The 143,192-nt window shown below is 53.0% G+C and overlaps 1 protein-coding gene across 1 annotated transcript; it reads left to right on the top strand.

Moving 5' to 3' along the window:
- Window positions 1-97,308: 97,308 nt before the first annotated feature.
- On the top strand, window positions 97,309-120,849 carry LRRN1 (leucine rich repeat neuronal 1). Its single transcript, XM_071549668.1, has 2 exons — window positions 97,309-97,520; window positions 117,208-120,849. The coding sequence occupies exon 2, from the start codon at window positions 117,431-117,433 to the stop codon at window positions 119,579-119,581; it is 2,151 nt and encodes a 716-aa protein (XP_071405769.1). The 5' UTR covers window positions 97,309-97,520; window positions 117,208-117,430; the 3' UTR covers window positions 119,582-120,849.
- The last annotated feature ends 22,343 nt before the right edge of the window (window positions 120,850-143,192 follow it).

Raw genomic sequence — 143,192 nt, 5'->3', positions numbered from 1 at the left:
GTCACCCCCTGCCCAGATCAGAGAGAAATCCCTCCTCTTTGACACCTGCTGCCAATTAATCCTCTGCATGCTGGAGTTTACAATTAGTGGCCCTCCTGGAGTGGGATTGGAGCCTGCAGTCCAGTCCAGTCCCTCCTGGGTGCTGGAAGGGGCCACATCCTGCTCTTTGCCTCTGGAGCATCCCAGGAGGAACTTCTTGGGCACTCACCAGGTTAAATCCTCTGGGTTTGGACACCTTTGGTCTGACATGAAGAAGCTGCTTTTCCTACAAGCCCCTTTGGCTCTGGGGCTCTGTCAGTCCCTCTGTGCACCTGCACCAGCTCCACCTCAGGCACCTTAAAATAACACCCCCCCCAGAACAATGACATCTCTTACCCACTGTTTTATTTTGAGTTTGCCCTGGAATCTGCAAGGCCCAGGAACCTTCTGTACCCTCAGATTAACTGGCATTTAAACTGTGCCCTGCCAAGCCCTCGGTGCAGTTTTTCAGCCCGGCTTTTGTTGGAATGTAACAATGCCTTGATTTTGCCCATCTGAAAACACTCCTGTGTTCCAGCAGTGAGTCAGCCTTGCACAGGGTACAAACCTGAACAGAAATACTGCAAAGAATACCAGGCTTTGAAGTACTGGGGGCATTAGGAAGCCATTTAGGGCTTGAAAGAACAGCATTTTATTAAGTATTTCAAAGGAACTTTGGTGCTATTATTTCTTATTTTGCTATTAAAACCTGTAAGTTTGAAAATTAATCATTACAGGAGCTTTGATGCAAAAATCTGTGACTAAAATAAATTCTGAAGGCCACTTTCACACTAAGTTACATTCAAACATGCCTTCAGCTCCCTTATTAATTTAATGCACAGCTCAGAAAGCATCTTAAATATTGGGAATAACATTCTCCCAAATAACCCAACCCCCCTGTGGGTTCTGGGCTTTGCTTCCTTTCCCATATCAGGGTATTCCTCATGGCTTTCCTGTGACCTTTAAATAAACTTTGGGGTCCCTGATTAGCATGAGAAACACCAGATTGCCATCCCAGGGGCGATTCCATGGGCAGGGAGCCCCCCAGGTCCTGCTGGCTGAGCCTCATTCTGTCACCAGCAGGGCAGGAGGGGCTCACATGGAGGGGCAGAGACACCCCTGAAAGACCCCCAGGACCAGCAGTGCCAGTGGGGACACTGAGGGGCAGCACAGGTGGCACCACCATCCCAGGGGACTCCTCATCGTCCTGTCCTCGGGGCAAGAGCCTCTTGTCTCTCCTCAATTGCACTTGATTTGCTCTTGTCACAGAATTCAATCTGAGGCAGTTGCTTTGCTGATGGGTTAAAGCACTTGATTTGACACTTTGACAAGAGAGGATACAATGATCCTTGGGGTTGTATTTAGATCCTGTTATGGAGATCACAAAGGGGGCTCAGGCACTGGGAGGGGAGTCACCACCCCTGGGAGTGCCCAAGGCCAGGTTGGACAGGGCTTGGAGCACCCCAGAACAGTGGGAGGTGTCCCTGCCCATGGCTGGGGTGGGATGGGAGGAGTTTTAAGGTCCTTTCCAACCCAAACCCCTCTGGGATTGGAAGGAGAGGTGGCAGGGATGGGAGAGGGACTGGGCCAGCAGGGTGAGGGCAGTGGGGTGGCTCAGGGGAACAAACACTGTGCCCACTGCCTGCTGGGGACAGGTTTGAGCCTCATTTTTGCACTGCCCTCAGAAAGGGTTTTGCTCAGGGACCAGAGAAACTACTTCAACAGCAGCCCTAAAGGAAGGGTCTGTCTGGGCACAGGTGAGGTCTGGGGGAGCAGGACGGGCCGTCAGGGCACGGGTGAGCTCTGGGGGAGCAGGACGGGCCGTCTGGGCACGGGTGAGCTCTGGGGGAGCAGGACGGGCCGTCTGGGCACGGGTGAGGTCTGGGGGAGCAGGACGGGCCGTCTGGGCACGGGTGAGGTCTGGGGGAGCAGGACGGGCCGTCTGGGCACGGGTGAGCTCTGGGGGAGCAGGACGGGCCGTCTGGGCACGGGTGAGCTCTGGGGGAGCAGGACGGGCCGTCTGGGCACGGGTGAGCTCTGGGGGAGCAGGACGGGCCGGCTGGGCACGGGTGAGGTCTGGGGGAGCAGGACGGGCCGGCTGGGCACGGGTGAGGTCTGGGGGAGCAGGACGGGCCGGCTGGGCACGGGTGAGGTCTGGGGGAGCAGGACGGGCCGTCAGGGCACGGGTGAGCTCTGGGGGAGCAGGACGGGCCGTCAGGGCACGGGTGAGCTCTGGGGGAGCAGGACGGGCCGTCAGGGCACGGGTGAGGTCTGGGGGAGCAGGACGGGCCGTCTGGGCACGGGTGAGGTCTGGGGGAGCAGGACGGGCCGTCTGGGCACGGGTGAGGTCTGGGGGAGCAGGACGGGCCGTCAGGGCACGGGTGAGGTCTGGGGGAGCAGGACAGGCTGTCAGGGCACAGGTGAGGTCTGGGGGAGCAGGACAGGCTCCCCCAGCCCTGGCCTCACCAACCAGTTGCCACGGAAACCCATCCCTGCCCAGCTCTGGGGCCCCCAAGGCTGCAGCACCCACTGGTGCCAAGGAAAGCCACCCCTGGGTGCTGGGCAAGGGCCACCCTGCCCACTGCAGCCCAGGCAGGGATATCTGCAGACTGCAGCTCATGGATGCTGTTTATAGTCCTGATTTTAAGTGATTTACAGCCCATTTTTCATTTGATATCCATCTGCCCATATAAGAAATACCATTATGTGCATCATTTCTGGGAATGTACTCACAGCACAGCTCACTACAGAAAGGAAATGGGGTCCTGATGGGAGAGAAATAACAGAATATTAAAGCCAAATCAATAAATGCTTTCAAAATCTCATCTTTCAGCCTACCTTAACCTTGTTTAGGCAGGCAAAGAAGCTCCCAGGAGCTCCAAAATTGGGCATGTTGTGGTGTGGAGCTGAGCAGTGTCAGGGCTGGAAGGGGCACAGGGAGGAGGGAGGAGCAGGAACCTCCTTGGAGAGACATGAGCACCTTCCTGGGGCAAAGCACTGAATCCCAGCTGGGTTTTTTATAACAGCAACTGTTAATTACCAATTAGCAATCAGCTGGCACCTCCAGCCCAGCCCATTGCCTGCTGTGCCACTGCTCAGGCCACAGGGCAGCCAAAGCCTCCCAGCACTGCCCTCACTGATCTGATTAAAACCCCCAACTTCACCTTTTCCCCCTGGAATATTCAGTGCCCATCTTGGTTTTCCAGGCAGGGAAACGCTGGGAATTCACTGGTTCCTGGCACAGCCCCTCTGCCAAGAGTCCTCTGAGCTGCAGGAGAAGTGCTGGGATTAAATCATTTTATATAGGCCAGTTCTCTTCCAAAAGTGGGTCCAGAATTAGGTTAGTGAGTCGATATTTACACACCAATGATGTGCCCTGATTTTCCAAAGGGCTGAATTCCCAACCCAGAAGTTCCCTCGTGGGGCTGGGAACTTTTATTTTTGGCACCTGGTTTTGCACAAAGCCCATCTGTGCCACCAGCTCTGAGCTGGCACGTCACTGGTGCCAACTTACATAAGCCAGGCATGAACAAGCATTATTTTCCATATATTAAGCTTGCAGAGACAGGTTTCAGCACCCAACTGGAGGTGGGCCTCCAGAATTGTCAATTAATGCTCCCTGGCATTTTGGGAGCGTGTTAATTGATCTGAAAGCCACTGCAGCCAACCCTGCCCGAGATAACTGGGAGCCTCAGCCATAAAGCACCAAGAAAGATGCACTGGAGGAGCATTATGGCTGCTCTTCATCATCTGCCTGACACCAGGCCCGTTGTGCATGCAATGCAGGGAGATAAACACAGATATAAAGCAGGCAATTACCTCAGGCCCACACCCCATCAGATTTATGACCATTTGCAGGGCTGGATGTAATTCATTGACTGCAGGGCTGGAGTGAATTCATCACCATAACCCCCCGAGCTGGGCTGGGCAGGGCAGGCACCAACATCTGCTGCCACCCAGCAAAACCTCCAGCCTCCTTCCAAAGGGGGTCCTGGTGCTCAGGGGAAGGGTGGGAAGAGCTGGGGGGGGGTCAGAGCCAGCCCCTGCCCAGCAGTGCCAGGGAATGCAGCCAGGGCACAGCCAGGGAGGGTTAAATCTGACAAATCAAAGGTTTGTCCACTTGAAAGGCACTTTCCTCTGGAGAGGACCATGGCAGGGTGATGGTCTGGTCATCTCTGGATCATACCACAGTTAACTGCTGGTTAGTGGTTGCACTCAATGATCTTAGAGGTCTTTTCCAACCCAAACAATTCCATGGTCTCTGGTTTTGCAAGGAGATGGCCTGGCCTGAGCACTTCACTTCCCTCAGGGTCTGGTACCCACCACAGTCCCAGAGCTGAGCTCAGTGTGGGCACAGAGCACAAGAACAAGGTAATTCACCTGGAGAAGAACAAGGTTGTTCACCTGGAGAAGGGAAGACTCCAGGGACACCTGAGAGCCCCTGGCAGGGCCTGAAGGGGCTCCAGGAGAGCTGGAGATGGACTGGGGACAAGGGATGGAGGGACAGGACACAGGGAATGGCTTCCCACTGCCAGAGGGCAGGGATAGGGGGGATATGGAGAAGGAATTCCTGGCTGGGAGGGTGGGCAGGCCCTGGCACAGGTGCCCAGAGAAGCTGTGGCTGCCCCAGCCCTGGGAGTGTCCAAGGCCAGGTTGGACAGGGCTTGGAGCAGCCTGGGCTGGTGGGAGGTGTCCCTGCCCATGGCAGGGGTGGAACAAGGAACAACCCAAACCCTCTGGGATTCTGTGCCCACACTCCTCAGCCCTCCCTGATTCCAGCCTGAGATCCCCTTTGGAAGGAGGATGGAGGTTTTTCTGGATGGCAGCAGATGTTGATGCCTGCCTTGCCCAGCCCAGGGCAGGGTTTGTAGGTCCATTTCTGCAGCCCCTGCTGAGCTGCTTCCCCTCGGGAAGGAACTGGGCAGTTTGGGGGCCTGGGAGTCCCTCCCAGCCCCACCACCAGCTCTGCTGCCATCAGGGGCTGAACTGCTCAGCCCCTTTGCCACTGGAACTGCCACTGATATTGTACACCACATATGACTAATTGGGGGCAATTAAAGCCCAATTAGTGTGCTGTGCAATCCCTGCCAGCACCTCCAGCAAGCTGAGGGTGAGCAGACAAATGTGCCTTTGGATTCCCTGTCATTTCACAGCCGATTGGATCCGATGTGAGATGGGGAAGGCAGTAAAGAAGCAAATCAGAAAAGCCATTTAACCTCCCAGATTATGAGAGGATCCATCACTCACTTCCCAGAGCCTCACTCAAACTGGAATCAGCCTGTCTGACTTGAACCCCAAAGCCAGTCAGGCTGCCCAGGCTCAGAGCTGGGACCTGACAGCACAGGGGGCTGCAGAGGAAAGGTTAGAAAATGTGCTGTTCAACAGACATTCCCAGAAATTGGAAACATTTTGCAGTTACAGCTTCAACAATCACTGTCTATTCTATTCCATAACCAATATGGGTGATTACTGTAGGAGATGTAACACATGCAAAAGGGTTTATAAAAAGATTGTGGGGAGTGATAAGAAATGGATTTCAGAAGCTCAGTGAGAACAGCAGGGAGGGAAGGGCTGCCCAAGATGGGAAGGGCTGCCCAGGGAGGGAAGGGCTGCCCAGGGAGGGAAGGGCTGCCCAAGGGAGGGAAGGGCTGCCCAAGGGAGGGAAGGGCTGCCCAAGGGAGGGAAGGGCTGCCCAAGGGAGGGAAGGGCTGCCCAAGGGAGGGAAGGGCTGCCCAAGATGGGAAGGGCTGCCCAAGGGAGGGAAGGGCTGCCCAAGGGAGGGAAGGGCTGCCCAAGGGAGGGAAGGGCTGCCCAAGGGAGGGAAGGGCTGCCCAGGGAGGGAAGGGCTGCCCAAGATGGGAAGGGCTGCCCAAGGGAGGGAAGGGCTGCCCAAGGGAGGGAAGGGCTGCCCAAGGGAGGGAAGGGCTGCCCAAGGGAGGGAAGGGCTGCCCAAGATGGGAAGGGCTGCCCAAGATGGGAAGGGCTGCCCAGGGAGGGAAGGGCTGCCCAAGGGAGGGAAGGGCTGCCCAAGGGAGGGAAGGGCTGCCCAAGATGGGAAGGGCTGCCCAAGATGGGAAGGGCTGCCCAAGATGGGAAGGGCTGCCCAGGGAGGGAAGGGCTGCCCAGGGAGGGAAGGGCTGCCCAAGATGGGAAGGGCTGCCCAGGGAGGGAAGGGCTGCCCAAGATAGGAAGGGCTGCCCAAGATGGGAAGGGCTGCCCAGGGAGGGAAGGGCTGCCCAGGGAGGGACGGGCTGCCCAAGATGGGAAGGGCTGCCCAAGGTAGGGAAGGGCTGCCCAAGGTAGGAAAGGGCTGCCCAGGGAGGGAAGGGCTGCCCAGGGAGGGAAGGGCTGCCCAGGGAGGGAAGGGCTGCCCAGGGAGAGAAGGGCTGCCCAGGAGGGAAGGGCTCCCCAGGGAGGGAAGGGCTGCCCAGGGAGGGAAGGGCTTCATTTATCCCCCTCTTTCCTTTCCCAGAGTGACCCACCATGAAGGCAACACGTGTGCTCCTTGTACACCTTGAATGCTTGGGGTGCTCCTTGTAATCTGCTCCCAGGGCTCCCCCTGGCACCATTCAGGGCAGCAAAGGGACATCAGTGAGGGAGGCCCACTGTGTTGAGTGCTCCTGCATGGACAGATGGGCAGAGGGACAAGCCCCACGCTGGGGTGGGTGGGGAGCAGCAGATCCCACCAGGCAGCCCTGGAGCTGCAGAGATGACCAGGGTGTGTTTCACCGGGTTGGATGTGGTGAGATCATCTGTAAATTGCCTGCCCAGACACTTGCCCAGCTGCCATTGCTGTGCCAGGCCCTTGGCTGCAGTGCCAGCCCTCCCAAACCCAAGGCTGTAAACCTTGAGGGCAGCTGTCTCCAAAGCCAGTCCTGGAAGAATAGGGAAACAAATTACATAAAAGCAGATTAACTTCTCTTTAACTTCCTTTAAAATATTTCTTCCCCACGGCCTCTGTAATCCCATTTTTTAAGGGAATTTGGTCTCTTTATTTGTTATTCTTATCAGCGTGACTTGAATTTAGAGCTTTGTGCTCCACGTCTCTGCCCAGGGACCTGTTGTGATGATAATCCCAGGCTTTGCCACGCTGGGAATGGCCCTTGGAGCACTTCTCAGCTCCTTGCTCTGATGTTTCCCAGCAGACAGAGACAGCCAGGGAACACTTGGGGTGCTCAGGGAACACTTGGGGGGGCTCAGGGAACACTTGGGGGGGCTCACAGAATGCTTGGGGTGCTCAGGGAATGCCCTGGCCATGCCCGCCCTGGCCCGTGGGCAGCTCTGGCCATGCCCTCCCTGGCCCATGGACAGACCTGGCCGTGCCCTCCCTGGCCCATGGGCAGCTCTGGCCATGCCCTCCCTGGCCCATGGACAGACCTGGCCGTGCCCTCCCTGGCCCATGGGCAGCTCTGGCCGTGCCCTCCCTGGCCCGTGGGCAGACCTGGCCATGCCCTCCCTGGCCCGTGGGCAGCTCTGGCCGTGCCCTCCCTGGCCCGTGGGCAGCTCTGGCCGTGCCCTCCCTGGCCCAGGGGCAGCTCTGGCCGTGCCCTCCCTGGCCCAGGGGCAGCTCTGGCCGTGCCCTCCCTGGCCCGTGGGCAGACCTGGCCATGCCCTCCCTGGCCCATGGGCAGCTCTGGCTGTACCCTCCCTGGCCCGTGGGCAGCTCTGGCTGTGCCCTCCCTGGCCCGTGGACAGACCTGGCCGTGCCCTCCCTGGCCCATGGACAGACCTGGCCGTGCCCTCCCTGGCCCATGGGCAGACCTGGCCGTGCCCTCCCTGGCCCAGGGGCAGCTCTGGCTGCTGCTCCACTGCCCCAATCCCCCTGGGAAGGCCCTGCAGCCCGAGGAACCCTGGGCAGAGCCAGGAATCCTCCCCATGCCACTGTGCCAGGCTCAGCACCCCGGGAGCATCCGTGGGAGGAGAGGAACCTCCTCCCTCAGGGCCAGCAGATCAGAGGATTCCAACTCAATGAGCTCCCTGTGCCCTTTGCAATTAAAGGGAACTTGAAAGAGTTTCAGTTGGGTGATATCATTAATTCCCCTCGTCCTCCTCGCTCCTGCTGCCGTTCAGAAAAGACCTTCCTCCTCCACTGCTTACTGATGAAAGACTGAGCTGGAGAGACCCAAGGAAAGGGAAGTTTGGAAAGTTTGCAGTCCTTTCATCAGTTCTTTAAACAATGATCAGAAACACACGAGGGCTGGCTGGGTTGGAGGGCAGTGGTGGGATGAAAGCTGCCTGCTGGGGGCTCTGCTGGCCTCAGGGGACTCGAATACTCACAGCCCGAGGTCGTGGGGAGATTCAGTGGCAATTTATTCCCACTTACCAGCCATTTCCTTTATGTGCTAAGGGAGGAAATGGCATTGGGGCACCAGCCAGGCAGGAAATGTGGCATATCAGGTTAAAAATACGTGTATTTAATGCAGAGGACACACAAATGTCAAGCAGCCCCAGAACAAACCTGAGTGCAGAGCACCCCTCATGTTTCCACTCCCAAATATTCCTGCCCTGGGCTTCTTTTCCTGTAATTCTCTGTGATCCTGTCCTTGATCACTCCCAGGATGGTCCTGCAGGGGATGGCAGCAGGAGAGGGATGGGGTTCCACACCAGTGACCTGCTCTGGCTCTGCCCAGGCACCACAAACACACCAACAGGAATCGCTGCCAAATCTTGGTTTTCATAGAATTCCAGAGGGGTTGGGTTGGAAGGGACCTTAGAGATTACAGAATCCCAGAATAGTGGAGCTTCATCTGGTTCCAACCCCCTGCCCAGGGCAGGGACACCTCCCAAGGCTGCTCCAAGCCCTGTCCAGCCTGGCCTTGGACACGGAGCAGAATTCCCGTTCTGCTGTTGGATTTGCAGGACAGAAATCATCCTGTGGAACACCCACAGCTCAGTGACCATCCTGCACCTCAACATGTTTCTGAGCCTCCATAGTTTCCTTCTCTCTTTCTGTTCCCAAATAATCCTTACCCTCCAATTCTGATTGAAAAACACCTAAAAATAGTTGCTGAGAAGAACTGCAATGAATTATGCAATGGACATCTGCTCTCACACCACATCTTGGTGTCTCCTTCAGCTGGTGCCATGCAGGAGATGGAAGCCTGGGCTGTGCTGGGAAGGATCCCAGCTCAGCAGAAGGATCCAGGGCACATCTCCATCTCCCAGCACCTGGAGAGCAGATGGCTGGACCACGAAGCCATCACTGGGGGCTTTCATTTCCTGCATTAAGAAGCAAGGACCATGCAAGTGGTTTGATTTGCTAAAGGTGCAGCAGCAACCCTGGCACAGGAAAGCCTTTCAGAGCTCTGAGGATGCACCACCTTCTCCCAGAGCTGCTGCACATCTCCAGGCAGCTCCTTCACCAGCCACGGCCCAGCTCTTGCCGTTTTTATCACTTATCTCTAAGAAATATTCTGCCAAAAAAAAAGGCAATTTAAAATCTACCTTCCAGCCACACAAGGTGGGAAGTGACTGTAAAAAAAAAAAGGCAGAACAACCCCCTTTAATTGGTTTTGTAATTCCTTCTGCCTGTGTCTGCCTGCCATGGTGAAGCTGCAGATCTGAGACCTGCTGGCTCCAAACCAAGATTCTCACAGAGCACCTTCATCCAGCATTGCCTTCTCCAGAGAGGACACTGAGCCACAGCCCTGCAGCTTCCCCCTGCTGTGCCCACCCAGGTGACGTGGCTGCCACCACCACCTCAGCTCCTGCTCCCACCCTGGGCAGAGGGGCAGCTGCAGCTCCTCAGGAAGGCCCAGCTGGCAGCACCAGCCCTGGCAGCTGCAGATGGGAACCACCATCTCCCACCAGGAGCTCTCCAGGCTCAGCTGGGACAAACCTTGTCCTGAAGAGTAAATAAAAAGTGAAGCATCATCCTGGAAAAAGAATTGCAACCTTTAACAGCTTCAGTCTGAAAGGAACTCATTAGGCAAGAGCAAAGCCCTCACTGTTTCACAGATGGAGACAGGGGGGGTAAATTTATCCCAGGTACAACCCTTGCCCTGCACTGAAATCCTTCAGGAGAGGGTTTGGTCCAGGGTGGGTGCACAACAGATCACTCCAATTTCATCCCTAAGCCACACAGATGGGAAATTACCATGAGGGGGCCTGGGATTTACAATTCATAAATGAATTTCTTGTTTCTCTCTAGAAGGGCATAGCAGGATTATGGGGAGAAAATTACACATTCTTGTCCTGAGTTCTGGTTGGGAGCAGCTTCAGGATAAAATTAACCAGAGCAGCGAATGGATTATAATAAAACAACACTGATACTAAAATAAAAAGGGAATTACTCTGTTACTTTCACACCTATCAAATTTAGAGGAAGCAAAAGCCTCCAGTCCCACTGTGTGTGTCATCAGGACAGTCAATGAGACATGAAACAAGGACGAACTCCATTTGCCTGGGCACAGAGCCCAGGTTGGCAGTAATTGCTGTGGTGCTGCAGCAGCTGCAGACACAACCACATCAAATCCAAAGATCAAACTCTTATTTCATTTTGATAAAAGTCATTAGACCACAAATCAACTTACTCTGGAGTACAGGCAGGAAATAACTCTGTATAGACCATCTGCACATCGCTCTCCCCTAATAAATTAAAGCAGTGACAGCAGATTTCTGCTGTGAAATCCCCCAAACTTATATTTCATTAAGTATCAACATTTCTCATTTAGATTCTCTTTAGCAGATAAGCCCCTGCACCGTGTCCAGGAGCAGAGCAGAGGCTGGGCTGCCTGGGCTGGGACGGTGTGCCCGGGCAGCCCATGCCAGGCTGGGGCAGGGCAGCCCCTCTGCCCGGGGGTCTCATGGCAGGAGCAGCACCAGCGCCCAGACTCAGGGAGCAGGAGGGTGTGGAGGTGGCACTGCCCCAGGGAGGGGCCAAACAAAGCAGGAGCACCAGGAAAAGGGGGGAATGGAGCAGGTGCTCCTGAGCAATCCCGTTATTGAATGAACTTTCTTCAACACATTCCCTTGGAGAGCCTTGGGGCACGTCCTGGGATGCCCCAGCAGGCACAGCCAATGGAGCTGGTGCCACCCCAGCCACTCTGGGATGATCCAGCAGGCACAGCCAATGGAGCTGGTGCCACCCCAGCCATACGGGGATGCCCCAGCAGGCACAGCCCCTGCAGCTGGTGCCATTCCAGCCATACTGGGATGCCCCAGCAGGCACAGCCTGTGGAACTGGTGCCACCCCAGCCATACTGGGATGCCCCAGCAGGCACAGCCCCTGCAGCTGGTGCCATTCCAGCCATACTGGGATGCCCCAGCAGGCACAGCCAATGGAGCTGGTGCCACCCCAGCCACACTGGGATGATCCAGCAGGCACAGCCCCTGCAGCTGGTGCCACCCCAGCCAACCCCCAGGACATCCCTTGAGTTGGCAGCACTTGGGAACAGGCACTGCTGCAATTTGGAGATTACAGACTCTTCATTAATTGGATCATTGCAATACAGGCCCTGATGGACATTGTGTTTGAGACCCAACACAAACAACTTATTCAGGGTTGCCCAAACTCCCCTGGGCTTGTGAAGGATTTAGGACTATTTTATTAGAGCCAAATTGAAACTCTCCCCCTTTTGGAATAGTTTTTATTCTCCTTTTTTGCTCCTGAGGATTGAAGAGCCCAGTTTTTGGCCCAGTTATCCCACCTACAGCCCAACTTCAGCCCATGAACCTCCAAGTCCTGCTGCCCATGGACACAACAGCTGGTTCTGGAGGCCTGACCTGCAAATCTCACACCACTGATGCTCATCAAAGCCCTGAGACATCAAGGAGCTTCTTCACCTCAATAAATTCATTTAGACCAGGAATCAATTTGTTGATTTACTCCTAAAACACTTCCCCCAAAAGGTACTTTTACCTGTGCCCTTCAGAAACCCCCTGACTGGTGGGTTTAGAGGGAAAAAGTTCATTATTTTAGTCATGATTAACAAAAGGTTATCAAGGTAACATCTCACTCATGGCCAGATCATGATATTTTCATATAACTCTTTTTTAAGGAAAAAGGACTCACCTGTTGGAAGTTCTGGGTTCCCACCACCCTGGAACTGGTCCTGTCCACAGGGGATCCCCTTGGGCTGAGGGCAGGAACTCTCATTTTTGGCAACCCTTGAGCATCTCCTTCCACCTGCAGGAATGATTTGACTGGGAGAAATTTGCCATATAAATGGGGATTATTCCTAATCCTCCCATTATTAGAATTCTTCACAGCCAAGAATGATTTTCCTAGATAAAAAAAAAAGAGAAGTTTTAAATGAGTTTTGAAATATTCTCCTGAAAACTAATATAATAACATAACTCTTGGACTTTTTAATAAAACCCCATCAGTCTGAATTAGTGGATATTAATGGATTTGCTGAGCCTTGAGGTGTTCTCACTTCAAGCCCAACTTTTCCAATATCAAGGAGGAAGGAAGGGAGTTACTCCCCAATGAACAGTCACCAGGAGAGCTACCAAAGGTGATGATACAAATAATGACATTTCTGCTGCAGGAATTTAATTGGACTGAAAAGGAATTTGTAGTAAAGATGTCACAATAGCTCAAGACAAAATGAAACTCAGTCCAAAGATATCCAGGCCCTGATTAGTTTGGGAGGAGCAGCTTAAACTGGGAGGACTTGCTGGAGTGAGGGGCTGTGAGGGCAGGAGGACGTGGGATGTCACCTTGGACTCTTCACTTTTTAAACCTTTTAGAGAAGACCAAGTGGAGGGGAAAAAAATAAAAATACAGGAGCTGATTTCTTTCCTTTCTTCAAACGATCAAACATTTCTGCTTTCAATAAACCCAACGACAATCACAAGCCTTGGTTGTTGACTCTGATTTTTCTCCTGAACGTGCTGAAATAATGAGCTGGGTGACACTTTGGTTATATATGGAAAACACCATCCCATTTCTGTGGAGTGCCTTTTGAAAAACGAGGGGAAAAGGTCTTGCTGATCCCCCACAATAAGTTATTTTCTCGGTGTTGGCTTGTTCGGTGCCAGACAAATGAAAGGAATAACAAAGCAGGATGTTCACAAAGGAGCCAGGAAGGTTTTTAAGCGCTGGGTGATTGATCTGGATGTGATCCCATTCAGGGGAGAAGAAAAGGAATTTATGCAAACACCTCGCCAGTAAATGCTCTGCAAAGTGGGGGGTTCTGGGAGAGCTTTGCCAGCCCTGCCAGCTCTGGGATGTCCTCAGGGCTGGGGCTGCTCCCACCCCACCAGAGCAACAACCACCTCCTGCTGGCCTTGCACAATCCCAGAATTCCGGAATATTTGGGTTGGAAGGACCTCAAAGCTCATCCCATCCCATCCCATCCCAACCAATCCCATCCCACTCCATCCCATCCTATCCCATCCCATCCCACCCCACCCCATCCCATCCCATCCCATCCCACCCCACCCCAACCCATCCCATCCCATCCCACTCCATCCAATCCCACCCCACCCCATCCCACTCCATCCCATCCCACCCCACCCCATCCCACTCCATCCCACCCCACTCCATCCCACCCCACTCCACTCCATCCCACCCCACCCCACTCCATCCCACCCCACCCCACCCCACCCCACCCCACTCCATCCCACCCCACCCCACTCCATCCCATCCAACCCCACTCCATCCCATCCAACCCCACTCCATCCCATCCCATCCCACCCCACCCCACTCCATCCAATCCCATCCCATCCCATCCCACCCCACCCTATCCCATCCCACCCCACCCCATCCCATCCCATCCCATCCCATCCCATCCCACCCCACCCCATCCCATCCCATCCCACCCCACCCCACTCCATCCAATCCCAGCCCATCCCACCCCATCCCATGTACAGGGACACCTCCCACCAGCCCAGGCTGCTCCAAGCCCTGTCCAGCCTGGCCTTGGACACTTCCAATACACTGACCCAGCAAAAATAAAAGTCACCCCCTTTTGGGTCACTCAAAAAACCTCATTTTATGTTCTTTTTAAAGTAGGAAATCATTTCCCCAGCCCCAGATCCTGGGCAGCTGCCAGCTCTGACCAGGTTATCTGTCCAACACCTCTGTGACCCTCTGATTTTCATTAACTCCCACGAATTCTCTGCCTGACTCAGGTGGGAAAGCAGGTCAGGGAAGGGGCCCATCCTTCACTGCCCAGTAGGATTCATTTTAAACAAAAAATAGAGGGAAAAAACCCAGAAAAGACAATTCTGTCCTGTCTGTGTGACGTGGAGAAGGGACCTCAGCCCTGCACCCCACGGGATGGATTGAACACTTGGGTTTGTTAAATCCATTACACAACAAATCCATTACACATTTTCCTCTATTCTATCCCAAGAGGGACAGACTCAGCTAATTAGCAGAATTCAAAATTAGGAAGAAAACACATTTAGTAGAAAAAGAGCAGTAGCAGAGGCTGTTTTGAGTTGTCATTAAGCTGCATTCCAACTTTATCCAATTTCTGCATTCCAACTTTATCCAACTTCTGCATTCCAACTTTATCCAATTTCTGCATCCAACTTTATCTAATTTCTGCATTCCAACTTTAGGCACTTTCTGCATCAGACCCTTCCCAAAATATGAGCACAGAGAACAAGGAAACCTGCCCAGATTTTGCATCCAAAGGGGATCATTTGCTGGGTTGGTTTCTGTCGGTGCCACCACATCAATCCTCATTTGGCCCCTAAAGAGACACCCCCAGCTGTGCCAGAGCCCTGCCCGGCACCCCCTCACTCAGTGCCCTGTCAGCACCCACAGGGGGGCAATGAGGAGAGCAGCCCCCTGGGGGCTGGACTGGGCATCCTGCACAGCTCCTCTGTCTGTGACCTTCCCCAAGGACAGAGATGTCCCCTCCCTGGGCGGGGCAGGGCAGGGCCAGTGCTGTTCTCAGCCTCTCCACAGGCTCGGTTCTAAGCTGAGCTTTTTAGAGGCTTTTCAGGGGCTTCAACCCCAGGCATGAAATAAATCACTTGACTGCATCTCATTTTAGGAGGTTTTAGTCTTTCTGGGAGTGTTTTCTTTCTCAGTCCTCCTCCTCCTCAGGGGTTACAGGAGTTGTGGGGAGAAGGGAAGAGGAGCAGAGAAGGAGAAGAACAAAGATGCAAAATGTTTACTTTAACAATGTTTAAACTATTCTTGCCCAAGAATATTCAAGTTTCAGGAGGGACCACATTTCACACAGTTACACACAATCCCCAAACCTGTACACACCATGCAAACTACCCAGCATCACACAGCTATAGCTAATTATTAAGTAATACATATTGCCTAAGAATTGCTGGGTCTAAACAGTCTTAATGCAACTTATTTTCACTGTATAAAAGAGCCCTGTTAGTGTCACTCTGTGGGGTTTCTGCAGCTTCATTTCTTGCTTCTGCACCAGCTCAAGGGCTCTGGACAAATTCCATTCTTATCTTTGCAGCACCTGCAAATTTGCCTTTGGTTTGCCAGCCTGGAATGTGTGAATCCTGACACTGTGCCACCCCAGTGCCACCCCAGTGCCACCCCAGTGGTGGTGCAGGAGCAGGTTGATGCTGCCCAGCCCTGCCCAGCCCTCCCACACTCCCCTCGAGCTGTTGCTGCTGTGCTGGTTGTTCCCTCTGGCTGTGCAAAGAATCCCTCCCAGTTCCATCACCCAAGCTCTGCCTTTCCCCTCTGTAGGCTCAGGGATGGTCTGGGGGCAGTGCCAGCCTCTGATGGGCACATCAGCTCGTGCTGGACCATCCCTGGCTGCTCAAAGGACACCCAGAGCTGTGCCCCCTGCCCTGCCATCCCCTCCACATCCCTCAGCCAACACTGAGAGACTCAGTGCACTCAGAGCTTCTCTTTTAAGGTTCAAGTCAGAGCAGAGATCTGGGAGTTTATTCCCTTCAAACCAGCACATCCCTGGGCTGAACTCTTGAGGGAAAACTCTGCAACACAGGGAGAAGTTTAAAACCACTCAGTTTTTATGTACAAATCTTTTTCTTCCCATGTAGCCTGGTGGTACCAGGTCACTTTTCTGACTTTTCAAACAGGCAACTAAATCTTGTGAGAAATTTCAAAACAAATTGGAGTTTTTTTGCAGTTTGAAATGTTTAAATTTTTTCCCCCACTTACCATTTTCGTGAAACAAAAAATACAGGAATTTTTCTTATTATTCTGACACATTTTAACCTTTCAATCTTCTTTATCCTGTGGCAAAAAGGAAAAGGACATAAAATAAATGGGAAGAAGATTTTATTTTTTTTTTTGCACCAGAATTACCCAAAGCCATGATCAATGTTCTTCAGACAGGAAAACCTCAAGGAACCAAAGGCTTTCATGAAACATTCATTGGAACAATGTGCTGACAGAATGGTTTTCAGGCAGAACTTCTCCCTGGGCCCCCTTCCATGGGAGGTGTGTGCTGGAGACCTTGTTCCTGCAGCTCCAGGAGGCCACGGGGGTTGTCTCATTTAGAGCAAACTCTCCATGTCCCTCAGGGTCTCTGCAGCCACTTGTGGGGCTGCACAAGCTCTGCCTCTCCTGGCTGTGCTGCCCCAGCCCCAGGTCCTGGTGGAGCCCAGAGGGTCCCAGCTGGAGGTCCCTGGGCACAGCAGTGCTCCCACAGCTCCAACCCTGCCTTGGGAGGTTCCTCCATGAGCAGAAATCCCACTGGAACCCACCCAAGGACAGCCAGCCCAGGGTCCTGCCCTGCCCACACACTGGGGCTGTCACACCTTGGTGGTGTTTGGCTTTGGTGTGGTGAACTGGGACACTCCTGTGTGCAGATCCTCAGGGAAGCCTGAGCTAACCAGGTAAAGTCGTGGTGACAGAGCTCAAGTGGCATCCCAGGAGCCATCACTAATTATTTGGTATCTAATGAATGGCTCAATTTGCTTGTTGACCTCCTCATCAAACCATGCAGAGATCTAATTAATAAAAAGCTGAAATTACCAAGAGCCTGAGATTTTTTTGGTCAACTTTGACCCAGGGGGGGTCCCTACACTGACTCTGACACGTTGTGAGCTCAGTGACAGCACCAGAGCACGAAATGCTGCTCAGGTGGACCTGGCAGCAGGATGGGAGTAAAACAGCCTGGCCTGATGCTGTGTGTGATAGTTTGACCCAGGCTTGTTCCTGTGCCACCTTACTGGGATAACATCCAGAATCCCTCATGTCAGGATAACATCCAGAATCCCTCATGTCAGGATAACATCCAGAATCTCTCATGTCAGGGATAACATCCAGAATCCCTCATGTCAGGATAACATCCAGAATCCCTCATGTCAGGATAACATCCAGAATCTCTCATGTCAGGGATAACATCCAGAATCTCTCATGTCAGGATAACATCCAGAATCTCTCATGTCAGGGATAACATCCAGAATCCCTCATGTCAGGATAACATCCAGAATCCCTCATGTCAGGATAACATCCAGAATCTCTCATGTCAGGGATAACATCCAGAATCCCTCATGTCAGGATAACATCCAGAATCCCTCATGTCAGGATAACATCCAGAATCTCTCATGTCAGGGATAACATCCAGAATCCCTCATGTCAGGATAACATCCAGAATCTCTCATGTCAGGAATAACATCCCACCCCTCATGTCAGGATAACATCCCACCCCTCATGTCAGGATAACATCCCACCCCTCATGTCAGGGATAACATCCAGAATCTCTCATGTCAGGAATAACATCCCACCCCTCATGTCAGGATAACATCCAGAATCCCTCATGTCAGGATAACATCCAGAATCTCTCATGTCAGGAATAACATCCCACCCCTCATGTCAGGGATAACATCCAGAATCTCTCATGTCAGGATAACATCCAGAATCTCTCATGTCAGGATAACATCCCACCCCTCATGTCAGGATAACATCCCACCCCTCATGTCAGGGATAACATCCCACCCCTCATGTCAGGGATAACATCCAGAATCCCTCATGTCAGGATAACAGCCAGAATCCCTCATGTCAGGAATAACATCCAGAATTCCTCCTGTCAGGATAACATCCAGAATCTCTCATGTCAGGATAACATCCAGAATCTCTCATGTCAGGATAACATCCAGAATCCCTCATGTCAGGATAACATCCAGAATCCCTCATGTCAGGATAACATTCAGAATCCCTCATGTCAGGATAACATCCAGAATCCCTCATGTCAGGATAACATCCAGAATCCCTCATGTCAGGATAACATCCAGAATCCCTCATGTCAGGATAACATCCAGAATCCCTCATGTCAGGATAACATCCCACCCCTCCTGTCAGGACACACAGTCCAGGGCCATGAGTGAGAAGCAGATGGACCCTCCTGGGAAGGGACACACTGACCCCACTAGGGAGGGACAGCCTGCCCTGGCACGGGGGGCACAGCCCATGGACAGCCTGCCCTGGCACAGGGGGCACAGCCCATGGACAGGCTGCCCTGGCACAGGGGCCACAGCCCAGGGACAGCCTGCCCTGGCACGGGGGGCACAGCCCAGGGACAGCCTGCCCTGGCACGGGGGGCACAGCCCAGGGACAGCCTGCCCTGGCATGGGGGGCACAGCCCAGGGACAGCTCAAACCCCCCCTGCTGCTGCTGGGGAAGGTTTTCAGACATGACTTTTCATGGTGGGACCATCACTCAGGGACTGGAGAGCCCTCTGGGCTCTTCAGGGGCAAATGAAGCCTCGTGCAGGCTCTGAAGGGCTCCAAGTGACCAAAGTCTGCGTGTTCTCTGCAGCCACAATGGAGAGAGACAAGGGGTGGCCAAGGGAAGTCATCACCCTCCACTGAGAACATACTCCCTTCTTGCCTGGAGCTTCCTCTTTCTCAATTTCACCTCTTATTGACAGATGCAAAGCAAGACTAATGAACTATTGATAACCCTGGCACAAAGGATTATTAGACAAAGCAATTTCATTTGGGGGGCATTGATTTGTGTGTCACAAGCAGAGCAGAGATGAAAATGGGAGTTAGGATGGGGGAAGTTGAATGCTAAACAGGTGCTGTTTCCTCCCAATTCCTGCCCCAAAGGCACTTACAGACACATTTACCTGTATATTCTCATACCTCACTATATTCTCTATAGTTACAGATATGTTTGCAGGTTTTCTTGATAATTAATGGTATTTGAAGAGAAATCTAAAACAATTCAAACAATAAAACAGGGCTGATGGTTTGAAGGGCATGGACACCAAGACATCACAGGGGATGGTTTCCTTTGAAGCAGTGGCTCCCAAACACTCTCACACACACAGAGCTGTCCAGGCACAGAGGGAACCCACCAGTGACAATAAGTGAGACAAGGGGTTTGTCCTGACCCAGCCCCAGCAGAGCATGCTGAGTACCAAATGTGCTGCCCTGAGAGGGGCTGGCACAGAGGGCTGGCTCTGACACACCAGTCACAGCCTCCTGGAGAGCTGGAGCCCCTCCAGGGCCAGCAGAGCTGCTGGTTGGCATCCCTGAGGGACCCAGCCCTGGTGCTGAGCACCTGGCACACCCAGCACAGCACCCACATCCCTGGCACTGAGCCAGCAGGGATCAGGCAACACCAGGGGGGTTTGTCCTCCTGCTCTGGTGAATCCACAGGGAAATCTCAAGGTCTAAGACATGGAGATGATGTTGTGGCCTTTCCACAGCCCCCATTTCTGTGTGAAGAGCTCTCTGTATCTCTCCTGGGGAGGGATCAATCACCCCCCAAGGGCACTGCCATCCCTCTCCACCAGGCAATTAATGCTCCAGAGAACAGCTCAGATAAAACCACACAAAGGGCACTTACCAAGTGATCTGACTGGCAAAAACAATCCCTAGGATTTCCAGGAGAAGCCTCTTCCACTTGAGGTTTAAGTCTGGAAAACAGTAAAATAAAACTGTACTTTAATAAACATTCAGAAGAAGATTTGGTTTGTTTTTTTTAACACAAGCCCCAACAACAGGACACTTGCCCTTCCTGAGACTTGCCCTGTTACACCTGACACTGAAAACCCACCTGCAATACTCCAGGGATGGAATTATTTCCTGAAAGCCACCTCATTCCCATCATCACTCCTGGTATAAAGCTGGGAGGGTTCTTGCTGTCCCCTCTTTTTTGCCTTTCCCAGTGCTGGAAATAGATTAAACTGACACTTCAGGATGCTGAGCTGCAGTTTCAGCTGAGCCCTGTGGTTCACAGAGATTTATCAGAAATGACAAGACTCAGCATCGAGGAGATGCCTCACAGTGCCCAGGAGCTCAAAGGACATGCAGCAGTTACCAGAGTAGCCAGAGAGAAATGAGAAGTGTTAGAAAAAGAAACGTGGCCTTGACAAGCAAAGCTCTGACAGGAGTGGGGAGATGCTGTGTCAGGCAGAATGGGCAGCAGTGGGCAAAGAATCACCTTCTGCCTCCTCCAAGTGAACCAGGAGGGAAAGCAGCCCTTCCTTTCACTCCAGGGGCTGCTACAAACTCCCTGGCAGGATAACATCCAGAATCCCTCCTGTCAGGATAACATCCAGAATCCCTCATGTCAGGATAACATCCAGAATCCCTCATGTCAGGATAACATCCCACCCCTCATGTCAGGATAACATCCAGAATCCCTCATGTCAGGATAAAATCCAGAATTCCTCATGTCAGGGATAACATCCAGAATCCCTCATGTCAGGGATAACATCCAGAATCCCTCATGTCAGGATAACATCCAGAATCCCTCATGTCAGGATAACATCCCACCCCTCATGTCAGGATAACATCCAGAATCCCTCATGTCAGGATAAAATCCAGAATTCCTCATGTCAGGGATAACATCCAGAATCCCTCATGTCAGGATAACATCCAGAATCCCTCATGTCAGGATAACATCCAGAATCCCTCATGTCAGGGATAACATCCAGAATCCCTCATGTCAGTCCAGAATCCCTCATGTCAGGGATAACATCCAGAATCCCTCATGTCAGGATAACATCCAGAATCCCTCATGTCAGGATAACATCCCACCCCTCCTGTCAGGACACACAGTCCAGGGCCATGAGTGAGAAGCAGATGGACCCTCCTGGGCAGGGACACACTGACCCCACTAGGGAGGGACAGCCTGCCCTGGCACAGGGGGCACAGCCCAGGGACAGCCTGACCTGGCACGGGGGGCACAGCCCAGGGACAGCCTGCCCTGGCACGGGGGGCACAGCCCAGGGACAGCCTGCCCTGGCACGGGGGGCACAGCCCAGGGACAGCCTGCCCTGGCACGGGGGGCACAGCCCAGGGACAGCCTGCCCTGGCACGGGGGGGCACAGCCCAGGGACAGCCTGCCCTGGCACGGGGGGGCACAGCCCAGGGACAGCCTGCCCTGGCACGGGGGGGCACAGCCCAGGGACAGCCTGCCCTGGCACGGGGGGGCACAGCCCAGGGACAGCCTGCCCTGGCACAGGGGGCACAGCCCAGGGACAGCCTGCCCTGGCACGGGGGGGCACAGCCCAGGGACAGCCTGCCCTGGCATGGGGGGGCACAGCCCAGGGACTGCCCTTTCACTCCAGGGGCTGCTACAAACTCCCTGTAGGCACCTGCCAGAGCCTCTGAGCTGCAGAGGGTTCCTCCTGTTCCATCTGGAATTAGCTGGGAGTGATGAGTGTCTGGTTGGGATCAATTCTTCGGAGTTAAACCACCCCTGGAACAGCAAAACAACATTCCATAAGTGCCTTCTCCTTTTCACCCACGTGCATGTACAGCAATTTAGGATAGACTTGAAAAAGGTTAGGAAGAAATTGGAATATCAGGACAGTAAATGCTTATGAAGCACAAAATCATCTCCTGGGCATGATCAGCCTTTGCTGGGACAGCCCATCCTGCCTGAGGAAATGCTGCTGGCTGAGAACACCTCACCCCCAGCCCTGGGGCAGCCCAGGGGATGGAGGCACTGCTGGAGATGGGATCCCACCAGGGCAGGAGCAGCAGCACCCCCTGAGGGTCTGCAGCAGGACCAAGCCCTTCCCCAGGATAAATCACCGAGATAAAATCCCCGGGGCTGCTCCCAAGTCGGGCTGGGCTCTGCAGGGAGGGACCAGAGCTGGAGAAGGAGCAGTGAGAGGACCCACAGCAGGGCAGGAGCACAGCCAGGTCCTTCTCCTCAAGAATGTTCTCACAAACACCCCAAGAGGCACCGTTGCCAAACTACAAGTTGCATAACAAGAAGAGATCTGAAAAACAAACCTCCTTGTAGGTTTCCTAATTCCTTTAGAGAGGTCTAAGGCAAATTCCTCCATGAAGAAACAATGCTCCAACCATCTTCCTCTCCCTCCCATGAGCCAGGACCTTCTCCTGCAGAAATTTGGAAACAGCCTGAAGGAATTAGGCTAATTCAGACAAGAGTGAAATGGAAATAACTCCTACAAGACCTTTGGGAAAACTTAATCCAATCTTCTCTGGTGAAGCAGATATTATTCCCCTCTTCCCTGCCTTCAGTGGTGATGAAGTGCAGACAAAGGAGATAAGGGACTCACACACCTCACATTTCAGCACTCACAGTAAATACACTCCTTGCCTGTGCTTATCTCTCAGCCTGGTATGGATTTCCTTTTAGTAACCTCCTGAATTGCAATCAAATTACACTTTCAGGGCCAGTGAATTGCATGGCTTGCAATACCTCAATGGGTTCTGTTCTGGCTGCTCAGGAAGGACCTGTAACCCCTGCCCTGTCCCAGGGAGTCCAGCAGGGCCCCAGGGCAAACAGGGCACGGGCCACTGGGCTGCTCTGGGAGGAAAATGCCACCAGTGGGTGTTGCCGCTTCTGCCTGGCAGTGCCAGTGCAGCTGGGGATGGCCCAGCAATCCCCCAGACTCTTTCAGGGTGATCTGATGGCTCATGGTGCCTCCAGCAGGCACCGAGTGCTCCACAGCCCACCGGGCACTAACTGGGAGCACCACTGGCCAGAACTGGGCAGGATGTCCCACTGCCCCACCCTGGAAACACTTCCACACCCATTCCACTCCCCCAGCCCAGACTATGAGCACTGTGCAGCTCCTCTCCTCCACTTGGATGCAGCCAGAATGTCCCATCACCTCGTGGGGATCCTCTGGCCAGGATTTCCAGTCATCAGCTGCACCTTCAGCCTGGCAGACTCTGGGCAGAGGCACCTGCTGGGCTTGGGGAATCAAACATTTGAGGGGGCTTTATGCTGACTTCAAACAACCCTGACAAGTCACTGTTCTTTCTCCCTCCTCCAATGTGCATCTACCACCATGGAATTACACTGAGGAATAAAAGAACTACTTCTAAAAGCTGTTTTCTAATAAAATCACTTCTTCAACAAGGCATTTCCCAGTACAGTTCAATGAATAGATGAAGAGGCAAGTGAGAAGTAGATTAAGGGATTACTGGTGTAATTGAGTAAGAAATAAAACAAGGTGTTGTTGTTTTGAGATTATATTTTGAAAGACTGGATGAATTATCTGCAGCTGGAATAGGTTCTCTTTGGAGGGTGGACATGAGAGGTACAGAAAAAGATCAGAGTAGGCACCTCTGAGCACCTTCCCCATCCAGGGCTGGAGAAATAATTCAGAGAAGTAATTCAGAGAAGTAATTCAGAGAAGTAATTCAGACAACCTTAGAAGACAAAGCATGTCAAAAAACTGCTTGTGTTCCAATAGTGCTGATTTTGTTCAAACAAGGGCCACACCACCACCCCCAAACACAGAAGAACCAGAATAAACAGGAACTGCAGAGACAGGACAAGGGGAATGGCCTCACACTGCCAGAGGGCAGGGCTGGATGGGATGTGGGGGAGGAATTCCTGGCTGGAAGGGTGGGCAGGCCCTGGCACAGGTGCCCAGAGAAGCTGTGGCTGCCCCATCCCTGGGAGTGTCCCAGGCCAGGCTGGACAGGGCTTGGAGCAGCCTGGGCTGGTGGGAGGTGTCCCTGCCCATGGCAGGGTCGGGTAACAAGATGCTCTTTAAGGTCCCTTCTCACCCAAACCATTCTGTGGTTCTATAACTTCAAAGTTTCTGTTGGTTTGAGTAAACCCCTCTTGCTGTGTCCCCCCTGGGTGTGGGCTCTGTGCCCTGGGCACCCCCTGCCAGGGACTCTGCTCAGCATCTTGGGGACCAGGAGCACCCACAAGGAATCCGGGATTTGACAGAGATTCTTGTCAGTATTTTCAAACCAATGGAATGCCAGGGGAGCTCAGCTCTGGGGAGGATCTGGGGGGCTCCCAGGGGTGCAGAATGCCCTCCTGTACCTGCCAAAGCAGCTCCTCCAAACCATCCTGAGGGGCACCACGCGGGGCCACCCCATCCCAAAGTGTGTGGGGACAGTGGGGACACCTCGGGGGGAGCAACATCTGTGCCTTCGAGGAGAAAAAACCTCCTTCTGCAGGAACCAAGCACGTGGCATGGAAAAATAACACACCCAAACACCCCAGCAGAGGGCACAGCCCATGCCAGGCACGAGGGGACGGGGCACCTGCCTTGGCAAGCCCAGGACACTCAGGGCCTTCCAGCTCCACCTCTGATCAGCAGGTCCACTGAGAAAAACTGCAGGTGATGAGAGCAGGAGCTCTGCCTGCGGCTCTGGGGGAGATAAAGCACCTCCCTCCTCCCTTTATCCCACCCTGCTGTTTGCAAAGTGTTATCAGGTTCTCTCCACTCATATTCCCAATCAGCCACCAGGTAACAAACAGTGTTTGCCAGCCCCGGAGAGAAATAATCCTTGCTGGCAACAGCATTTCTCAGGGTAGGGAAAAAGCTGTTCAAAGAACACGTAGGAGGAGATTTCCCCATCAGACAAGCTGAGGACAGGCAGGGGATGGATGGAGAGGAGCTCTGGCTGCTGGGCAGGGAATGGTTCCAGCAGCACTGGTGGCAAATGGAAAACTCATTTCTTTCTGACGGGACCCAAAGTGCTTTTCATGCTGTGAGACACTCAGTGATTCAGTTCTGCTGAGAGCAGAGAGGGATGAGAAGTGACTCACCAAGGAGGGACCTCTGCAAAGACATCCCAGGCAGCTCCTGGGGCAGTGTTGGGGTCACGGTGACCCTTCCAACATTCCACACTGGGTGAGTTTGACCATCACACTCATTATTTGTGCCCTTCAGTCAGAGGGGGAATCAACCTCCATGAATTTAGTTAAGGGGGACAGCAGGATTTCTGCAGGGAGATTGGGGTTGGAACAAGATGACCTTTAAGGTCTCTTCCATCCCAACCCATTCTATGATTCTGTGATAGATCTTGCACTGTTTTTTCCCAATATTAATGTTTCTGATACAAAAAATCTCTGCTACAGATGTTTTCCACCTTAAACCAGCCACACTGCATTAACAAGGGTAGAAAAATGGGTGAATATTAAAATAGGCATCATGAATATTCAGATACACTTGCAAATTAAGAGACTTCAACTCTGTCCTTGTCCTTTGTGCCTTTTCCACAAATATTGAAAGGGGAACTCTCCTGGGAGAGACGTTCATCAGCACAGCAAGTTTGCAAGAAGGAGCCCACTCAAGCTACAGCAAATATTCACCACATGAATATTTTGTGTATTCACAGGAGAAAGATGGATCTGGGAACCTCCAATTAGGCAGCAGAAGCTTTTCCTCTGGTCTCCTCAGAGAAGAACTAAAGAAACAGCCTTGTTGGGATAAATTTTTCAGCACAGATTTTTTGAATAGATGTGAGAAAAAAGACAAACTTAATCCATGAATTATTCCCTCAGAATTGTGAGGGGGAAATGCCACCTGCAGCCAAGCTGGGAGCAACAAGGACATGTGAGAGGAGGGTGTGCCCTGTGTGTCTCCAGCAGCTGGGCAGTGTGTGCAGAGCTGCCTGGAGGCCCCAAACTGGTGCCCTCAGCCAGGAATCACAGAATGGATTGGGTTGGAAAAGACCTCTGAGATCAGCAAGTCCAACCCTTGATCCAACCCCACTGTGATCACCAGATCAGAGAATCAGTTGGGTTGGAAAAGACCTCTGAGATCAGCAAGTCCAACCCTTGATCCAACCCCACTGTGATCACCAGCCCAGGGCACAGAGTGCCCTGGGCTGGTGATCACAGTAGGGTTGGATCAAGATGTGGTTGATTCTCACTCAGTGCCACATCCACAGAATCACAGAATCATAGAATGGACTGGGTTGGAAAGCCCTCCAAGATCATCAAGTCCAACCCTTGGTCCAACTCCAGTCCCTTTACCAGATCATGGCACTCAGTGCCACGGCCAAGCTCAGTTGAAAAACCTCCAGGGATGGGGAATCCACCCCCTCTCTGGGCAGCCCATTCCAATCCCTGAGCACTCTCTCTGCAAAGAATTTCTTTCTGCTCTCCAACTTCAATTTCCCCTGGCAGAGCTTGAGCCCATCGTGCCCCCTTGTCCTATTGCTGAGTGCCTGGGAGAAGAGACCAACCCCCACCTGGCTGGAGCTTCCCTTCCTGATTCCTCTCTACCCACCTGATTTTGGGGGTGCACAGAGAGCCCCCCCCATGCCAGGGTGGCCACACTGACCCAGCTGCCACTGAGGGAGCTGCATTTGTCATTCCAGAACCAGACTCTTGTCCCCTTTCCTGCCACAACCTCCCTGTGGCTCTGCAGGGGACATTGCCATGAGTGACCCACACACCACCAGAGCCTCAAACAATCCCAGATTTACCTTCTGAGTTTAATTCCACAACAAAAGGGCAAGGAAAGCTCTGCAGGTGACCCCACCTGGATGTTTTCTCCAGTGTTGTTGCTGCACTTCCTGATAACCTTCCAACAAACCCAGCCCATGACACCACCAGATGTGCTCACTTGGCTTTCCATGGGCACATGAGAAGCCAGGAAAGGTCTTTGGGTGGGAGGCAACAACCCAAGCAGGAGCAATTCCTGATTTGCAGGTCTGAAAGGGGAGCTTTAAATACCCTGCCCTGGCTCTGAATTTTATTTACCTTCCAGGATATTTCAGTTTCCAGCATGGCCCACCAAGGACAATCAGGCCAGGAACGTGCCTCCCAATTCCAAATGCTCTGTCAGGCACATGGCCCAACACCTGCTCTGGTAATTCCCTGGTTTTCAAGGGGGATACAGTTGTGATACAGTTGTGTAGGTGGCTCATTTTTCCCTCCTCACATTCCCTTTGACAGGAGTTTGAAATAACATTCATCAAACAGTACAAAAAAAGTCAAAAGAAATTAATTTTAAGCAAGCTAAGAGGAAAAATAAGATGTCTTTCCAACAGTACTTGGATTATTCAGGTTTGTAGTGCTGCATGTTGTAATTTTCTGGGAAGACAAGACAAATAATGGTATAACCCTGCCTGGGCAGGGAAAGGCACATTTGGAGCATCACTGCTGGAAAAGGGAGCTCTGGAACAGAAGAAGGTGAGACTTTCCTATCAAAGGTTTGCTCTGAATATCATTATATATATTTATATATGCTCAGAATGCCCTGGCTGGCATCCCTCCTGCCCTCAGCCCTTGCCCCATGTGGCATCACAGCTCAGCAAACATCCACTGGAGTTCCTTGCCCAGGAGGTTTTCAGCTCCCCCGGTCCCCTCCCTGCCCTTTGGCACTGAGGGTTTGGAGCAGAGATGGCACTGCCACGTTTCAGCTTCATCCAGAGCGAACCAAATCCTGGGTTTCCAAACTGACTGTTGGTAAAGGCTGTTAAGAGCAGCCCTGCCCAAGAGCCACAGCTGCATTCCTGCTCTCCAGCCCTGGGGAGGATCATCCACAGGCTGGACACCTCATGGCACACACTCCCATTTCCACTCCTGGTGCTCCCACAGCTCCTCTGCCCGTCCCTGCTGCTCCAGCCACCCCAACCTCACTCATGGATACAAGGCCAGCACCCCCTGTGTCCCAGGGTCTTATTTAATCCAACCAGGACCACCAGCACCAGTAAAGGACTCTGTGGCCTCTCCAGCAAAGCCAGAGGCACAGCCCTGGGGGGCAGCTGCTCAGCCCTTGTGCTTTGGGAACCCACAATTCCAGCTGTCCTGCTCCTGCCCAGTGCCCTGGCACAGAGGGATGGCCACACCACTGCCCTCCAGTCCTGAAGGAACTGCAATGGGAGACTCCCCACCACCTTCATTTCCATGGATCTACCCCAAATCCCTGTTCCAATCCAAGCAGGATGGTCAGGAAAACATGCATTCCAAACCCTCAGTGCCTGAGTGCTGGCACAGCCCCAGCTCCTTCACTGAGCACAAGCCTCAGCTAATTCTTCATTTCATGTTCATATTAACAGCTCCTCCAGGTAATGCCAAAGGAGAGGCCATGGATGTAACAGAGCAGGCTCTGGGATTCCCAACAAATCCACACTGGGAGGGAGCCACGAGGAGGGGATTACCTGGCACTCAGGCAGCACCTTGACAACACACCCAGAGCCTTTCTCATCAGGTGCTTTTCCCTGCACTGACTGGAGCATCCCTTTGTCCTTCCCCGTGCCTGGTTTGGAGGCTTCTCCCCCCTCCAGCACAGCTGGAGCACACCCAGACCTGGCAGCAGCTGGGCACCAGCTGGCTCTGCCTCCACCCCACGGATCTGGCTGCTCCTTCTCTTCCTGTATCACCTTGGCAAGTCCCTCCAGCTGGACGAGCAGTGGAGCAGCCTCTGCCCCCCTGCCCTGCAGGCAGAGCAGCCTCTGCCACCCTTGCCCTGCAGGCAGAGCAGCCTCTGCCCCCCCTGCCCTGCAGGCAGAGCAGCCTCTGCCCCCCTTGCCCTGCAGGCAGAGCAGCCTCTGCCCCCCCTGCCCTGCAGGCAGAGCAGCCTCTGCCCCCCTTGCCCTGCAGGCAGAGCAGCCTCTGCCCCCCTGCCCTGCAGGCAGAGCAGCCTCTGCCCCCCTTGCCCTGCAGGCAGAGCAGCCTCTGCCCCCCTGCCCTGCCCTGCAGGCAGAGCAGCTTCTGCCCCCCCCCCCCCCCCCCTGCAGGCAGAGCAGCCTCTGCCCCCCTGCCCTGCCCTGCAGGCAGAGCAGCTTCTGCCCCCCCCCCCCCACCCCTGCAGGCAGAGCAGCTTCTGCCCCCCCCCCCCCCACCCCTGCAGGCAGAGCAGCTTCTGCCCCCCCCCCCCCCCACCCCTGCAGGCAGAGCAGCTTCTGCCCCCCACCCCCACCCCTGCAGGCAGAGCAGCCTCTGCCCCCCCTGCCCTGCCCTGCAGGCAGAGCAGCTTCTGCCCCCCCCCCCCCACCCCTGCAGGCAGAGCAGCTTCTGCCCCCCCCCCCCACCCCTGCAGGCAGAGCAGCCTCTGCCCCCCCCTGCCCTGCCCTGCAGTCAGAGCAGCCTCTGCCCCCCCCCCCACCCCTGCAGGCAGAGCAGTCTCTACCCCTCCCCACCCCTGCAGGCAGAGCAGCCTCTGCCGCCCCCCTGCCCTGCAGGCAGAGCAGCCTCTGTTCCCCCCACCCCTGCAGGCAGAGCAGCCTCTGCCCCCCCTGCCCTGCAGGCAGAGCAGCCTCTGCCCCCCCTACCCTGCAGGCAGAGGTGCTGACTCAGCACATCCCAACCCCTTCATCCATCCCAGAGCTCCATCCCTCCCTAACTCTCCATGGGAAATGCTCCTTCCAAGAGGCTCTGCAAGGCTTAGGCTGTAATTGCTTGTAAACCACTTAAGCAGGGAGTGAGACAGAAATCTGAGAGGTAATTGTAGCAGAGGCTGCAGATTAATCCATTCCTGGCTTGTCAGCCACTTCTGGCCCCGGTTCAAGGCAGCCACTGAACACTGGGGAGTGTCCAAAACGGGACAGAAAAAAGTAGTTTGATTAAAGCTATTCCAGAGGCAAATCCAATCTGAGCAAACTATTGCTGTGCCCTGCAGGTGAGACACCTGAACCTCTCCTGGTCGTGGCAGGAGCAGAGACCTGGGAAGAGCCACCACCAGATTCATGTCAAATGAACAGTGTTTGAGTTTGGGATTCCCAGGGCAAACCACCCCAAAGGGAGCAGGAGTGTGCCAAGCAGCTCTGGCTTTCTCTCTGTCTCCCACAGACAGGCAGCACCAGTTGGCTTTTGGTACCAGAAACAGCCTCTTTCCCCACAGAGCTGCAACTTTTCCAAACTTTCCACAACTTTCACTTTCTGGAGCCTCAGGGTCAAGATTACCCTTTATTATTTTTTCCATCATTTCCTTCCCATTTACTTTGCATTAGTGGATGTTCTGTCAATAAGGACAAATGAAGCTGCAGGCCAGTATGAGCCCTGGCTGCTCCAGGAATGGTGCCTTTAGACACAGACTTCCCCTGAAAGAAAAAGTGACTGATGCCACAATATGCTTTAATTATTTCCTTCATAAACTATCAAATTAAATTTTAAGAAGCTGGAGACGTTCTCTCTTATTAAACTGGGACTGAAACTCAGTGATTTGAAATGAAACTTTCCACCCCAGAAAGACTTTTTGTGATGTTAATCCTTTCCAGCTGCCACGTGCAGGGACAGGGACCCCTCCATGGGCAGGGACACCTCCCACCAGCCCAGGTTGCTCCAAGCTCCATCCAACCTGGCCTTGGACACTGCCAGGCCCTTCCAAGCCTCACTGTGCAAAGGCTCCAATATTTCCTCAGGGATTTTGTACTCACTGTCTCCCGAATTTCCAGCCCAAAGAGCAGTGCTGAGCATCCCCACAGCAGTGCTGGGTCAGACACAGCATCCCTGGAACACACAGACACTCATCAACACCTCAGGCCAGGGAAAAGGATTCTCATTCATTAAGCAGCAATAAAATCTCAAATCAGCAAAGAAAAAACAGAGAATGGCTGGACTTTCAGCAGAATCATTGAATCATTTAGGTTGGAAAAGACCCCCAAGATCATCGAGTCCAACCATCAATCCAGCACTAAATGAAGGCCCAAGAACCACATCCACTCATTTTCTGAACCCCTCCAGGGATGGAGACTCCCCCACTGCCCTGGGCAGCTGTGCCAATGCCTGACCACCCTGGCAGTGAAGAAATTTTCCCCAATACCCACCCCAAACCTCCCCTGCTGCAGCTGGAGGTCCCTTTTCTCTTGTTAGCTGGAGAAGGGACTGACCCCCCCTGGCTGCACCCCCCAATTTGCTTCGTAAAACAGAGTGATCAAAACGTGGCACTTTCTGGGCCCAACCAGCAAAATCCAAAACCACAGAAGTCACTGGCTCGTATTTTTGGCTCATGCCTGGAGGGAAGGAGAGCAGAATGAGAGCTGAGAATGCAGCAGCTGGTAAAGATCATAAAAAAGAGTAAGACAGAGATGAGGAAATACTGAAGTTGCCAGGAGAAAAAAGAGAGGAACAAAGGGAAAAAAGGCTCTCAGTAAGCCAAAGTTTTCCCAATTTCATAAAATGTAGCAGAGAGGAGGGAGCAGAAGGTCCCAAGCAGCCCCTGCCTGGGCTGGGAGGGGGCACAGCTGATTTATTGCCTCCTTCAGACCCTGTTGGTTGATGTCCCACCATGGCACGTCCTGCCCTCCCTCTCCAGAGCCCTTGGACAATTCATCACAGCTGAGCTGGTGACCAAGACCCTCCTGGTCACACCCCAACAACCCCAGGGCTCAATCCCACCCCCTCCCTTGGCCAGGAATCCCTGAATCCCACCAGGGACTGCCCATCCCTCCCTAGGCCAGGGACACAAACACTCATTTCTCCAAACGGCAATTTCTTTGTTGTTGCTGCTGAAACTCTGCTGTGCTTTTTCTTTTCCTTATTAATTTTACTCATGAGCTGAAGTGACTTTGGGCAGTCTCAAACCCATTTTTCACTGTGCTCTGAACAGATGGTTGTTCCAAGAATACCCAGATCTGGCAGTGTCACAGCCCTGACCTTCCCAGGCAGCGCCGCAGACTCGGCAGAGGGAGGGAAATGAAGAACCACTCGGATGTTTCTGATGTTTTTCTGGATTATTAAGCACAGCCCGTGGCAGGGACGGTGCAGGGGAGCAGGAGTGGCTTCTGGAGCCACTGGGCTCCTTGTGTGGTGCATAGAGAACCCCAAGGTCACACCAGACCCCCTGGCAGGAGCAGAGGGATTGGTGTCAGCCCCTCCAAACCTCCTCGGGCTCATCCTGCCCTGAGTCTCTGCACAGCCCAAAGGAGAACCACCAAATATCTGGTGGTTTTGTGGTTGGTGATGGGCATTGACTACCCCCTTCACTTTGTTCCTTATCAGCTTCCACTCCTAAAAACTGCCCAGACAGTCACTCATGGCCTGACCTTTCCAGGCTCCTCCCAGTGCTCTGCTCAGTGTCCTGGAAAACTGTCCCTGGTGAAGCTCTGGAGTTGTTACTCCAAGGGAGGGTTTATAGGCTCACAGTGGCATCTGCATGTGCCAGTGGAGGAGTTTATCCAGCCAGAGCCCAGTCCCAGTTTCCCAGTTCTACAGAGCTGAAGTTCACCAGGAGCCTCCAGCAACGTGGGCTGGCACCGCTCTGGGACCTTCACTGACAGAGCCTGCAGAGGGAAGGCAGCTCATTTCGTTCTGCTTTTGAATTTTTTTATAGAAATAATCCTATTTTTAAGATCATTTAAATATCATCCATGCTCAGTTCTCCAGAAGCCACCACAAAAAAAAAAAAATCCAAGTCAATTTTTACTGCAGTTAAATCTCCATTCCTTAATCTCAGGGAGGAGAGAGGCCCGTTACCTTCCTGGAGACAATTCTGCTTTTTTAACAGATGTGAATTATTTTGTACCTCATTGTTGCCTGTAAAGATATAAAACTTCAGGGGCAACACCCAGGGAGCAACTCCTGTCACGAGATCAATACTCATTATGGATTAAACATAAAAGTTAAGCCTTGGGCCTCAGTTCCCCCTGACAAAGAGTGGCAGAAACACCCACGCTGTCATTTGGGGGATTTTGTGCAAATTACTCCAGTGGCCTCCTCAGAGCAGATGAGGAGCTGCCACCCTTGCAGCCAGCTCTGCCTGGAAGTGCCACAGGGGATTGGGAGCCAGGGCAGTGTCAGGCACAGAGGGGAACACAATAATGCCAGCTGGGCTGCCCTTGGGTGAGGAGAGCAGGGCTGCCAGTGGGATGGAGAGACAGGACGGAGCTTGGCTGGGTTTGAAGGTGTCCATGAGCAGCAGGGGCTGGGCTGGACCTGCTGGACCTTGGCTGGGTTTGAAGGTGCCCATGAGCAGCAGGGGCTGGGCTGGGCTGGACTTGCTGGAGCTTGGCTGGGTTTGAAGGTGCCCATGGGCAGCAGGGGCTGGGCTGGACCTGCTGGAGCTTGGCTGGGTTTGAAGGTGTCCATGAGCAGGAGGGGCTGGGCTGGACCTGCTGGAGCTTGGCTGGGTTTGAAGGTGCCCATGAGCAGCAGGGGCTGGGCTGGACCTGCTGGAGCTTGGCTGGGTTTGAAGGTGTCCATGAGCAGGAGGGGCTGGGCTGGACCTGCTGGAGCTTGGCTGGGTTTGAAGGTGCCCATGAGCAGCAGGGGCTGGGCTGGGCTGAACTTGCTGGAGCTTGACTGGGTTTGAAGGTGCCCATGAGCAGCAGGAGCTGGGCTGGACCTGCTGGAGCTTGGCTGGGTTTGAAGGTGCCCATGAGCAGCAGGGGCTGGGCTGGACCTGCTGGAGCTTGGCTGGGTTTGAAGGTGCCCATGAGCAGCAGGACCTGGGCTGGACCTGCTGGAGCTTGGCTGGGTTTGAAGGTGCCCATGAGCAGGAGGGGCTGGGCTGGACTTGCTGGAGCTTGGCTGGGTTTGAAGGTGCCCATGAGCAGCAGGGGATGGGCTGGGCTGGACCTGCTGGAGCTTGGCTGGGTTTGAAGGTGCCCATGAGCAGCAGGAGCTGGGCTGGGCTGGACCTGCTGGAGCTTGGCTGGGTTTGAAGGTGCCCATGAGCAGCAGGGGATGGGCTGGGCTGGACCTGCTGGAACTTGGCTGGGTTTGAAGGTGCCCATGAGCAGCAGGGGCTGGGCTGGACCTGCTGGAGATTGGCTGGGTTTGAAGGTGCCCATGAGCAGCAGGGGATGGGCTGGGCTGGACCTGCTGGAGCTTTGCTGGGTTTGAAGGTGCCCATGAGCAGCAGGGGCTGGGCTGGACCTGCTGGAGATTGGCTGGGTTTGAAGGTGCCCATGAGCAGCAGGACCTGGGCTGGACCTGCTGGAGCTTGGCTGGGTTTGAAGGTGCCCATGAGCAGCAGGGGCTGGGCTGGACCTGCTGGAGCTTGGCTGGGTTTGAAGGTGTCCATGAGCAGGAGGGGCTGGGCTGGACCTGCTGGAGCTTGGCTGGGTTTGAAGGTGTCCATGAGCAGCAGGAGCTGGGCTGGGCTGGACCTGCTGGAGCTTGGCTGGGTTTGAAGGTGCCCATGAGCAGCAGGGGCTGGGCTGGACCTGCTGGAGCTGGAGCTTGGCTGGGTTTGAAGGTGCCCATGAGCAGCAGGACCTGGGCTGGACCTGCTGGAGCTTTGCTGGGTTTGAAGGTGTCCATGAGCAGCAGGGGCTGGGCTGGACCTGCTGGAGCTTGGCTGGGTTTGAAGGTGTCCATGAGCAGCAGGGGCTGGGCTGGGCAGGACCTGCTGGAGCTTTGCTGGGTTTGAAGGTGCCCATGAGCAGCAGGGGCTGGGCTGGACCTGCTGGAGCTTGGCTGGGTTTGAAGGTGCCCATGAGCAGCAGGGGCTGGGCTGGACCTGCTGGAGCTTGGCTGGGTTTGAAGGTGCCCCATGAGCAGCAGGGGCTGGGCTGGACCTGCTGGAACTTGGCTGGGTTTGAAGGTGCCCATGAGCAGGAGGGGCTGGGCTGGACCTGCTGGAGCTTGGCTGGGTTTGAAGGTGCCCATGAGCAGGAGGGGCTGGGCTGGACCAGCTGGTGCTGGAGCTTGGCTGGGTTTGAAGGTGCCCATGAGCAGCAGGGGCTGGGCTGGGCTGGACCTGCTGGAGCTTGGCTGGGTTTGAAGGTGCCCATGAGCAGCAGGGGCTGGGCTGGGCTGGACCTGCTGGAGCTTGGCTGGGTTTGAAGGTGCCCATGAGCAGCAGGGGCTGGGCTGGGCTGGACCTGCTGGAGCTTGGCTGGGTTTGAAGGTGCCCATGAGCAGCAGGGGCTGGGCTGGACCAGCTGGTGCTGGAGCTTGGCTGGGTTTGAAGGTGCCCATGAGCAGCAGGGGCTGGACCTGCTGGAACTCTGTTTTCATGCAGCTCCATGAAGGGGCAGCTCCTCTGAGTGAATTCCCTCCTGTCTGAGGTGCCAGAGCAGCCTGAGAGTTGCACAGCCAGGCAGGCAGGGCAGGGCACAGCTCCTCCTGCCCTGCAAGGTTGCTGAGGACACTCCTGACTGCCCTGGGCAGGGTTTTCACCAATGCCCAGCTCTGCAAGCAGCGTGGAGAAGACAGCCCTGTCCAGGAGCCCATTGGCTGCTCTTTGACTTGAGGCTTGAAATGGGAACACCAAATGGGAAAAGAAACAAACCAGAATTTAGGTTCAGAAATTCTTACAGACCAGACTGGGCAAGGTTTTGGGGCTGTAGATGGGTGTGGATGGGCAGGGGGCACATTTCCTGCTGAGCAGGTACAAAATTGTGGGGCTTTCTGGTTCATGTAACTCCTGACAGTGGGAACAGCCTCAGGTTCTCCAGGGGAGGGCAGGTTGGGTATGGGGAAAAACTGTTCACTGAAAGGGTGGTTAAAACTGGCACAGGCCCCCCAGGGCAGGGCATCCCCATCCCTGCAGGGGTTCAAACAACAAGCAGAGGTGGCACTTGGTGATGTGGGTCAGTGGAGTTGATCTTGGAGCACTTTTCCAACTAATGATTCAACTTCAACAACTTGGAGAGAGAGAGATCAGAGTCAGAAAAACACAGCCCATCACATGTGGTGCCAACAGTCCCTGCTATGCCCAAAACCCAGAGATTTTCCTGCTGCTGTCCCATTTCCCTCCATTTCTCACTGCTAATTTCACCTCTTCATTGATTAATGACTGGTGGAAAACAGAAGAAGTGAGAAGAAACGATGAACTTCTCTCTCCCAGTGTGCAGGATAATGAAACCATCAAAGCAACACTCCAAACTCCCCTCAGGGGAAATCTGGCCCTGGGAATATTCCTCCTGGTTTTTTCTGCCTTCCACATTTCCCTTCAGCTGTCAGAGCAGTGAGAATGAAACACATCCCATGTTCATGGTGCCATCTGCATTCCCAAATCTCCCACTGCTCACTGCAGTGTCCAAACAACACTCCCAGTTTGTCACAATAACCTTCAAAACCCGACAGAAAATCAGGCAAATGATTTCTGGTGGATCTCTGTGTCTCTGGGCATTATTTATACTCTGCCAATACCACTCCAAACATTTGCCCTTGCACTGTCCATGTTTTCAACTTCTCCAGCACAAAACTCACTCCATGAAACTTCAGAGCAAAACTCACCTCATGAAACTTCAGCCTCTCCAGAGCAGAACTCACCCATGAAACTTCAGAGCAAAACTCACCTCACGAAACTTCAACTTCTCCAGAGTAAAAGTCGCCCCATGAAACTTCAGCTTCTCCAGAGGCAAAACTCACCCATGAAACTTCAGAGCAAAACTCACTCCATGAAACTTCAACATCTCCAGAGCAAAAGTCACCGCATGAAACTTCAACTTCTCCAGCACAAAACTCATCCATGAAACTTCAACTTCTCCAGCACAAAACTCATCCATGAAACTTCAACTTCTCCAGAGCAGAACTGACCCCATGAAACTTCAACTTCTCCAGAGCAAAAGTCACCCCATGAAACTTCAGAGCAAAACTCATCCATGAAACTTCAGCTTCTCCAGAGGCAAAACTCATCCATAAAACTTCAGAGCAAAATTCATCCATGAAGCTTCAACTTCTCCAGCACAAAACTCACCCATGAAACTTAAACTTCTCCAGCACAAAATTCATCCATGAAACTTCAACTTCTCCAGAGCAAAACTCATCCATGAAACTTCAGCCTCTCCAGAGCAGAAGTCACCCATGAAACTTCTACTTCTCCAGAGCAAAAGTCACCCCAAGAAGCTTCAACTTCTCCAGCACAAAACTCACCCCATGAAACTTCAGAGCAAAACTCATCCATGAAACTTCAGAGCAAAACTCACCCCATGAAACTTCAGAGCAAAACTCACCTCATGAAACTTCAGCCTCTCCAGAGCAGAACAGACCCCATGAAACTTCAACATCTCCAGAGCAGAACTCATCCATGAAACTTCAGGGCAAAACTCACCCATGAAACTTCAGAGCAAAACTCACCCATGAAACTTCAGAGCAAAACTCACCCATGAAACTTCAGAGCAAAACTCACCCATGAAACTTCAGAGCAAAACTCACCCATGAAACTTCAGAGCAAAACTCACCCATGAAACTTCAGGGCAAAACTCACCCATGAAACTTCAGGGCAAAACTCACCCATGAAACTTCAGAGCAGAATTCATCCATGAAACTTCAGAGCAGAACTCACCCATGAAACTTCAGAGCAAAACTCATCCATGAAACTTCAGCTTCTCCAGAGGCAAAACTCATCCATAAAACTTCAGAGCAAAATTCATCCATGAAGCTTCAACTGCTCCAGCACAAAACTCACCCATGAAACTTAAACTTCTCCAGCACAAAATTCATCCATGAAACTTCAACTTCTCCAGAGCAAAACTCATCCATGAAACTTCAGCCTCTCCAGAGCAAAAGTCACCCATGAAACTTCTACTTCTCCAGAGCAAAAGTCACCCCAAGAAGCTTCAACTTCTCCAGCACAAAACTCACCCCATGAAACTTCAGAGCAAAACTCACCCATGAAACTTCAGGGCAAAACTCACCCATGAAACTTCAGAGCAAAACTCACCCATGAAACTTCAACATCTCCAGGGCAAAACTCACCCATGAAACTTCAGAGCAAAACTCACCCATGAAACTTCAACTTCTCCAGCGCAAAACTCATCCATGAAACTTCAGCTTCTCCAGAACAAAAGTCACCCCATGAAACTTCAACTTCTCCAGAGAAGAACAGACCCCATGAAACTTCAACTTCTTCCAGAGCAAAACTCACCCATGAAACTTCAGAGCAAAACTCACCCATGAAACTTCAGAGCAAAACTCACCCATGAAACTTCAGAGCAAAACTCACCCATGAAACTTCAGCTTCTCCAGAGCAAAACTCACCCATGAAACTTCAACATCTCCAGCACAAAACTCATCCATGAAACTTCAACTTCTCCAGCACAGAACTCACCCATGAAACTTCAGAGCAAAAGTGACCCATGAAACTTCAGAGCAAAACTCACCCATGAAACTTCAGCCTCTCCAGAGCAGAACTCCCTTCCAGCTGCACAAGATCTCTGCAGAGCCACCACTCCCCTTTGCCCCTCCCCACCCAGCCCTGCACTACAGAAATGCAGCTCAATTAGCAGCAGTCACAGCCCAGCAGGATGTGCAGGTCTCTAATTGAGGACTCCGAGATCCAAGCAATCAATAAAATAAAGAGAACATTTAGAAGGAATAAAAACATACCCCTGCATAAAATATATTCTCATTAGGAGAAAGGATGACTGCTCCAAAAACCTCACCGAGGTGCTGCTGGGACAGGCAACTGTTAATCAAAGGCAGCTCTATGCAAATTAGGGCAAGCCAATCTCTGCAGAAATAATAAAGCCTGGCTTAAATAATGGAGCCTCTGTGTGGGGATGGCCTGCAAAGTTGGGGCATGTTCTCCAAAGCAAGGACTTGGGAACAGAATAAAAATCACTAACAGAAAATGTGGATTTTGAGGCAAATCACGGAGTGAAATCTCAAATATAGACACGTATATAAATAATCCTCATTAATGAACATTAATTGAACTGCGGACTCCTGTCACAGGATATGAAATGTTGGGGTGTGTGAGAGGAACCCCCTTTGGGCTGGGCCCTGCTCACAGCTCCTCACGTGTGGTAAGACCAACATGGAAATCTATTCCCCATCTGCCATAAAGCACTAATGAGGTTGTGCCCACCTGGCATTAACGAGGCTGATCCTCTTTATCACCCACCCCACCAGTTCCATCCCAGTTCCATTTATGGGGCCTTTGGGGAACAAGGAAAATATTTGTGGTTTGTTTGTTTGGTTTTTTTCCCAAGTTCACCTTCAAAAATGCAGTTCCAGGGAAAGAATTCAGAATTCCAGGGAAAATTATAGACACGTATATAAATAATCCTCATTAATGAACATTAATTGAACTGTGGACTCCTGTCACAGGATATGAAATGCTGGGGTGTGTGAGAGGAACCCCCTTTGGGCTGGGCCCTGCTCACAGCTCCTCACGTGTGGTAAGACCAACATGGAAATCTATTCCCCATCTGCCATAAAGCACTAATGAGGTTGTGCCCACCTGGCATTAACGAGGCTGATCCTCTTTATCACCCACCCCACCAGTTCCATCCCAGTTCCATTTATGGGGCCTTTGGGGAACAAGGAAAATATTTGTGGCTTGTTTGTTTGTTTTTTTTCCCAAGTTCACCTTCAAAAATGCAGTTCCAGGGAAAGAATTCAGAATTCCAGGGAAAATATTCCATGGGAAAGTTCAGGCTGGAAAAGGCCTTGAAGGTCCTCAAGTTTGAGGTGTTGGTGGGACAAACTATCCAGCACAAATGAAATGCAATAATGGTTGAGGGTTTCCAAAGGAGTTTTGTTTCATTCTAAACAAGGTGTTACCTGGGAGGGCAGGGCAGGGCAGGGCAGGTCTCCTTGATTTCACTCTCCAGGTGCCTCCAAAGTGGTGACATCTCTTATCCATCAAACAGCAAACATCTCTTCACTCTTGGCACAGGTGCCTGAACAGCCACATCTCCTTATCAGAGCAATGTCAGCTGGAAATATTGACAATAAAGGCAGAGAAACCCTCAGTGCTCCTGGGACAGTGGAGTTAAACACCTTCCCTGCCTTTGTCCTCCAGTTTCCTGTGAAGTTTATTTTAAAGTGAGTCTATTTTGAGTTTTGATTGATGGGTTTGAAAAGGCTTTTTTTCAGCTGCACACACCAACAAAGGGTTGGGAATTAATTCCCATCATTTAACTCCTTCCCCAATGGGTTTTTGAGGTCAGAGAATGAAGCCAGGCAGGGGAGGCTCTGCCTGGGGCTGCTCCGAGGGGAGGGCAGGGCAGGGCAGGTGTGGCCACCTGAATTAATTGGCATCATTGGCAGGGATTGCCAAAAGAACCATCTGCCTTCACTCAGCCCAGGACACAAACAGAACAACGCCAAGAAAGCACAAAGAGTTCCCCCGTTTTGGGAGTCTTCCCCTTCAAAACTTCCTCACTGATCCCCTGAACTTGCTCTTGTCAGGAAATATCTCATTTCCAGGCACCGATTTCAGGGCAAAGTGACATTTGCAGGTTGATTTTGTCCCTCTTTAACACTCCTGGAACTGGGAAGAACAAGGAAATGAAAACATTTCCATGTATTTTCTCTCCTTTTCTTTCTTCCTGCTATTGATTGGTGTCTTTAATTGGTAACAATTACAGAAATGTAACATTTTCTTAGCTCAGTTTCAATGTTTTTCTTTTTTTTTTTTTCATAAACCCTATGAAAACTTTTACTAAAGGCTCAGCCTTTGTGCACAGAGAAGCTGCCCCTGACTGAGCTGGAACAGGGCAGGGATGAAGATTTTTTGGGGAATGAAAGAGGTTGGAAATGCCTTTTTACAACACTGGAAAAAAAGGAACTTCTTCAAACTTCTTTAGTTACCAAAAGAAATGACCAGAAATTGTCCTGTCAATGCCACCAATGGAAATGACAGTCCTGAATAAAACCAGCAAATCTGTAGAATTCCAAAAAAAAAAAAAAGGGTTCTAAAATAATAACAATTTGGAGAACTCTTGAGATGAAAAAAAAAAATGAATTATTCTGAATCCCAAGTGGAATCCACGGGCTCCTCTCCACTGATTCCATTTATTGCTCCAGGCAAACACAGCACTGAGCTCTAAAAAGCCACATCAAAACTGGAGCCACAAAACTCCCAAAGTCTTTTTTTTTTTATCCACTGATGACCCAAAGAGGCGACAAGAACTCCCAACTTTTCAGTGCCAAAACCTTTTTATGGGAAAATTCATCTGAAAAAATGGCTGTGCCCTGAAAGGCAATGTTGAATTCCTGATCTGAGAAGTCCTGGAGAGGGCAAAGAGCAACTGGGCAATGGCCAAGGAATCAAAAAACAGGAGCAGTGTGAGTAATATCCAAAATTTATCTCTTGCAGCAACAATAAAACGGGTTGAGATCTGAGCTGAGAAACACAGAGCTTGGGGGGACAGCAGAAAAATTGGAATTACTGCAGGAATTGGTTTCTTTTTGAAACACTGTGCACATAAAGGTGGTGGTTGAGCATCTTGGAGTCGTTTCTGCTCTTGCTCAAGGACATCCAGGTGAGGTTTATTCAATGTGCAGGGAAATGTCCTCTGCCTCCTGCTCAGAGCTCAGAACTCTCACTGTGAGCTCTGAAAAACCACCTCATTTCCCTTCTGCTCAAACAACAGCTTGAGAAAGAAGGTTTTTGGCCCAAGTCGTCTGTTTCTGCAGGAATTTGTACACCAGCTCCTGATCTGTGGGTATTTGCAGCATCTAAACAGCCTTTAATTGGCTCCTTCTCTGGCTGACCTGCAGCCTTGCTCATTTGGTGGCATTAATTAATGATCTGTGCAGCACCAGCAGCCTCTTGGAGAGAGTGAGGCCTGGAAGGGGCTGGGCTGGGGTTTCTGCACCTGCTCTTTGCCCACCAGGCTCAGCTCCCCTTTGTCTGTGGGGCACCAACCTGGGCAGGGCCAGCAGGGGTGGTGGGGCAGCCCCAGGAGCACAGAAACCCCTGAGGGCCAGAAGATGCTCCCCCACAGCACCAATCCCCACCTCAGGCTCCATTTATTGATCCTGCAGCACTACCCTGAGAGGGATTTCTGGAAAATCACCCAACATTTCCCAGGGGGGAGATGAGACAAATGGCACTGCCAGAAAAATCCATCATCTTTCCCTGCCTTGGCTCTTCCTGCTCCTCTGCCACAACTTCTTCCCCAGTTCCTTCAGCAGATAAAGATCCTCCCATCCTTTTCACCACAAGGCTCATACAGCATAAAATTACACTTGAAAAAGGAAATAAATTGTCTATTTTCCTGCTGTTTGTACTTCTTTAGGTAGAGATTATCGTTAGAGCAGGGATGCCCCACAGGGATGTGCCCATGGGCAGCCTGGCACCAGCTCTGGAAGGAGCCTGAACGTTTGGAGCACCACTCTGGTTACTTTGCACAAGATTAATTGTCTGCTGTGTTTATGTAAATAGGGAAGCAAAGATTCCTGGGCATCCTTGTCCATAAATTAAAACAATGTTTGCTGCAGTTGTGGCTGTAAAGGGGAAATAGAGCCTGACTGGATGTAATGAGGCATTTGTGTTCCCCATAACTCTCATTTACTGTCCCTGCTCCAAGAACCACACACTTGTTTGGGCTGTTAAGTGACAGTAAGTGCAGCTCCAATAAATTCTAATGAGCACTCCTGGGTCACCTCCCAGATTTATGGGGCAGCACCAGCTCTGGGGGGAGCAGCTTCGGGGCTGCCTGGGATGGGAGGGGGCACTGATGGATCCCTGAGGAGCCCCAGGTGGGCAGGGGGCACCTCCAGGTGGGAAAGGGCACTCTCCAGGTGGGCAGGGGGAACCTCCAGGGGACAGGGGGGCACCCTCCAGGGGGGCAGGGGGCACCTCCAGGTGGGACAGGGCACCCTCTAGGGGGGCAGGGGGCACCTCCAGGTGGGACAGGGCACCCTCCAGGTGGGACAGGGCATCCTCTAGGGGGGAAGGGGGCACCTCCAGGTGGGACAGGGCACCCTCCAGGTGGGACTGGGCACCCTCTAGGGGGGCAGGGGGCACCTCCAGGGGGGCAGAGGGCACCTCCAGGTGGGACTGGGCACCCTCCAGGTGGGACAGGGCACCCTCTAGGGGGGCAGGGGGCACCTCCAGGGGAGCACCTCCAGGTGGGAAGGGGGGCACCCTCCAGGTGGGAAGGGGGGCACCCTCCAGGGGGGCAGAGCCTTGCAGGGCCATGGGGTGGTGGCAAATGGCTCAGGAAGCTGCTGGAGTGTCCTGGCTCTGGGAGGAATGTCCAGGAGCTGTTGGGAGAGCAGGGGCTGGAGGAGACAGGGAGGATGAAGCCCCATGGCCCTGAGGGGTCTCCTTCACCCTCACAGCATTTTATGGGTCTGCTCTTTCTGCAGAGACCTCCAGAAACAACCCCAGAGCACAGGAACAAAGAGGTGCCCAGAGCAGCTGTGGCTGCCCCAGCCCTGGGAGTGTCCCAGGTTGGACAGGGCTTGGAGCAACCTGGGCTGGTGGGAGGTGTCCCTGCCCATGGCAGGGGGTGGGATGGGATGGGCTTTGAGGTCCCTTCCAACCCAAACCATTCCATGGCTATAAGAACCATCAGCCTGAGGGATACTTGGCCAGTCAGGTCCTCAAAGAGACCAACATCAAACAGTGCCTGTGTCCAGAGAAGAGGTCACGAGATCCCCCCATCCTCCTCATCCTCACACAGTCATCAACATCTCTGTCCTTAAAATTTTAGAGGAAAAAATATCTCCTTAAAATTTCAAGTCATTGTTTGAAAAGCAGATTAATTCTTGATGGTTTAGAGAAAAGGGAATAAAGAGAAATTAAGAAAGGAGAGAGGAAACAACAAGCAGGAAAAATCCTCTAATACTTTTCAGAATATATTAAGCAAGAAAACACAGGTTTTCCTGAGAGCTGCCAGGGGGAAATCATTCAGTGATTAAAGTCAAACACAAACCCTCTCCTTGTCTGTTGCCCTATTTCCAGACACACAAGTGGATCTTCTCCCAGCACTTTTCCCTGGACAGCCCAATTCCACTCACACAGCACAGAAAGGGGCCCAGGGTTTGCTGCCAGGAAGGTGCTCAGTCCCCAGGAGATATTTCTGTGGGACACACCAGGCTGTGATTCCCTCCATGCCCTGGGCAGGATGGGCAGGTCCTCCTCCCAGCCCTGTCCATGAGGGACAGGGAGGTCCCAGGAAGCCCCAGAGACCCTTCAGAGGCCACTGAGCAGCAGCAAAGCAGCTTTTTGGAGGGTCTCCAACCCAGGTAATTCTCACCAGAGACTGAGCTACCCCCCATCTCCCATGGCCCTTCCAAAGACGTGCAGAGCAGGAGCTGAGGAGGGCACTGAGCAGAGATGGCCACGGCAGGAGGAGCAGCCCCCACTCAGCCCTCGGTGCTGAGAGCTGGGCACTGAAATCCAGAGCCTCATTTCAGTCCCATTGCCTTCAGGGACACAAAGCCATCTCCACAGGGAGAGGATGGCAAACCCTCAGGTTTTGTGTTCCTTCACAATACGTGACAGCTCCCAAAAAATTGGCCACTTTGCTGTCCAATTACAATAATGGACTTTGATCCCAGCCCTGCTTTCCCCTCTGCTGGGCCTGGCCCTCACTCCAGGAGCTCAGCACTCTCATCCAGCTTTCTTTATCCACCTTTGTATCTCATTCCAAGGGAGAGGAGCAGAATGGCAGCCCAGGACCAGAGAGGCTCCACAGAGAAGCTTCCCAGCCCATTATGTGTCTGGGCAGGGGGCACTGGTGCCCACCATTGTCCTGCTGCCCTCCTTCATCTGCCTGGATATCAAATAGAGCAAGGCTTGATTTTCAACCTATTTCTGAGGAAAATAAAAGCCTGACCCCCTTTACAGCCTAAAGACTAATCCTGAAACACAGAAACCATCATTTCTAGGTCTCTGTGAAGTGCCACAATGAGCAAGTGCTGCTCTGAAATGAGGAATGTACCAAACTCCAAAAAAAGCCCCTCAGCTCCTCACAGATGCTCTGAAGTCTCCTGGTACCAGTTCCAAGCAAAAGGAAGCAAAGCCAGAATTCAATCACCCATGGAAAGCACCAGCCAGGTGAGAAATGCCAACATGAAGCAGAACTTGGCTGCCATGAGGAGCTGAGGAGGTTCTGTGTCCTCAGAGCAAAGATGTCCTGGCACAGCCAGAGGGCTCCAAGGTGGGAAATGCCTCCTCCTTTCCTGCATTTCCAAGAGGTCTCATCCTGCTCAGGATGATCTCAGAGACACAGGAACCCAGGAATGAACCCAGAGTTCCTGTCCCACTGTCCCTGCACAGGGAGGACCGGGAAAGCTGCCCTGGGACGGGCACCAGCTGCTGGCACGGCTCAGGCTGTGCCAGGGGAGGGGCACGGTGGGCACTGGGGAAATTCCTTCCCAAGAAGAGCTGAAGCCTCGGGACAGGCTGCCCAGGGCAGGGAGGGAGTCATCACCCCTGGAGGGGCTCAGACCACGGGGAGAGGTGGCACTGGTGCCAAGGTGGGGCTCAGTCACAGGTGGGACTCGGTGGTCCTGGGGGAGTTTCTCACCCTTAGTGGGTCTCTGGGCATGGAAAGCAGCCCAGGAGCAGGGGCAGAGCTGGAGGGGCAGAGCTGGGGGGGCAGAGCTGGGGGGGGCAAAGCTGGGGGGGGGCAGAGCTGGGGGAGCAGAGCTGGGGGGGGCAGAGCTGGGGGGCAGAGCTGGTGGGGGCAGAGCTGGGGGGGGCAGAGCTGGGGGGGGCAAAGCTGGGGGGGGCAGAGCTGGGGGATGGCAGAGCTGGGGGGGCAGAGCTGGGGGGGGCAGAGCTGGGGGGGGCAAAGCTGGGGGGGGGCAGAGCTGGGGGGGGCAGAGCTGGGGGGGGGCAGAGCTGGGGGGGGCAGAGCTGGGGGGGGGCAGAGCTGGGGGGGGGGCAGAGCTGGGGGGGGCAGAGCTGGGGGGGGCAGAGCTGGGGGGGGGCAGATCTGGGGGGGGCAGAGCTGGGGGGGGGGGCAGAGCTGGGGGAGCAGAGCTGGGGGGGCAGAGCTGGGGGGGCAGAGCTGGGGGGGGGGCAGAGCTGGGGGGGGGCAGAGCTGGGGGAGCAGAGCTGGGGGGGCAGAGCTGGGGGGGGGGCAGAGCTGGGGGGGGGCAGAGCTGGGGGGGGCAGAGCTGGGGGGCAGAGCTGGTGGGGGCAGAGCTGGGGGATGGCAGAGCTGGGGGGGCAGAGCTGGGGGGGGCAGAGCTGGGGGGGGCAAAGCTGGGGGGGGGCAGAGCTGGGGGGGGCAGAGCTGGGGGGCAGAGCTGGTGGGGGCAGAGCTGGGGGATGGCAGAGCTGGAGGGGCAGAGCTGGGGGGAGCAGAGCTGGGGGGGGCAAAGCTGGGGGGGGGGGCAGAGCTGGGGGGAGCAGAGCTGGGGGGGGCAGAGCTGGGGGGCAGAGCTGGTGGGGGCAGAGCTGGGGGATGGCAGAGCTGGGGGGGCAGAGCTGGGGGGGGCAGAGCTGGGGGGGGGCAGAGCTGGGGGGAGCAGAGCTGGGGGGGGCAGAGCGGGGGGGGGCAGAGCTGGGGGGGGCAGAGCTGGGGGGGGGGCAGAGCTGGGGGGGGGCAGAGCTGGGGGGGGCAGAGCTGGGGGGGGCAGAGCTGGGGGGACAGAGCTGGGGGGCAGAGCTGGGGGGGGCAGAGCTGGGGGGGGGCAGAGCTGGGGGGGGCAGAACGGGGGGGCAGAGCTGGGGGGGGCAGAGCTGGGGGGGGCAGAACGGGGGGGCAGAGCTGGGGGGGGCAGAGCTGGGGGGGGCAGAGCTGGGGGGGGCAGAACGGGGGGGCAGAGCTGGGGGGGGCAGAGCTGGGGGATGGCAGAGCTGGGGGGGACAGAGCTGGGGGCGGGCAGAGCTGGGGGGGACAGAGCTGGGGGGGGCAGAGCTGGGGGGGCAGAGCTGGGTGGGTTCCTGGAGCTCCCCAGCCCGTGTCCCACCCCAGGGAGGGGCTTCCCATGCCCACCCACCCACTGCAGCTCCAGCCAGGCTGAGGGCACACCTGTTGGTCACAAACCTGCCCAGGGGGATGGGGGCACAGCTGGGGCACAGCTGGTCTGCAGCTCCAGGGTGCCCCACTCCCCTTACCCCCCTGAATCTTCCTTGGGAAGAGTCCAAGCAGAATCTGCTGGCCCAAGGACACCGAATCCCTGGAGGCAGGAGGCCCTTCCCCAGAAACTGCTGAGCTGACTAATTGCTAATTACTCCCTGCTCATTCCCACTGGGGAGGGATGGAAACCACGGGAACAGAAACCACAGAATTAGAGCAGGAATTGGGGGAGTCAACACAAATCCTGCCTTGGAACCAGATGTTGGAAAATGCCTCTAAAAAGAAGTTTTTCCCACTGCAAGAAACGTGTGGGGAGATTCATTAATGAATTAAGAATTATCAGGATAATCCCTCAGCCCCCAAGAATACCATCAGTTCTTGGGCACCAAACTTTGGGCTCACCCAAACTCTTTGGGAATTACTTTGCTCTGGTTATAAAGCAAAGGAAGAGATGGGAAAAAAGTCTCAAAAATTCCTCCCAGGCAGACGAAAAGGGAAATGATCTCCCAAGGAGAGCCAAGATGCAGGTCCTGGATCCTCCCAAGGAACAGGCTGTGCCAAAGGCAGGCCCAGCACCTGGATGAGCTTCTTGATGAGCATCACTCCATGCCCTGAAACTTCTGGAAGGAGGTTGGAGGTGAGGGAGGCTCCAGCCAACAAGTCCCACTCCAGAGTTTCCCTCCAGGTCCTTTATCCCTGCTGGAGCAACACCAGACAGTGTTTTCCTCAGCAAGGAACACTCAGCTCTGCTCCCAGCCCTTGTGCCACCCCCTCCCAGTGCTGAAATACTGAAATTGGAAAATAATATCATGAAGGGCCTTTCCTGCCTTCAGTGTTTGCATTCTGAGGCTTTCAGAGGAAATTCTGAGATCTATCAAAGTATCTGGAAATGTACTAATTAGTTCAGTGATGAGACGATCCCAAGTGGCAGAGTAAACATAATTACCCACATTAATAGAAAACAAAATCAGCACCACTTCAAGGCTCTGTGGGCTTTGGATGGCAAAAACTGTCACAGCTGAGCATTCCCCACAAAAGGCTGTTTATTATCCCTCTAAGTCAAACTGCACCCACTTCACAAGGAATCCAAAGGACCTCCTGCCTCTCCAGTGTCTCCCTGAGTGGGGAAACCTCGGTGGGAATGGGAAGCCCCCAGATCTCACAGCTGGATTGTTCTGACTTGCCTGTGACCTGCTCAGAAACCCTCCAGCTGAGTTTCCTTCTCAGGTGAGTTCTGGGTGTCAGAAACTTGGGGTATGGTTGGTAAAAAGCTAAGAAAGAAAGTGAAAGGATTTCACTGATTTCACTTTCTGCTGCAAATCCTCCTTTTCCGGGAGCTGAAGGGATAGCACTGGATCTTTTGTTACCTTTGTGAGCCTGCAGAGCTTTGCCTTTAAGAAGAAAAACCCAAAAAGAACACCAAAATATGTCAACTTGTGCTTAAAGGAAGATTCCCCTCTCTTTGCTCCCTGTGGGATCTGCTCCATGTGCCAGGAGGGCTTTGGAGCTCTGGGAGATTCCCCTTCCATGCAGGGAGCACCTCCTGGGGCTGCTGAAGCTCCACCACCACAAAGCCACACTGGTGGTTCCTGAGGACACAGAGCTGCCAAAAAAATACAGGAATTTGCTCTTTTGCTACAATGTCCTGGACTTTTGGGAAAATACACCATCACCTTTGGCTACAGAAAGGGTTGGATGGCACTGGAGCCATCAGGACACCACACACCACCTTCAACCACTCCATGGGCCCCAGCCAGCACAGGGATTGTTCTCCTCCCCTTCCAGCATCACTTCTCTACCTTATTCCTGAAGAAAATCCAATTAGGAATTGAAAGAAAAATGAAATTAAAACCTTTTAAATCTCAATTTTTGTATTCCACAATTGTCCCCTTCCTCCTGCTGAGCTTCCTCAGCTTCTCCTCCAGCCCACCTCGGGTTTGGCATGAGGTGATGAAGCATAAAATGCCATTTAAATACTACAATTTCAAGAGCAAGCAAAGAACATCCCATTTATCTTCCCTAACCTTGAATATGCCTGTCCCATCTAATGAAAAAAGTGATTGAAGGGACTTATTTCAGCTCACCCTCCCAAGGCCCCCATAAAAGCTGAATGGTAATTTAATTAGTTTCCTTTCTGGTGATTAACTGGGAATTTCTGATCATTTAATCTGAGTGCACTTTGATTCATTAAGTACCTGTTTCCCTTTTTTTATGAGGTGATTAAATAGCCCTGCCCAGGTCCCACCACCACGCAGGACTGGGGTGGATTTGGGGGGAATCAGGCTGGGATATGCAGGGTGGGAGCTGCATTTCCCAACTTGTGGGGACTCTCCTGAGCAGGTGATGAATCTGCAGTTAATTCAGTGGGGCAGAGCTTGGAAACCAGGGGGAGAAACACCAGCCTGGGATGCCAGTTTTGCCATCCCCATCCTGCCCTGGCCAGGCAGGGCAGCACCTCCTGCACCCAGCAGAGCTCAGTGTCACCTCAGGGACACCGAGGGGGACGTTCTCCCACCACCCTCCTGCCTCAGGGGTGTTTCTCCTGCCCAAGCAGGTGCCCCCTGTGCTGATCCCCCATCGCCCCTCGCTGCCAGGGAGGCTGGAGCTGCTGGGCTGGCTCAGAAAGGGTGGTCAAATAAAGCTATTAAAGTGCTGGGAAGACTCAGAGTACCACACACTTGGCCAGGCCAAGGATTCTGAGAAATCCCACCTGCCTGGGGAGCTGCCAGGCAGGAATCACAGCCCCTGTGGCCACCAGAGCTCAGTGCTTCTGTCCTGCCCTTGGATGCCCCTCGGGTGTTTGCCCTCTGTGCCTGGCACTGCCCTCAAAGGCTGGTGCACATCACACCAATCCCAGGCTGAACCAGAGCCCAGCCAAGCCTGGATTTCCTGCAGGAACAACACTCAGCACCAACACTTGTGCAGGTCACACCTCTCAGAGCACACCATTAAAGGGACCTTCCCTTGGTTCTTGCAGGGGTGGTGCCCACCCACCCCTCCTTCTCATGGTCACTGGGACCAGACACAACCCCCCCCCCGGGGCACCCAGACCTCCCCCGTGCCCAGATCAGGCCATTCCAGGGCTAACAGGATTTCTGATCATTTTTCTCTTGTAGAAAATGTTACCATAACACTCTGGCATCTCAAAAATTAACAAAGAGGGATAAAACCTCTTTAAATTCCCCTCCCCTTCATGGAAAAGGTCATTGCCCTCCATGTGCATCTTCTATTTGTCTCCAAAGAGAGCAATAGAGTGGAAAACCAATATAACTAAATTAAAAACCCTGAAAATTTATAAAACAGACTTTTCCCACCCATCAGTCACTGCTTTGCAGACCTGCCAACACAGCCAGCACCCCTTCTCTTGTTCCTGGACTTGCTGATCCTGGTGGGTCCCTCCCAGCTGTGGATACTCCACAATGTACCAAACCCAAGTCATCTTTCCTCCAGACTTTCAGAAAACTGTTGGCACTTCCAGAGTTTTGCCATTCCTGTGTCAAAGGATGCAGCAAATTTAAATGATTTAACCCACATCTGTTCAATCAGAGATGCCTTTGGAAGGATTCCCTCACTTGAAATGCCATTTCATGTGGCTGGTTTTTCCCCCACTCTCCCACTCACAATATGCCAGTGAGAAAAACATCTTCCCACCCTTGGGAGGGACAAGGCACAGGACCCACCACGCTCCTCTCACACCCAGGGACAAAGTCTAGCAGGGAAGGACCTCAAAGCTCACCCAGTGCCACCCCTGCCATGGGCAGGGACACCTCCATGATTTCAGGCAGCTTTGCCTTGGCCTTGTTTGCTGCAAGGAAAATGATTCCTGCACTGGAGAGCCTGAGACACTCCAAACCTGGGAGTCTTCTGAAAAACAGCACCACAAACTTGGTCCTCGTGCTCTGAGGGAGAGTTTTGATCTGTAAATCTCTTGGGGAGCAGAAGCACCAAGTCACAATTCCTGGGATCATCCCCTTTTCCTGCCACACCTTCCCTGGGACCCATTAATTAATACTCATTAAGTGTCTGTAGGGACTCATCCCATGAAATGAGCCCAGGGGGAATGGCACCCACAGCCCTGGGGTTTCATAGGACAGCCCCAGGATTTCATAGAACATCTCCAGGATTTCATAGGACATCCCCAGGATTTCATAGAACATCCCCAGTATTTAATAGGACATCTCCAGGATTTCATAAAACATCCCCAGGATTTCATAGAACAGCCCCAGGATTTCATAGGACAGCCCCAGGATTTCATGGGACATCTCCAGGATTTCATGGGACAGCCCCAGGATTTCATGGGACAGCCCCAGGATTTCATAGGACATCCCCAGGATTTCATAGGACATCCCCAGGATTTCATGGGACAGCCCCAGGATTTCATGGGACAGCCCCAGGATTTCATAGAACATCCCCAGGATTTCATAGGACATCCCCAGGATTTCATAGAACATCCCCAGGATTTCATAGGACATCTCCAGGATTTCATAGGACAGCCCCAGGATTTCATGGGACATCCCCAGGATTTCATAGGACAGCCCCAGGATTTCATAGGACAGCCCCAGGATTTCATAGGACAGCCCCAGGATTTCATGAAACATCCCCAGGATTTCATAGGACATCCCCAGGATTTCATGGGACAGCCCCAGGATTTCATAGGACAGCCCCAGGTTTGGGGGTGCTGCTTCAAGTCCGTGATGGATGTGCAGGAAAAAACCTCCTTCAGCTCTTCTATGGAATTAATTGATTTCTACCCATGAAATCACTTTCCCATTAAAACAACTTCTGTGTATTTTAAAACAAGAGGGTAGAGAAGTGCATCTTGCCCATGGATTAGAGCAAACAGAGCCCCAAAGGGGGAGCTGCAACCCTGGAACCCTCAGCCTGTATTGCCTGCCCTGTTTTGAACACCTTCCACCATTCCCCCACGCAATTCCCTTGTTATTATTGCCATGGAATCACAGAGGGCTTTGGGTTGGAAGGACCTTAAAGCTCACCCAGTGCCACCCCTGCCATGGGCAGGGACACCTCCCATGGGCAGGGACACCTTCCATGGGCAGGGACACCTCCCACCAGCCCAGGGTGCTCCAAGCCCTGTCCAACCTGGGACACTCCCAGGGCTGGGGCACCTCCAGCACATTAAATCCGAATTCCAGCACCAATAACCCCCCAAACCCTCCCCTTTCCTTTCCAGTGCATTCCACAGGTGGGTGTCTCAGGTGATGCCAAAGGGGTTTTTGTTCTGATTTTCACATTTTGTAGATTTTAGGAACACAGTAGTTGTAGATTTTTAGAGGGTTAATATTTCTAACAGTTTAATGCCTTTCTATCACTACCCCTGTCCCAGAACAGGGAGCTCAAATTCCTTTAGTTAATTAATCTTGTTCAGACTCCTTTCCAAGGTAGAGCTGAAGGATATCAGAAGACCCACAGAATGAAACATAAACACAGGTCAGAGTGACCCAAAAGCCAGAACTGGATGAACTCCAAGAGACCTTTGTGTGCCTGAGGAAGAAGAGCTGATGAAGACAGAGGGTCTTGATGACCCCAGACCCAATTCCAGGGGTTGGACCAGGGGTGGGACTGGGGCTGGACTGAGAAATGTGCAAAGCAATGATTGGAGGGATCTTATTATAAAAGCCATGGAAACAAGAACTGGGACACATGGATGTCATCCTGTATTCCTGTGGGCTGTAGGCCTGGGATATTAAAGGACCTTTACTTTTTATCTTACCCTGCACTAACGTGGCTCAGAGTCCTGTTTTGGGGGGGAAGGGTCACTCACAGCATCACAGGCCACTGGAGATTCTCCTCAGTCCTTCCCATTACTGCTCCCAGGGAGGTGCTTCCACCTCCAAAATGTCATTCCTAACAAGTTGGTGTTTTATGGGACTCCTGAACGACCTTGATGCAGCTCCTGCTGGATCCCAACGTGCTAAAAAGCTCTTCTGGCACAATGTTGAGGATATTCATCCTCCACCAGGTGCCTGCACAGCCCTGAGTCATGGGCCATGAGCAGATGGCACCTATCTCATATTTATGACCTGCCAGCTCTTTTTTTTTATTATTTTCCCTAGAAATTAATTTTTCATTAAACCACTTTGACAAAAATCTTTGAATTAACTTCATTCAAAGAGAAAAGATAACCCAGAACAGGCAGTTTCTAAGAAAACTCTCTGTGCTTGATTAATTAGCAAACTGACCTTCTGGATTTGGATAAAACACCCAAGGCAGGTGTGGGGTTTTCCTTCCTGGTTAAATCAGTTTTCCTTGTTTGTGGTCCCTTTCATAGGGAGCATCACCCCACGGCCTCGTTTCATGGGATGAGTCCCTACAGACACTTAATGAGTATTAATTAATGGGTCCCAGGGAAGGTGTGGCAGGAAAAGGGGATGATCCCAGGAATTGTGACTTGGTGCTTCTCCCCCCCGAGAGATTTACAGATAAAAACTCTCCCTCAGAGCACGAGGACCAAGTTTGTGGTGCTGTTTTTCAGAAGACTCCCAGGTTTGGAGTGTCTCAGGTGCTTCAGTGCAGGGAAAGGGCTCTTGATGGGAACTGGGAATCGTTGGGAGCTGAGTGAAGAGCCCCAGTGGTTTGGGAGAAAGTGCTGGGAGAAATGCTCTTGGACTGGAAAATATTATGGAAAACAGTTTGTACAGGAGAGAGAAATATAAAATAAGTGCCACCTGATGGGAACTTGAACTGCCTCAGAATAGTTGGGAGCAGAGCCCCAGTTGTTTGGGACAGACTCTTGGGAGAAATGCTCTTGGATTCCATTATCACAGGCATAATGTTCTGGATAGGCATCAATGCAGTAAAATACAACTGAACAGTGTGCAATAATACAGACAGATATGAGAGTCATAAATATTAGCAATAAAACAAGCAAAAAAGCCAAGCAACTGTTAAGAACCAAGAGATGTGGATTTTGGAAACCACTGGGAATGAGTTCAAAGGAGACGGGTTTGACCAAGTCCCACCCTGGGAGTTTGGGAAACACAGAGGTGCCACTGCTGGGGTGATGCCACCCTTAGGGGGTGATGCCATCCTAAGTGGGGTGCCACCATTAAGGGGTGATTCCATCCTAAGTGGGGTGCCATCCTCAGGGGGTGATGCCATCCTAAGTGGGGTGCCATCCTTAGGGGGTGATGCCACCCTTAGGAGGTGATGCCATCCTAAGTGAGGTGCCACCCTTAGGGGGTGATGCCATCCTAAGTGGGGTGCCATCCTTAGGGGGGTGATGCCATCCTAAGTGGGGTGCCACCCTTAGGGGGCGATGCCACCCTTAGGGAGGTGGTGCCATCCTAAGTGGGGTGCCACCCTTAGGGGGCGATGCCACCCTTAGGGAGGTGGTGCCATCCTAAGTGGGGTGCCATCCTTTGGGGGGTGATGCCACCCTAAGTGAGGTGCCATCCTTAGGGGTGTGATGCCACCCTTACGGAGGTGATGCCATCATAAGTGGGGTGCCATCCTTAGGGGGCTGATGCCATCTTAGGGGGTGATGCCATCCTAAGTGGGGTGCCATCCTTAGGGAGGTGATGCTACCCTAAGTGGGGTGCCATCCTTAGGGGGGTGATGCCACCCTTAGGGAGGTGATGCCATCCTAAGTGGGGTGCCATCCTTAGGGGGGTGATGCCACCCTTAGGGGGTGATGCCATCCTAAGTGGGGTGCCATCCTTAGGGAGGTGATTCCACCCTAAGTGGGGTGCCATCCTCAGGGGGTGATGCCACCCTTAGGGAGTGATGCCATCCTAAGTGGGGTGCCATCCTCAGGGGGTGATGCCACCCTTAGGGGGTGATGCCATCCTAAGTGGGGTGCCATCCTAAGTGGGGTGTCATCCTTAGGGGGCAATGCCACCCTTAGGGAGGTGGTGCCATCCTAAATGGGGTGCCATCCTTAGGGAGGTGGTGCCATCCTAAGTGGGGTGCCATCCTTAGGGGGGTGATGCCACCCTTAGGGGGTGATGCCATCCTAAGTGGGGTGCCATCCTTAGGGAGGTGGTGCCATCCTAAGTGGGGTGCCATCCTTAGGGGGGTGATGCCATCCTAAGTGGGGTGCCATCCTTAGGGGATGATGCCACCCTAAGTGGGGTGCCATCCTTAGGGGGGTGATGCCATCCTAAGTGGGGTGCCATCCTTAGGGGGGTGATGCCATCCTAAGTGGGGTGCCATCCTCAGGGGGTGATGCCATCCTAAGTGGGGTGCCACCCTTAGGGGGGTGATGCCATCCTAAGTGGGGTGCCATCCTTAGGGGATGATGCCACCCTTAGGGGGTGATGCCATCCTTAGGGGGGTGATGCCATCCTAAGTGGGGTGCCATCCTTAGGGGATGATGCCACCCTCAGGGGGTGATGCCATCCTAAGTGGGGTGCCATCCTTAGGGGTGATGCCACCCTAAGTGGGGTGCCATCCTTATGGGGGTGATGCCATCCTCAGGGGGTGATGCCATCCTAAGTGGGGTGCCATCCTTAGGGGATGATGCCACCCTCAGGGGGTGATGCCATCCTAAGTGGGGTGCCATCCTTAGGGGATGATGCCACCCTCAGGGGGTGATGCCATCCTAAGTGGGGTGCCATTCTTAGGGGGCGATGCCACCCTTAGGGGGTGATGCCATCCTAAGTGGGGTGCCATCCTTAGGGAGGTGATGCCATCCTAAGTGGGGTGCCACCCTTAGGGGGGTGATGCCATCCTAAGTGGGGTGCCATCCTTAGGGGATGATGCCACCCTTAGGGGGTGATGCCATTCTTAGGGGGTGATGCCACCCTCAGGGGGTGATGCCATCCTAAGAGGGGTGCCATCCTTAGGGGGTGATGCCACCCTTAGTGGGTGATGCCATCCTAAGTGGGGTGCCATCCTCAGGGGGTGATGCCACTCTTAGGGGGTGATGCCACCCTTAGGGAGGTGATGCCCTCCCTGGGGCTCCCGTGGCAGCTGCACCAGTCCCTGCCCACAACCCCAAGCCCCGGGGTACAACCCCAGCCCCTCCTGCTGCCCCACCTGCTCAGCTGAGCTTTTCCAACCCCTCCCAGCCCCAGCCCAGGCACTGCTGGGAGCACATCCCTGACACAGCAAAGCCAGGGCAGCTCAGAAACACCCACCCAAAATAACCCCCAGGCCTCCCCCAGCCCCTCCTCCTCCTCCTCCTCCTCACTCCAGGGGGAGCTGAAGGCTGTCCCTGCCCCCTGAGCCCCGACCCTGCAGGGGCAGCGAACTCCTCTCAGCAGAACACACTCGATGCCAAGGGCAGTGGGTGAAACACGAGCTGGCAGCACAGCTGGGGCTCTGGGGGCATCAAAAGCCCAATTTTGCCCTTTGACAGAACATCTCGACCCTTCGAGCTCCACTGACATGGGCAGAAAGGGCCAGAGGGAACAACTGAGCCCTAAACACCCCCCTGTTGGCTCCCTGCCCTCGTGGGAGCTCTGCTTTTTATATGCATGAATGATTTATTTCTCTATTACCAGTTACCTCCCTTGATTAAATATATTAGTGCCTTTCAAGTTATTTCAAGCTACAACCATTTTAAAATTAAATGATCCTTCGAGAACCCTTTGGGAGCTGAACCGACAGTTCCAAGATGCAAAAAAATTAGTGTGGTCGTGCTCATTTGATTAATTAAACTGTACTCTTGATCACATAAACCAAACAGGAGAATATTAACCTGATTTTTTCCTTGTAGAAAAGGACTAAAATAGCAAATTGAGGCTCTATTGTCACGGTCAATGCTGCCTGTGCTCACTTGACAGCTTAAAGTGTCACGACACGCTGCTGTAATTTCATTTGGCGTCACCAAATGCCCCCAAAGAGCATTGCTGGGTTTTCCCTCGCTGCTGATCGATTATGTCCAACATTTTGAAAACTTCTCTGCCTTTTTTAAGCTCTGAATTTTCAATGGCATGCTCGGAGCTGGAGCACAAGAGCTTTTGAAGAGCCCACAAAAATACTTCTGGCCCCAAAGAAAGGAGTGAAGCGACACAAAGGGGGAGATAAAAGCACTTCCAAGTCCCAAACCTACAGAATCCCCTCGGTCTTGGGCTATTCTTTAGAACTAAACCTCGCTTTGCAAATCAAAGGGCCAGCTGCTAAACTGGCCTTAAACAGAGAGGTGGGCGCTGAAAGCGGGGCTGGGAGCGCTGCCATCAATCAGCGCCGCGGGCCGGCCGTGCCACCGAGAGTGTCCCTGTCCCTGTCCCCGACACACCCGGGGGTGGGCTCGGGGAAGGGGGGACCCCCTGCCACCGAGTGTCCCTGTCCCCGACACACCCGGGGGTGGGCTCGGGGAAGGGGGGGACCCCCTGCCACCGAGTGTCCCTGTCCCCGACACACCCGGGGGTGGGCTCGGGGAAGGGGGGGACCCCCTGCCACCGAGTGTCCCTGTCCCCGACACACCCGGGGGTGGGCTCACCCGCTGCCGCCGAGTGTCCCTGTCCCTGTCCCCGACACACCCGGGGATGGGCTCACCCGCTGCCACCGAGTGTCCCTGTCCCCCGACACACCGGGACACACAGGGATGGGCTCGGGGATGGAGGGACCCGCTGCCACCGAGTGTGTCCCTGTCCCTGTCCCCGACACACCCGGGGTTGGGCTCGGGGAAGGGGGGGACCCCCTGCCACCGAGTGTCCCTGTCCCCCGACACACCCGGGACACGCAGGGATGGAGGGACCCTCTGCCACCGAGTGTGTCCCTGTCCCTGTCCCCGACACACCCAGGGATGGGCTCGGGGAAGGAGGGACCCCCTGCCATCGAATGTGTCCCTGTCCCCGACACACCCGGGGATGGGCTCGGGGAAGGAGGGACCCGCTGCTACCAAGTGTGTCCCTGTCCCCGACACACCCGGGACACGCGGGGATGGGCTCGGGGATGGAGAGACTCCCTGCCACCTTGTGTCCCTGTCCCGGGACACGCGGGGATGGAGGACTCGGGGATGGGCTTGGGGGAAAGGAGGGCTCCGGGGAAAGAAAAAAAATAGGGCGCCGGGGAAACAAAACAAACCAAAGAGGGCTCAGCCCCGCGGCAGGATGCTCCGCGGTCCGTGGGAAACACGGCAGGGACGCACCGAGATGGCAGTAAAAGCCACGTGTCAGCGTCCCGAGCCAGCACTGCACATCCCCACACACGGAATTAGAGAAAATAGAGGGGGAAAACATGTTCTCTTTGCACAAAGCTTTCGAAAATCAAAAATGCCGCAGAGAAGCCTAAATTGGTTACAAAAAAGATGCTGCAAACATGTTCAGCTTTGGCGGGTGTGAAAAGCCCCTTGGGAGCGGCTTTGCGGGGCTGTCTGTGGTTTATTCCCCTTTGTGCGCCGAGCGAGCGCGGCTTTGCGAGATTTATCCCCCGCAATTGATGCATCCAGTAGAGAATCCCACGAGCGATTTCCCCGGAGAGGTTTTGGCAGCTCCGGGAGCTCCTGCCCGTAGGTCTGAACCCTGGCGAAGTTATTAAACAGCGCCAGGATGTCACCAAATTAAAGCGGTTGGGTTCGAACGGACACGGCGCTTTATCCACCCCGACAGATGTCACACCTGATAAAAATCTCGGCTTTCCACCCCAAACCAACAGGTGGGGCGGGGATAAAAGTCAAGACAAAAGTGCTAAAGCCTCTCACATACTTTGCCCAATTTCTACAGCAACGGAGCTGTGACAGAGGGCTCCTGACTGCTCAATTCGATGGCCAGGCAGACTTATAAAAGCTGAAGCGCTGAGTTTCCTGGGGGAAGACATAATGAAATCAATGCACTCATGAATATGGATGCAGGGACACGGCCATCTGTTCGCCACCAACATCTTTTCTTAAAACAAGTTTCAAATATTTCACCTGAGAAGTCGCATCTTTATTTCCAGGGCTAAAATTAGACCTGGAATTTTCACCATCTCCGGTCATTGAGTGTTATTGTTATGGAAATGTGGTTTTTTCTCCCCCAAATGATAATCAAAAGATTGTCTGATAATCCAGTTCGACAAATTTCAGGTGGAGATTTCAGTAGAAGAAGCTTCAAAATATTGACAGTCAGGGCACATAATGTAAATATAACTGGCTCTGTCCTCCTCAGAGAAACAAGAGCCTGTGATGTCCTGCCCTCATTTGTATCCTACATCCATCTCATTTCCCTTCTGCCTTGAGAAAAGGCATTTTTCATTCCGTGTTGATGAAGCTGGTGCTGGTGAGGACCCCAGTGGGCACAGGGCAGGGGTGGAGGAGCTGCTGGTTCTGCCCTGGGTGGAGGTGGGAACGATCCAGGAGCTCCAGATGCCCCGAGGTGTGCCAGGGGTGACCCTGAGTGGGTCCTGGGCAGGGATGAGCTGAGCTCACAGGGCCTGCCCTGCACTGACTGGTGCACTCTGAGGGGGTTTCTGAGAGCCAGAAACAAAACTGTGGGAATTAAAACCCAAAGCACCAATTCCCACGTGGTTCCCTGAAGAAGTGACTGAGAAAGCGTCTTACCAACACACAAACAACTTCAGGGCCAGAGCCAAGAGGACCAGGACAAACCCTTAAATCACAGAATGGATTGGGTTGGAAAAGACCTCTGAGATCAGCAAGTCCAACCCTTGATCCAACCCCACTGTGATCACCAGCCCAGGGCACAGAGGGCACAGAGTGCCCTGGGCTGGTGATCACAGTGGGGTTGGATCAAGATGTGGTGGATTCTCACTCAGTGCCACATCCACAGAATGGATTGGGATGGAAAAGCCCTCTGAGATCATCAAGTCCAGCCCTTGGTCCAACTCCAGTCCCTTTACCAGATCATGGCACTCAGTGCCACGGCCAAGCTCAGCTGAAAAACCTCCAGGGATGGGGAATCCACCCCCTCTCTGGGCAGCCCATTCCAATCCCTGAGCACTCTCTCTGTAAAGGATTTTTTCCTGCACTCCAACTTCAATTTCCCCTGGCAGAGCTTGAGCCCATCGTGCCCCCTTGTCCTATTGCTGAGTGCCTGGGAGAAGAGACCAACCCCCACCTGGCCAGAACTTCCCTTCAGGCAGTTCCAGACAGTGCTGAGGTCACCTCTGAGCCTCCTCTTCTCCAGGCTGAACAACTTAGTGGTGCCCAGGGACAGGAGAAGGGGCAACAAACTGAAGCTTGGGAAGATCCAGGTGAACATGTGGGGGAAATGCTTTACTTTGTGGATGGCAGAGCCTTGGAACACAAACTGGGGAAGATCCAGCTGAACACGTGGGGGAAAAGCTTTACCCTGTGGATGGCAGAGCCCTGGGACAGGTGCCCAGAGAGGCTGTGGACTCTCCTTCCCTGGGAATATTCAATCCAGCTGGATGTTTTCCCGTGTCCTGCCTGAGCAGGGGTTGGGTTGGGTGTTCTCCAGAGGTCCCTCCCAAGCCCAGCCAGGCTGGGATTCTGTAAGTCACAAACTGAGGCAGCAGCAGCAGAGCTGAGGCCCCTCACAGGAACCCTCCATGTGAAGCAGTTTGCCCTCAATTACTGTGTTCGGTGTTAATTAATAGTCAGCTCTTGGTTACTCAGAGCAAGGATGAAGCTGAGACAGCTGAGATGAGCAAAACTCTGACTGCCACCCAAGCAACGAGTCTGGGAAATACTCACAGGAAGGACAGTGGCACAGGGGTCTCCTCCTGGGGGTCCCACCAGGGGCTGCAGGAGCTGCATTTTCAGTTCTCAGAATCTTTGGTTTCAAAGCAGAGCAGAAACACGAGGTGTCCTGTGGTGAAATCTGCCAAATAATAAGGGAAAATAAATTAATTTGGTGCTTGAATGGCACAGCTTCATAAGTCAAAATATTCCTCTCCATTCAGCCTGTTGATAGCATTTATGTGTCTGGTTTAAAACACACCTTAAAAGGAACCTAAATGACAAGATATGGCAGTAAAAGCAATAATATTAAACATTATCCTGATAGCCAGGATTTTATTAAACAAACCTCACAAGATCAACACTTGCCCAAACCTTGGCGAGTCACTGAAGTGGCATTTTGGACAAAAGGTTTTCCCCCCAGGGCTGTCCCAGCAGCCCCCAAGGCAGAGGGGGCTCATTTCCACCTGGTCCCACCGGAGCGGCTCCTCCATCGGCACCCGAAATTCGGGCACTCCGCGCAACCCGCGCGCCACTCGGAGGTGCAGATGGCTCCATTTGCATAATAACTATCTGCCGCTAATTATCCCCATTTGTTCCTGCAAAGCGCCACTTTCTGCAGGGCTTAAAATTACCATCAACTGAGCGTGAGAATCGGGAAAACACCGATTTATCTCATTAAGGGCGGGAGCAGTTTACGTGTTAATTAGCGGGGACTCGCCGGGAAAGGGCATTAAAGGGCTCCGAGACCTGCCAAGCGCTGGGCACCTTTGGGTGCTGCGGGTCAGGGCTGGGGCGGAGGAGAATCGGGTGTCAAAGAGCAATGGGGGAGCTGCCAGGGGGTCTCATCCCGGGAATTCCTCTTTGGAATTCCAGGCACAGGCTGGGTGGGCACCGCGAAGGGGCACGGGCTGGGTGGGCGCCGCGAAGGCGCACGGGCTGGGTGGGCGCCGCGAAGGGGCACGGGCGGGGTGGGCGCCGCGAAGGGGCACGGGCGGGGTGGGCGCCGCGAAGGGGCACGGGCTGGGTGGGCGCCGATAAGGGGCACAGGCTGGGTGGGCGCCGCGAAGGCGCACGGGCTGGGTGGGCGCCGCGAAGGCGCACGGGCTGGGTGGGCGCCGAGAAGGCGCACGGGCTGGGTGGGCGCCGAGAAGGCGCACGGGCTGGGTGGGCGCCGAGAAGGCGCACGGGCTGGGTGGGCGCCGAGAAGGGGCACAGACCTCGGAGGGAGGATTTAGTTGAAGAAAAGCAAGACCACTCTAAGAGCTCAGGCGGCTCCAGGGCACAGAAAACAAGCACTTCAACCCCTTTGCTGCGTGTTTAACATAATTCTGGACCTGTTTCCAACAAGGAGCCAAACTCAAGTCCTGCCTGCTGGAGATCCTCTCCCTCCTGAGCTCCGGCAGCTGCTCCCAGCCCTCCCCTCCAGCAGCTGCCAGAGCAGTTCCCACAATATCCAGGGGCTCTCCACGTTTTCCAGCAGCAGGTGGTACAATTTCTGTGCAAACCATCAGCATCTAAAGGCAGATTTTTGTGCTGAGCAGCCAAACAGAGCCACGAAGTGTTATTGTTCCTGCACATGTTTTTAATGCCACCAGTAAAAGCTACAGCAAGGACTTGTGTTTGAGGCAAAGATGTTCCCAGGGAACTTTAAGTGAGATTTGCACAGTGGGGAAAGATTAGAATAAGAGAGACTCTAAAAGATAAAGCTAATTTTTTTTCCTGTGCCCCAGAAATATCCTCCTTAATTTTAATTGTGGGATTGCCACAGGCAGCCAGGCCATGGGGATTGGGAAACTCCTCACACAGCTTGGAAACCTCCAGCCAAAGGAACTGCAAGGATAGAAAGAAGGAACCAGAAGCAGATTGCACTGAAGTTTTCCCTCAAAACACCCCAGACATTTTCCTTGGAGCTGAAATGTGAAACCCACATCAAAATAATTATTTGCAGCTTTCCCATCACACCTGATGGAATTGGGCAGCTTTCAATTCAACTCCTCATTGCCACGGGAAAAAAGGCCCACTATCCATCCCCTTAAAAATCTATGGAGTTTGGACACAACCCCTTCCTTAGGAAAGTCAGGAGATGTGGAATCACATCCCCATAACAAACTGCACAACTCTGAATCTTTATTTCATGGTGCCGTGATGGATTTAACAGGAGGGATTTAATAACAGGATGGATTTTTAACAATTCCTTTCTGCCAACCTTTCCCTTCATTTCTTAGGAAAGAACTTTCTGGGTTTAAGGAGCTAATTTTCCGTAGTGATCCCAAAAAGAGCTGGAGTGTGAATTGCCAGGGAGTTAATGGAGTCATTGTGCAGACTTTTGTTCTTCATTTTCCCAAGTACAATTTGAACTTTCCAGAGAGGGAACAAAGAACAGACTCTCAGAGGCAGCTTTTCCAGCCCATCAGGTGAGATCCTCATCACACACCAACCCCATGCAGCTGAAAATTAAACTGCAGACCTGGACCAGCTGCTCTCCAAAACTGTTCCTGTAGCAAGTCATAAATAAATAATAACACACCGTGGCCAGAGGTGTCCCTGGTTTAGGGAGTTACTGCCCAACACAGACTGAACTCCTGCCCTGCCCCGGGCAGGGGGTGGAACAAGAATGCCTGAGGCTGGAAAAACCCTCCCAGCCCCTGGAGCCCACCCTGTGCCCCATGCCCACCTTGGCAAAGCCCTCCCAGCCCCTGGAGCCCACCCTGTGCCCAATGCCCACCTTGGCAAAGCCCTCCCAGCCCCTGGAGCCCACCCTGTGCCCACCTTGTCCCCCAGCCCAGAGCACTCAGTGCCACAGCCAGTCCTGCCTTGGGCACCTCCAGGGCTGGGCCCTCCAAACCTCCCTGGGCAGCCCCTGCCAATGCCTGACCACCCTTTCCATGGAGAAATTCGTTCTGATGTCCCACCTGGACCACCCCTGAGGCCGTTCCCTCTTGTCCCACCCTTGTTCCCTGGCATAGTTGATGATCTCTGTGGTCTTCGTGCCCTCCTCCCTGGGCACCTTGAGCAGGGAGAGGGGCTCAGCCAGCCTGGCTCAGCACCCACCACCCAGACTGGAACACCCTCACAAGTGGCCAAGGACTTTTTGCAAAGAATGTTTTGTATTTTTGCCACAAGATTCATTTTGATCTTGAAGACTAAAGAAACATCAAAGGGGACCACCTGTGGGTATGTGCCAGTGCTCTTAGAACAGGCCTGGGCTCCTGAATACCAATTTATGAATGTTCAGGACAAACCCTGGACTGCAGAGCTCAGCTGGGCCTGGCTCTGCTGCCCCTGCAGCCCCATGGACACCCCTGGCCTTGGGTCACACCTGGTGCTCCAGCCCCCGACTGGGGCTCCTCTCTGTGCCCACCTGGCATTTTGCTGCCCTGGGCTCTGCTGTAAATGTCATTTAGGGGGTGCTGGGTGGGCACAGGCAGCACTGAGGGTGCAAGGGAGGGGAGCCAAAGCAAGTCCTCCCAGCCAAACCCATCCCCAGCCAGGCTGAGAGCGAGAGGACAGTCACCAAACAGGGCAAACTTCCCTTCATTTCCCAAGAAAAGAAAACCTGAGAGGGTGAGCCCAGAGAGCCCAAAGCTCTGCACACCCTCCCAGCCAGGACTCTCTGGGCATGCACAATTAATTCACTCTGCTGTATCCTCCACCCTGCTGTTCCCAGGGCACGGGGGGGATGGATTCAACCCCAGCTCTGCTGGTCCAGGCACTCCCCAGCCCTCAGAGGCTGCTCCTGGTCCTGCTCTCCAAGATGCCTTTGCAGAACAGCATCAGTTCTGATCTCACCCTGAGAAAACCTCCATCAATCTGCTCAATGACTCCCATCTGCAGCATCAGTTTGGCTGACCAGAAAAAGGAGCCCCCAAACAAGGAGCCCCCAAACAAGGAGCGTCCCCAAAAACAAGGAGCCCCCCCCCCCCAACAAGGAGCCCCCCCCCCCACAAGGAGCCCCCCCCCCCCAAACAAGGAGCCCTGAAAAAAAGGAGCCCCCCCCGAAAAAAAGGAACCCCCCCCGAAAAAAAGGAGCCCCCCCCCAACAAAGGAGCCCCCCCCCAACAAAGGAGCCCCCCCCCAAACAAAGGAGCCCCCCCCCAAACAAAGGAGCCCCCCCCCCAAACAAAGGAGCCCCCCCCCCAAACAAAGGAGCCCCCCCCCCCAAACAAAGGAGGCCCCCCAACAAGGAGAGTCCATTGATAATCCAATCAGCCTACACAGAAAATATTCCTGTTTTCCACACAGCGCTGGAGAAACCTTGAAACTTGTAAACAAGCAGGAGATGTGACAGCAGCAATTGGTCTCTGTTAACAGCAAACCATAAAGAAAAAGAAAATAGGAGTAGAAAAAGTGTATCTTGCATATCTAACACAGTTTCTGGAGTCAGGTGCTTTCAGGAGCTGCACAAGTTTGAGTCAGTGTTGTAATTAAAGTGTTCTGTAATGGTGGTAATTACCCCATCAGGCAAAGCACAATGGATGGCAGCACAGCCCTCCAATATAATGATTATTTTAAAGTTACATTTCAATTTTTGGGGCTTTTTAAGCTACTCCCTCCTGCCTGGGAATGAGGGTTTGTACCGTGGCCAAGGCCCTGCGTGGGACAGGGGGGGATTTTGGGGCCTCTGCTCCTCCTCCACTCCAACCCAACTGCACTTGGATAAGCTCAGCCCTTTGAAGGAGCTGATTCTAATAAATCAAGTAGTTAAATTAAAATTCAGTTACACACAGACTCTGGAAACTTCTGGAGGCCAACCCAGAACCTCCCAAAGCCCCCAGGGATGGCAGAGCCCCTTCCCTCTGCAGCAGTTTAGAGGCACACTGAGCTCAGGGGTGCTAAAATTCAGCTTTTTTGGGCAGGATTGGGGGTTTTAGCCCAAAGCAACCCAAAGGATCAGGTTGTTGCTGCAGTTCTGAGGTTTGGAGCCCTTGCAGAGCGTTGTCAGAGGAGATGAATTACCTCCCATTTTCCTATCAAACCTGATGCCATGTGTGGAAAAGCTCTAAACCCCCTCAATTATCTCCATCTTCCCAGTTGCCATCAGCCCTTCCCAAACTCTTCCAGCAGCAAAATAGCCCCTTTCACTTTGGAAAGGGGCAATAAAGCTGATGGATGCCTTGGGGAGTTTATTTTTGCTGTGTCCATAAACACTCCCCTCAGAGCTGCTCACAGCTGAGGAGGAGCCTGGCAAAGCCAGCTGTGGGCACTGAAATATCTGACCACTTTTTAAATCCTGGGCAAGCTGAACAGAAGGAATTATTGAGATTTGAAGAGCACTCTCTGTGATCATCCAATACAGATAATTGTCATAGTTAAGGCAGCCCCAGGGGCTCTGGCCCTGCAGACAGGGGCCCTTCTGGAGGCACCTCCAGCTCTGCCCTGCAAACTGCACTGGCACACCTGGCATCGGATCCTTCCAATCCAAATCCAAACAGGAACGAGGTTCTGAGCTCAGTGCTCGGAGCAGACCCTGCACAGAGGCAGCAGACCAGGACACAACCCAACCCAACCCTCAGCACAGCACAGGGGGGCAAAGTCACAGCTGGAAACCTTGGCAGTGCAGCCCCCAACGGCATCTGAGCTCTGCAGCCACATCATTCATCAGTGCGGGGTGGGTGATAAGTGGCCAGAGGGCTTTGCCACCCCTGGAGGTGCAGAGCCTGCCCTGCCACACACAGGGGTGACCCCTGCAAGGAGAGCTCTCCTGGCCTCGGGTTAATCACAGCCCAGAGGCACTTGTGATGCACAGCAGGGAGCAGCTCCCTCAGAACAGCATCAGTCAGGCCCTGGGTGAGGTGTCTTCAGGGAGGTTGCCATTAAATAAGATTCCAGCCTTCTGGAAATCAATAGGAGCCCTTGTATTGACTTTGGGGGCGTGAGATGAGGGTGGTGCTGCTGCCACCCCTCACTGAGGGCAGAGGCAGCTTCAGCAACTCAATTGACTGGGCTTGAATTAATTGGCCACACCAGAACTAGGAAGGTGTGCAGAGAATTCTACTCCTTCCCCTCCTCTTCAAATCCTGCACACACTGTCCTTGGTTAAAAGGTGTAAAACACTTGCCAGGCTCAGCCAAATCCCGGGCTGGGACACCTTGGGGGGTTCCTGAGGGTCCCCTGGCATCCTGTCCAAAATGTCCCTGAACATCAGGTGGGAAAGGAGTGCCAGGTCAGAGCTCAGACAGCTCACAATTCCTCCCTCCCTCCTGTCCTTCCAGAGCCCTCAGCCCTGGGGAGGTGACAAATGAGGAGCAGTGGCCCCTGTGCAGCCTCCTCTCTACCTGAGCCATGGCAGGGATCGAAGGAACCTCAGGAGCCAAATTCCACTCTGACAGCTGGGACTGGGGGGAATTCTTGGCCTCTACAAAGCTGGCAGGTTCCTGCTGGAAAGGGCTGAATTGCAGACACTTCCCTGGGTTGGCATTTGGGGCAGGTGCCCATCCATCTGGATGCTCTCAGGCAGGTGTAGGTGCCCAGATAATTTGTGGATGCATCTCCAGGTATCAACATGGACATGTGGAAGTGCCCAAGTGCCTTGGAGCAACCTGGGCTAGTGGAAGGTGTCCCTTCCCCGGAGTTAGAGGAGCTTTCAGGTCCTTCCATTCCACACCCTTCTGGGATTCTTTGATACAGAAAACCCCACCAAGGCTTCCCCAGCTCCAAACCATCTCCCAGGGCAGCCACAGACACACTCTGGGGCAGAGTGGGGACCCTACACAGCACCCAGGACCCCACCAGGGCCCCCAGAACCCCACCAGGGCAGAGCTCCCATTCCCCTTCCTCACTGCTTGAGGAAAACCTGAAGACCAACTGGAAACACCAACCAAGGCTCCAGAGAGAAAGTGAAGTGTCCAGAGTAGTTCAGCACAAGACTGAGAGCTGCCTTAATTAGAGAACGTTGCCTTGATTACTTCCAGGGCACAGCAGCCCTGGAGGATTCTCCAATCTCCCACTGCAAAGTGCAGGGGAATAAATGGCTGAAAAGTCCAAAAAGAACATCCAGAATGCCCCAGTCAGCACAGGGAACACCAAGCTGAGGAGCAGGGACTGCACCAGCACTTTAGGGATCAAGACTGGATGCCTCTAATTCTGGACCTGAGATTTCTCTACAAGAAATGTATTTCTGTGCACAGGTATTTAAAGTAGAAATAAGAGAAGAAACAAGTCAATTATATAAATATATGGATTATATACAATACTACATGTATATATTATACACAATATAATGTATAGGAAGGAGAATTTAAAATTACACCCCTGTGTGCCTCTTTCAGAATAAAATACAGTGAGGCTGAGGAGCCCTTCTAGTCAAACAAGGGGGCTCTGATATGGCAGAAAATCCCAATTTTAGCCAAGCAGTGAGAAGTAAGTGCTGCCCTTGCAGCCTGAGCTGTGATAAAAGACAAGTCTAATTATCCTCCTTTTCAGCCTGAGTTCTGTTGTGCTCAGGAGATCAAGGTACACAGAGACAAGTACATAAAAAAGAGGTTGTTAAATCCCCCTCCCTCAGTCCTGGCCCTTCCAGCAGCTCCTGGGGCTGATTAGGGCAGCTCTGCTGAGCCCTAATGAGGGTCCAAGGAGGTGGCACGGCTGTCCTGGGTTATGGATCACTGAAGTTCCCAAAGCACCTCCTGGTTCTGGGAGCTTGGAATAAACCCCCAAGGCCATGAAATGAGCGCCAGCCTTGCTAAATTCCACTGGCATTCCTCATTCCAAGGCTTGTTCCCTTCCCACCCCACAGCTCTGGGCTCTCCCAGCACCAGCTCCAGTCTCAGCTTTCCCTGCCCTGGGGCTGGGTCAGACCTCACCTGTCCCTGCATTCCTGGCAGCAGCTATTCCTTATTTCTCAGGGCTTTTTTAGGAGAGAGCACATGCCTGGGATGCAAAAATAAATGGGCTGGGGGGTGTTGGCAGCTGCCAGGGGGCTGCAGCCAGGGGCCCACCCTGTCTGGGGGCCTCACACACAATGTGTCTATAAATACATTTAGGCCACATATACATCTGCCCCTTGTTTTATTTATACCAACTGGAGGATTCCAGCAGCAGGAATTGTGTTTCCATCTGCAGGACAAACAGTGTCCCATCCCTGGGAGTGTCCCAGGCCAGGCTGGGCAGGGCTTGGAGCACCCTGGGCTGGTGGGAGGTGTCCCTGCCCATGGCAGGGGTGGGGCTGGGTGGGATGGGCTTTGAGGTCCTTCCAACCCAAGCCATTCTATGATTCTGTGATTAAACCCCATCCCTGGGAGTGTCCCAGGCCAGGTTGGGCAGGGCTTGGAGCACCCTGGGCTGGTGGGAGGTGTCCCTGCCCATGGCAGGGGTGGGATGGGCTGGGTGGGCTTTGAGGTCCTTCCAACCCAACCCACTCTGACTCCACAAATACTTTCCCTCAAACACAAGATTTCACTCATTTCCTGCAATGCTAAAAAGATCCTGAAGTTGTGGATCTTCTCTAGAAACATCTAATTGCAAGAAGTCAGAACTCCCTTCTCTGAAGTTATCTGGGTGAGTATTTAAGAAGTGAGGTTTAAAACACTCATTTACATTTGTTAATTCAAGGTTGCTCAAACTATTATAAAATTTCAAAGGGGAACAGGAACTGAATGGCTGAGGAGCATCCTTTGAAAGCTGAGCCATCACTTGCCTGCAGGATTTTCTTCCCCTAATCAGCCCACATAGAAGAGTTGTCACTTCTATCTAGTTCACCAGCAGATATGCTTTAGTTATTAAATATTAAACCAGAGAGAACAGAGATTCAATTCAGAAAAATAGAGCTCAATCTGCCAAATTGCTGCTTTCATGAATTATGTTGTGAACATATTTGGATAAAAAGGGGGTTATTTAAAGATGCAACCAAGTGTGATGATAAATGAGACCCTGTTTCAGTTCATGTCTGCAAGTTTTAACTTCGTATCTATACAAGAAATGAATCTTCATGGTGCATTTTCCTTCCCTTTTTAAATTTCTTTTTATTTTTGCCTTATAGGTAGACATGTGCAATAAGAAATGGTGTTTACTGTAGTTAGAGATTTTAATATAACAACAGAAGAAGGAGCTGATTGGAGTAGCACAAAGGGAGAAGATAAATGTGTGACTCCCTAGGCCTGAGCAGACAAGTCATTGTGAATAATTCAGTCAAGAAACAGTCTCTTTTTGTGCTCACAAACAATTTAGAAACAAACTGTAACTTCCTTATTTTCCTTATAGTTATTTGCTTAGTCCAATGATTTCAGCCCTCCAAGAGCAGCAGCCCCAGCAATGAGTGTCCTGCAAGGACAGCAGAGTGTTGTGATGGAGTTTGGCCAAAAGGCCCATCTCTGCTCTGCTGAGGGGCCAAGGTGTGCCCAGAGCAGCTCTTGGGCAGTGCCCAAGGCCAGGCTGGAGCCACCTGGGCTCTGGGAGGTGTCCCTGCCCACGGCAGGGCTGGCACTGGGTGGGCTCTGAGGTCCTTCCAACCCAAACCATTCCAGAATTCTGTGATTCCAGAGCCCAGGCAGACCTGGCACAGCCCAACACAAACCCAGTGACCCACAGGGCACCTTGCTGGGCACGCCAGAGACAACATTCCCAGGGGGCTGGTGCTGGCAGGGCTGGGCACCCCCAGGAGCAGGGAAACTGCTCCTGCTTCCCTGCAGGATTCCACAAAGCTCTCCTCAAACCCAAGGGCCCTCACCCCAATAAAAGGGCACTTAAGTCTGGCTTTAATGGGGGTTTATGTTCATTATTGCAGTCAAATTGAATTCCCTCGCTGCCACCTGAGCTGGCACTCGTTGCAGGCTGCAGTGGGGGCAGTTATGGCCCCTTCAGCTGAAGGGCTGGATAAAAGCTGCTGTTGGGGAGCTGCCCCTTTGGACAGAGCTCCGTGCCCAGGGGGCACCACCCACACTCAGCCCTTGATGACATCGTTAACCTGAAATTGGACAACTCATCTCAAGTTCATCAGCAGAACAAAAGTAATGTTGTTTTAACTCTCATTGCTACCCTGTGACTTACAGCTAATTCCAACCTCTCCTCTTAACTGGCCAGGACACTGAGCTGTTCATTTTCATTTCTAGCCACAAGTTAAAAGAGGCATCTCTAATGACTCCAGTTTATGTCAATAAACTGTATCAAATGGCCTTGGAAGAGAAAAATAAATCTCCACTTTGCATCTATTTATATATTACAGCAAATAGACTCAAAGTTAGTCTAACATTTATGGCAAAATTAATTAATTCTTCTTTAATTGCTCATTTATCCAAGTACTTAGTGCCCAAAGCTCCAAGTTGAGAGCACAACATTTCTCTTGTGCTCTGCAGAAGGGAAAGGAGCAGAGAAAGGGCTGCAGGAATAAATCCAGGGGGATGGAGGGTGGAAGATGGTCAGGAAGGGGCAGAGGGACAGACAGACACAGATTCCATGAGGAGGGGATGGGAACAGAGCCCTGCACAGGACATGCTCTGCTTCTTCCCTACCACTACAACTGCTCCTTAAGTGGCTTGGCAGCCACCAAGTTATCATGGTCTAAAAAAGATCTTTTATTAAAATGACCCTCAAATGGTGAGTAATTGTTATCACAACTGCAATGCAACAGCAGCAATAACACATTTCACTGTCCCTTTGTCTCTGTGTCCCAACCCCTCCCTCCTTCCTCTCCTCCCCCTGACCTGCAGCTGCCTCTGCCCCCCCTGCAGAAGGAAAGTGTTCCCTGTGCCAGACTCCAGGTACAGGGGAGCAGCTCCAGCAGGTGTGGGGTCAGTGACAACCCCTGGAATTGCACCTAAAGATCTTGGGCACCTCTCAGTGCCCACCTGGATTGCCTGGGCACACAGAGAGGGGCCCTTCTCCTGCCTTGGGTGGTGGAATTCCCACAGCCTGGAGCTCAGACAGTGCCCTCACTCCCTGGGGGCAGCAGGGATAGGGAAAGGTTGGGATTGTTCACCTGGAGGAGAGAAGGCTCCAGGGACACATGAGAGCCCCTTCCAGAGGCTGAAGGGGCTCCAGGAGAGCTGGAGAGGGACTGGGGACACGGGATGAAGGGACAGGACAAGGGGAATGGCTTCCCACTGCCAGAGGGCAGGGAGAGATGGGATATTGGGAAGGAATTCCTGTCTGGGAGAGTGGGCAGAGAAGCTGTGGCTGCCCCAGCCCTGGGAGTGTCCCAGGCCAGGTTGGAAAGGGCTTGGAGCACCCTGGGCTGGTGGGAGGTGTCCCTGCCCATGGCAGGGGTGGGATGGGACGGACTTTGATGCCCCTCCAACCCAGCCCCCTCTGGGATTCTGTGCTGGGCACAGGACAAAGGACAACCATTAGTGCTGCCAAACTGTCCAACTTGGCTTTGCCCTTCAGGGGCAAACACGTGTCTGGGGAAGGGAACACAGACACCCAGGTGCCAGGCATGGGGGGCACCCACCACACAGCCCCACTGACTGCAGGGGCTGCCCCCACCAGACAGTTCTGGAATGGGATGAATGCCCCTTCCCACTGACCCCACACTGCAGAGCATCTGTGTTTGGGAAAGCAAAGGAGAAGCTGAACCCCAGCCCTGAGAGCCCTCACTGCTTCCCTGGCAGACCCAAATGAGGGAACTCTCTTCAGCTGCAGCCCAGGCACCAACAGGGAAACCTGCAAAGCTCCTGACTTGGCCATGCCACAGGTCACAACCAAGTGCTATTTAACGTGCCTGCCTTGAGGCCATTTCTCACCAAAGCATTAACTTATCCCATAAAACCCACGAGCAAAGAGGATTTACAAAGGTCATAAAATGGAATATTTCTGACCTGGGCCATTATTCCATTCTGTGTGTTACTAAAGCGAGTCTGAGCTTTAGAGTGGAAGTCAGCACAGCAGCTGAGACACAGAAAAACAGCCACTAAAATATTCCCTGGGGTCACAGCCACGTTGGAAAGAGCCTCAGGGGGAGAGCCCTGCCCCTCTGAGCAGACCCCGAGGATGTGGCTGTGGAGGGAGCACCATATGGTGCAAACAGCCCACAAAAGCAGCAAAGCCACGTGTGGGGTCAGCTGGGGTGAGGCAGCTTAGAGGGCAACCTGAGGGGCACAGACTGGGGGGCTGGCAGTGCTGCTGGGGGATCACAGCAAGGAGGGATTTAGAGCAGTTAATCTGCTGCAGATGGCACAGGAGCTGCGGGCACGGGCAGGGCAATCACAGAGCACCCCGAGGGGCAGAGCTCAGCTCTGAGGGGAAGGGCCAACAGGGCACTGAACCCCTGCCCGTGGTGTTACTGGCACCAGGTTTGAACCAGCTGAGCTCAGCCCCAGCCCTGGTGATGTCTCTCTGCAGGGTGGGATCCTGCTGGGGAGCTCCCTTGGCAGCAGCCACTGCTGGGTGCCCACCCAGCCCTGCAATGGGCCTGGCAAGCCCAGAGCTCTGGGTGAGCTGGGAGAGGGACCTGCTGCCCTGGGAAAACCATCCAAGCAGCACCAGGACTGCCAGGGAACCACCACTGGCTGTCACATGTCTCTGCCTGGTTGCAAAGGAACCAGAGTGGCTCATTCTTAGCAGATCGTTTTCCACTCCAGCCCCTTCCCCCCTCCCCGGTGGCTTTTGCAGAACTGGGATTGCCAAGGGATGGGAACATCTGCACCCACATCTCCAAGGGATGCTCACACTGCTCCCAGAGCCTCTGCTTGCACAGACCAAAGAATTCCCACTGCTGAAAACCACGTGCACATCCACAAACTGCCGCAGCCTCCAGGACTCCACCACCCAAACAACACCCAGAGCTAAACTGCCAGGCCAACCACAGGCAAAAGGGGTTTTGCAGGTTTAATTTCTTCACTTCTAAATATTCCAGCTGAATTCCTGTGCCTGAGATATGGATCCCCACCAGGACTGACATCAGCTGGTATCAAAAGGCAGCTGCTCCTCTCAGGAGGCAGCTCGTGGATTTGAGTGGTTACAAGGCAGCAGAAAATATTATAGAGGTGTAGAAAACATGATCAAGATATTGGGAATTCAAATGAGTCAGCACAGTCTTGGAGAGAGCAAAGAAAATAATAAAAAATCTTAATGCTAGAAAAATTAAGTAATGGTCACTTAATTCCTTAATTTCAGTGTTTGCAGTTTAATTAGGACTCAGGGAAATGATATAAATAATGAATCCCCAGGCTGGAGCCCTTCCCTGGGCTCCTCCCCACAGAGCCCAACTCATGCCAGAAGGGAGGGAGGGACCAGACCTGTCTGCAGAGACAAAGCTGGGCCAACTCCTGATACAATCCCTGTCCCAGCTGAGCCTCCCCTGGGAATGGCACTCCCTGCTCTCCATGGGCACAGAGAGGGGTGGTGGGGGCAAGGAATTATCCAGGCACCGAGTTATCCTAAAGCTGAGCATCCCTGGGAGTGTCCCAGGCCAGGCTGGACAGGGCCTGGAGCACCCTGGGCTGGTGGGAGGTGCCCCTGCCCATGACAGGGGTGGGATGGGATGAGCTTTGAGATCCCTTCAACCCAAACCATTCTGGAATTCCATAAAAACCCCACACCTTTTCAGCAGAAAAAAAGAAAATCCAAAGCACTACCTGGCTATACCCCAGAGGCTGATCCCCACCTTTTCCTGAGACAAAATTTAATTAAATTCTAAAACACTGAGACTTAAGTTAATCCTGTGTTTTGTTAAGTCCTGATAGGATTTTCAAAGGGCTCAACACTGGGAATACCTCTTCTCTTTTTATTAATTCTATTTTAATTCATTAGTTTCACTTGAAAAGAAGACTAAGAAAGAGACACCACCCCCTTTCATTCAGTGTTACACCTTGTTATATGTTTCACTATTTAAACACTCCCAGAAACATGTTGTGATCTGATAAAATGGACACATTTCTCTCCTTTTTTCAGTCTCGTGTTAAACCCACCACAAAGAGACTGCCCTGATTGTTTGAGGGGCAGCTCAGCCAGCAGTGACAGCAGTTCCTCTGCACACCCCACACCACTCCTGAGCTGAGGGTCACCCATGGGAGACACCAAACGTTGCCCCAGGGCTGTTTTATGCTCTGGGTGGGAGTTGCCTCACAGCCCCACAGGATGGTTTGGGCTGGAAGGACCTTAAAGACCATCTTGTGCCACCCCTGGATGGGCACACCCCAAATGCCTGGCCCAGCACACCCCAAATGCCCGGCCCAGCACACCCCAAATGCCCGGCCCAGCATCCCCCCTGTCCCTCTGGAGCACCAGCTCTGCTTCCAAAGACAGAGCTGTGGTGGGGACAGTGACCCCCAGAGCCAGGGACAGCTGCAGACACACATTGGTGCTCCAGGTGGGGGTTCTTGGCTCATCCTGGCCAAGGAAGGGCCATGGAGGGACAGTGTCCTCATGGGCACATCCCAAGGAGAGGGTGGCAGTGCCAACCCTTCCATGTTTACCTTCCCTCTCAATACACTGCTGAAGAGCCTCTGGAATTCTGCATTCTCCACAGCAGCCCATCCTCCAAAAGCACTCAGGGGAGCCTGAGGGCACTGCCAGCTCCAGCATGAGCTGTGCCCTCATCCTGCCCTCGAAACATGAGAAAAATCACCTTTTCCTTCCCTCAGCACCTTCTTCTCACGTTCAGCAAAGCCCCTGCTGGGAGTGGCTGGTGCCTCCCAGACCCCCAAGGGAGGGAATAAATCATCCCTCTCATGCCAAGTGCCAGCTCTGGACCAAGGGCTGGGCAGGGGGAACAGGCACTTGGCACCACAGCAAGGTCAGATCCAGGCTGGACCACTCAAACAACACACTTGGACATGTTATAGGAAGGATTTCTTGTTAAAATCTTGGATTCTTCAGCCCCAGTTTGTAGGGATTGATGCCATCCCTGACCACCTTCCCAACAGCCCACGTTGCTTGGTGCTCCCAGAGCAGCTGCAGCTCAAGTTCCAGGCTCCTCATATATCACAGGGAGTTTTCCTGGTGGTTTTTTGCAACTGGATTTAATTAAATATTGAGTTAAGTGCCCCAGCAATCCATCCTGTGCTTTTCAAGCAGGACTTGGGTGATGCACAATTATTTTGCTCTCTGAGAAAAGGAAGAGTCAATATTTAATGTGCCATGAAGGATTTATAAAGAATATATCTTGCAGGAGAAATAAATACAAGGAGACATCTTTATCTCTCTGCCTTGATTCAGTGTCCATCTTTGCACATTTCCACTGCTTTAATTATGCAGGGGGAACAGAAGGGCTGAAAGAACATCAGGGCTCTGTAGGAATGTGCCTGGACAGCCTCCAAGTGCCTCCAAAACTGTCCCAGGGACAGGATGGAGGTGAAGGAGTTAAGGCAGAGGAGCTGGATGGGAACCCAGTTCCTGTGTTTGAATGGAAATGTCACAGGAGAACCAGGAATGGGAAAGAAGGGCAGGATTTCTCAGTACAAGTGAAATCAGGTCCACCCAAACCCATGACCAGAATAGAGGTTAATTAGTAACATTTAATTATATATATTATAATGAAACAGAATAAACAACTGTGTGTTTATAAAGGAAATCACAGGGAATTAATGTGAATCTGTAATTTGCTCAAGAGGCTCTAAATACATCACAAGTTCAGAGAAAAGAGCTGAGGAGACTGAAGGGCAGCTCAAACCCTCCTGGGGAGGTTCCCTGCGGGTGCCCCACTCCCCTCCATGCCCAGAATTCACACAACAAACTCCACCATTAATGAGTCATTCCAGGGGTGGGAAAAAAACTTGCCCACTTTGGGGGGTTTTATTATTTTCCCTCCCTTTGAACACACACAAATAATTGTAAGGAAATAACCTTCATTTCCAGAGCAGCTCCCAGGGCTGGGCAGGGCTGGCACAGCCCTCTGGAATCCATTCCTGACCAGGAAGAGTCTGTGTCCATCAGCAGCTTCCCCATTCCCAGGGAGCAGATCCCTCCGGACTGAAGGGCTGAACCAGCACCCCTGAACTGCCCAGGGAGGTGCCCTGTGCCAACAAAGGTATGGCAGGGGCACAGCTGTGACCTGCAGGGGCAGCAGCACCCGATGGCCCAGGGGACACTCTGACCCCAAGGGGGACACCCTGAGCCCCAGGGTGGGGGGGACACTCAGGGTCACACCATGTTTTCCACATGACCATGGGCTGGGATAAACTTGGATAAACCTGCACTGTCCCCCAGGAGGAGGCAGAATCAATATGTGTGGAAAATCATGGAAAGATAGAATGTTTGGAGTGGAAGAGACCTCAAGCCCATCCCATCCCACCCCTGCCATGGGCAGGGACACCTCCCACCAGCCCAGGCTGCTCCAAGCCCTGTCCAACCTGGCCTGGGACACTTCCAGGGCTGGGGCAGCCACAGCTCCTCTGGGCACCTGTGCCAGGGCCTGCCCACCCTCCCAGCCAGGAATTCCTTCCCAATATCCCCCCTCTGGCAGTGGGAAGCCATTCTCCTTGTCCTGCCCCTCCCTCCCTTGTCCCCAGTCCCTCTCCAGCTCTCCTGGAGCCCCTTCAGGCCCGCCAGGGGCTCTCAGGTCTCCCTGGAGCTTTCTCTGCTCCAGGTGAACCCCCCAAACTCTCCCAGCCTGGCTCCAGAGCAGAGGGATCCAGTCCTGGAGCATCTCCAGGGCCTCCTCTGGACTCTCCAGCAGCTCCATGTCCCTCCTGTGCTGGCTCCAGGGCTGGAGCCTTTGAACCATCCCAGCTCTGAGCTGCCTGGGCATGACATGATCACCAGAGACACTCACTCTGGCACTGAGGTTTATAAATTGGCTCTCACACCTCTCTCCAGGATGGAGAAATACAGATGGGTTGTGGAGACAGCTCAGAGGCAACAAACCAACAGGAATGCCAGGATTTTAACAGCTACTATTTTTCTTTTTCTTAGTCCCTTTGAAAATTATCACTATTTTTGCTGTGAGAAAAATTCTCCCAGCCCTTAGACCTGCCATGGCACAGAAATTCCTCTTCAGGACATTACCCAGGGGAGCTGCTCCTCACCCCACCGAGGCAGGAAGGCTGCTGGGCTGGATTCTGCACTGCAGGCTCATGGTCTGCTAAATAAACTGCATCTTGTTTCCTGACTTAGCCCAGAAACACAGAACAACAACTTGGGCCGTGTCTTTATCTAGGTCAGGTTAGAAAGGCAAACACTGTGTGTGATGAGAAACAGCACTCTCTGATACACTGCAACAACTCCTGCAGAAAGGAGAGCAGAACACCCATCCCCTCCTGCTCCCACAGCCCCAGGCACCAATCCCAGAGCAGCCACAGAGGGACATCCCAGCCTGAGCAGCAGCTCTGCCTTTGTGCTCTTCCTGGAGGAACCATCCCCAAGTGCAGCTCTGGAGCTGGAACCAGACCCACAGCAGCTCTGCCTTTGTGCTATTCCTGGAGGAACCATCCCAAAGTGCAGCTCTGGAGCTGGAACCAGACCCACAGCAGCTCTGCCTTTGTGCTCTTCCTGGAAGAACCATCCCAAAGTGCAGCTCTGGAGCTGGAACCAGACCCACCCCCTGAGCACAGAACCACCACCAGGTCACAGAACAGGCTGCAGCTGTGTTTTATTTCTGCCCCTTCCTATAACAATTCTCTGTCCTTGTCCCCAACCAACATCCAAGTGATTCCAGAGCTCACACTGCCCAGACCAAACTGTGCCTCCTGCCAAGCACGGGAAGGAAGGACACAAAACTCAGCAGAAAAGCAGCTTGTCAGGCTGGAGCTGGACCATCTGAGTGTCCCTGGCAGAGCAGAGCTCCCTGAGCCACAGGGGCCTCTCAGCCCCAGGAATTCCTCCTGCAGGCTCAGCACTGGATACAGGATCTGTTTTCACATCTGGGGAGAACATCAATATCTGTCCCCCCCAAAACCAAGTGAGTGATAACTCCTTGCCTGATGCCTGCATGATGGATTCCCAACCAGCAAGCCCTTCAAGGAGAAGGATTGGCCCCAGGGGGGTCATTAATAGCAGAGCTGTGTCAGATGTTACAATATTTAAATGAATAGAATCTCACTTTCTCTCCTTACTAAAGTGATTACCCACACACAGAGCACAGGAGGTGCTGCCCAGGGCTGGCTGGGATCCCACACCTGGGCACAGCCCAGCCTGGCAGGGCACAGCCCCACTGCTGCCCAGGGGGGACTCACAGACCCAGGAACAGGCACCTGGCACAAAAGGCTTTCCCCTAAAACTCAGTCAGGCATCTTAAAACCCCTTCAAGAAGTTATTAAAGCAGAAAATTGTAATGATCAGACAGTGTTACAGCAGAATAACCCCTCATTTGCATGAAATCCTTGGTAATAACGTCCTTATCTTCCAGCATACAAATGCCCAGGCCCCTGCAAGGCTCTGCATGGCAGCACAGGGTTGGCAACTCTGGGCTCTCCAGGGCTCCTCTGCAGGGAGGGCTGGGAACTCTCACCATGTCTGGAGCACGTTATTAATAGCACAAACAACTGAGAAGCTGCACAGCAGAGCCCCTGCAGCTATTTTTAATGTCTTTCTGGGCATCCCCTTCTCTGGCAGCAAAAAGACAAACTTGTTTTGCTTATTCTCAGCAAGATCACACAGCAGAGCCCCAGTGACCTTCAGCTTTGCAAGCCCTACCTGAAGTGCACCATCAGCTCCTGAGGATCCAGCCCTGAGCTCTCCCGGGAAGGACAAAGGGGCTCCAGCCCTGAGCATGCCAGGGGAAGGACAGAGAGGCTCCAGGTGCCCCTCAACTGCAGATATTTAAGCCCTGCCCGTGCCAGGCCCCAGCTGAAGGTGATGATGATGATGAAGTGGTTTCAGGCAGTGTCTGGGACTCAGCCTGGGCAGCTCTCAGGGTTTCCTTAATGCCCTCCAGGTGTGAGAAATAAAGAATCAGCCCAGCCCTGAGGTTCTTTGGGGTTTCAGGCTAAAAAAACCCTGGGCTGTGATTGGGGTCCCTGCAGGACCCCCCCCCCACCAGGCAGCAGCAATGAAGGTGCCAGCAGGACCAACTTAAATTGCACTGAAACCAATCCAGGCTTATTATGATCTGAAAGTCAGTTGGCACAGTCAGAAATAAGTTCATTTTCACAAGACACGTGGCCACTGAAGCTGCCTGAGAATCCTGCATGTCTGACTCCCCCAGGGCTGCCCCTGCACTCCCAGAGGTGTCCTGGCTCTCCTGAGCTGTCTCCAGGTGCCCCCCAAGCAGAGGAAATGCCAGGGCACAGGAGGGTGCCAGGGGCTGGGCTGGGGCACTCTGCCCATGCAAAGCTCCTCTCAGAGCCTCAGCCACTCCTCAGAACCAGATCCACAATCCCTCTGGCTCAGGACTGGTGCAGTGCCAGGTGGGACATTGCCCATGTGGTGTCTGGGGCCAAACTGGGCATGGGCAGTGTCACCAAGGGCACCTCAGCTGTGCAGGCTGGGGGGGGTTGGTCTCTTCTCCCAGGCACTCAGCAATAGGACAAGGGGGCACGATGGGCTCAAGCTCTGCCAGGGGAAATTGAAGTTGGAGAGCAGAAAGAAATTCTTTGCAGAGAGAGTGCTCAGGGATTGGAATGGGCTGCCCAGAGAGGGGGTGGATTCCCCAACCCTGGAGGTTTTTCAGCTGAGCTTGGCTGTGGCACTGAGTGCCATGATCTGGTAAAGGGACTGGAGTTGGACCGAGGGTTGGACTTGATGGTCTCAGAGGTCTCTTCCAACCCAATCCATTCTGTGATTCTGTGGATGTGGCACTGAGTGAGAATCTGCCATGTCTTGATCCAACCCCACTGTGATCACCAGCCCAGGGCACTCTGTGATCACAGTGGGGTTGGATCAAGGGTTGGACTTGCTGATCTCGAAGGTCTTTTCCAACCCAATCCATTCTATGATTCTGTGCCCCCTCGGTGCCCTCCAGCCCAGGGGGCTCTGGGGGCAGGTGCTGAGGGGCAGAGCTGGGCCAGGCTGGCAGCAAACACTGGGATTTAAGTCCATGCTGAGCAGGACAGCCTGGCATGGGCATGGGGCACTGCCCACCATCCCTCTGGCACAGGGCACTGCTCCCCATCCCCCTGGCACAGGGCACTGCCCTCCATCCCCCCTGGCACAGGCACAGGGCACTGCCCCCCATCCCCTCTGGCATGGGCACAGGCCACTGCCCACCATCCCCCTGGCACAGGGCACTGCCCACCATCCCTCTGGCACAGGCCACTGCCCACCATCCCTCTGGCACAGGGCACTGCCCACCATCCCCTCTGGCACAGGGCACTGCCCACCATCCCCTTGGCACAGGGCACTGCCCGCCATCCCCTCTGGCATGGGCACAGGGCACTGCCCACCATCCCCCCTGGCACAGGGCACTGCCCACCATCCTCTCTGGCACAGGCACAGGGCACTGCCCACCATCCCCTTGGCACAGGGCACTGCCCACCATCCCCCCTGGCACAGGGCACTGCCCCCCATCCCCTTGGCACAGGGCACTGCCCACCATCCCCTTGGCACAGGGCACTGCCCACCATCCCCCCTGGCACAGGGCACTGCCCACCATCCCCTTGGCACAGGGCACTGCCCACCATCCCCCCTGGCACAGGGCACTGCCCCCCATCCCCCTGGCACAGGGCTCTGGGCAGGTGTGCAGTGTGTCCCGGGTAACACCCACAGCCCCGGTGCTTTCACTCATGATGGGCCGGTGTTCAATGACACGTTACAGAATCATTTCTTGGAGGGATCTGCAGCACCCAAGAGCCCCCCCGAGGGGCACAGCCGGAGCTGAGGGGCTTTATTTGTCCCCCAAAGGGAGGGGTGGTGAAGGGGCTGCCAATCTTTACACCCTTTCATTTAAAGGACAGAATAGAGGGGCTGTTGTGCTGCTGCACAGCAATCAGGTTATTAATCAGCCCATAAAGGACAGGGATATGAAATCCATGATTTCCCACGATGTTTCCCTCTGGAGCAGAACTCAGGTAGGAGCTCGGTTCTGCCCCAGCCCTGCCAGGGGAGGGCACACTTTGATGAAGGCAGTGCCAGCTGTGCCTGCTGAAGGGCAAAGCCACCCTGGGCCAGTGTCCTGCCCCTGGGGCCAGCTGGGAGCAGCTGGCAAGATTTAGAGCCTAAAATAAGGATATAAGGAAAGTTCTGCTGGATTATTCCAGTGCCCCCCCAGCACATTGTGCTGCCCTTGGCAGTGGCAACAGCAGAGGCTGTTTCAGGACAGCTCAAAAGCCAGGCCCTTTATTGGAGAATCTCAGAACCACTGAGGGTGCCAAAGCCCCTGAGACATGGAGTGCCCCCCCAGCACCACCCCATGGTGGGTTGATAAGACAAGCCCAGCACCAGCCCATGGCCCCCAGTGCCACATCCAGGTGTGTTTTAAATGCCCCCAGGGCTGAGGACTCTGCCACTCCCTGACACAGAAACCACCTCTCAAGATCCTTCAAACATCAATCCCTCCCACCCCCAAGAAAATTGGTGAGTCTTTTCTTTGAATCAAACCAGACTGGCTTGAGATAAACCAGGTGAATGGAAGTTAGAGCTTGTTGGGTAAAAAAATCCCATTTACTTGAAAAGATGCTTTCAAAGCATGAGGCTCCCAGTGCCCCTGGCTGTGCCTCTCCCCAGGCACTGTCCCTGCCATGGGTTTTCATGGCTGGCTCTGTGAGAAAGGCACAGGATATGCCACATTTGATATTCCTGAAGACATAGATATTCAAGGAAAAATTGTAAAAATGTATTATTGCTCAGCAAAGAGACCTGGGGTCAAGGAAGGAACACAGGAATGCAATAAAATAAAGTGGGAATTGAATTACTGAAAGCAAATTCTACATCTCAAGAACTGATGTAATGACAAAATCATAGGCATGCACCAGTATTACCCAGGAGTTAAGACTCTGATAATAAATCTTCATCTTTGATTTCTCTTGCATTTACTCATCTAAATGAGTAAATCCTTGGAAGTTGGCCCAGATGGGAATCTCAAGCCAAGAAAACCTCAGGCTGTGGAGATCAGTGGATCTCAGCTGTGCATTTTGCATCCTTGAGGAGACCTGGAGGTTGGGAAAGATGAGAACACCCCAGAACTCCTTCCAGCCCTTGGTATCTCCCACCCAGCCCGGGCTCCTGGGGTGGGAAAGTCTTCCAGGAGCACAAAGACACAGCCTGAACTCCAAGGACAAAACAGACTTCAAACTGGGTTTGGGGTTTCAGCAAGAAAAAGTGGCTGAGTGGTTTTATTGGGTTTTATTGGGTAATATCTGAGAGCCTGCAGGGCTGTAGGGCTAAAGATGTGCTGCTCCTTCCCTTGACAAATGGCTCATATTTCCTTCTGTGTTGAGTTTCTGCCAACAGTTCCTGTACCAGAGGGTTAAACTTCAAAACAAAGAGCAAGGAAAAATGGGTTTGTGGTGGCTCCTTGAAGACCTATAAAACATGGACCAAAATCCACCCATGAATCAAGTCCTTGAACACTCTGTTCCTCTGAAAATTCATGTCATATCTGCACCAAACCTGGGCTTAAAAGCAGCCCAGGGAGCCATCACCATCATCTGATAAGGGAAGATAAGCCTTTGATCCCCGGCAGGGATTTAGGGGCTCAGGAGTGGAATGGGATCCTGAGGATGTTGGTGTGGCCCCTGACCCGCAGCCTCACCCCAGCCCCGGGGGAGCCCCGGGATTTGCAGCTCCTGTAACACTCAGTGCCAGCCTTTTGTCTTTGAAGGGCCGAGATTTAGTCTTAACTGAAGGCTCGGACCTGGCCATGAATCCCGTTCCTAAGCCTGGAGCTGGGATTGTCCCCACGGAGCCACCCACGGAACGAGCATCACCCGTGTGGGGTGTCCTTGTCCTGCCCCCCTGAACCTGCACCCCAAACCCTCCACCCGCAGCTGTTGGGCACTGGATCAGCCCCTCGGGGGGGTCTCTGCTCAGCGAGATGCACAGAACTCACAGATGACTCCAGCAAAGCTTTCCCTGCTCCGCGGTATTTTCATAACCTGCATCTCGAGTGCCTTTCCAGGGCATCATCCCATGGATCATGAGGGAGTACCAGACAAGGCTGGAACACTGGAACAGACGCTCCCACCACCCAAATGAATCATTTCAGCACCAATTCAGAAACCTTCAGAGCAGCCAGATGCCACCATGCAGAGGATTATCAGCCCAGGGAGGAGAAATGTAAGGGTGCGGGTCAAGGCAGGTTTGTTTGTCACACCGAGTCCCCACAGGTTCATCCAACAGCTGTTCCTTAGAACAGGACGTTGCAGGTTCTGGGCCATGCTCAGATTTGGATATTAAAAGCTAATTCATGTAAATGCCATTAGTTTTGGTGGCCTAACCAAATTAATCTGAGTTCCAATTCAGTAATCAAACCTTTCTAATCAGATGCTGAGAGCTAAGTAGGTAATGAAGTGTCATAACTGAGCTGACTCAGAGCGATGTGAGACCCTGAGGGACGGAGCCCTTGGTGCCTCTGGAGGAGCTGCCCTGGCTGCTCCCGAAATCCCCCACCCAACACATCCCGAGCCAGGGCTGATCCCCTTCCAGACTTCCAGACGGCTGGTCCTGCCTCCCCCAGATTTCCAAGGAGATTATCGCGCTCAGATTTCCCTGTGCTCATCTCCTCTTTGTCCTGCAGATCAGATAACAGCCCAGGCAGCGACCCAGGGAGCGGATGTGCTGCTTCCAAAGGATGCGATTTTTCCTCTCCTCCTCGCCCTTCCCCAGCCAAATACAAACCCATCATTAATTGCCCATTATCCCCATGCAAATTCAGAGGAAGAATCGCTGTCAGGTGCCTCAGTGTGCTCATGTTGGATCCAGAGAGAAGGGATTTCATAAACCGAAGGGCTGGATTTTGGTGCAGCTTTCACTGCCACCCCATGCCAGGTTCCCTCACCCAGCAAAGCGCCATCCTGAGGAATGTCCCCAGTGCCAGGGAGGAGTGTGGGGCACAAGGACACTCCCTGCCCTTGGTGTTTGATGGGCTCAGAGCACAAAACTGCCTTTGCTTCCTGTCGGTCACCCCCAGCCCAATGACAACCACACCAGAGGCAGCACGTGGGCACCGGGAGAAATTGCCAGGATTGATTTTTGCCCAGCAGCACAGCAGTGACTGTACTCCGGAGCTGCTGCTCAAGGAGACCTTATTAAGCAGCCAGTGTATGCAGCAGTAAAACACGAAATTGCACTGAACAGGATTGTAATCCCCACGGACCTTCTCCTGCCCCGCAAAATTCGAGTTCAACATCGATTTTTTATGTTGAACAAACACGTCATGAGGCTGAAATGAGAGAGGTGGATTCATTTTCAGCCTTTTTCTGCTAAAAAAAAATTCTAGGAACAAGGTGAGAGAGAGCCCCCTAATTACTGCTCCAGGATTCATTTGATTCATTAGCAATGCAGCTCCCTCCTGACCTTCCCTCAGCACCTGCACTCCCAGACACACCGAGCGGGGGGTCGGTTACTCAGTCTCTGGTGGGGCAGCAACTCTCAGCACCAGCATCAACTTGAGAACCTGCATTTTATCCTCCTGGTGGTACCTGGAAGCCACCACGAGCAGGTGAGGGTGTGTTTTTGCTCACTGCCTTCTGCTCCCACCTCAGGAGGCAGCTCTTGGGGCAGCAGGAGAGGGAGCTGGATGGAATAACAGGCCCTGATTTCTACCCCCAAAAACCTGGGCAAAGGCTGTACCCCACATTTGAGAGCAGTTGTGCAGGTTCTGCTGCAGCACCGAGGTCAGTGGTGGGACCTCAGGGGTTCTATGGAGGAGGAGACACCTCTGAGAGGGGGAGCAGGGCTGGTCCTCAGCCACTTAGACACTCAGACACCACTGACTGCTCAGCACCCACTGTGGTTTAAAACTGCCCAGATATCGGGGGTTACTGAGGAAGAGGAGGGGCAGAGTGAGGCCCAAGCTGTGCCAGCCCTGCAGCTCCAGCTGCTGCACATCTGCCAGCACTGCTGATCCAGAGACAGCTCCCGAGGTCTGGCTGTTGAGTTTTAAACTCCAGGGAGCAAATTCATCAGTGAAAAAAAGCAGCAAGCCCTAGAAAGGCCCGGGCATTTCTGACCTGAGGAGTGGCACCCACTGGGCTCTGCCAGGGCTGGAACAGCAGCAGGGATGAGAGGGCACAGGGACAGGGCACAGAGAGATGGTGGCCCTGGGGCAGCCTGGGTGGCCCTGCAGGGTCATCCCAAAACTGGCTGAGCTTCAAACCTTGTTTACAGCTCCAATCACTGCAAAGTGCAGGGCAGGCAAAGCCTTGTCATGGGTGCCCAAACACACACCCAGCTCCTGCCAGGGCAGCCAACACAGCCAGCTGGGCAGCAAACGCTGCCAGCTCCCACCACTGCCCAAGGCACAGCCAAGCCCAGGGTGCCCATCCTGCCTGGAATGGCCCCAGCAGAGCCCCTGCCACAGCTCAGGGTGCTGGTGGGCACACGCAGGGCTGGGCACACACAGGGTTGGGCACACACTTGGGCACACACAGAGCTTGGGCACACACAGGGTTGGGCACACGCAGGGTTGGGCACACGCAGGGTTGGGCACACACAGCTGGGCACACACAGGGTTGGGCACACACTTGGGCACACACAGAGCTTGGGCACACACAGGGTTGGGCACACACAGCTGGGCACACACAGGGTTGGACACACACAGGGTTGGGCACACGCAGGGTTGGGCACACCCAGGGTTGGGCACACACTTGGGCACACACAGGGTTGGACACACACAGGGTTGGGCACACACAGGGGTTGGGGTTGGGGTTGGGCACACCCAGGGTTGGGCACACCCAGGGTTGGCAGACACAGGGGTTGGGGTTGGGGTTGGGCACACCCAGGGTTGGGCACACCCAGGGTTGCCCCCCAGGCACACACAGTGCAGGATTCAGCCAGCCCTGGATCCCTCAGGCCACCCCACCCCACCCACCCCCCGGCCCGAAGCGAACGGGCTTTATTTCAAGCCGAGCAATCCTTTCTTTTGTCACCAAAGTGGAGTTTTAAAATGTCTCTCCTGTAAATGCACCAAAAATAAGAGCATAATTTATTCATTTTCTCGATGTGCATTTTGTTCCTGGTTATCTTCCCAGCTATTTGACTGCTGTGAAGTTTAAACAAGGAAAACACAAAAAGGAAGGAAAAAGGCAACTCTAAAGGTTAAAACTTTGAGCCAATTTCAACTTCAACATACATTAGAGCAGCGTATTTTTCATTCATTCCTCCTGGTGACATTTCAGGCTTTGTTACAAATCAATCAGCATTTCCAAAAGCATTTGGAGGAGCAGGAAACTGTAGTGGCTACAAATCCTACAACATCTATTATTCTTTCTGCTTCTCTCTTTGTGGTGAAAACCATTTCAAAGGTTATTTTAGAGGAAGCAAAGATTTGTTTGAAGTTTCAGGACGGACAAAGGATTTCTGTGCAACGTTTCACAGCAGAACAAACTTCAGCAACACATACAGAATTTATTTCATCATGAATTTGGCCAAGCATTCCTTGGGGCCTGGGAGAGGTGGGAGAGATGCTGATAACAGCACCCAGGGTGGTGTGGAAATGCTGGGGAGTGTGTGAGGTGCCTCAGTCATACAGGACAGATTGAGATGCAGGTCCTGGGAGGTTCCTCCAGGGTGGTGTTTGTCACCCCACGGGATCTGCTGAGGAAGGTTAAAAGCCCACAGGGCTCCTGGGCTGACAGAGGCAGCTGCTGTGGCACCAGAACTGCCCCTCTGCCCCTGGGGGTGGCACACCAGCTCAGGTGCCACAACCTCACAGTGATGGAGCCGCCACCCCCATGGGGCAAACTGTCCCTGTGTGAGCAGCAGGGACCTGGCCAGGCTGAGCAGAGACTGCAACGGCTCCTCTTGGGCTGGGACACCCACAGGGATCAGCCACAGCCAGGCTCGGAGAGGGTCTCATGCCCAGGGCATGGTAAGAGGGCAGAGAACCCCTCAGTCCTGCCCAACACCAGGCTCAGAGAGGGTCTCATGCCCAGGGTATGGTAAGAGGGCAGAGAACCCCTCAGAGCTGCCCAACCCCAGCCTGGCAAAGCCTCACTCAGAGCCACGTTCCCACCCCAGACCCACCAGGGCTGGTGTCAGGTGGGCAGAGCAAACCCAACAGCCCCAGGGAATGGACAGAGCCCTCCCAAAATGACAGATCTCCTCAATGCCCACCTCAGGGTGTGCAGAAACCAGCTGGAATTCCATTGTGCCCAGATGAGCCAGCAGGGAACGGGAGGAGGACCGAGGGTGCGAGGATGGGTAATGCCCAGCTCAGAGCCTGGCACCCCTGGTTCCCAGTATTCCAAAGGAGGAGGAAAACATGGGGCTCTGAGGGACGCTGTTCCCTGCCTGGGCTCACCCAGAGCCTGCGGAGCACCACGGAGGGCTCAGGGAAGAGCCTTTCCATGAGTGGTGCCAACCCCTGTCCACTCCTGTTTGCTGCCAGGCTCCAGCCCAGGCTGGCACAGAGCCCTCCCCGGCCCCCAGGGGTGATGGGCACTGAGCATGCAGTGCCAGGAGGTCACACACCCAGCTGAGGGAACAGGAGATGGGGATGATGGGTGTTATTGCCCATGTGCCCCCCTGGCCCTGAGGCAGCTCCTCCAACACTGCCCTGGCAGGGCTCTGTGGCACCCACGGGGAGGGAGTGCAGGGGGCACTGCTGTGAGAATCCAAATGCCCAGCTCTGCTCTGAGCCTTCTTTGTTGTGTCCAAATGGAGGCTCTCATGCCCCAGGATGTCTTTTCCCCTTATCCAAACTCAGCTGAGAAATAAATTCCACTCTGCACCTCATGATTCAACAGGAGGGTCCCCCTGACCCTTTGGGCTCTCCAGTCCTGTGTAAATCATCCTAAATCAGTTCTAACTCCATTTTCCCCCACAGGTGTCACCCATGCAGTAAGTGATGGAGGAAAACTTGCCATCAAACTTTGTCAGATCACACTTTACTCATTCAAATTAAATCCCCTTTTGCTAATACCTTTGTCAGGGACTCTTTGGGTGACCTCAATCACCCATCTGGGGCACAAGGCAGAGGCAGAGCTGGAGCAGCTTCACCACCAGCAGAGGGTAAAATAATAATAATTCATGGTTAGGGATAAGCAGAGTCTGTGTCTCTTTGCTAGGAACGATCCCAAGTTTAAAAACCCTGCACAGATTTCCTGCTTGTCTTTATGGTTTCATCAGAGCTATTTCTGTTCCAGGATGTTATGCACGTAATAATTTTTTTATTAGGTAGGAAACAGCTTTTATTTGATCAATTTGCCCTATTTTTCTGTTCATGAATTTAGTGAGAGGTTTATCATTTCCCTGGGTTTACCAGAAATTACCTGCCAGACATAATTGCAGTAAATAAAACTTGCTCTGGAGCTCAGGCTCGTGTGGCTGGAAACAAATGCCTGCAATTACTGCAGTTGTGGAGAACGAGCTCAGGAGAGCAGGAACACGGCCAGGGAGATTAGTCTGGGGGTTAAAGGCACCTCAGGACTGGCAGTGCCTGTTCCCTGGCAGCTGGGCACCATTCCCCAAGGGTGCTGGGGTAAATGACTGTCCTGGGGAGAAGCAGTGGCCGTGCTGTGCGGGGGCACCTCCATGTCCTGTGCCCACTCCCTGCAGAGCCCTGAGCAGGGGTGGCATTCCCAGGGCTCTGGGTAGAGCTTGGCAGTGCCCCTCAGTCCCACACACAGCACAGCTCTGCAGTGTCCCCCCAGCTCCCTGTGCCAGCTCACCCTGCCCTGCTGCCCCAGCAGAGCTCCTGCAGGGCAGCTCCTGTGCCAGCTGTGCCAGCCCTGGCACAGACACACAGCCCTGGGAATATCCACAAACCTCGTGTCTGACCTGCAGGGACCTGCTCTGGGCATCCAAACCCAGAGCAACAACCTGCTTTGTGCTTTCAGCCCTGGCTCTCCCCGGGGACCCTGAGCCCAGCCCTGCTCTGTGGGGGCTGCACTGGATAATGAGGAATTTTGGCTTATTAAGAAAAAGATTTATTTTAGAAACATGGCCCTGCATTCTGTCAGCTTTGTACAGCAAAATGCACACACAAGGAGGGCAATTTCCTACAAGTCTTGGTCTGCAATTAAAACTAATCCCCTTTAGTGTTATTTCTAACAAACAGTGCTTGTGGATGCTGAGCAGAACGAGTGGGAGATCCTGAGTGTTCCTTTGTGGCTTCCTAAAGCAGAAGCCTCCAAATGCAGCCCCAGCAAGACCCAGCTCTGAGGTTACATCTCCCTGCACTCACAGTGCAATCAGCCCTCTCACATTAAAAAATAATGAGCTTCATCTCATTTGCAGACTCTTAAAAGCACCGAGTCCTGTGGTCACTTGGCAATGTGAATGCACAGCTCATAAATAGGGAATGAAGGCAGAGCTCTCTCCCCTTCCCCAGCAGCAGGGCTGGGCTGGGCAGTGCCCCAGGGACACACAGTCCTTGCAGGAAGATTTCACCCCAGGAGGGCTCCAAATCCTGCCCAGGGAGCTTTTTGGGGGAAGAATGAGGATTACACTGGACATTCAAATGTTCCTTCCACTATTCCCACCTTGATAAACCTCTCTACAAACGTAATTCTTCCTCCTGCTGGAGAAGTGCCAGAGCTCTTGGTAGAACCCAAAGCAGTGGGTTTGTGGGGAACCTGCAGCAGTGCCTGTTGCACCAAGGAGCAGGTTTGGGAAGCAGCTCCAGCTGAGCAGAAGGAGCAGCTCTCTGGAGTGGGAGCTGCAAGGCAGCTGCAACCACAGCAATGAGAGCTGTGACACAAAGCTGGGCCAAAAAAAATGGGCTTCCCTGTGTCCCCCTTTCTTCCTGATATTCTTGGGCACTTTCTTTTGTAGTGAAGCCTCCCCAGAACATGCAGTCCCTCATTATGGATGTGGGTGTTCTGCCAAAGCTGCGGGCCAAGGATGAGGCCACTGCAAGAATGTGCTCAGGACATCAAGAATAAATCTATTACTTGATATTTAAAAAAAAACAACAACCCCACAACTCTAAAGAAAGGTCTTAGGATTCAATAGATGTGAAACCAATTAGAGTTTATGGGAGGAGGATCTACAGAAGCTGCTCTTGCAGGCGTCTTACCTTTGCTTGGCAAGGGAGATAATGCTCTGCCAAGGTCTACTAAATGCTTTAAAATACACAGTGAACAGCCTTTTCCCTGATATTTTGCTATTCCATTGGGTGTCCCCTCAGCCTGACACTCCTGCCAGGCAGGCAGGTGTCCCTGTGTGGATTCCCGCACCAAGGAGTCTGGGTCCTGCAGGGCTTGGCTGGCACTGCACAAGTACCCGAGGCCCTGGTGCCAGGGACCCTGCTGGGTGCTGGGCATCACCCCCAGCACAGCACAGCACAGCACACAAACAGGGGCAATCAAAAACCAAAGCTGTGAGAGGGGGTGTCCTGCCCCAAGCAGTACCCAGCTTGGGTTCAGGGTCCCCTCGGGTGGCACCTGCTCTTCATACCAACTGGTCCAGCTCAGCTTTCCTGGCTGATCCAATTGTCTTGGAGAATGGGATGGTTGGAAGGGACCTCAAGGCTCACCTGATCCCACCCCCTGCCACGAGCAGGGACATTTTCCACTGCACTAATTAGAAGGTGGGTCATTGATATCAAGACAGCACATCCCACAAGGTTATCCCGAATGTGAGGAACACGGGGCTGAGTATTGATATTTATTTTCATGTATGTAGGACACGGCACCAACACTGACATGTCTGATGTGTCGGGAGCATTATCCAAACAGAAGGATTTCTGCTGCTTAGCAGTGCACATTATGCATCTGTCCCACACTGTGCAGCTTTCCCTGGATTTCCACAGTGGTAGGAAATAACAGGGATAAAGGGATTAAAAAGCAATGATTTCCAGTAAAGCCTTACAGGACATGTCTATGATCTCAGCTTACTTGTCTCCTCTACACCACAGAAACACTCTCATAGTAGGCAGATTTATGGCTTAAATGCAGACAAGTGTGTAAAATAAATATTTTGCTTATAGCTCCTACCCCCTTGCAAACACTCCCTGTGATTGTAATGGCTTCTGAAGCCTCTTTCCAACGGGGTGATTTGCAGTTCAGAAGTTAAAATCAGGGCCCTCCTCTGGCTTCGGTGCCAGCAAAAGGTCAGCCTTGAAGTGCAGTGTTTAGCAATTCCCAATAATTGTATCCAGCCTTCAAACATGCCATGCTTTGTCAGAGCTGCCACTTAAGGTCAAAAGGAATTTAAATTCTGTTTATCTTTGTATTAATAGAGCTACAGTTCAGGCTGAGCTGTGAGGAATCCAGTTCTCAGAACAGCCTCTGCTTCCTCCCAGGGAGGGAGAGCATAGGGACTGAGGGGGCTGAGGGGACTTAATTAGTAAAATTAATTATGAACATTATTTCTATTAAAATAGAAACTAGTTCTGTTAAACACAGAACTGTCACTGCACTGCTGCAAGAGAACCCTGTCCAGCCCCCAGCACAGGCACACACAATATATTCATTAATACAGGCAGAGGACCCCAGATTCCCATTTTACCTGTTGACCTTGAGCACAGGATGGTTGTTGTGGTCACTGACTGGGGAATGAAATGGGTTTGCAGCAGCCTGAGGTGCCTCCCCACGTGCAGTGACCTCTTTACCTGCTGCACCTTCACGCTGCTCTTCCCTGAGCACAAACCTCTGACCTTCACGCTGCTCTTCCCTGAGCACAAACCTCTGACCTTCACGCTGCTCTTCCCTGAGCACAAACCTTTGTCTCAGAGGCACAAGGAAGGCAATAAAGGATGGGCTTGGTGTGGTGGGGTTTTTTTAAACATATCACTATGCAGCAAACATGCAGTGAAATTTCTGAATACGTATTTACATGCTGCAGAGTAATTTCATTTATTTCATCCAGAACCAGGGAAAAAAACTCAAACCACAATCCTTGAGATGCTCTATTCTAATACACAGAATTACTGAGCTCAAAAGATCTTAGTTTGGCCAAGGAACATCCCACTGGGGATTTCTCTCTAACAGAGCAGGTCTGTAGAGCTACAGATCCTACAACTCAATTCCTCCTCAGGTCCAGGAGCTTCCAATTTCACACTGAGAAGGTTTCAACAAGTTTCAAGATACTGAGAAAGAAATATTGAATTGTTGGACATGGTCAAAATATTCACAGTAGAGAACTCGGGGGGAGGAAAGGGGGGCAGGAGATGGTTTTTTGAGCTGCAGACACTGAAAGAAGCAGCTGAATTGGGTGGGAAGGGATAACTCTCAGCCCAGAGAAGCTCCTTTGCACCCTGGGCAGAAGGAACTGCAGACTGAGCTCTTAAGGGCCAGGTTAAGCCCAGCCCTGTGAGAGCTGCACACTCAACCCTGCCTGTGCCCAGGCCCTGCTCCAGGATGGTGCAGAACAGCAGGTTCCTGCCTGCCTGGATCCGGGGCATCACTCCTGTGTCAGGAGAGGCAGAGACACATTTCTGTGGGTGTGCAGCATCAGCAGGACCTGACGGGAATGGAGTGGACAGGAGCTTCATGCTCCGTGTGTTCCCACTCCTGCTCTTGCAGTAATTATAAAGGATGTGCCTGCAATGAGGCTCCTCAATTGTCTTTAAGGAGCTTTGGCTTTCTAAGAAGCTTTGGGGGGTTCCTTGCAAAGCGATGAAATGAGATTAAAGTCCCTCCTCATGAAACATTCACACGACAGATCATTGGGGAAAGACACATCAACCAAAAGGAAAAGCTTCCCAATTAATAATACATAAGGGAAGTGAGCTGGAATAGCGTGTGAAATGCCTGACCTGCTTTAAAAACACTGCTGGGTGTCATTGCAGCTCCTTAGCACACAATTCCCCACATCAAGCCATCCAGATGTTCCCATCTGCCTCCACATTGTCCCTGCCAGGGAGGGGGAGCCACCACAGCCCCTGGTGCTGCAGAGCTGGCTCATTCCTCATGGAAAAGGTGCCATCCAGGGAGGGATCCGGGCAGGAGCACCTTCCCTGGGCAGGGCTGTGGTGCTGGGGCTCTGCTCTCACACCCATGCCCTTTCTGGGGGGCACACACAGTGCTGATACCCCCCTGGGCAGGGCTGTGGTGCTGGGGCTCTGCTCTCACACCCAGGCCCTTTCTGGGGGGCACACACGGTGCTGATACCCCCCTGGGCAGGGCTGTGGTGCTGGGGCTCTGCTCTCACACCCAGGCCCTTTCTGGGGGGCACACACGGTGCTGACACCCCCCTGGGCAGGGCTGTGGTGCTGGGGCTCTGCTCTCACACCCAGGCCCTTTCTGGGGGGCACACACAGTGCTGACACCCCCCTGGGCAGGGCTGTGGTGCTGGGGCTCTGCTCTCACACCCAGGCCCTTTCTGGGGGGCACACACAGTGCTGATACCCCCCTGGGCAGGGCTGTGGTGCTGGGGCTCTGCTCTCACACCCAGGCCCTTTCTGGGGGGCACACACAGTGCTGATACCCCCCTGGGCAGGGCTGTGGTGCTGGGGCTCTGCTCTCACACCCAGGCCCTTTCTGGGGGGCACACACAGTGCTGACACCCCCCTGGGCAGGGCTGTGGTGCTGGGGCTCTGCTCTCACACCCAGGCCCTTTCTGGGGGGCACACACAGTGCTGATACCCCCCTGGGCAGGGCTGTGGTGCTGGGGCTCTGCTCTCACACCCAGGTCCTTTCTGGGGGCACACACAGTGCTGACACCCCCCTGGGCAGGGCTGTGGTGCTGGGGCTCTGCTCTCACACCCAGGCCCTTTCTGGGGGGCACACACGGTGCTGACACCCCCCTGGGCAGGGCTGTGGTGCTGGGGCTCTGCTCTCACACCCAGGCCCTTTCTGGGGGGCACACACGGTGCTGACACCCCCCTGAGCACCTGCAAGCACTCACCCCATTCGTGGGAGCAATTATGAGATCTGCAAGCATAACTGGGGATGCATTATGCAAATCACCACTCATTGAGGTAATTGGTCATTGGCTTACACTCTCGGGTGATTTGCATGTGCTGTGCTGGTACCTTTGAGAATAAATCCAGCACACTCAGGAAATTCTGGAAATAAATGCTCACATCCAAAGCTGGGTGAAGAGAAAGCCTTGCTGGGTTCATGGAGGTGACAAAGAGTGTCACTGAAAACCTGTAACAACATGCAGACTGTGACATCTCTTTCTCTGCTTGACTCACAAACAAGTCTTGAGCAAGACTCATCCTCCTCCTCCAGAACTTCTGACTGCTGGAAACGGTTCCCTAATTAATCTCCACCTCCCATCACCGGGAGCTGCTGCTGTTGGGACAGAGCAAGATTTTCACACCCCCAGTAGCAAGTCACTCTTCTTTCTGATGGTGCCCCTTCTACCTGTCAGTCCCACCTCTGCCCAGCTGATATTTCTGTACACAAAGGCACTTCAGAGGCCGTGGCACAGTTCAGGGGGTGGATTATGCACACAGTGGGACGTTAAGCAGCTTAATGGCAGGATGTCTGCTCGGAGAGAAAAGGCAGGGACGTGTGTGACGGGTCACCCAGAGCCCCATTGTTCCATTATTATCCAGCCTAAGTTGTTTAGTTTAGTCCCTTCTAAAGCTCTGAAGGTCTGGTCCCGCAGTGCCAGGCACTGGGCACATCCCAACCCGCAGGCAGGTCTCTGTCCAGAGCTGCAGACAGACCCAGGGCGGGACAGGAGGGTGGGCATGGGAGTGGCAGTGAGTGCCACGCTCTTTCCACAGGAATTTTGGGGATGGGGATGTACCAGGAAAGCAGCTGAATGAAAAGATAATGGAGGAATAAGAGGATGAAGCCAGAGGGAAGATGAAAATTAAAAACCAATCAAAAAGGACAATGTCCAGCCCAAATAGTTGTAAACCTCTTCTTTTCCTGGGACCTTCTGTTTTTAGGCCCCTTGAGCAGGAGTGTTGGGGAGAACACCTGGCTCTGCCTGAACACAGGAATTGTTTTGCACAGATTGTACCTCAAGCAGCTCAGGGGAGGTGACACCAAGAGGGAAATCCTCCCTCCCTGCCCTCCTCCCTTCCCCTGAGCCCAAGAGGTCCTGCAGCAGCTACTCCTGAGCTGTGGATACCTCCCAGCCTGGGAGAGAAACAACTCCCAGAGCTCTTTACTGCACAAAAATACTCATTTGCATCCTGTAGGAATGAAAGATTTTTTAATTTCCATCTCAACGTTGTTCTCATTCCCAGTGTTTTAATGCTGTGAAAACTGCCTGGAAACGAAGAGACCAGTTTAAGACTGTAAAATTTTAATGCTCCTTGTATTTCTCCTCCTGTTTGTTTGCAGGGAGGTTTTAGGTCCATCAGGTTTGTGCCTTTCAGGCTTTGTCTCAAGCACTGGAAGGGGCTGCCAGAGAGGTGGGAGGTCCCTGGGGGTGACCATCCCTCTGCTCTCCCTGGGGTTAAAGGAACACTGCAGAGGTGCAGGAGGGTCCCACGGAACTGGAGCCATGGGAAAGAATGGAGCTGCTCTGCTGAGAGAGTGGAAATAAATTTCCTGCCCCGAACCAAAGAATTGAAGCCACTCAAAACACGGGATTTTCCAAGATACATCCGCTGTTGAGCTGCTTCTATAGCAGGAATAAGTGATAGGTGGGAAAGGAACATCTGGACGGATGAGAACAGGTCCTGTGGAAGGAAAAGAGGCTCTTTGGACATTGATGAGTTCCTGCTGAAAATTCAATTTCCTTATGTATGAAAAACTTCACTTTTACTGTTACCCAAATGACCTTTCAGGCTCGCAGAAAAGAATTCATTGCCTTGGGAGGAAATCTAAAGCATTAAGTGCAGGCTGTATTTGCCACATGTTTAACTTATTGTTAACACACATTAAAAACTGACCAACCAATCTTTAAAATCATTTCCTGAGGTGTCACTCTGGGCCGTGCCTGGAGGAGGTGCTGAGCTCAGCCTGGTGAGGAACCAGCCCCTTTCCATCCAGGCTGTGCTCAGGTGGTTGCAGCACTTCGTGCAGGGCTGGAGGGTGAGCAACACCCCACGTGCTTCGGGGGTCTGTCAATAAAAGCATCAGCAGTGCCTGGTGAGGAGCACAGAATTCCCCTTCTCCTAATAAAGGGCACGAGGGATGAGGCAGCACAGCACCATCCTGCCACAGCTTTCCCCTCTGCTGGTTAAGTGAGGAATAAAAAAGCAGGAAATGAAGATTTTAAGGTACGAAGAAGAGCTGGGTTTTATCAGTGCCAAAACTTCAGCCAGAAAGTCTTTGTCCAACACAGACTAATTGTGCTTAAGATTGAGCCTTCAGCCAGAGCAGCCAGGGAATGGGGCCAGGGGAGGGGGAGAAGACCGAGGTCAGGACAAGAAAACGTGGAGAAATGTGCAAGTCAATAACTGCAAACTAAGATAAGTGAAACCACAGTCAGAAAACCAGGAGGGAATGGGAAGCGGAACATATCCGAGGGTTTACCCAGACAGCTCCAAATCCTCACATTTCAGGCTCAAATGACTCTTATGGTTCATGGAATCACAGAATCCCAGAACATCCAGAGTTGAGAGGGACCCCCAAGGATCAGCAGTCCAAGCCCTGGCCCTGCACAGACACCCCAACAATCCCACCCTGTCCATGAGAGCATTGGGCACCCCAGGGCTGTTCCCTCTGAATCCCAGGGATGCAGGATGGGGCTGTTCCCTCTGGATCCCAGGGATGCAGAATGGGGCTGTGCCCTCCGCACCCCAGGGATGCAGGATGGGGCTGTTGCCTCCGCACTCCAGGGATGCAGGATGGGGCTGTTCCCTCCGCACCCCAGGGATGCAGGATTGGGGCTGTTCCCTCCGGATCCCAGGGATGCAGGATGGGGCTGTTCCCTCCGGATCCCAGGGATGCAGGATGGGGCTGTTCCCTCCGCACCCCAGGGATGCAGGATTGGGGCTGTTCCCTCCGGATCCCAGGGATGCAGGATGGGGCTGTTCCCTCCGGATCCCAGGGATGCAGGATGGGGCTGTTCCCTCCGGATCCCAGGGATGCAGGATGGGGCTGTTCCCTCTGGATCCCAGGGATGCAGGATGGGGCTGTTGCCTCCGCACCCCAGGATGCAGGATGGGGCTGTTCCCTCCGGATCCCAGGGCTGCAGGACTGGGGCTGTTCCCTCCGCACCCCAGGGATGCAGGATGGGGCCGGTGGGCGGGGCGATGCCGGTGGGCGGGGCGGTGGGCGGGGCCTCTCTCGGGGCAGCCAATGGGAGCGCGGTCCATCAGCTGACCCGCGGCGCCTTCCCAGGTGCGCGGAGCGGCTCGGGCGGGCGGCGGGACCGGGCGGGGACGGGCACGGGGGACAGGCGGGCACAGGGGACGGTCCACACACACCCACTTACCCATCCATCCATCCATCTATCTATCCATCCATCCATACACCCACCCATCCATCCCGCCGCCCCGCTCCGCATCCCGGCGCGGTGGGAGCGCGGCGGCGGCAGCAGCGGATGTGCCGCCCCGGCGGAGCCCCGCGGGAGCGCCCGGCCGGCGGTGAGTGCGCCCGGGGCTGCCAGCGGGACCCGCGGGAGTCGTGCGGGCGCGGGCGCTCCGCTGGGATGCGGGGAGGTGCGGTGCGGAGATGTGCGGTGCGGGGAGGCGCGGTGGGATGCGTGGAGGTGCGCTGGGATGCTGGGATGTGCGGTGCGGGGATGTGCGGTGGGATGCGGAAAGGTGCGCTGGGATGCGGGGAGGTGCGCTGGGATGCGGGGAGGTGTGCTGCGGGATCTGCGGTGGGATGCGGGGAGGTGCGGTAGGATGCGGGAAGGTGCGTGCGGTGCGGAGATGCGCGGGGAGATCCCGCGGAGGGAGCGAAGTTTGCGGTGGCGGACGCGCCCCCCGGGGCAGTCCCCGCGGGCTGCGGGGTTTCGGCAGCTCCGCGCCGGGGCCGCGGCCGCCCCGCACCGCCGGGGCTGCGGGTTCGGTGCAGCAGCGCCCACTCCGCCCCGCGGTCCCCGCCGGCCCCGGCACCGCTCTGGCGGCGGCTCGGGAGTTCGGGGCGGCTCGGGGGTTCGGGGCGACTCGGGGGTTCGGTGCCCGGCTCGGGGGTTCGGTGCCCGGCTCGGGGGCTCGGGGCGCCTCGGTGCCCGCGGCGGGCGCGGGGCCGGCGGTGCGGCAGCGCTGCCCGCGCCCCCATTTGCATGCGAATAGAGCGGAGCCCGGCAGATGTCCTGCCTCATCCATTCACCCGCAGGAATGCGAGCAGACAAGGAGCCTTCAGTGTGACAATGGCCCTTCAGAGAGCGGCATAAAGGCGCAGTGTGAGCGCGGCCGCGGCCCCGCCGCCTCCTCCCGCGGCCGCCGCTTTGTGCGCGGGGCGCTGCGGCCGCTCCGCACCGGGGGAGGGATGCGGGACCGGCGGGCAGAGCGCGGGCAGCGCAGGGCAGGGATGCTCCGCCGGGCCCTGCCGCACCGCACCGCGGCCGGCGGCGGGTTGGGGAAGTCGGGTGCCCAAAGGGTGCGGGGAGAAGCGCGGGGCTGCTGGTCCTCTCTCCCCCCGGGTCTGGTAGTCCCCTTTCTCCCCCAGTCTGCGGTCCCTCGTCCCGAGTTTGCGGGTCTCTCGCCCGCTCCATCTCCGCGCAGCCGCGGGCGGACAAAGGGACCGAGCCCGCTGCGGCCCCTTTGTCGCCGCTGTCACAGGACCCTGTCCCAGGGCCCGCTCTGCCCTGCCCTGCCCTGCCCTGCCCTGCCCGGAGGGCCGGACGGGGCGCCTTATGCTCCCCGCGGCCGCGCAGCACACGCTGCCCTGCGATCTGAGCTCTCCCCCAAGTTACTCGGTGCGCGTTTCCCACCAGGCGATGTGAGGAAAAGTAACAGAATTAAAGTAGACAATAATGTTGTCCAAAGGTGAGAGATCACGCACAGGGAGCTGCTGTTTTTGTCCCGGAGCTGTGTGATAGCTCCCAGGTAATGAATCTCCGCAATAAAACCTACTTCGTGAGCCTTTAACTCTTTTCCTTATGGACTTCGAGGGTCTCTGTAAAAGGAACGTGATCTTTCTGAAGGAGATCATAAACCTTTTCTGGCAAATAGCTCAGATGGACACTCAGGAGCTCCCAGAGGCTTCCAATGACCAAAGTCACACAGGGCATCATTCCCATTGTTGTCCAAAGAATCCAACAAAACTCTGTCCCCAAGTCGTGCAAATTGGAATTTACAGTCATTTAAAGGACAGACACGCTGAGAGGGAGACAAAGCAATGCCCGGAGCAACCCAGATGCGAGGAGTGAAGAGGGCAGGACTGTTCAGCAGCCCGTGGCTCTCACCCCCGGGCAGGGCACAGCCTGGCCCTCTGCTCTGCACCCACAGTCGTGTCGCTGCTCTGCGACAAGAGCTCCACTTTAACTTGTGCCTCCACAGCTAAAAGTTCTCTGCACAACATTTTACGTAGTCCCTGTAAAACAATCTCTCCCAGGAGGCGTTTTGGACTTTAACAGACTGGTTACTGTGATGACTATAGTCGTTTCCATTTAGCTAGAACAGACCCGAATAACAGCACTGTTGTTAAAGGAAATGGGATTTTGCATCAAGTTGGACAGTTACGAAAGAATAAACAACTTTTATGCCATAAATAATGCTGAGCATGTCCAAACTCGGGCTGCAAAAAGAAACTTCTTGGGAAGTTTCAGGGCTTTGAGCAGGGCTCAGACAACCTCGGAGGTGATGGAGCCCTGGGTTAATACCAGCGGCCCAGAGGGGCTGTGGCTGCCCCAGCCCTGGGAGTGTCCAAGGCCAGGTTGGAGAGGGCTTGGAGCACCCTGGGCTGGTTGGGGGTGGATGGAATGGGATGGGCTTTAAGGTCCCTCCAGCCCAAACCATCCTGGCATTCCATGGTTCTGTCTGTGTGTCTGATGGGATCATTCACCCCAGCCCTGTGCAGAGCTGCCCTGGCCGGGCGGTGCCTCCCCAGCGCCCGGGGCTGTGCTGGGCGCTGCGAGCGGGCGGGGGCAGAGCCCGCACTGGGCGGGGGGGATCCTGCAGCCTTTGTTCCACCCCGATCCAGCAGCGTGGCACTGCAGGAGCCAGGGAAAACTTTTCCTACTGGGCGTGCAGTATCCCGGGTGTACTCCTGCTGTATCCCTGCTGTATTCCCGCTGTATTCCTGCTATATTCCTGCTGTATTCCCGCTGTATCCCTGCTATATTCCTGCTGTATTCCCGCTGTATTCCTGCTGTATTCCTGCTGTATCTCTGCTGTACTCCTGCTCCATCCCTGCTGTATCCCTGCTGTACTCCTGCTCTATCCCTGCTGCATCCCTGCTGTATTCCCACTGTATCCCTGCTATATTCCTGCTGTATTCATGCTATATTCCTGCTGTACTCCTGCTATATTTCTGCTATATTCCTGCTGTACTCCTGCTCCATCCCTGCTGCATCCCTGCTGTATTCCCACTGTATCCCTGCTGTATTCCTGCTGTATTCCTGCTATATTCCTGCTGTATTCCCGCTGTACTCCTGCTCCATCCCTGCTGTATCCATGCTGTACTCTTGCTATACTCCTGCTCCATCGCTGCTCTATCCTGGCTGTACTCCCACTGTATCCCTGCTGTATTCCCACTGTATCCCTGCTGTACTCCTGTTCCATCCCTGCTGTATCCCTGCGGTACTCCTGCTCCATCCCTGCTGTATCCCTGCTGTATCCCTGTTCCATCCCTGCTGTATCCCTGCGGTACTCCTGCTCCATCCCTGCTGTATCCCTGCTGTATCCCTGTTCCATCCTTGCTGTATCCCTGCTGTATCCCTGTTCCATCCCTGCTGTATCCCTGCAGTACTCCTGCTCCATCCCTGCTGTATCCCTGCTGTTCCCGAGGCAGGCAGCAAACACCCACTCCAGGACTTTATTTGGAGGGACACTCCAAGCACCGTGGATGAGTCATGACCCTGGTCAAGTATTGCTGGTGCTGCAGCTTCCACAGCTTCGTATTTACTGGGAAGGGGATTTATTTGCATTACTGAGTCTGCAGATTTCTTTGTGTTGTTGGGAGGGATGATATAAACCCCCAAGTTCATTTGAACAATATTTTAAGATTTTTTTTTAATTTCTTTTATGAATTATTTTGAAGCTCTTATTTCTGGTATCAATGAGTAAAAATAGGGGGGTTGTTGTGCCTCTTCTGGAGCTGCTCCTTCCCCAGCCAAGCGCTTGGGAGCACGTGCTTGGTCCCAGGCTGGGCTTTGTGTCAGGCTTAGACCAGGCTTAGGCACCAGATCAAGACAAAACCAAAGGCAAAGGGTTCAATGATATTTATAGAAGAGTGCTGGTTGCTAACAGCGTTTATTTTTGTTTTATTTTCCAACCAGCAAAGTAGCAAAATGCTGAAAATATTTACGGAGGAGCCGAATATTTTGAGAAATAAAAATCCCTCTCTCCGTGGGCACTTTGTCGCCTCGGAGGTGCCTGTTCTTTGAAGCCCTGATTAATATAGATGAGTTGTAATTTTGTGACCAAGCCATCCTAGTTCCCATATATTATTCCATTGGCAGACATGTGGTCCCCACAGCTGTCCCCTCATTTGTGTATGAAATGGAAACACTGGTGGCATTTGGAGGTTACCATAGTTACACGAACAATGCACGTGTGAGGCTTCATCCTGCCAAGCTCCAGATTTTTTCCTGGCAGACATTTTGTAGACACAGAACTGAAGAAAATCTATGTAAAGTTTTTGGAAGCACAGAAATCCCTCCCTCCTCCTCCCTGTCTGTGCCAGGCTGAGGGACAGGAACCTGCAGGTCAGGCTGATTCCTGCATCTCCCGGCTGGAATTGCCATCCTGGAGGTGCAGGATGCTCCCAGGAGTTGTGAGAGCTGTGAAGTCCTCAGCAGGGTCAGGCCTTAATCAAATCTTTGTTTGAAAAATAACTTGTGAGCTCTCCACAAAAGGGAACTTTGGAGCTGGGATGGTTTCTGTGCTGTGAGGGTTGGCAGTGCCCAGGAGGCTCCTGGGGCAGCAGAGAGGTGGGAGGGAGCCAGAGCTCCTTGTCTGCTCTGCCAGGACACAAATCCAGGCAAGCCACTGCACAAACACCCACACTCAGTTCTGTCTCTGCAATTAAGATGAGCCCATTATGGGAAGAAGGATGGGCAAGAGTAAAGAAAACCCTGGAGTTGGCTTTGGCACTGGTTTGGTTGGTGTGTCACAAAGTGGTCAATGGTGGTGCTGCCCTAAGGCTGGGAGGGCTCAGATGGTGCCCAGAGAAAGCCCAGGGCCACTTGGATAAGAACAGTCACTGTGGACATGCTCGAGGTGCTCAAAGACCTTCCCAGTCTCGCTCTTTTCCTGTAGCTGAGTAATTAAGTCCTTCACTAATGGGCTGCATAAGGTCAGGAGCAGAACACTCCTCTGTGCAGGGCTGAGAGGGCCCCAGATGGAAGCTCTTCTGAACCCCATTCTCTGAGTCCTTGCTGCTTCAAACCCTGTGGCTTTATTCAGATTTCATTGGGCTCTTTAGATGTTGTCTTTCGTTTTTCTGCATATGGCACTGAAGGAAAATACTGGCCTGGCCTATTTTGGGTTGGCCTAATTCTCCTCCTGGTGAAGGCAGGACAAGTCAGTGGCATCAGTGGGAACAAAATTAGTCTCTGCCCTTAAATTCTACTGCAAAATGTTTTTATAACTTCACCTTCTATTCATAAGACCTTAATTTGGTGATACAAGCCAGCATTTTCCCTGACTTTCCATCTGGCTGAATTATTAAAGAACAGGACCTGGTTTTTACCTGGAGCAGTTTCTAAAGATCAAGAATTTGCAGTGCAGTGTTACCTTTCTCTTTTCTTTTTAACTAACACCACGACAAGGCAAGGCAATCACAAGTAATGGGCTTGAAAAATTTAACAGGGTGCAGTACTGAGAATGCACAAGAGTTATAAAAGTGCCAGGGAGAAACAGCTCCTTCCCTTATTTTATGGGGCACAACAGTCTTGCTACATAATTCTCCCTCCTGAGGTGCTGCCCTTTAGTCCTCGCTGCTCACACTGGGCTGTATTTTCCCTGCACTCCTCAACCTGCAGCGCTTTAACACGGAGGCAAAGCTCATTTGTAGGGGGTTTAGCTGGAGATTTGTCAGGCTGTCAGTCAGCAACTCATTTGCAGGTATTTAATTTAACTAACTCTGGGGATTCCAGCAGTTTATGTATGTCAGCTCTGACTGGGGCAGGAGAACCAGGTGCCTTTGGGATCCAGGTGCCCTGCAGGGCCCTGGGTGCCCCAGCACCCTGCAGTGAGCACTGGGTGCTGCTCCACCCTGGGTCCCCCATCACCCTGCAGTGAGCACTGGGTGCTGCTCCCTCCCTGGGTGCTCCAACACCCTGCAGTGAGCACTGGGTGCTGCTCCCACCCTGGGTCCCCCATCACCCTGCAGTGAGCACTGGGTGCTGCTCCCACCCTGGATGCTCCAACACCCTGCAGTGAGCACTGGGTGCTGCTCCCACCCTGGGTGCTCCAGCACCGTGCAGTGACCCAGCACTGGGTGCTGCTCCCACCCTGGGTGCTCCAGCACTCTGCAGTGACCCAGCACTGGGTGCTGCTCCCACCCTGGGTGCTCCAGCACCCTGCAGTGAGCACTGGGTGCTGCTCCACCCTGGGTCCCCCATCACCCTGCAGTGAGCACTGGGTGCTGCTCCCACCCTGGGTCCCCCATCACCCTGCAGTGACCCAGCACTGGGTGCTGCTCCCACCCTGGGTGCTCCAGCACCCTGCAGTGACCCAGCACTGAGTGCTGCTCCCACCCTGGGTGCTCCAGCACCCTGCAGTGACCCAGCACTGGGTGCTGCTCCCACCCTGGGTGCTCCAGCACCCTGCAGTGACCCAGCACTGGGTGCAGGGGCAGGGCAGCCCCTCCATGCTCTTTCAGGCGGGCTCTGCTCGCCCTGAAGGGACCAGAAACCCAGGCAGGTGTTGGGGATGCAGGGGCAGGATCCCCCCCAAGCCCTGTGGTGGGCAGGAGCTCTCACTGTCCCAGCGGGTCAGGGCAGCCCCCCTGCCCTGGGCACCTCCAGTGGGAAACCCCAGGCCTGGCTGAGGTGAGATCCCCCTTCTGGGCCCAGCTGGGAGTCACTGCTTGTCCCCAGGGAGTTAGTGGTGATTTAAGTTGGAGATCAGAAAAAAATTCTTTGCAGAGAGAGTGCTCAGACATTGGAATGGGCTGCCCAGAGAGGGGGTGGATTCCCCATCCCTGGAGGTTTTTAACCTGAGCTTGGCCATGACACTGAGTGCCATGATCTGGTAAAGGGACTGGAGTTGGACCAAGGGTTGGACTTGATGATCTCAGAGGGTTTTTCTAACCCAATCCATTCTGTGCTTCTATGGATGTGGCACTGAGTGAGAATCTACCACATCTTGATCCAACCCCACTGTGACCACCAGCCCAGGGCACTCTGTGCCCTGGGCTGGTGATCACAGTGGGGTTGGATCAAGGGTTGGACTTGATGATCTCAGAGGTCTTTTCCAACCCAATCCATTCTATAATTCTATGATGAGCAGGAGGTGTGAAGGTCAGGACTGCAGAGGGCACAGCTGGTGGGACAGTGGGGATGTGTCTGGTACCTCCACCCTCCCCTCCCTGTGCACAGACTGAACATCACCTGCCACAAACACTTCTCATTGTACATATTTAGTACCACAGACCCTACAGTGCTGAGGCTGAGACCAAACTGGGTTCCCCTGTGCTCCCTAAACACTTTCCAGGCTGGAGAGGCTCCACCCCTGGCAGTGCCACTGACCCAGATCTCCAGCCCTGTCACTGCCACCTGTGAAGTTTCACCTTATTTTGTCAGGGCCAGGTTTCACAGAGAGCATTAATGGCCTGGAGAAGCCCTGAGGCTGCTGGAGCTCATGGGAGCTGTTCCCTGGCTTCCTGCTCCCCATGGAATCTGGGAGGACACTCTCAATGCCTGGTTTTATTTGCTTTAGAACTCCTCTTGTGCTGTTGATGTAACTTAATTCAAGAAGCAAAGTGCAACACTTGGAGTTTGTCTTTTTGCCAGAACTGGGTTCCCACTGAGCTCCTCACCGAGCCCAAGTGCAGCAGCACAACCACCCAGGACATGCCCTGTGGTGCCAGCCCAGCTCCCGGGAACAGCTCCTGTGTTCCCACAGAGCCAAAAGACTTGGGCCACCTGGACCAAGCCCAGCTTTTCTGGAGTTCCCAGGGCTTGGGCAGCAACACAGTGAAGAGTCAGACCAAGGAACTTCCATGAAACATGTAAAAGTTATTCAGAGAGAATTCCTGAGCTTGCCCAAAATTTGGTAGAATCACATTTTAGGTTTTTTTATAAAGTATCAATCAAAGCTTGGATTATTATCTTCTTGTAATGTGAAAATGTTCATCATTGACACAGTGGATCCCACATTCTCTGTTATTTCATGCATCACATCATTTATTTGATTAAGCAAGTCCAAAAGTACCCAGTAAATTCATACCTTGCTAATGTGCTGCATGTAATTACTGGGATGCAGATGAGCCACTGATTGGCCTTGATAAATTTTTAAATTACAAATGATCCATTATTGTATCAGAAACAGAGTAAATATTGATAATTCCAGAGAGCCACCACTCTAATGGGCATTGCAGTGACTTGTAAATGCTTTGAAAAATTACCTATTTTACCCAGAGATGAACAACCAGTTGCAAGAAAGAAAAGTTTTTAAATTGCTGCTTGAAACGGGTCTATAAAATGGTGTTATCATAGTTCAAGCACTGAGTAAAACCAGACCAGCAGCCTGGGCTGGGAGAAGGTGTCCCTGCCCATGGCAGGGGTGGCACTGGGTGGGCTTTGAGGTCCCTTCTAACCCAAACCATTCTGGGATTCTTTCTAAGTTCATTGGCAAACGTGTTCTCCTTTCTCTCTCTGTCCCCTGTAAGTGCAACAGGTCTGGTTTATACCAATTAAACATTACTGATAAATTCCTGTAATTGGGTAAAGATTTATCTATAAAGCATCAATAACTTCCATTTTGAGAGGAAGAAGAAGCTCTCTCTGTTTCCTGCAGTGGGCAGCAGTTTCAGCTGCTCTGTGTGTTTTGAGGCAGTGATGGAACAACCCACCCATGGAGAACCTGCTGGTGTGGCCGGGACAAGGCTGAGGACTGGAGTCCAAGGAACAGCCTACAGGCCTGTTCTTAAACACAGGACATTAAATGTGGTGTATTTTATCTGTTTGTTGATCTCCTGAACTCCCCAGAGCAAGGCTGGGCTCTGGTTTGTGTGTACAGCCAAGTGAGTCCTGAAATTCCAGGGGTGCCTGAGGAGAAGGAACAGCCACAGCAAGGCTGGGAATGTTCCCACCACCCACTGGCTGAGCCCTCCTGCCCATCCCATGGAGGGGTGTGGGAGGAAATCATGGATAGCTGAGCCCTCCTGCCCATCCCATGGAGGAGTCTGGGAGGAAATCATGGATAGCTGAGCCCTCCTGCCCATCCCATGGAGGGGTCTGGGAGGAAATCATGGGTAGCTGAGCCCTTCTGTCCATCCCATGGGGTGCTGCCCAGAGGGGTCTGGGAGGAAATCATGGATAGCTGAGCCTCCTGCCCATCCCATGGAGGGGCCTGGGAGGAAATCATGGATAGCTGAGCCCTCCTGCCCATCCCATGGAGGGGTCTGGGAGGGAATCATGGATAGCTGAGCCCTCCTGACCATTCCATGGAGGGGTCTGGGAGGAACTAATGGATAGCTGAGCCCTCCTGCCCATCCCATGGAGGGGTCTGGGAGGAAATCATGGATAGCTGAGCCCTCCTGCCCCACCCATGGCAGTGCTGGGAGGAAATAGTGATGGAACCCACGGATTTCATGGCAAGCCTGTTCCAAAGTGTGGGAAGGACTGAGGGTCCCATGTGGAGCTGTGTCTGACTGGAGAGGAAACACCTCCTTCCTCAGGCCAGAGGAAAGCCCCAGTTCAGAGGAGTTCCAGCCCCCAGAGCTGCAGCCACTTCATGGAATTAATTCTGTCCCCCCTCCACGTGGTTGAGTTCCAGATCCTTGTCTTGCCTTCGTATCAGACTCAGCACCTCCCGTGCTGAATCCATTGACGTTGTTAGGGGCATGTTCACAGCATTCCAGATCAGATCTTTCCATATCAGGGCAACCCAAATGGGTTTATTAACATTTATATAAAAGTATAGCTCAGAAGTAGAGAATTTGATTTTGTAAGCATAAAACTCTTAGAAAAAAAAAATCAATAAAAGTGTATTTTCTTCTGAGGGCTGAAGTCTGTCAGCTCACTACATGTATAAACTGTGCAGATATAGATCTGGGCTAATAGTAAGATGCAGTTTAATACTTAATCACTAATAATTGAAAAGTTAACACAGCCACAGGAAACAGAATTATCAAACCAGAGTGTGACAAGGCTCAGAAAAAGAACTTTTTGCTGATTGAAGATAAGCAGCTGAAGCTTCTGTGCACATCCAGTTTTTAATAACAAGCCTGGTGCTTTCCCTACAGCCAGTGGGATTAGGATGATTTTCCAAACACACCCTGAGATCTGACTCATCCTGGGGTTTGTTTCCCAGCTGCCAGTTCTAGCAGAGGGTTTTTGGCATCCCTGGTGGTAGTAACAGCTCCCCACACACGGGGCCTTCCCTTCCCTTCCCTTCCCTGCTGGGGGGATCCTGAGTGACTCACGGAGCTGCAGTTGGGTCTGGAACTGTGTGGGAAGCCCAACAATCACACTGCCAGCAGCCAGGCAGCAGAAAGGGAGGAAGAGGCTTTTCTGTAATGTCCTGAGAATCCTGGGGAGTTCTGGCATCCCTGTTCCTCCTGGTTAAAACTGTTTCTCGTGTGCTCCTTATTTCACTGTTACCAACACTTCCCTCCCACTGGCCAAGCTCCCTGTTCAAAAACCAAGAGGGGAATTCTACTCCAAACCCCAACCCAACCTCCTCATGCCCTTGTTCCTTTTTAAGAGCTATTTCTCCCTCTCTTTTTTTTAAATTTTCCTTGAACTGTGCCTATTTTCATAGCTGGTGGGAAGCAGAGATTGTCTGAGCTGTTCTGTATGAAATCCTTGGGAGGTTGGTGCTCCCAGGATGTTCAAAATCCTTCCATGTGGTTCTGAGATCCCAAGTAGGGCAAGATCTAATTCCACTTCTTGATTATATTATTATTGCAACCATTTTGTATATATTGATTATATTGTTACATTGATTATGTGATTAGAAGCTGCAGCAGTGTCTCATAGCCTTGCTCCTCTTTCATTGATCAGCCAAATGCAAAAAATAGTTGGAATGAGCTCTCTCTGTAAAGTTTAGAGACTCTACAAGCTAAAACCTCTTGGGTTTTACTTCTCCCCTGCATTTCACACACACAGAAGGCTGTGAGTGGGTCAGAGCCTGTCCAGGTGGAAAGGAAGGAATGTCCTCCATCCCTGCAGGGAGTTGTCCTGCAGGTCAGAGCAAAAGGGAAGAGCTGCAAGGAAGGTCTGAGGAGACTGGATTGTAACCTGGCAGTGGAATTGGGTGACTCTCAGGAACACTGATGGAGTCAAATAGTTTGGTCTGGTAATTATGTGGATTGAGGACAATAAGCACAGGTTTGATTCTTAGCTATGAATGAAATCAGAGCTTTGATGCTGCCTTCCTGTTGGACAGGGCAGGACATGGACAGAGGCCTTGGGCAGCAGAACAGCCCCTTATGCCCCAAGTTAAACCATTTTAGGAGAGAAACACAGTCAGAAAGTGGATAATAAGTTGGGTTCCTAATGTAAAAATATTCCTGCTGCACAAACACCTCTATCCTTTCAGGTTCTCCAGGTTCTGAAATGGTTTGGTGAGGTTTTTTCTTTCCTGGAGCAGAAAGGAGCCAGCCTGTCTAAGTTGGCAGGCACTGTGGTTGCTGCTGGTTCTGGTGCCCGGCTGGGGACAGCCAGGGAGGTTTCCCAGCAGGTGACAGAGGATGGGTGGGTGCTGTGGTGGGTTTGAGGGGCCATCAGTACCCAGTGGCTGTTCTGCAGGGGATCCAGCCCCATGTACACCTTTCTTCCCTCTGTGAATGAACACCATTCTTCCCTCTCTGCACATTCACCTCAGGATTTTAATGAAAAACATTGTATCAGATGCAAGTCTTTGGAATAAACCCAATAAACTCCACATTTCCCTGATTTGATGTGCTGTGTCTCGGGGCAGGCGTTATGAATAGGATGCTCTTGGCATTCTTTGGGGGAGATAAGAGGAGTATTTTTCAAAAGAACACAGATAAAGCATTCTCAGGTTGTCTTGGGATACAGCAAATCACCTTCTCACCAGAGCTTTCCCTAAAATTAAACACTGACTTTATTTTGATGGAATGTGTGTACAGACAGGAAGAAAACGTAGGCATTATTTGCAGGGAAGAAAACCCAAACCTTAAATATTATAAATCCCCAAGGATGTGTTTTGAGGCTTTATAGCTTTATATTATTACATCTCCTGCAGGCCCTTGTTTTTTATTTGCTTTTAATACCAAGTTCTCATATTCAGATTTTGGAAGCTCTTTCCAGTGGCATCATTTGCAGCTGGTTTGTCAGTGTTTTGCACAGTTCAGACCTGGGAGCAGCTTATTTCCTGGTGACATCAGAGACCTTAAACACCCCAGGAGAAAGGGCCCACCATCCAGCAGGACTCCTTGGTATCTTCCTAAACAGGATTGCCCTGGGAAATAAATGTGCTGCCTGGGAAAGGAGCCCATTCCATAGGTTTGCTGTGAATATCCAGGGTACCAAACTCCAGGCCCTCCTTCTGCAGGATGTGCAAGGTCACTGATGCTGGGAATGGCAGCCCTTCCCAAAGGGTGTTGGCATAGCCCTTCCCAAAGCCTGGGCTGGGAACACAACCCTTCCCAAAGCCTGGTGCTGGTGGCACAGCCCTTCCCAAAGCCTGGGCTGGGAACACAGCCCTTCCCAAAGCCTGGTGCTGGTGGCACAGCCCTTCCCAAAGCCTGGGCTGGGAACACAGCCCTTCCCAAAGCCTGGTGCTGGTGGCACAGCCCTTCCCAAAGCCTGGGCTGGGCATGGCAGCCCTTCTCAACGCCTGGGCTGGGAACACAGCCCTTCTCAAAGCCTGGGCTGGGAACACAGCCCTTCCCAAAGCCTGGGCTGTTGGCACAACCCTTCCCAAAGCCTGGTGCTGGGAACACAGCCCTTCCCAAAGCCTGGGCTGGGAACACAACCCTTCCCAAAGCCTGGTGCTGGTGGCACAGCCCTTCCCAAAGCCTGGGCTGGGCATGGCAGCCCTTCCCAACGCCTGGGCTGGGAACACAGCCCTTCCCAAAGCCTGAGCTGGGAACACAGCCCTTCCCAAAGCCTGGGCTGTTGGCACAACCCTTCCCAAAGCCTGGTGCTGGGAACACAGCCCTTCCCAAAGCCTGGGCTGTTGGCACAACCCTTCCCAAAGCCTGGTGCTGGGAACACAGCCCTTCCCAAAGCCTGGGCTGGGAACACAGCCCTTCTCAAAGCCTGGGCTGGGAACACAGCCCTTCCCAAAGCCTGGGCTGGGAACACAGCCCTTCTCAAAGCCTAGGCTGGGAACACAGCCCTTCCCAAAGCCTGGGCTGGGCATGGCACCCCTTCCCAAAGCCTGGGCTGGGAACACAGCCCTTCCCAAAGCCTGGTGCTGGGAACACAGCCCTTCCCAAAGCCTGGTGCTGTTGGCACAACCCTTCCCAAAGCCTGGTGCTGGGAACACAGCCCTTCCCAAAGCCTGGTGCTGGGAACACAGCCCTTCCCAAAGCCTGAGCTGTTGGCACAGCCCTTCCCAAAGCTGGTGCTGGGAGGCACAGGCTGCACGACTCATTAGCAGAACATTAGCACAGCCAATTTTCCAGCAGACTGGCTCTGCTATGAGGCTCAGTCGGGGGAAAGGTGTCTGTGCAGAGCAGGGAGGAGCTGGGGACAGGTGTGCTCCTGGCTGAGGACCTGCACTGTCCCTGTGTGTCTGTGGAGAGCAGGAAGGAGCTGGGGACAGGTGTGCTCTGGGCTCAGCACCTGCACTGTCCCTGTGTGTCTGTGGAGAGCAGGGAGGAGCTGGGGACAGGTGTCCTCCTGGCTCAGCACCTGCACTGTCCCTGTGTGTCTGTGGGGAGCAGGGAGGAGCTGGGGACAGGTGTGCTCCTGGCTGAGGACCTGCACTGTCCCTGTGTGTCTGTGGGGAGCAGGAGGAGCTGGGGACAGGTGTGCTCTGGGCTCAGCACCTGCAGGAGTACCTGCACTGTCCCTGTGTGTCTGTGGGGAGCAGGGAGGAGCTGGGGACAGGTGTGCTCTGGGCTCAGCACCTGTACTGTCCCTGTGTGTCTGTGGGGAGCAGGAGGAGCTGGGGACAGGTGTGCTCCTGGCTCAGCACCTGCACTGTCCCTGTGTGTCTGTGGGGAGCAGGAGGAGCTGGGGACAGGTGTGCTCCTGGCTCAGCACCTGCAGGAGGGCCTGCACTGTCCCTGTGTGTCTGTGGGGAGCAGGAGGAGCTGGGGACAGGTGTGCTCCGGGCTCAGCACCTGCAGGAGGGCCTGCACTGTCCCTGTGTGTCTGTGGGGAGCAGAAGCTGGGGACAGGTGTGCTCCGGGCTCAGCACCTGCAGGAGGGCCTGCACTGTCCCTGTGTGTCTGTGGGGAGCAGGAAGGAGCTGGGGACAGGTGTGCTCCTGGCTCAGCACCTGCACTGTCCCTGTGTGTCTGTGGGGAGCAGGAGGAGCTGGGGACAGGTGTGCTCCGGGCTCAGCACCTGCAGGAGGGCCTGCACTGTCCCTGTGTGCCTGTGGGGAGCAGGAGGAGCTGGGGACAGGTGTGCTCCTGGCTCAGCACCTGCACTGTCCCTGTGTGTCTGTGGGGAGCAGGAGGAGCTGGGGACAGGTGTGCTCCTGGCTCAGCACCTGCAGGAGGGCCTGCACTGTCCATGTGTGTCTGAGCCACCCCTGAGCACGCCCAGGGCAGGGAGCAAAGCCCAGCCCTGCGAGATGCCCCTGCACCATCAAAGACATGGCCCTCAGCACTGAGGAGGGGAAGGTCCTCCCTGGCAGCATCTCTGTGTCAAAGCAGACACCCAGACATCCAAGAGAAACAAAATTGCTTCTCTTCTCAGCGATTTTTAATAGTGACCATTAATACAGTTGTCAGGGAAGTGACAACACTTTGTCTTCCTGCTACCAGGAAAAATGCTCAGTATCTGTTCTTTCTGGTTGGCAGGTTAACTGTGAATGCTTCTAATGGACAGTTCACTTCATCCTTGTCCCTTCTCTCCCTGCACTGGGGACTTTGGGATGTACTTTTCCTTGGACACCCACCCACCCAAACCCTTGGGGAGTGTCCAGCAGGGCCGTGGCTGCCAGCACAGCCCTCTGCCCACCCACCCCTCTCTCAGGGAAGCTGCAGGGAGGGCTCTTCTCCTCCATCCCCACACCCACCCTCACCACTGCTGGGGCCAGACAAGTTCTGAGTGTTACCCAGTTTTCAGAACTTTGCTGGAGAGGGAGCCTTGGGCAAACCTCCCCTCTGCATTTCAGGATGGGACACAGGAATGGGGCTCATCTCTGTCCCCAGGGAACAGCAACAAGCCAATAATAGCCCAGGCAGCTGCTGGGGCTTTGCTGGTGACAGAAATGTGGGTTCTCACTGCTCTGGGTCCTGAGGGCTGCCATGGAAAATGCATTTATGCAGCTCTGAGTAAAACAATTCCCTCCGTACCTCGCACATAAAATTAGCCATTATTTCTGCTGCTATCAAGTCACCAGCTGTTAGAACTGCTGTTGTGGGCTGGAACACTAGAAAATAGGAATTTAACAAATGAGAGGGAAGGCAGGGAATGCTAAAAGCTTTTCTGCACACACTCAGAGTCTCCTGAAGGGAGGTGGAACTGGGGGAAGTTTCCTCACCCAGTATTTTTAAAAGACGTTTTAAAGACAATTAAAAGAAGTGCCATCAACCAACCACATGTTAATATTAAGTACCATTTTCAGAAAAAACAACCAAATCTGTGATACAACTCTGTGCTGAGGGAGCACATTGGGAGGAGTGATATTCTCCTTTAATCCAAAACTCCCCGAGCTGCTGCTCTGCCCCTTCTGGTGTGTCTTTAGGAGACATTCCCGGCCTTCAGCACTCCTGTTGTTCTCCATTCCCTCTCACCCATTCCAGTGAGAGTTGGGCACTTCCCCAGGAGCCACCCCTGGTTTATCCACATGGCCTTGGGGATTATTCCTTGCTGACTGTTTGCAACTGAGTACTGTCACATGCTGATTTCAAAATGTGATTGTCCTCCAGCTTATCCACAAAAAAAGAATATTCCTACATACATAACCTGCCTAGTTTTTATTTGAAAAGCTGTGATTATCATGGAATCACTATGGTTGGAGAAGACCTCTGAGATCACCCAGTCCAACAACCAACCACCACCTTGGGCTCCACTTCCCCCTGTCCCCAAGTCCCACATCCATCCACAGGTTTTTTGAGCACTTCCAGGGCTGGTGACTCCTCCAGCCCCCTGGGCAGCTGTGCCAGGGCTGGTGACTCCTCCAGCTCCCTGGGCAGCTGTGCCAGGGCTGGTGACTCCTCCAGCTCCCTGGGCAGCTGTGCCAGGGCTGGTGACTCCTCCAGCCCATGGACAGCTGTGCCAGGGCTGGTGACTCCTGCAGCTCCCTGGGCAGCTGTGCCAGGGCTGGTGACTCCTCCAGCAGCCCGGGCAGCTGTGCCAGGGCTGGTGACTCCTCCAGCTCCCTGGGCAGCTGTGCCAGGGCTGGTGACTCCTCCAGCTCCCTGGGCAGCTGTGCCAGGGCTGGTGACTCCTCCAGCAGCCCGGGCAGCTGTGCCAGGGCTGGTGACTCCTCCAGCCCCCTGGGCAGCTGTGCCAGGGCTGGTGACTCCTGCAGCTCCCTGGGCAGCTGTGCCAGGGCTGGTGACTCCTCCAGCCCCCTGGACAGCTGTGCCAGGGCTGGTGACTCCTCCAGCTCCCTGGGCAGCTGTGCCAGGGCTGGTGACTCCTCCAGCTCCCTGGGCAGCTGTGCCAGGGCTGGTGACTCCTCCAGCTCATGGGCAGCTGTGCCAGGGCTGCACAGCCCTTTCAGTGAAGAAATTATCTGAATATCCAACATAACCTCCCCTGGCACAACTTGAGGCCATTTCCTGTCATCCCTATAATTCCAGCCAGGACTGCAGGACCTGAGGGGACACCAACATTCCAGCACCACACTCTGCCAGCAAAAACACCTTGTTATTTATCTTGGCATTTATTCCTCTGGACACCAACCATCACAGGGGTGTCTGGGACCAGTCCTGCCAATGCTGGACAGACTGGGAAGCTGAGGATCCAGGGGCAAAGGGGCAGCTTTTGGAGGCCTCTCTGCTGCCTCTTTAGCTTTGATCAGAGCAAGGGATGAGGTTCTGCAGGGCAGAAGTAGCTAAAGCAAAGTCCCTGCCCTGGGCTGTCCCTCCCCTGAGCACAGCACTGGGATGGGCAGGGCACAGGGAGCTGCTGGCACTTCCCTTGGGGCTCAGCCTGGATTTTCCTCCCTGGGCTGGGCAGGCTGGGGCAGCAACAGGCAGGCCATTTCTGAGAACTTTGGCAGTTAGAGAAAATTCACCCCATGTGCAGGAGAAAATAGCAAGAGAAGAGAAAGGGTTGCTATAACTTGTGAAGTCATATATTTGCAGTGATGATAAACCCAGAGCTCTGTTCAGTAAATCCAGAAATGCCTTCTTACCAAGGATGAACAGTAACAAACGTGCAAGAAAGAGGATAGAAATAGTCAGCAAAGAAAGGATCGAATTTGATTTTTTTTTTTGCACCATCTAGTCTTGCTCTGACATATTTTAAAAGAACCTTTGAAGTGTTTTTTCAGGCAGTTTGATTTTTAGAGTATTATATGATTCATATAGATCCAGCAGGGCTGGGTCAGTGGGAAAGCATCATTAGGGCCCTCAGCTTTGGGAGGCACAGCCCTCCCTCTCTTTATCCTCTGAGAAATGAGGGCAGGAGGGACTCTGGGGCAGGAGTGTTGGCAGCAAGGTCTGCTCAGTGCCCTGCTCTGGGCCAGGACATGGCCCTGGGTGAGGGGACAGCCCTTGGGGCACCTCCTGGACCTGCCCAGGGTTGTTCCTGGCTGAAGGCTCTGCCTTATTAACTGCTGTCATTTGGAAGGTCTGCAGTGAAGTCGGTTAAACTCCAGATTTCATCCATTCTCCTGGAGCTGGTGGGTTTGGGGCAGCCACAGATGTGTTGCTGTTGAGGGAAAGGTCCCTCAGAGTCAGCACAGCTCCATCAGTCCATGGTGACACATTCCCCACTGTTTCAGTGCTGTCAGGGTTTGGGGTTTTAATGCTCTCAGTGTCTCAGGCAGTCCTTCCACCAGCTGAAGGTTATTAGACAAGGAACGTTGGTTCTACAACTTGTTTCCCCCTCTCCAGCAAAGCCTCCTCAACTCTCATTCAGGTCTCAGAGAAAATCTGACTCAACAGGGGTCAAGTGCTTTCTGCCTCCCATTCCTCCTTCCCTTCCCCAAAGCACAGCCACAGAATAACAGCATAAAAATAAATATGAAAATGCTGTTTGGTGTGTTCTACCCACAGCACCACATCATAACCTGAGATAAAAAACACTCATTATTTAATAGCAGATGTGGAGGGGTGTAGTGTAAAAGGCATTCCTGTCACCACTGCCCAGATGATTGTTTTAAACCTATTTTTAACAGCTGTATTTAGTTTATTATTTTATATATTGCCTTTTGTGGGCTGTGACTGGGCTGAAGCTTCACTACATTTTAATTTAAAAAGCTGCATTTTCCTGTTTTCTGCCATTACTGTTAGTCATTGTTGTGTTCTTTTGGGTGTCCCAGAATCAGAGTGGTTGGGGTTGGAAGGGGCACCCAGTGCCACCCCTGCCCTGGGCAGGGACACCTCCCACCAGCCCAGGGTGCTCCAAGCCCTGTCCAACCTGGGACACTCCCAGGGATGGGGAGTCCCTACGGCACAAACTGATTATTTTATTTATATAAAAAGACAAAACTTCAGTTTGAGAACTGGAGCACAAGTCCTGTGGGGAGAGGCTGAGGGAGCTGGGGGTGTTCAGCCTGGAGAAGAGGAGGCTCAGAGGTGACCTCAGCACTGTCTGGAACTGCCTGAAGGGAAGTTCTGGCCAGGTGGGGGTTGGTCTCTTCTCCCAGGCACTCAGCAATAGGACAAGGGGGCACGATGGGCTCAAGCTCTGCCAGGGGAAATTGAAGTTGGAGATCAGGAAGAAATTCTTTGCAGAGAGAGTGCTCAGGGATTGGAATGGGCTGCCCAGAGAGGGGGTGGATTCCCCATCCCTGGAGGTTTTTCAGCTGAGCTTGGCCGTGACACTGAGTGCCATGATCTGGTAAAGGGACTGGAGTTGGACCAAGGGTTGGACTTGATGATCTCGGAGGTCTTTTCCAACCCAATCCATTCTATGATTCTATGATTCTCTGATTCTATGATCTGCAGTCCCCAGAGCAATTTTCTAATAAAGTGGGAATGAGAAAGGTTTTACTGAGATTATCCTGGAATATGTGTTAAACCCCTCAACATCCCAGATGTTCTGAGCTCCCTGACACTGGGGGGGAATTTCAGTGGACTCTGACCTGAAGAACTTCAGGCTGAGCAGCTCCAAATGTGTGTCCCACACAGCAGTTGGAGCTGTGGTGACCAGTCCCTCCAATCCCAGTGTAGCTCAAAGAAGGGCAGTACATTCATTTAATCAAAGTTCCTGTCATTGTTTGGTGCTGAGCTGGATTAAAGCTAAGCCCTTATCTGGAACTGATTTGATTAACTGGGATGGATTTTGGCAAAGTTCATCTGCATTGAGCTGTAAACTTATAGACCAGCAGCTTCCTGAGCCTTAACTCCACGTGCCCAGCCATGGAGCCTGGCACTGCCACCCTCCTGCCATGGAGCCTGGCACTGCCACCCTCCTGCCATGGAGCCTGGCACTGCCACCCTCCTGCCATGGAGCCTGGCACTGCAACTGTTCCCAGCAGAAGGTTACCCCAAAGTTTTAGTTTTGGAGAATTCACTGAGATATTTGTGCTGTAAAACCAAGTGGGAGAGAGTTCCAAGCACTACAGAACTTAACGGTACCAGATGAGAGTTTTTGTAAGAGATTAGTGTTAAAATAATGGCTGTTTTCAGATGGTTTCCTTCAAAGCCTGAAGAAACTAAATAATAGATGACCTGTATATGAGCTGAGTGTAACATATACCCTATATCTGTTTTCAGGAACCTCTTCAGACACTGATTTGCAGAAGATTCTGGAACACAGAGGAGCAGCTGAGGGTCTTCAAAGTGTTTCTTACCTTCTCTAAACTCAGAAAATCATCTCACACCTTCTGGATGTCCAAGCTTTTCACCTCAACCTTCAAGCTTTCCATTTCCTGCCTGGTCCCAGCTGAGCCTCTCCCTGTGTTGGGGCGTTTTAGGGGCTGAGCTCCCTGCTGGCAGCATGGCAAGGGCTGGAGCTGCTGTAACTGTGTGCCACTTGGTGCTGGAACTGCTCCTGAATTCCTTAACTGAGTCTGCCATGCAGAGCAGTGAATGTCCCCAGCTGTGTGTCTGTGAGATCAGGCCCTGGTTCACACCACAGTCCACCTACAGGGAGGCCACGACGGTCGACTGCAACGACCTTCGGTTAACAAAGATCCCCAGCAACCTCTCCAGCGACACCCAGGTCCTTCTGCTGCAGAGCAACAACATTGCAAAGACCACAGACGAGCTCCAGCAGCTCTTTAATTTAACAGAATTGGATTTCTCCCAGAATAACTTCACGAGTATCAAAGATGTGGGGCTCTCAAATCTCACCCAACTCACTACTTTGCACCTGGAGGAGAACCAGATCACGGAGATGACCGACTACTGCCTGCAAGACCTCTGCAACCTCCAGGAGCTCTACATAAATCACAACCAGATCAGCAGCATTTCTGCAAATGCATTCTCTGGCCTGAAGAATCTTCTGAGGTTGCACCTCAACTCCAACAAATTAAAGGTCATCGACAGCCGCTGGTTTGATTCGACTCCCAACCTGGAGATTCTCATGATTGGAGAAAACCCAGTGATTGGAATATTGGATATGAATTTCAAACCACTCTCAAATTTAAGGAGTCTTGTTTTGGCAGGTATGTACCTCACAGACATTCCTGGCAATGCCTTGGTAGGCTTGGATAGTCTGGAAAGTCTTTCCTTCTATGACAACAAATTGGTAAAAGTTCCTCAGCTTGCACTTGAGAAAGTTCCGAATTTAAAGTTCCTGGACCTCAACAAAAATCCAATCCATAAAATTCAAGAAGGGGATTTTAAAAACATGCTCAGGTTGAAAGAGCTTGGAATCAACAACATGGGAGAGCTCGTCTCTGTGGACAGGTACGCGCTGGACAACCTGCCTGAGCTGACAAAGCTGGAGGCCACCAACAACCCAAAGCTGTCCTACATCCACCGCTCGGCCTTCCGCAACGTGCCTGCCCTGGAGAGCCTGATGCTCAACAACAATGCCTTGAATGCAGTCTACCAAAAGACGGTGGAGTCGCTGCCCAACCTGCGTGAGATCAGCATCCACAGCAACCCCCTGCGCTGCGACTGCGTCATCCACTGGGTCAACTCCAACAGGACCAACATCCGCTTCATGGAGCCCCTCGCCATGTTCTGTGCCATGCCCCCGGAGTACCGGGGGCAACAGGTGAAGGAGGTGCTCATACAGGATTCCAACGAGCAGTGTCTTCCAATGATCTCCCACGAGACCTTCCCCAATCACCTAAACCTGGACATCGGCATGACGGTGTTCTTGGATTGTCGGGCCATGGCAGAGCCTGAGCCAGAAATCTACTGGGTCACTCCTCTGGGCAGTAAAGTCACGGTGGAAAGCCTCTCTGACAAATACAAGCTGAGCAGTGAGGGCACCTTGGAAATCTCCAACATCCAGGTGGAAGACTCCGGGAGATACACGTGTGTTGCTCAGAACGTGGAAGGGGCGGACACCAGGGTGGCCACTATCCGGGTGAACGGAACGCTCCTGGATGGCACCCAGGTCCTGAAAATCTACGTTAAGCAGGCCGAGTCCCATTCCATCCTGGTCTCCTGGAAGGTGAATTCCAACGTCATGACGTCCAATCTGAAATGGTCGTCGGCCACCATGAAGATCGACAACCCCCACATCACGTACACGGCCAGGGTGCCGGTGGATGTCCACGAGTACAACCTCACACACCTACAGCCCTCCACGGACTACGAGGTGTGTCTGACCGTGTCCAACATCCACCAGCAGACACAGAGGTCCTGCGTCAACGTCACCACCAAGAACGCGGCGTTCGCGCTGGACATCTCCGACCAGGACACCAGCACGGCCCTGGCCGCGGTGATGGGCTCCATGTTCGCCGTCATCAGCCTCGCCTCCGTCTCTGTCTACATTGCAAAGAGGTTCAAGAGGAAAAACTACCACCACTCACTGAAAAAATATATGCAAAAAACCTCCTCAATCCCCCTGAACGAGCTCTACCCTCCCCTCATTAATCTCTGGGAAGGTGACAGCGAGAAGGACAAGGACGGCTCTGCCGAGACCAAGCCCACGCAGGTGGACACGTCCAGAAGCTACTACATGTGGTAACTCAGAGGATATTTTGCTTCTGGTAGTAAGGAGCACAAAGACTTTTTTGCTTTATTCTGCAAAAACGACGAGTTGGGAGAGTTTTGTATTGTTGCCTTTGCTGTGGGTGGCAGAGCAGGGGCAGGAGGGGGCAGAGTCTGGCACAGCGTCTCGCCCGCCCGGCCCCGGCACTGCCCCATCCAGGCCCCGGGATTTTATAGCAGGGCCCTTTCTTAGTCATTGTGCTCACCCTGACACTGGTCTGACTGCAGTGCTGACAAGGAACGAGCCTGAGGGATGGTAGTTGCCTGTACTGTAATGTTGTATCAACTGATTTGAATGTTTCTGACTTTGAACAATGAGTTTCCTTTTTTATCATTATTATTATTATTATTATTACTATTATTATTATTATTATTTTTGTAGTAGTTGGAGGCTTAGCTAAAGCTAACAGGCAATAGGAATATGTACATCCAATTTTCTAATGTAACAGACTAAATGGTAATTGTTCTCTTCTTCTTTTTATTCTATTTAGTAGACACTTTGGAAGAATTACTAGAGTTTTGTTGTGTTTAAATGGCCAACACACGGTGTTAATGAAGGCAGAGTTTGGTTCTGATTTTTTTATTTTAGAAGTCACAATAATGTGTTGGGTTTAGCTGTCACTAGTTTGACTGGTGATCATGTTTTGACATAAAATATACCCAAAATGTTGTATAAAAATATTGTGGGGTTTTTTTCTTGATGGAATTACCTTTCAGCCAAGTTCCAGGTTTGGGTTTTTATGCATTTATGTTCTAGCAGTGTTTTCTCTGCATTAGAGGCAAAATACTGAAAATAATCTATGAGATTAATGTCTTGGTGTGGCTTTTGGACTGAGAGTCACAAGCAGAGTCAGAACTTTGGCATCAGGTACAAGCAAAGAATTGACAGGGTGTGTGAGAGGCCCTTTTCCTTTTTGCTGCTTTTCTGTTCATACCCTGAGCTGAGATGGAAAGGAAGGTCACATTTAGGACAAAAAAACCAACCAAACTGAAATAAATTAAATCTTGGCAGATACTTGAAAAAAAGAAGTGAATTGGATTAATGTTCCTTTAAAAGCAGAAATTAAGATTAAAGCTACCAAGAAGGTTGTGTTTGGGTCCAATACCGAGCTGTGTTTTTTACAGGCTTGACACTGGCCAATATTCTGAGTATTGGGGTGAATTCCTGTGGCACAAGTGCAGACCCTGAGGGGGCAGAGCTGTGATGTGTGCACTGGGTACAATATAAAGGCATCACTTCCAGCTGAACCCACCAAGTGTTGTCCAGTGTCTTTTCTGATCCATGGAGGTTCTGCACAGGGACTGCACCCGAGTCCAGCAGGGAGAACACTCACACCAGACCCCTCAGCAGCAAGCACAGCATTTTCTACACTTATGGCACTGTCAATGTACAGCTTTTATATGTTTTACAGACCAAATACATCCTTGGTAAGTAAAGGTTGTTAAAATCATGGATGTGCCTGGGGGTTGGGGCTCTTGGAAGTTTTTTAACTCACTAGTTTCTCAAATATATCCAAGACCCCCCTAAAATTTACAAATAAGCTTCAAACTTCTTTTTCCTTGTCTAAAAGTGAAAAGTTACCAGCACAGTTTCACTAAAAGGGTCACACACAGCCCTGGCACAGGGTCACACACAGCCCACAGCCCTGGCACAGGGTCACACACAGCCCTGGCACAGGGTCACACACAGCCCACAGCCCTGGCACAGGGTCACACACAGCCCACAGCCCTGGCACAGGGTAGCACAGGGTCACACAGCCCTGGCACAGGTCACACAGAGCCCACAGCCCTGGCACAGGGTGGCACAGGGTCACACACAGCCCTGGCACAGGGTCACACAGAGCCCACAGCCCTGGCACAGGGTCACATCGAGCCCACAGCCCTGGCACAGGTCACACACAGCCCACAGCCCTGGCACAGGGTAGCACAGGGTCACACAGCCCTGGCACAGGTCACACAGAGCCCACAGCCCTGGCACAGGGTCACACAGCCCTGGCACAGGTCACAGAGCCCACGGCCCCGGCACGGGGTCACACCGAGCCCACAGCCCTGGCACAGGGTCACACAGGGTCACACAGAGCCCTCAGCCCTGGCACAGGGTAGCACAGGGTCACACAGCCCTGGCACAGGGTCACACAGAGCCCACAGCCCTGGCACAGGGTGGCACAGGGTCACACAGAGCCCACAGCCCTGGCACAGGGTCACACAGCCCTGGCACAGGTTACACAGAGCCCACAGCCCTGGCACAGGTCACACAGAGCCCACAGCCCTGGCACAGGGTCACACAGCCCTGGCACAGGTCACAGAGCCCACAGCCCTGGCACAGGGTCACACAGCCCTGGCACAGGTCACAGAGCCCACAGCCCTGGCACAGGGTCACACGCAGCCCACAGCCCTGGCACAGGTCACACACAGCCCACAGCCCTGGCACAGTGTCACACAGCCCTGGCACAGGTCACACACAGCCCACAGCCCTGGCACAGGGTCACACAGCCCTGGCACAGGTCACACACAGCCCACAGCCCTGGCACAGGGTGGCACAGGGTCACCCAGCCCTGGCACAGGTCATACAGAGCCCACGGCCCTGCCTGCCCCTCCATGGGGCTGCTGGAGGAACACTTGGGGCCAAGGTGTTGGTCCCTCAGTGCCCATGAGGTGACCCTCCGGTGGGGCTGCCCCAGAGCAGCCAAACTGCTCCTCTGCCCCAGCCCCACTCCCAGCCTGGATTCCAAACTCCAGGGGGATCCACCTGCCTTGTGAGCACCACCTGGGCCAGTCTGTGCTGGGGGCACAGCCCTCACCAGCTGTGCCCTGGCTGTGTTCTGTCTGTCTGTCTGTCACAGTTTGGGCACAAACAGGGGCTGGCAGCAAGGAGGGGGGTGCGGACGTGGCCCTGGAGGAGGACAGAGCAGCATTCCAGCAGCCCAGAGGGAACTGGGAGGGAAAGCCCTGTGGCACATGCTCCTTTCCCCTGAGGAGCAGCAGCCCTTGTGTGCCCTGTTCCTGTCGTTTGTTATCTTAGAGCAACGGCTTTGAGCAGCCCCCACTTCCCTGGACAGCCCCCACTTCCCTAAGCAGCCCCCACTTCCCTGGACAGCCCCCACTTCCCTGGACAGCCCCCACTTCCCTGGACAGCCCCCATTTCCCTGAGCAGCCCCCATTTCCCTGAGCAGCCCCCATTTCCCTGGACAGCCCCCATTTCCCTGAGCAGCCCCCATTTCCCTGGACAGCCCCCACTTCCCTGAGCAGCCCCCACTTCCCTGAGCAGCCCCCATTTCCCTGAGCAGCCCCCATTTCCCTGGACAGCCCCCATTTCCCTGAGCAGCCCCCATTTCCCTGGACAGCCCCCACTTCCCTGAGCAGCCCCCACTTCCCTGAGCAGCCCCCATTTCCCTGGACAGCCCCCATTTCCCTGGACAGCCCCCATTTCCCTGAGCAGCCCCCATTTCCCTGGACAGCCCCCACTTCCCTGAGCAGCCCCCATTTCCCTGAGGAGCCCCCATTTCCCTGGACAGCCCCCACTTCCCTGAGCAGCCCCCATTTCCCTGGACAGCCCCCATTTCCCTGGACAGCCCCCACTTCCCTGGACAGCCCTCACTTCCCTGAGCAGCCCCCACTTCCCTGGCTGTGTGACCTGCAGGATTCCAGGGAAGCTGAGGCTGCTGGGAATCCCGGAGGCAGGTGCAGTTTACCTGAGAGCAGCAACAAGCACTGGGTAAGGCAGCGTGTTCTGCACACACAGCCACCCATGAGCAGAGTTTTCAGCCTTTTAATCTGAGCCCACAGAACTCTGTAGAGATCCCCTGGGTATTTAAATTTTTGCCAATAAAAGAATAAAAATTGGGGAAGAGATTAATCACATGTGGCATTTAATCTTAGTAAATAACCTTCAACCTCGTGCCAGCAATTTTTTTGTGCTTGCAGTTTATTGTGAGCAAAAATAAAAACACTCTAATTGCCTTCAAAACATATTTGCATCTACTCTTTGCTGAAGACAAAAAGCCACCCCCAGTTTGCTGAGAAGCAGGGACTGGGACTGGCCCCTGGGACACAGCAGGGGAGGCCCATTGTTGGCTCTCATTTGGGTAATGGCTCAACAATGCTCTGTAAGAGGAGACATTTCATTCCCAGCTAAACTTCTGCACTGTTACTTCCCCTTGGCTGCCCAACAGTAAAATATTTCAGTGCCCTGAGGAGTAAATAACTCACTCAAGTGTGGGATGCAGTATTGCAGCTAACTCCACCTTCCATTCCTAAGGCATAGTATTTGATGGGATTGAGAGGGCATCTGCACCCATGAACCAAGACTGACAGTGGCCATGGCTGGCCTGAAGGGCACCAGCCCCTGATGTCCCCACAGGGGTCCCTGTAGCCCTGCCCCAGGAGGGAAAGACATTGATCAGTCTGGTACTGGCTGGACTCTGTAACTCAGCACAACTCCAGGGAGCAGCTGAGCCCCAGTGCTGGCCAGGACACGGTGCCAGGGACTGCATGAACTGCAGCCACACCATGGCTGATACTCTGCTGATCTAAACACACACAGAGGGAAGGGAATCACGGCGGGAGCATCGCCCAGGCTCGTGTTTGTGCAAGCAGGGAACAAGGCTGAGGGTGCCCGCGGCCCCGCCGAGCATCTGTGCCTTTGCTGCTCCTCTCTGTGCCGCCAGGGATGCTCCTGCCGCTCCTTCCTCCCTGTGCCTCCAGGGATGCTCCTGCTGCTCCTCCCTGTGCCGCCAGGGATGCTGCAGCATCCCAGGGCAGCGCCTCGGGGTGGCCCCGGCCTGGCCTGGGGACAATCATAGAATCATAGAATCGATAGGGTTGGAAAAGACCTCCGAGATCATCAAGTCCAACCCTTGGTCCAACTCCAGTCCCTTTACCAGATCATGGCACTCAGTGCCACGGCCAAGCTCAGCTGAAAAACCTCCAGGGATGGGGAATCCACCCCCTCTCTGGGCAGCCCATTCCAATGCCTGAGCACTCTCTCTGCAAAAAAGTCTTTTCTGCTCTCCAACTTCAATTTCCCCTGGCAGAGCTTGAGCCCATCGTGCCCCCTTGTCCTATTGCTGAGTGCCTGGGAGAAGAGACCAACCCCCACCTGGCCAGAACTTCCCTTCAGGCAGTTCCAGACAATGCTGAGGTCACCTCTGAGCCTCCTCTTCTCCAGGCTGAACACCCCCAGCTCCCTCAGCCTCTCCCCACAGCACTTGTGCTCCAGTCCCTTCTCCAGTGACAGGAAGGTGCAGATGGGTAAGTGCTGCATGAACAGCACTCCCAGAGAGCTCTGCAGTGACAGCAGCTCTTTAAGGCCCTTTGTGTGTCCCTGAACAGCAGCTCCAAAGGGGTTTTATGGGAAATGATGCCATTAGCAGTTCCTGTACTGCTCCCTGTCCCCCCAGAGGGCAGTTCTGCTGTCACACACCCCTGGGGACCAATGGCACTGAAGTGGTTCCTGTGGCTTCCACGTTCTCTCATGCCGAGGCTGAAGCTGATAGAGGAGCTGTGAGTGTTCAAGGTTATCAACCACAGTGAGCTTTCCCTGAGCTGGTTATCAGCAAAGATTGGGAGAGTTGTGCTGCAGCTTCAGCCACACTTCAGTGGAGTCTGGACACCTAATTTCCTGCGGCCCAGTTTGGAAAGCTCAGCTCTCACTTTGCTCTCCCCAGTGATTCATTCCCCTCCACACAATTGCCTGAATTGAACAGGCACGGGGCTCTGATCCTCATCTCCCCAGAGTCAATCACAGCTTTCTCCCGCTCCAGGTAACAGCTCATTCCCACAGCCCTGAACTACCCCTCGGGCTTTATTTGGGGAGTGCCTTGACAGACAGAGAGAAGGAAAAGGGCAGCAGAAAATGGACCAGAAAAGATGTTACAAACTATGTACAAGGGCTTGTTATTTCTTTCTAGTTCTTTCCTGTTCTTCTCTCCCCTTTTCACATTTTTAACACAACTTTATTTCCTTTATTTTTCCTGGGGTGAACTCTTGACAACATTTTGTTCCGTCAAGACCTCAGCTTTGACCACCAATAGAACCCAAAAGCTCAATCCAAACATCCTGCAGGACCCATCCATGCCTATAGCCTGAGTCATGAATGTAATTACAATAAAAAATCATACTCTGAGCAAAGAAATTGCATGCCCAGCTCTGCCCTCCCTCGCTGTGCTGAGGCACCAAGGATGGGACCTGTCTCTGTAAAGATCCACAGCCACACAAACTCTCCAGTGCTCCCAGCTCAGAAACAGGATCTGTGTCAACACAGGCAAGGAGCCTTTTCCTCCTCCTCTGGCACTGCAAACTGAGCAGCCTCACAATCCCCCACTGGAGTCCACCCTCACATTTATCCACTCAGCAAACACGAGTCTAACAGCACAAGGTCAAACGATCAGCACAGATAAAACAGATACTTTGACTACTCTGCCTACAGCAAATCATTAAAAAGCCCTTTAATAATTCAAATCATATGCACAACAAGACCACTCCCGTATTTAATACCAAGTTTTCGCCTCTCCAAGGGAAGTCAGCACAGAAACCATCAGCTCTGGGTGGCAGAAGCCACTGAATAAATGGTATTAAAGGGTTACCAACATTTCAGGGCTCCTCATCTAAAGAGCCCCAATTTAAGTTTAAGTCAGTTTAAGCCAAAACTTCCTCCTGCTGTTTCCCTTCAGACCCTCGTTCCTCCTGGAAACCATCTCCATTCCTCTTTAGAGAGAGACAGCAAAGAGCTCTGAGGTCTCATCTCCTCAAAGAGAAGAGCTGCTTTGCTTTCTCACCCTGCAGTGCTCTGAGTGACAAAGAACAGTCTACACGTGAAATCATTAATCTCAATATTTGCCCACGAGCCTGTGATTGCTCTCACCTCTGCCATGAGTGAAGGCAGTGGCTGGCAAGGAATGAAAGGGCAAATAAATCCTCACCAATTCATCGCAGAGATGAAGTCTGGAAAACCTCCAGCCTTCAATCAGCACATCCACGGCCCTGATTTACTCCAACTGCTTCGAGCTAAACAGATTTCTTATCATTGTCTTTGAGGAGGTGCTGACTGATGGATGGGGGGCAGGAGCTGCTGATACTGATGATCCCAACCTGACAGCCCACTCTTCACTTACCAGCAGAGTCCTGGACACAAACAGGCTCAGTGGGGATGGCAAGAGGAGTCCAACTGCTCCCAGGGAGCAGAGCTGTGTCTCCTCAGGAACAAGGTGACCATAGAATCCAATTCAGTTTGGATTAAATACAGCAGGGTCATGCTCCAGGACGTGCTGTGCAGCACAGCCAGTCAGTGCTGCCCTGGGGCAGGGAAAGGTGCCCAGCTGGTCAATACCCAAGGAAAACAATGCCCTGGTTTGTCTGCCAGGGAGCATCTGGGCAGGAGGGAGTTTCTGCTGCCCCACTGGCCAGTCAGGGGCAATGAGCTGTAGCCAATGCTCAGTGAGCACAAACTCTGTCTCCAAACAGCAGAATTCCTCCAGGATTCAGCACGTGCCACATCACTTAGAGAGGGGATCCCAAAGCAAACCCACCACTGGCACTGCTGCAGGTCCTCAGGCAGGGCACGAGGGGGAGGACACATGGCTGGGACTGAGGGAGGACCAAAGAGTGCCCTGGTGCCCTGGCATGGCACAGGAGGGGCTGGGAAGGCAAAGGGAACCACAGGAAGCCCAGGAGTTATCAAAACTGTTCACTCATCCCATGGTCCTGGAATTTATCACACATGAGGGTTAGAGGGAACTCTGGAGAGTGGACTCAAGAACAAACCACTGGCCTAACTCCTGTTCACAGCAAACAGAGTTAAGGTATCTAAAAGCTTCTCAAATCCCACTCATATATTCACATTATTTAATATAAAAACCCCATAATGTTCTATATGACAGAATTCCCAGACACCTGATATGTCTTGAAGAGAGCAGAGCATTTGGGAAAGGCAGCTGTGGAATGCTGTGGGTTTGATACAAGGAACTTGAAGCAGCTCCAGTCAAGGTGGTGCTTATTTAATGTCCATGAGAAATAAATCTCCTTTGTAATTTGAATTTTCCAAAGTCTTTCCACCATTCAGACTTTTGTTCATTATGAATTCACCCCAATGAATCCCCACTGGAGTGGGATGAACATCTGGATGTGCAAAATGCCAACGTGTTTGCCTCAAACTAAGCAAATACCCCCCAAAATATAAAATCCTGCTGATGCCTCTACCCTGATATGGCAGCTCACCAGAATTAGCAACTGTGCAATTAAGACCTTGCTCACACACAATTTGCACAAAGACAATTGTGCTCAAATAAAGATTTCAGTGTTTGATCTGCAGGTTGTACCTGTCATGTGAACACGGCTGGAGACTGATGAGATTCTTGCTGCTTTAATTGCAGTTCTGCCCAGGAAAAGGGTGTCCTTCCCTGGAAAAGAGCAATAAATCACATGTACATATTCCTGTCACGTGAGGTGGGAGGGAAAGCTCTTGGTACAATAATATTGGGTTGGCTTTGCAGATTTGTCTTCCTTTCCTCTCTTTCATGTGCCACTTACACTGTGACAGAATGGAAGAGAAAATGGGGGAATTTGGAGTCATGGAATCTCCTGAGATGGGCAGGACCCACAAGGGTCATTGGCCCAACTGCTGACCCTGCACAGACACGCCAACAATCCCACCCTCTGACCCAGAGCATCATCCAAACCCTCCTGGGTTTAGATTTGCTGCTCACAGCACCATCCCCTGCATGTCTGGGCAGAGGGAGGAGGAGCAGCACAGTCAGAGGTGATGGGACACACAGAGCAGGACAGACAGAAGGTGATGGGACACACAGAGCAGGACAGTCAGAAGTGATGGGACACACAGAGCAGGACAGACAGAAGTGATGGGACACACAGAGCAGGACAGACAGAAGTGATGGGACACACAGAGCAGGACAGACAGAAGGTGATGGGACACACAGAGCAGGACAGTCAGAAGGTGATGGGACACACAGAGCAGGACAGACAGAAGTGATGGGACACACAGAGCAGGACGGTCAGAAGTGATGGGACACACAGAGCAGGACAGTCAGAAGGTGATGGGACACACAGGGCAGGACAGACAGAAGTGACGGGACACACAGAGCAGGACAGACAGAAGTGATGGGACACACAGGGCAGGACAGACAGAAGGTGATGGGACACACAGAGCAGGACAGACAGAAGTGATGGGACACACAGAGCAGGACAGACAGAAGTGATGGGACACACAGAGCAGGACAGTCAGAAGGTGATGGGACACACAGAGCAGCACAGACAGAAGGTGATGGGACACACAGAGCAGGACAGTCAGAAGGTGATGGGACACAGAGCAGGACAGACAGAAGGTGATGGGACACACAGAGCAGGACAGACAGAAGGTGATGGGACACACAGAGCAGGACAGTCAGAAGGTGATGGGACACACAGAGCAGGACAGTCAGAAGGTGATGGGACACACAGGGCAGGACAGACAGAAGTGACGGGACACACAGAGCAGGACAGACAGAAGTGATGGGACACACAGGGCAGGACAGTCAGAAGGTGATGGGACACACAGGGCAGGACAGACAGAAGGTGATGGGACACACAGGGCAGCACAGACAGAAGTGATGGGACACAGAGCAGGACAGACAGAAGGTGATGGGACACACAGAGCAGGACAGTCAGAAGTGATGGGACACAGAGCAGGACAGACAGAAGGTGATGGGACACACAGAGCAGGACAGAAGTTTGTGGGACACACAGAGCAGGACAGACAGAAGTGATGGGACACACAGAGCAGGACAGACAGAAGTGATGGGACACACAGAGCAGGACAGACAGAAGTGATGGGACACAGAGCAGGACAGACAGAAGGTGATGGGACACAGAGCAGGACAGACAGAAGGTGATGGGACACAGAGCAGGACAGACAGAAGTGATGGGACACAGAGCAGGACAGACAGAAGGTGATGGGACACACAGAGCAGGACAGACAGAAGTGATGGGACACAGAGCAGGACAGAAGTTTGTGGGACACACAGGGCAGGACACAGGAACGGAGCTGACACCCCACGAGGATTTGTGACAAGTTTCTATACAGATTTATCTCAGCACTCCATCCACACCCCCCAGGAATGCACATCCTCAAACCCAGAGGAGCTCACAAATACTTCACTGCTTCTATAAATGCTTCCCTGCAATATTTTTGCCACATGTTCTATTATGTAACATCTCAAAAGCACAAAAAGAACTAAATGTTATATATTGAGTTGGCATTTTAAAAAGAGCTGGAATGTATAAATATCATCCAGCTTCAGTGCCCCAGGTACGAAATGACTTTTTTGGGGAAAAAAAGTCCATTACAATTACACAAGAAACTAGGGAATAAAAATGAGCCAGCTCTGGAAGGGGGACACACAGACAGGATCTCAGTCCACTGGAAACCCCATCACCAATTAGCATTTCCTGGGGACAAGGGCCCAGTAAAGCCCTGGCTGGAGGAGTCAGAAAGTTTCCTTGCACCACTTAAAGACATTCAGCTGCACATAAATAGAAAATATTTACATGGCCATAAACAGAGAAGCAAAAATCCCTGGAGATAAATGACCAATGTCCAGTAATTCCTGCTGGGAATGCCAGTGTCACAGACACGGTGTCAAATCCTGCCCAGCTCAGCCCCTGCCACTGCTCCATCCTGCCCAGCTCAGCCCCTGCCCCATCCTGCCCAGCTCAGCCCCTGCCCCATCCTGCCCAGCTCAGCCCTTGCCCCATCCTGCCCAGCTCAGCCCTTGCCCCATCCTGCCCAGCTCAGCCCCAGCCCCTGCCACAGCCCCATCCTGCCTGGCTCAGCCCCTGCCACTGCTCCATCCTGCCCAACTCAGCCCCTGTCCCATCCTACCCGGCTCAGCCCCTGCCACTGCTCCATCCTGCCCAGCTCAGCCCCTGCCACTGCTCCATCCTGCCCAGCTCAGCCCCTGTCCCATCCTACCCAGCTCAGCCCCTGCCCCATCCTGCCCAGCTCAGCCCCTGCCACTGCTCCATTCTGCCCAGCTCAGCCCCTGCCCCATCCTGCCCAGCTCAGCCCCTGCCACAGCCCCATCCTGCCCAGCTCAGCCCCTGTCCCATCCTGCCCAGCTCAGCCCCTGCCCCATCCTGCCCAGCTCAGCCCCTGGCACTGCTCCATTCTGCCCAGCTCAGCCCCTGCCCCATCCTGCCCAGCTCAGCCCCTGCCACAGCCCCATCCTGCCCAGCTCAGCCCCTGTCCCATCCGGCCCAGCTCAGCCCCTGCCCCATCCTGCCCAGCTCAGCCCCTGGCACTGCCAAGGAAATGTCACTTTGGAGAGGCACAGAGCTGTCCCCTTGAGGCTGGGTTGGTGCCAGCACACCCACCAGTGCCTGGAATGGCTTTGCATGGACTCACAGGATCCCAGAGGGGTTTGGGTTGGAAGGGACCCTAAAGATCAGCCAGTGCCACCCCCTGCCATGGGCAGGGACACCTCCCACCAGGAGGTCCCAGTCCCACGTCCTGTTTGTGCCCAGATCTGCAGACCAAGCAGAGCACAGACTGTGTTGGATCCACCTGGATCTCCTTCACTCTCTGTTCCACAGCACTCCCTTCTGCAGCACCTTCTTACACTGACAAAAGGAACATCATCCTGCCCCTGGCTGCTAAAAATATCAATGCTACAAGAAAGGGAATTAAAAATGTACCAGATGACAAATAACTCCTAATTCAGCAACTGCAATGGAATGGAGCAGAACAAGCAGCCTGGGCTGGGAAGGGGTCCCTGCCCCGGGCTTGGAACTGGGTGGGATTTAAGGTCCCTTCCCAGCCAAACTGCCCTGGGATTCCCAGTCCCACATGGACACAGCTGGGGAAAGGGGTGGGCATTCAGTGCCAGGCAGAGGTTCCCCCTGTCCTGTGTCCCAGGGGCTGTGCCCACAGGGGTGGGCAGGCCTGGCACTGACTGTGCCTCCTGCTCTCTTGAGCTGCTCCAGATCCCAAATTCTTCAACCTTGGCGTTTTTAATTCCATTTTGGTGCCAAGCAGTGCTCCTGTTGGATATAAAGCACACACCTTCCTTCTCCAGGCACCCCAGGCTGGCACAGACATGGACACCCCAAATTCACAGGCAGGCAGGAGCACATTTACATTTATCCCAGACTGAGGGGAACCCCTGACAAAGGTCTGTCAGCTCCCACAGGACAGCACAGGACCCAAATTCCGTGTCCTTTGCCACAGGGCCCTTCAAGGCTGTGGAGGTTTGGGATGCCTGAAGATTCCTTGGCTGCCTCTAAAGGTTACTGTGCATTTAATGAGCCTTTGTAGGCTGAAGGTAAGGAGAAAATAAAAAAAGTCACCAACTTCATAATAGAGTAGCAAGATTTTGGCCGAGAAATGCTGATTTATGGGCCAGGATTCCAGAGCCTGGAGACTCCCACAGAGATGGTCCAAGGGTTAAGGGAGGAGGACAATCCCTACATTTTGTATTTCAAGCTCCACAGTATTATTGTCTTAGGACCAGGATTATCTCCTTTTCAAGCTCTGTTTTAAAAGAAGTGGTGATTAATCTTAGAAAAAGGGGATTTTTGGTAAATTATTTTCAAAAAATAAATAACCAAACAGGAAAATCCATCAGGATTTCAATATTTCTCCTCCTCCCTTCCCCATCTGCACTGCAGTTATTCTGTGCATTGCCCTTCATGAAACAAAAGGATTTATAGATATTATTTCCTTAGTCTGGTGCAGCAACAATCCAAGGGGGGAAACAGTGCAAATACCATCCTATGCTGGCCTCAGTTATTCCAGACATTTTAAAGTCAGGAATAACATTGCAGAAATCACCCAGCCCTGCCCCAGCAGATCATCTCATAAGGAAAGCAGCCCCTTGGAATGGGGGTAAACATAAATGTGCATAAATACCAACATTTCACACCACGGGATGAGGTGCCACATTTGGAGCCCTGAGGAGGAGGGAACTCTGCCCCCAGCTCACCTGCTGGGGAGGAAGGCACAGGTGGCACAGCCCAAACCTGCAGGAACAGCTGCCACGACACGGGGTTTGGAGCCCACAGTGTGGGAAGTGGGAAAATAACCCCAAATGCTCAAACATCTAATATTGCACTGATTTATTTTGAAGACAAAGCCTAGACATGTTTTCAGCACAATCTCCATCAGGCCCAATATACCTTGCACTGTATTATTGTACTACTAATAATTATTGTACCAATAATTGTATTATTGTAATAATACACTGCATTGCACTGTATTATTGTACTACTAACAATTATTGTACCAATAATTGTATTATTGTAATAATACACTGCATTGCACTGTATTATTGTACTACTAATAATTATTGTACCAATAATTGTGTTATTGTAATAATACACTGCATTGCACTGTATTATTGTACTACTAATAATTATTGTACCAACAATTGCATTATTGTAATAATACACTGCATTGCACTGTATTATTGTACTACTAATAATTATTGTACCAATAATTGCATTATTGTAATAATACACTGCATTGCACTGTATTATTGTACTTATTATTGCACTCCACAGCTTCACTTCTGTGTCAGACTCCTGCAACATTTAACACCCAAATTAATAACAAGTTCTGGCTATTCATCAGTTCTGTGGAGCCCAACTGAGACAAGGCATTATTTGTAGGCTGGATGTTGTGAGAAAACCTGTTCCTAAACACACTCTTTTGAATGATTAGTTCACTGACATTCCTGTGCTAACAAAAATATCATCAGTAATTTATAGGAGTTGCATGAAGGTCCTGAGAGCTCAGAAAGGCCCCGTGTGAGTCAGCTCAGCTCAGCCTTTCCTGGAAGCCACTGAAAGGAACTACAATGACCTGGGCAGGACTGATCCTTCAGAGGGGCTGAGCAGGAGCCCTGGGGGTGCCAGGCCAGACTCACCTCACATATTCAATGCCACAGCCCTGTGTAAATCCTGGGCTTTGTGTATTTGCACCTACAGAAAATGAACCAGGAAATCCAGCACACGTTTTCATTCTGACAGCCCTGGCACCCACCTCCAATCTCAGCTCTGTTTTACCTCAGTTGCTTCCTTTGGTGATGTAGAAATACTTTTACCAGTGTCGTTTCCACATGAATCACTTCAATGGAAAATTTAGAAGGAAGTTAATTGAAGGGCATCTTTTTTTTTTTTCTATCCATGCTCCTTTTCTAATAATTTGAGGGACCTCATCTATTGGCATGGGGGGAAATCAGGCAATTTTGTTAAAGCTGACAGAATTAGCAGGAGATAAGTAAAGGTTAAATGTCAGGATGGAGACTGGAGGTTTAATTTTCCTCTACCAGCAGCGTAACAAAAAGAAAGGAAAAGAGGTATATTTAATCAAACAAGAGATAAAAAGGAATTCAGCATAAAAAATATTCTAGCAAATTAAAATAGATTGAGATGTTGATCAAAGACTAAAAGGTTTCCAGTTAATTACGGTGATTCAGAGATCAGAATGTTTTGCAAGGGGTTAAACCAGTGAGAAGAACAGAATGAGCTGCTCTGGACAAACCAGACTGTGCTGTGTGGGCTCGTGGGTGCAGAGAGGGGCACACAGGCTGAGCTGGAGCTGTGCTGCTGGGAGGGAAACGTGCCCAGAGCAGCCAGGGCAGCACAGAAGAACCCCAGGCTGGGCTGGGGGGCCTGGAAGCTCCTCCAGGGCAGGGACACCTTCCCTCCCACCAGCCCAGGTTGCTCCAAGCCCCTCTAGCCTGGCCTGGACTGAACTTCAGCATCATCCCAAGAAGAGCAGGTGAGACAGCCCAGGAGTGCAGTTGTTTCCATGGCACCTTTCACACGGAGCAAGCTGCAAATACTTGAGATTCTAACGAGGAACAGTTCATTTAAAGCAAAAAGAAAGAGGCTGAAATGCATCGCAGGAGAATCAATTCTCTAGATAAGATCCTTAAGTGAAATCCAGTTAACGAGCCTGAGAAATAGGTTGGTGTAGATCAGAGAAGAGCAGCACTTGAACAAGCTGAAAGTGTTAGAAGAAAGGGACACAACAACACAACATTTCTGAGTAAATACAGGTGGAATCCAAGTTCTGCTCCTGCCTCTCTCCATGACAAAAGCAACGGGCGCTGAGCGTGCTCGGGTTACAGAGGCAGCTTTTCCCTCCGGGAAGGCACCAGCGTTTTATCCCATGGATTTCACACCTGCAGAGTTTCAGGATTATCTGCCCGAGCAGCGCTCAGCCCCTCCTGGTGCTCCCTGTGGGCACCTGGAATCCCCTCCCATCATCACATCAGCAAACACTTGTCTGTGCAGCGGCATCACAGCCCAGGGCTGGGGCCATCTGTGTGGGACCTCTCTCAGTGACCCCTCTCCATCTAACCATTAACTAAGAACTCTTTATTAGTTAATTAATAAATATCAGATGTTGAAGCAGTGGTTGCAGAAGCCCAAACCAGCACCACATGCAGCAAAAATATCCTGGCAGAATTTAGTAAGGAAAGATCCAGTGGGTTCCTCTTTAATGCTTTCAGCAACACTACAGTGGAGAACTTGTCAAGTTTCATCAAGAATGATCAGAAACCTCAGTATGGACAGAATTCAATGTGCCATTATAAACTGACTCAAGTTTGCAGGAAGTGAAAAGTGTTTCCACTTCAAGTGCTTCCATTCCACCAATGCATTTCTTTGCACTAGGGCAGCTCACCAGCACTTCTCAGCCACTGCTGGGGAAGACACGAGAATATCCTACTGATCCATATTTTTATATTCAGTAAGTCATTGACACGCATAAATTAGATATAAAAATACACAAAGAAATTCCTGTCGTCAACTCCTATTTTATATTCCCCCAAAAAGGAAGGTTTTCACAGAATTTCCAGCCCAGGGAAGTGCTGGAATCCCAGGACAGCTGCCTGTCCTCTCTGCTTCACACTCCCCTTAAACAGTATTTTATTTGGATCCCATATGCTTCAACCTCTCTGTCTTCCACCTTCAGATGTGACTTTGTGAGCTGCAGAAAATAACACGCTAAATAGCAGGAGTGTGCTGGTAAAACCAGTTCGAGTTCTCTCCCTGGAGCAGGGCAATGCTGGACTAAAAGCACACCTCAAAGAGCCTTCATTTCACAGCCCGTAAACCAGACCCTCCCCTGGCGGGGGGAGCACATTAAGGCTCATTACATTGATGTCCTTCAAAGCTGAAGAGGTCTAAATGCAGGCTGACAAATACACACTCATTGCTGATACTCTGCTTTTCGGGCTGCCAAGCACAGGGCTGGGAGTGTTACGGGAAACTTGATCAGCTGGGAGTTCATCCTCTGATGCTGCAGATGGAATAGGCTGAGTTTGTCCAAACCATCAGGCTCAGGAGCCGTCATTAAATAACGTGCTGCGGACAAGAACCACCCAAAAGGAAAGCAGTGCTGTTGCCAGTTGTGCTGAGTTTGGAGTGATCCCTCTGCAGCCCTGGACAGCCCATCATCCTCCACTCCTGCCCTGCTCCTCCCTCGGACACACAGCAGGGCACTGTGGCCAAAACAAAAAGCTCTGGGGACCACAGCACAAGAAAGATGTGGAGTTCCTGTAATGAGTCCAGGGGAGACCTCGGGGATGCTCCAGGGCTGGATCCCTCTGCTCTGGAGCCAGGCTGGGAGAGCTGGGGGGGTCACCTGGAGGAGAGAAGGCTCCAGGGACACCTGAGAGCCCCTGGCAGGGCCTGAAGGGGCTGCTGGAGAGCTGGAGGGGGACTGGGGACAAGGGATGGAGGGACAGGACAAGGGGAATGGCTTCAAACTGAAGGAGAGGAGGTTTGGATGCGGCACTGCCTTCAGAACAGGTGACAGTGACCCAGGGACAGTCCCCAGAGCAACACTGGCCTCACCAGGGTCCTGCAGCAAGGAGGGATCAGGCAGTTTAAATTGCTGTGTAACTGGGAAAGCATGACCAAACTGAGCACTGCCTCTCTCAGCAATACAGCAGAAATCTCTCCACACAGAGATAACTTCCCTCTAAAGCTTTATCAGAGAAGGGAGTTACCTTGTGTGCAGCTCCCTTACAGCCTTATCTGCCTCTGGGAAGTGCAGATTGGGGGGATGCAGGTCCTACATCTCAGCCAGCTTCAGTGCTGCTGCAGGAGCAGGTCCTGGGCTGACACTGCCCCAGGGGAAAGAGCCAGACCCTGCACTGACACCACACCACACCACACTGCCCCGGGGCAGACACCACACGACATTGCCCAGGGCAGAGAGCCAGACCCTGCACTCACACCACACCACACCACACTGCCCAGGGCAGACACCACACCACACTGCCCTGGGCAGAGCCAGACCCTGCACTCACACCACACCACACTGCCCAGGGCAGAGCCAGACCCTGCCAGACCCTGCACTCACACCACACCACACTGCCCAGGGCAGGGCCAGACCCTGCACTGACACCACACCACATTACCCAGGGCAGAGCCAGATGCTGCACTCACACCACACGACATTGCCCAGGGCAGAGCCAGACCCTGCACTCACAACACACCACACCACACCACACCACACCACACCACGCTGCCCTGGGACAAAGAAGGGAAATCTGGCCAGTACCCACCGCTCCCACTCACTGCCCAGCTCAGACTGCTGTCCCAGTTCTGCAGCCAGTGCCCATCACACGCTGCAGCATGGCCAGGAATCCTCCCCTCGTGGGATTCCTGCTGGAACAACTCCTGGCACAAATGCACCAAGGTCAGCAGAAGGTTTTTGGCTTCATCCCTGGAACTGGCTGGAGTTTGGTGCAGGATTCACCTCCAGAAACAGTTCCTTCAGCTCAGGCAGTTCCTTTGGTCCCAGGCTGTTTGGCAGTGGGTCAGCTCTGCTGCTGTGAGGAGCAAGGACTGGGGAATGGATAAGTTGGTTGGATGGGGAAAGAGCTGAAGCACCATTCTGGTTTGTGTTGGGACTCACTGGGAATTTGCAGTTTCACCCGTGGAATCGCAGGGTGGGCTCATCACCCACTCCTGTCCTCACAGGACACCCCTGGGGCCACCCCTGGGGCCTGTGGGGAGTCCTGACTCCCTCTGCACTGCTGCAGTTGTTCCATAAGTACAGAGGAACCCTCAGCCTTCCAGCCTGCCTGGAATTTGTCATCCACACAGCAACTGTCCCTGTGTTCACAAAAACCTGGGATATGAATAACATCTCCTTCATATTCCCTGAAAATGAGAAAGGCTCTCTTTGTAAATTATTCATAACATCATTATCATTAAAAGTCAAAGTGCCATCTAATGAAATAACATTTTTAAAGTCTGATTGCAGTGAAGCCAAGGTCTGTAAAACACGTCTCCTTTAGCCCTGCTGAGTCCAGAGAAATGAGCCTGAAATCACTCCTGGAGCTCAGGAGAAAACTCCTCTCTGATACACAAATCAATACCTGATTTAATTGTGTTTTATTGCAGCTTTTGCTTCAGTCTGGGGTCAGGGAAGACCCTGAGAACATCCCTGAGAACATCCTGTCTGCTGTTTTCCCAAGCTGCACTCCCTCCCCCCTGGTTTTAATGCCAACCTTCAGACTCTCTGCAGCAGAAGGGGCAGAAGGAGAAGGAATGAGAGCAAGCCCCTTGTTCTCCTGCTGTTCTCCTGGAGTGGGTCCACAAGGGCCATGGAGCTCCTGGAGCAGGTCCAGCAGGGCCATGGAGCTCCTGGAGTGGGTCCAGCAGGGACATGGAGCTCCTGGAGCAGGTCCAGCAGGGACATGGAGCTCCTGGAGTGGGTCCAGCAGGGCCATGGAGCTCCTGGAGTGGGTCCAGCAGGGCCATGGAGCTCCTGGAGTGGGTCCAGCAGGGCCATGGAGCTCCTGGAGCAGGTCCAGCAGGGACATGGAGCTCCTGGAGTGGGTCCAGCAGGGACATGGAGCTCCTGGAGTGGGTCCAGCAGGGACATGGAGGTTCTGGAGTGGGTCCAGCAGGGACATGGAGGTCCTGGAGTGGGTCCAGCAGGGACATGGAGGTCCTGGAGTGGGTCCAGCAGGGACATGGAGCTCCTGGAGCGGGTCCAGCAGAGGCTGAGGAGCTGCTGAAGGGCTGGAGCATCCCTGTGAGCAGGACAGGCTGAGGGAGCTGGGACTGTGCAGCCTCCAGAGCACACACAGAGGGACCTCCAGAAGTTCCACCTGGACATGGGGAAGAACTTCTCTGCTGTGCAGTGACCCAGCACTGAACAGAGACCAGAGAGGGTGTGGAGTGTCCTCACTGGGCATATCCCAGAACCCTCTGGACACAATCCATGTGCTCTGGGATGGAGCACATGTTGGTCTCTTCCAACATGACCCCCTTTGTGTTCCTGTGATTATTGTAAGTTGGAAGGACAACAGACTAGAACCTGCAGCATTTCATCACTACCACACTAGTAATATATTTTTTCTTTTTAAACTTCCATTATTCAGCAAGCTTTGAGTCCATCAATCATTGTGTCAGGGTTGAGCAATCACTTTTCTCATGGACCAGTAACAGACCCATTTCCATATACCTGCTCCTGGCTGATGGCCAGAGCTACATGCCCTAATCCCAGAGGATAAATCCTCACACAGTATGTACAGACCCTCTTCATCCCCCCAGTGGAAGAATTCCTGAGAATTCCTAGGCTCAAGACAGAAATCCAGGTTCAAGCTCTCCAGCAAATCCCTGCCTTCTCCTGTGCCTTTTTAACCTCCCTCTGATATCAAAGCTCGGAGCTGAGGGCTCTGTCCTGACCTGGGCACTGGAAAACAGCTCCAGTTCAATTGGGATCAGTAAGAACTTGAACCCAGAAGTGAACACGTTGTTTGGAAATGAGCTGCTGATTTTTATTCCCCACAGGTCTCTAAGGAGACACTCAATTTTAGAGTATTTACTTAGAGGTTTGTGAAAAAGATGAAATGGATTTTCTCTTGGAGGTTGGAGATGTGCTTCAGAGCTCGACTGGAGGAATTAATGGCAACTCATGGTTTAGCCTGAGCTCAGGCATTTATCCAGCCATCTCCTCCCCAGATCTTGTGGGCACGGAGCAGAAATGGACCCTCAGCCCTCCCTGTCACCCTCTGCTGCTCTCAGTTGTTCTGCAGAGTGAAGGACTTGCAGACAGGCATTTAATTTCCAGATGCATAAAAGGAAGGAGTTTAGAAATTAAGTAACGATGTGAGAAGATCCCAAATACAGGGAAAAGGCACGTGCAGAATTGTGTGGAGAGATAAATCTGCACAGAGTGTTTGCTATTCCTGACCAACCAGACATGCTGGAAGCACCATCACTGCTCTGGGCAGGGAACAGAGGGTTTGTTCAGAAAAACAGAGCGAGTGGGTGAGTTCCGTTTGGGTGAAGGTTCCCCCGAGTCCTGTGTGGGTCTCACACAGGAACATCTCCTTTCACTGCACACCCAGCAGAGCAGGGGCTGAGGTCCTGCCAGAACCCACCTCCTTGAACACCACTGAAGATCCATCCCCAAGGCACAAAAATTGCCTTCTGCACTTTCTTTTCTTTTTTATTGGCCATTAAAAAAAAAAAAGAACAGTATTTCGAGAAGCATTTCCCCCATTAGGCACTAATGGTAAATTCCTCACACAGAAAAAGGTGGTCCTTGAAGAGCAGTTTTACAGCTGGAGTGGCAGAAGGGATGAAGGACAATCCCTGTGCTCAAGGCATTGCTGCAGAGCCAGGAGCTGGGTTTAGCAAAGCCCAAATACAAAGGATTCTGTGAACCACCCAAAGAAATGCCCAATTCTGTATGTTCAGGAAGCTCCAGGGAGTTGAGAGCACAGTCCCTGCTCACCCCCAGCCCCAGAGCTGCCCAAACTGAACCCACCTCGGGCCCCTGGGAAACTGCAAAGGGCACAGAGGGCCATGTTGGCTGCTGGGTTTGGTTCTCCCTCTGCTGACACCTGCCTTGTCCCACTCCTTCCAATCCCTCATTTTCTAAGGAAATCTGGACCCAGAATTTCACTTTGCACCTTCTTCTGTGCTCATCAAGTACTACAGATAAATCAAATCTATCCCCATTTCCCAGCAATGCCACAAGGTAAATCCATCTGGAATCTAATTATTGTTCCAACATGTATTGTTCCAATATAAATCATCTAAAACTACAATACATAAAAACCATAATCTATGGTATTGCTAACACTTGCCTTGCTCCATTTCCAATGAACTTGGGGAGTGAGTCAAGGGCATGATAAATCCTCACAGCCAATCCTCCTGAATTTATAGCCCAGCATGGATGAACAGACTCCCATTCCTGCAGGGATCCTGCCCAGGGTTGCTGGGATGATGGGAGGAGCACAGGGACACCCCTGGGATGGTTTTCCTGGACACAGCTCCCCCAGCACAGGCCTCCTGCCCCCCTGGTGCTGGTCCTGAGCCCAGGGAAGCCCAGTTTGTGCTGGATGTTGGGATGCCCCCCCTGCTCCCCCTCCATGGGATGATGGCCCAGCAGGGCCCCTGCACAGGGCAGGGGATAAATGAGACATCCAACAAAGCACCACCAGCCTGATGACAAATCCTGGAGTCTGGAGCACTAGGGAAGTCCCACAGCCAGCAGAACAGAGGGAAACACACAGTGTCAGAAGGGATGGAGGGAGAGAAATGCATCCAAGGAGCTCTAACCATCCATCCTGGAATGGCACCAAATCACTCATGGCTGTACCAGCACTGAGATGAATAAGAGAAAACACCAACAGAGCAAAACATTCCTGCAGAGCCACATTCCTCTGGTCCTGGATTCCATCCTGACAGGCTGGCTGAGGGAGCCTCAACACGGGGTGCCCACCCAGCAGAGGGCAGAGAGCACCCCGTGGTCCCTCTGGCTTTATTTGTGCTTCCACAATCCCCACACTGGGACTGGAATGTGTTTTTAGAAGCATATTCAGAATTACAGAACGATTAAGGCTGGAAGGACCTCCAAGACCATCCAGTCCAACCTTTGACCAACACCTCCATGCCCACCAAACCATTCCAGGAGTGCCACATGTGCCCAGCTGGTGACCACCTCCAGGGGTGGTGACTCCACCACTGCCCTGGGCAGCTGTTCTTCCCCACTCCTGCAGTGCAGAAATTTTCCTAATATCTACCAAATATTTCCCTCCAATTAAAACAGCCTTACCAAAGGTTTGTGGTAAGGAAGCCTGACCAGGAGAACTCCCTGGTGCAGCTGGAGAGTTGCAGGATTCTGATGGGAACCTTCCCCTTTCAGCACAGGGTTTGGAGGCAAGAAATGAAAATTCCATTCCTGGCTCTTCCAGAGCTTCCCAAAGCTCTTTGCATTCTGCAGCTCCAGATTCCCAGCAGTGAGGGGAGGGGTCACCCCTGTGGCCCAGCCCCTCTGTGGGCACTCCCTGGGCACAGCCCCAGCCCTGGGATGGGTCTGGGGCAGGACCAGCACCCCATCACGCAGCCCTGGGGACCTCACAGGGAAAGCTTTCCTTGCTGTTTTCTTTCAGGACATTGGACTGTTTCCAGCCCGGGTGCTGCCCTGCAGCTCAGCACTGACAGAAACACAGCCCAGCTGTGCCCCACCCACGGTGCCAACACTGCAGGTGCTGCCTGGAATGGTGGTGGGAACTCCTGGAGGGCACTGAGTGCTCCCTGAAAGGTCACAGGCTCCAGATGAACTGAAGAGACCATGCCCTGACCCAGAGCCAGCTGCACTGTGGCCAGGGCGGGTTGCAGCACCCTCAGCCCACCTGAGACACTCCTTCCCACACAGCACCTCCTGGAACATTCCCAGCCAGCAGAAGGTCTCAGTGCTGCACTCCACAGACATGACAAGTGTTAGAATAGTCAGTTCCTGAGCTGTGGTTACAATCTGCTGCCTTATTAACCTCTCCCCATAATTAGCTGCCTGGGGAAAACCTGTTATTATTCAGAGGACCCAGGCAAAAGGAAAAACAGCTCCAGAGGTACAGAACTCCTGATTTATCTCCCTTTCCAAACACAAGGTGAAGAAAGGCACGTCCCTTGCCCCATTGTAGGCCCTGGACAATTTTGCTGTGCATGTGGCAAAGTGTAGAACTGAAAGATGAACGAAAACAGTCCTGCAGAAAATCAAAACTACTTATTTCTGATACAAGAGAACAGCATGAACCCCCTGCACTTAAAGAGCTCCCCCAGTGAGCTCTAAGGAGGCTGCAAGGTACTCTACAATATTTATGAGTGCAAGATATATACTATAGATTAATTCATAAATTCTCCATACATAATTTATAGCCTATTTACAGAGTAAAACAGTCATCACACGACAACCACCACAAATGCATTCACTTAAACTTAAGGGCATCTGTAATGCCTGCTCAGAAATCAGAGCCCACAATAAACCAGTCACAGGCAATGACAAGGTGGCTAAAAGGCACAGGAAGAGAAAGGGAATGTGTTTTTAAGGCAGCTGATGTGCTATAAATTTTTAATGCTCTATAAAACCTTTCATTTGGCTGTATTTATATAGTATTAAGTACGTTGTTCCAGTTCAGAGTAAGAAATTAGGCTTAACTCGAGTTTTACAGAGCACTTGGTTTTTCTTGCCTACATTTTGTGCTCACACCAACACCCTACACATTGTGGCTCAAGGAATTTGTTCCACACAAGCATAATTTCCTCCTTTACCCAAA

Source organism: Pithys albifrons, chromosome 3, assembly GCF_047495875.1.
Source record: "Pithys albifrons albifrons isolate INPA30051 chromosome 3, PitAlb_v1, whole genome shotgun sequence".
Taxonomy (NCBI): domain Eukaryota; kingdom Metazoa; phylum Chordata; class Aves; order Passeriformes; family Thamnophilidae; genus Pithys; species Pithys albifrons.
The sequence above is the reverse complement of the archived record's forward strand: the minus strand, read 5'-3'. Positions and strand labels throughout refer to the sequence as shown.

What these genes read in the sequence shown, in the direction of transcription:
- LRRN1 (XM_071549668.1), top strand. Translation starts at nt 117,431, where the DNA reads ATGGCAAGGGCTGGAGCTGCTGTAACTGTGTGCCACTTGGTGCTGGAA.